Source organism: Macaca fascicularis, chromosome 16 (genome assembly GCF_037993035.2).
Source record: "Macaca fascicularis isolate 582-1 chromosome 16, T2T-MFA8v1.1".
In the NCBI taxonomy this organism is placed as follows: Eukaryota; Metazoa; Chordata; class Mammalia; order Primates; family Cercopithecidae; genus Macaca; species Macaca fascicularis.
Window position 1 is genome coordinate 57,650,823 of NC_088390.1, and position 115,978 is coordinate 57,766,800.

The 115,978-nt window shown below is 47.0% G+C and overlaps 2 protein-coding genes, 1 long non-coding RNA gene, 2 other non-coding genes and 1 pseudogene across 7 annotated transcripts; 3 read left to right on the forward strand and 3 right to left on the reverse strand.

Moving 5' to 3' along the window:
- Positions 1-10,407: 10,407 nt before the first annotated feature.
- Positions 10,408-70,314, reverse strand: IGF2BP1 (insulin like growth factor 2 mRNA binding protein 1). 2 transcript variants are annotated; one of them, XM_005583593.4, is made up of 15 exons: positions 69,860-70,314; positions 68,606-68,666; positions 40,720-40,768; positions 39,860-39,911; positions 34,507-34,570; positions 27,607-27,888; positions 25,938-26,072; positions 24,561-24,683; positions 23,683-23,818; positions 22,517-22,639; positions 21,992-22,108; positions 21,005-21,079; positions 20,054-20,185; positions 19,701-19,814; positions 10,408-17,152 (listed from the first exon to the last, which is right to left on the reverse strand). In XM_005583593.4, the coding sequence occupies exons 1-15, from the start codon at positions 70,032-70,034 to the stop codon at positions 17,060-17,062; spliced, it is 1,731 nt and encodes a 576-aa protein (XP_005583650.1). In that variant the 5' UTR covers positions 70,035-70,314; the 3' UTR covers positions 10,408-17,059. The 2 variants fall into 2 exon arrangements, with proteins under 2 accessions (XP_005583650.1, XP_005583649.1); XM_005583592.4 differs by having other exon boundaries at positions 21,992-22,111.
- Positions 27,895-34,574, reverse strand: LOC123569392 (COX assembly mitochondrial protein homolog pseudogene; annotated as a pseudogene).
- On the reverse strand, positions 29,610-29,716 carry LOC123569696 (U6 spliceosomal RNA). Its single transcript, XR_006693496.1, has one exon. It is a non-coding gene; the product is annotated as a U6 spliceosomal RNA (small nuclear RNA).
- A 1,053-nt stretch (positions 70,315-71,367) lies between the features above and the next one.
- LOC123569370 (uncharacterized) lies at positions 71,368-72,506 on the forward strand. The gene is made up of 2 exons (XR_010581837.1): positions 71,368-72,046; positions 72,192-72,506. It is a non-coding gene; the product is annotated as an uncharacterized lncRNA (long non-coding RNA).
- A 29,121-nt stretch (positions 72,507-101,627) lies between these two features.
- On the forward strand, positions 101,628-111,035 carry GIP (gastric inhibitory polypeptide). 2 transcript variants are annotated; one of them, XM_005583591.3, is made up of 6 exons: positions 101,628-101,707; positions 102,229-102,335; positions 105,682-105,852; positions 108,407-108,499; positions 109,242-109,343; positions 110,914-111,035. In XM_005583591.3, exons 2-6 carry the CDS (start codon positions 102,250-102,252, stop codon positions 110,921-110,923), a joined length of 462 nt encoding a protein of 153 aa, XP_005583648.1. In that variant the 5' UTR covers positions 101,628-101,707; positions 102,229-102,249; the 3' UTR covers positions 110,924-111,035. The 2 variants fall into 2 exon arrangements, with proteins under 2 accessions (XP_005583648.1, XP_065387440.1); XM_065531368.1 differs by having other exon boundaries at positions 101,628-102,335.
- A 1,895-nt stretch (positions 111,036-112,930) lies between these two features.
- LOC123569640 (small nucleolar RNA U13) lies at positions 112,931-113,034 on the forward strand. The gene has a single exon (XR_006693454.2). It is a non-coding gene; the product is annotated as a small nucleolar RNA U13 (small nucleolar RNA).
- The last annotated feature ends 2,944 nt before the right edge of the window (positions 113,035-115,978 follow it).

Here is a 115,978-nt window from a genome sequence, read left to right on the forward strand (position 1 = left end):
GAGTGGCGTGATCTCAGCTCACTGCAACCTCTGCTTCCTGGGTTCTCCTGCCTCAGCCTCCTGAGTAGCTGGGATTACAGGTGCACACCACCACACCCTGTTAATTTTTGTACTTTTAGTAGAGACGGGGTTTCACCACGTTGGTCGGGCTGGTCTCCAACTCCTGACCTCGTGATCCGCCCACCTTGGCCTCCCAAAGTGCTGGGATTACAGGCGTGAGCCACCGCACCCAGCAAATTATTTCTTCTTAAAAGGATGCCAGTCAGATTGGATTAGGGCCCACCCTAACAGCATCGTTTTAATCACCCCACTACAGGCTCTATTTCCAAGTGCATTCTGTTGGCAATGGGGATTAGAGCTTCAACATATGAATTTAGCGGGGACACAGTTCAGCCCCTAATAGTTCCCCAGAACTTGCCTTGGTTGGCTGGCCCCTGCTTTATGTAGGAGTTAATCTTCTAGCCCTATTTACTCAGGTATTGAACCATCTTATCTAAGCCATTAGTTTGCTTGCCCTTAGCCATTAGTCTCCTCTTTGGAGACCCCCTGGCATAATTGCCAGGTCTACATTGCCCTGTGGTCTGAACCTTCAATTTTTCTCTTTCTCTTCCCTTTAGCTTGAAGCACATTTACCTTGGCCTGTATCCAGGCTTCTATTCGAGACAGTTTGTTGCCCAGTAGCTGAATGGCTTTCTGGACTTAATTGTCCATGACAATGCCATTTGAACAAACTGGTCAATCTGACCCTGAGTGACTATGTCATCATCTGGACACTTGTGTTTTCATTGTAAACCTAGCCCATGGTTACAAAGACCCTAAAAGCTATAGGGTCTGTTTCCCATGAGTGCTCCTCAGACAACAGAAGCTTCTCTTGGGTAGGCCACTGTTTTCATTGTAGATATAAATACTCACCGACTGTGCAAACCTAAAATACCCTAAGGAAAAAAAGGCAAGGCATAGTGGCTCACTCCTGTAATCCCAGCACTTTGGGAGGCTGAGGCGGGCGGATCACCTGAGGTCGGGAGTTCGAGACCAGCCTGACCAACATGGAGAAACCCCATCTCTACTAAAAATACAAAATTAGTTGGGCATGGTGGCGCATGCCTGTAATCCCAGCTACTCGGGAGGCTGAGGCAGGAGAATTGCTTGAACCCAGGAGGTGGAGGTTGGGGTGAGCCAAGGTCACGCCATTGCACTCCAGCCTGGGCAATAAGAGCGAAACTCTGTCTCAAAAAAAAAAAAAAAAAAAGAGAACTCCAGCTTGGCCGGGCACAGTGGCTCACACCTGTAATCCCAGCACTTTGGGAGGCCGAGGCAGGCAGATCACCTGAGGTCAGGAGTTCGAGACCAGCTTGGCCAACATGGCAAAACCCCATCTCTACTAAAAATACAACAATTAGCCAAGCTGGTGGCAAGTGCCTGTAATCCCAGCTACTTGGGAGGCTGAGGCAGGAGAATCACTTGAACCCAGGAGGCAGAGCTTGCGGTGAGCCGAGATCGTGCCATTGCACTCCAGCCTGAGTGACAGAGCGAGATTCCATTTCCAAAAAAAAGACTCACTGACTGCAACAACCTTGATTAGTCTTTTTTTTTTTTTTTTTTTTTTTTGACAAGGTCTCACTCTGTCAGCCAGGCTGGAATGCAGTGGCATGATCTCAGCTCACTGCAACTTCTGCCTCCAGGGTTCAAGCCATTCTCGTGCCTCAGCCTCCAAACTAGCTGAGATTACAGTTGTGTGCCACCACGGCCCAGCTAATTTTTTGTGTTTTTAGTAGAGATGGGGTTTCCTGATTGATCTTTACATGTTCTTCCTCCACGTTCGTGTCATCAGCAAGGTGGAGGTGGCCAGGCTGGCCTGGAGCTTGGGGTCAGTCATTAGGCAACCAAGTGATTTCTATTCCTCAAATAGCACAACCTGTGTGGCTTCCTAATCTATAGCCCAGGAAGCAACCTCTCTAGTCTAAACCCTCCTTTCACACTTACTGCAAAAGTGGACCTCAGTGCATCTCTGCATAACTGACTGCTCTTGATGACCAGGGAGCATCTCATCTGTAGTCATGGCTACTGGTCAGAGGGAAGCAGTTTTGCTTTCCCAGTAGCCCTAAAGGGCCTTAAACAACAATCACAATGTGCTTTTCATAGCTTTATGGGGCCCTTTTCCCATTATCTCTAAGTCCAACCACCAATGCAAACCATTAAGTTTTTCAGGGCAATAGGCGAGTGCCACTTGTCCCCCTTGTCACTAAATGCTTCAGCATGCAGGTCACTACCATCCAAGTGTCCTGATCTGTACCTGGCTGGTTGGCCTGCTGATCTCACCTGTCTTTCTACAAAAGGGCATTGTGATCTTACTTCCTCCAGGAGGAAAGGGTTAAAAATCCAATGTTGCCAGCCTGTCAGGAGCAGGTGGCCCAAAGCTTCTTGTAGTATGACCTCTGTCATGGGTTAAATGTTGTCCCCAAAAGATAGGCCTACTGGGGACCTTAGAATGTGACTTGGAGTAAGTCCAACACTTTATTGGGAATAAGGGTTCTTGCAGATATAATCAAGGTAAAGATTTGGGGTTGAGATCAGCCTGGATTAGAGGGGGCCCTAAATCCAACAATGAGTGTCTTTATAAGAGAGAGACAGACACCAGGAAGAAAGCCATGTGAAGAGCAGGCGGGGTAGAGTGATGTGTCTACAAGTCAATGAATGCCAAGGATGGCGAGGAGAGAGACCTGCGGTGGATTATCCTTTAGGGCATTCTACTGACACCTTGATTTTGGACCTCTGGCCTCCACAACTATTGTTTTCAGCCACACATTTTGTGGTAACCTGTTACAACCACCTTAGGAAACTAATAAAGCCTGTATTACAGCAAGACAAACAGGCCTTCTTTGGCCAACTTTTGCTGAGTTAGAAGTTCTGTATCAGGAACGTAGAGTTTCTTACTTTGTAAAAGACAGAAGTTTCTCCTGGACTGCCAGAGAAATTCAGTGTTGTAAATCCACCTACATTGTTTTAAAATACTTTACTTGGCAAGCAGGCCCTGAGTGTTACTGGGGCTTATGGGTCGGGGCTGCTCCCACTGGCAGGCAGCCAAGGCCACTAAGAATGAGGCCTTTAACTTGCCAGTCAGCAAGACATCATTATAGACTGGAAATTCTGGACACCAGAAGAATTTTCCAGCACTTTATGCACATTCAGAATCAAAACATGTAGCTACTCTGGGCACACTGCCTACAGCCCTGCTCTGCAAGGGGCAGGAAAAAGAAAAAAAACAAAACAAAACAATTCAAACTTGTAACACATTTCAGCACCAATGACACATTTTTACAATAGTTCATTACAGTGAATGGGCTGGAGTCTCATTTGCAAAGTCACTTTATCCTTTTTCCCCCCTCTTCGCTGCAAGTTTTTTGCCTAATATGTTAGGTAGTTTTTTTACAGAAACACAGACCAAGGGCTTTTAACACAGGTACTGCAGGAGTTATGCAGTAGCTAGAAGCACACGGAGTAATGTACACTAGGGAGCACAGCTTTGCACTACTTTTGGTTTTAAGTGACCATTAACTCAGCCTCCAACTCACCTTCAACACCTGGGCGCCAATCCTACCTCTAGCTGCTGGACCTCCCAATGTGGATCCAATACATTTTTTGAGTTTTGTTTAAATTTTATTTTATTTTATTTTATTTTTTGAGATAGAGTCTCCCTCTGTCACCCAGGCCGGAGTGCAGTGACACGATGGTAGCTGTAGCTTCGACCCTTGGGATCAAGGAATTTTCCCCTCAGCCTCCTGAGTAGCTGGGACTATAGCCATGCACCACCATGCCCAGCTAATCTTTTTAATTTTTGTAGAGACAGGGTCTCACTGTGGTGCCCAGACTGGCCTTGAACTCAAGCGCTGTTCCCGCCTCAGTCTCTCAAGTGCAGGGATGACAGGTGTGAGCCACCACCCTGGCCTGCCTCCCAATGTTTATCAACAAGGTGGCATGAGCTGCCAGCTCCCTGGAAGTCCCATCCCCTAACTGGATCCACGTAGCCCCTGAACGAGTAGGAGAGTGGGAAGATCCTACTCCTTCTCTCTCACCTGCCACTCAGGTGAAGGCCATGCTAGCAGATACTGGGGCACACAAATCATCCCCTTATATTATCTCACAAAGCCTCAAGTCATTTTTTTTTTTTAATTTTATAAAGTAGAGACAAGGTCTCGATTTGTTGCCCAGGCTGGTCTCGAACTCCTGAGCTCAAGCCATCCTCCTGCTCTAGCTGGGATTACAGGTGTGACCCACCATACTCAGCTTTGGGTAATCTTTTAAGGGCACTATAACTTTACAGTCCCCACCATTGGGTGGCAAATTTGTCAAACTCCTGAGTACAAGATAAGGCAAGGCCAAGATCTGACTGATTCAACCAGTAAAGATACAATGAGGCTGGGTGCGGTGGCTCATGCCTGTCATCTGAACACTTTGGGAGGCCGAGGCAGGTGGACCATGAGGTCAGAAGTACAAGACCAGCCTGGCCAACATGGTGAAACCCCATCTCTACAAAAATACAAAAATTAGCCAGGCGCGGTGGCGCCTGTAATCCCACCTACTTGGGAGGCTGAGGCAGGAGAATTGCTTGAGTCCAGGAGGTGGAGGTTGCAGTGAGCCGAGATTGCACCATCGCACTCCAGCCTGGGCGACAGAGCAAGAATCCGTCTCAGAAAAAAAAAAAAAAAAAAAAAAAGATACGAGTCACTCTTAGATTTCCACGTTAGTACTTACATCAGTGGTGAAAAGAAGGATAAGCCAAAGGCACCTGCTCCCATGATCCTTGTCCTACGAAGCATGGAACACCCTACTGAGGAGGAGCCAAGCTGAGGCTGCAGCTCTGTGGTTTGGTATCCTGCACTCTACTCTGAGGGAGGGAGGGGGCAGACTGAGTAATCAGAATCCAGGAGTCATGAAAAACAGTTTCATGACAGTCTTCTGGGAGAGAGAGGCAGGTGGGAGTTGACCTCATAGTAGCCCTTTACAGGCCTGCAGTCCCCTCGTATTCTGGGAGGATCACAAGGCATTCTGCCAAAACTCAGGGAGGCTGTGTCTCAAGCCTTTGCCTGCGTGAATACATGCAAGGTCACCATGGTGCCATAGCAGAGTTATTCCCCTACTAGAAAACAGAACAGACAGAACAAAGATCCCTGCCTGCATGGAGGTTAGATTCTAGAGGTATGGCAGAGAGCAAATAAGTTAGAAGCCAGAATGGTGGCTACCTTTGCTGGGGATGGGAAAGAGATGAGCATGAGTGGCTTTCAGGGGTGCTGGTGATGTCCTCTTTCTTGATCTGGGTGTTGGTGATAGCGGCACATTTTCAGTTTGTGAATTTGTTAATTCACTTATGATTTGTGCACTTTTCTGTATGTGTGCTATACTTAAATTCAAAAGGTAAAATAAATATATAATGAAGTACAGATTAAATAAGGAAAGTATACAGTATGTCAGACAAAGGTAAATTAGAGAATTTTCTTTTTTTTTTTTTTTTTTTTTTGAGATGGAGTCTCGCTCTGTCACCCAAGCTGGAGTGCAGTAGAGCGATCTCAGCTCACTGCAACCTCCACCTCCCAGGTTCAAGTGATTCTGCTGCCTCAGCCTCCCGAGTAGCTGGAACTACAGGTGCGTACCACCACACCCGGCTAATTTTTTTGTATTTTTAGTAGACACGGGGTTTCACCCTGTTATCCGGGATAGCCTCCATCTCCTGACCTCGTGATCTGCCCCGCTCAGCCTCCCAAAGTGCTGTGATTACAGGAGTGAGCCACCATACCCCAGTCAATTAGAGAATTTTCTGTAGAGAAAAATTGAAGTTGACAAAGGGAAGAGAGCATGTTGGGTTTGGGAAAGAGGTTGCAAGACCCCTCGATGGTCATAGAAGGTGTCTCTGAGCTCTCAGGTGACATTTCAACAAAAACCTGAGGCTGGCCACCATGTCCCTCCTATCTCCCCCAGGTTCCATCTCAGGCCTCTTGTTACCCTCTGCCTTGCTTTTCTATTCCAAATAGCTGACCTCTTTTCATTTTCTTTCTAAATCCCTTATTAAAAAAAAAAAAATCAGACATGCACCGGTAGTCCCAGCTACTCAGGAGGCTGAGGTGGGAGGATCACCTGAGTCCGGGAGGCAGAGGTTGCAGTGAGCCCAGATGGTGCCACTGCACTCCAGCCCAGGCAATAGAGACACAATCTAAAAAAAAAAAAGCTATCTGTCTATCTCCATCATCAGCACACTCACACACCGCTTGGTTGCTTCCTCCAGCTTCGTGGTGCTAATATTTCTAGACTTATCTCTTTATTTCTGGATTATAATGGATAAAACTTTTCTTTTTTCTTTGGCCTCAGTTAATTCTGTTAAGACAACAAACTCTCATACATCTCTTACAGTATCTCCTTGTCTTGTCTTGTCTCACCTCTTCTTAAAATATTTCATCCAAAACTGCTTATTTGCTTGTAAGACCTCGCAGGACAAAACTTCTGAAGCCAGCCGGGCGCGGTGGCTCAAGCCTGTAATCCCAGCACTTTGGGAGGCCGAGGCGGGCGGATCACAAGGTCAGGAGATCGAGACCACAGTGAAACCCCGTCTCTACTAAAAATACAAAAAATTAGCCGGGCGAGGTGGCGGGCGCCTGTAGTCCCAGCTACTCAGGAGGCTGAGGCAGGAGAATGGCGTGAACCCAGGAGGCGGAGCTTGCAGTGAGCCGAGATCGCGCCACTGCACTCCAGCCTGGGCAACAGCGTGAGACTCCGTCTCAAAAAAAAAAAAAAAAAAAAAAACAACTTCTGAAGCCTTGCATTCCTGGGGATCTTATTACCAGGCACCTATATTTGAGCACTTTGGCTGGATGTAAAAAACCTGTATTTTAAGTTATTGTGCTTCCATATTTTTAAAACTTCTTTACTTCTCCAATATCTTCTTGTACCTAGTATTACTGTTAAAAAATATAATATCGGTCTGGTTTTGTTTTTTGTTTTTTTTGAGACAGAGACTCTGTCTCCCAGGCTGGAGTGCAGTGGCGCGATCTCAGCTCACTGCAACCTCCGCCTCTCAGGTTCAAGCAACTCTCCTGCCTCAGCCTCCCGACTAGCTGGGACTACAGGCGCCCATGACCACACTTGGCTTATTTTTGTATTTTTAGTAGAGATGGGGCTCCACCATATTGGCCAGGCTGGTCTCAAACTCCTGACCTCATGGTCCACCTGCCTCATCCTCCCAAAGTGCTGGGATTACAGGTGTGTCACCGCGCCCTTTTTTTTTTTTTTGGAGACGGAGTCTCTCTCTGTTGCCCAGGCTGGAGTGCAATAGCACGATCTCAGCTCACTGAATCCGCCTCTTGGGTTCAAGCGGTTCTCCTGCCTCAGCCTCCCGAGTAGCTTGGACTATAGGTACCCACCACCACACCTGGCTTATTTTTGTATTTCTAGTAGAGACAGGGTTTCACCATATTGGCCAGCCTGGTCTCAAACTCTTGACCTTGTGATCTACCCGCCTCAGCCTCCCGCTGGGATTACAGGCGTGAGCCACCCACCCGGCTTCTTATTTCTTTATATGCAATTTGCTCTTAGAATTTTCTCTTTGGCTTTGATCTACTTAAATATCACTAGAACGTATGTAGATGTGATATTTTCCAACTCTATTAGCTTTGGCAAGCTATGGGCCCTTTCAATCTGAGGTTTGACAAGTTTGTGAACTCTCAGAAATTAATCTGTTTTTCTTTAATATTTCTCCTGCCATTTCTCTCTCTTAACACAAGTATCTGGATGTTAGCACTTCTACAACTATCCTTTGTATTTCCTAGTTCTTCTTTTCTATTTTGTATTGCTTTGCTCTTTTGCTCTTTTTTTATTCTAGATATCACTGCTGTGGTCTTCTAATTCTTCTTCTTATTTATTTATTTATTTATTTTAGATGGAGTCTTGCTCTGTCGCCTAGGCTAGAGTGCACTGGCTTGATCTTGGCTCACCGCAACTTCCGCCTCCCTGGTTCAAGTGATTCTCCTGCCTCAGCCTCCAGAGAAGCTGGGACTACAGGCACACACCACCACACCCGGCTAATTTTTGCATTTTTAGTAGAGGTGAGGTTTCACCATGTTGGCCAGGCTGGTCTCAAACTCTTGACCTCAGATGACCCACTGCCTCAGCCTCCCAAAGTGCTGAGATTACGGGCGTGAGCCACTGTACCTGACCCACTTATCACATTTTTTTTTTGAGACGGAGTCTTGCTGTCGCCCAGGCTGGAGTGCAGTGGCGCAATCTCAGCTCACTGCAAGCTCCGCTTCCCAGGTTCACACCATTCTCCTGCCTCAGCCTCCCGAGTAGCTGGGACTACAGGCGCCTGCCACACCTGGCTAATTTTTTTTGTATTTTTAGTAGAGACCTGGTTTCACCCTGTTAGCCAGGATGGCCTCGGCCTCCCAAAGTGCTGGGACTACAGGCGTGAGTCACCGCACCCAACAGCCCACTTATAACTTTTAAAATTGTTTTTGTTTTTAAGACAGATTTTCGCTTTTGTGCCCAAGCTGGAATGCAACCGCGCTATCTCTGTTCACCACAATCTCCGCCTCCCGGTTCAAGTGATTCTCCTGCCTCAGCCTCCCAAGTAGCTGGGATTACAATCATGCACCACACCTGGCTAATTTTGTACTTTTAGTAGAGACACGGTTTCTCCATGTCTGTCAGGCTGTTCTTGAACTCCTGACCTCAGGTGATCCGTCCGCCTAGGCCTCCCAAAGGGCTGGGATTACAGGCGTGAGCCACTGTGCCCAGCCTGGTTGTTCTTCTTTAGGATATTTAAGTGACCCCTTTACTAAATTATAAGTTTATTAAGGGCCGGTACAGTGGCTCACACCTGTAATCCCAGCACTTTGAGAGGCCGAGGCGGGTGGATCACCTGAGGTCAGGGGTTCGAGACCAGCCTGACCAACATGGTGACACCCTGTCTCTACTAAAAATACAATTAGCTAAGCATGGTGGTGGGTGCCTGTAGTCTCAGCTACTTGGGAGGCTGAGGCAGCAGAATCGCTTGAACCCAGGAGACAGAGGTTGCAGTGAGCCAAGATAGTGCCATTGCACTCCCACCTGCACAACAGTAAAACTCCATCTCAAAAAAAAAAAATTTATTAACTTTTTTGACTTCCTGAAAATGCAGTATTAATTGCAAATAATGACTATGCTTTTCATATTAATTTTTTTCCATTTAGTATCTCACTGTATTGTCCTGCCCATAAACTTTAAAATGTAGTTATGCATTATCTTTGGGGTTTTGTTCTTGATCTTAATGGATCAGTTCAGTAGTCAGCATGAAGTATATTTGGACTGATTATTTGAATTAGAGTATCTTAATCATGTTATTAAAATATTTAAACCAGCTGTGGTGGCTCACACCTGTAATCCCAGTACTTTGGGAGGCCAAGGCAGGTGGATCACTTGAGGCCTGGAGTTTTGAGACCAGCCTGGCCAACATGGCGAGACCTCATTCCGCAAAAAAAAAAAAAAAAAAAAAAAAAATTAGCCAGGTGGCTGGGTGCAGTGGCTCACACCTATAATCCCAGCACTTTGGGAGGCCAAGGCAGGCAGATCACAAGGTCAGGAGTTTAAGACCAGCCTAGCCAATATGGCAAAACCCCATCTCTACTAAAAATACAAAACTTAGCCACGCATGATGGCAGGCACCTGTAGTCCCAGATACTCGGGAGACTGAGGCAGGAGAATCTCGTGAACCCGGGAGGAGAAGGCTGCAGTGAGCCAAGATCACGCCACTGCACTTCACAGCCTGGGTTACAGAGCGAGACTCTGTCTCAAAAAAAAAAAAAAAAAATTAGCCCAGCATGGTGATACATGCCTGTAATCTCAGCTACCTGGGAGGCTGAGGCAGGAGAATCACTTGAACCCGGGAGGTGGAGGTTGCAGTGAGCCAAAATCGCACCACTGCACTCCAGCCTGGGTGACAGAGTGATATCCTCAAAAACAAACGATCAAAGAAAAAACCAAATTGGAAAAAAAAAAAAAAAAAAAAAAAAAAGGAAGGCAAGGTCAGAAGAGACCTTTCCCTTAACAGGAAACCCAGAAACATAGGTCACTTACATGTTTTTTTTCTTAGGGTGTTAGGAAGAGTGACACATCCTCATCACTTCTTGGACAGCTACTTCTCTGCAGTGATGTCCCAACATCTTCTTTAATGCTGGAACCCTCATTCCAAACACCTGACCTGCCCCCCTCCCAACATGCAAAGCTAATTAAGAGCAGGGCACCATTTAAAAACCAGTCTTCTGTACGTTGAAGGAAAATGCCTACTTTGCATTTGGATGACTCAGGTCCCTGGGAACCAGGGCTCCCATGCTGAGGTTGAGCATCTCAGCTCCCAGACCCAAAAACCCTGAGACACAGACATACTTGTCTTTCAATATAAGTTTCCTTTTATTTTGAAATTGAAACAGCAAAATGAAGTGGTTTGTGGCTGAAACAACCTTCACGGGAAAGAAAACTAGAGTGTTCCTTCCTCCATCAAAGAACAAACTCCAACGTGTGAGCCAGCTGCCCCACCTCCCCCAAAGCAATGAACAGATTAAAGGATGGGAGGAAGGGTACAATCAAAATCGGGTGGTGATGGCCGGCAGATTTCCAGTAAAATACAATTTTCAAAGTTGCTGCAACTACAGAATAAGGTAGCACTCATATTTTTAAAAAACCAGTCCCAAGCAGTAGGCCTCCAGCCCTTCCCGATTTGCACTCATCAAAATACATCTTTCCCTCTTCTGAGTAAGTGATGTTTCAGAACTGCTTACAAATCCACTTTGCCTCAGGGGAGGAAGCTCTTTTGATTCATTCTGGTTTTGGGGACCAGGATCAAGATTCTGGAGAAAAGGGAGACTCCAAATGTGGTAGAGGACATTTATTCATTATGGTAACACATAATCTGCTGAAATTCATTTTGAACGTGCTTTTACATAGCAGTGGCTAACATAAAATCTGCACAGAAATGTTACAAGTGGCTCCCCAGCCCCCAAAGCGGGGAAGTGCAGTCAAGATTTAAGCATCCCCAAAACAAAGCCTTTATTCCTAGGGGGCTTGTTGGCAGGGGGGAGGGGCGGGGGTGACTGAAGTCAGCTGGCTAGGAGGGGAGAAGGGAGAGAAGCACAGGAAGGACTCACTGGCAGGAATAGGGTGGGGGATGGGGTGAGACAAGCCAGGGGCAGACAGTGAAAGCTGTTACCTGTTAGATTAGCTAGCACGTTGTCTTAAACAAGTGAAGAAAATCGCCAAAGAGTGAAACTTATTTATGGGGGAAAAAAAAGCTTGGGAAATTAAAACAATCCAGTGGTCACTGGAAAATGTCTCCCTCTTTTTAAAAAAAAAAAAAAAAAATTTTTTTGGTTTTTTTTATTTTATTTTTTGGAAAGTATTCTCAAGGTAATATTTTTTTTCCTTTGGAAAAAGAAATCTTTTTCCCCCCCTAACCTAAGCAAGTGGAGTTGCCACTACCTAATTTATCTATTGTTTTGCTAAGAGGTAGATAAAACAAAAGTGAAATGGGGCTTCTATGAGGAGGTCCATTAGAGGGTGGGGAGAGGCTGGGATCGCCCAGTGAAACTCCCCCAACTACAAAGACGGCCTGAATGAGTCCAAGGACTGGGCCCCCTCGGACTCAACCAGGGCAAAGGATCCTGCTCCACCTCTTCTCCTTCTAGAGCCAACTGGGCCCCCCTTGAAGACTGAGAAAGGGCCCAATGGAGGTGTAGGATCTCAAAGAAACCCTGTTGATGAGGTCTCAGCTCTGGCTTCCCCAGGCTTCCTGACTTTGGGGCTGTGTGGTGGGTTCCAGGCCAAGCCCCAGGTCTCACTCCAGCCAGTCCCCTCTAGAAGGGAGGAGGCCATTCCCTTCCTCACCATCATGGTCCAACAAAGCTATAGAAAGTGAGAGAGAGACAAGCTGGAGGCCAAAGGGGTGACACATGGGCAAGGAAGGCAGAAAGTGGGGACCTCACGGCCAGCCCTCCCAGCCCAATCGATATGGGGGGGATCCTGGCAGGCCTGCCTGTTCCCCAAGGACAAACCTTTTGTGGCACAAGCCTCAACTCACTTGTCCTGGCTGGGATTCATACCCTTATGCACGAGTCCCTGCCCTTAGTTCCAATCTTACTGTAAGGATTGAGGTAGTTAATCCATTTATACTCGTAGCATCCATCACCTGCGGTTAATCAAAACACATGCTCCCGAGGAGCTTCCTGCTATTTCATTCAAGAAAAAAATTTTCTTTTGTCCGTCCGGAGTCAACCATACTAAGACGCCAGCAAAGGCGCCATCAGACTGTGCCCCAAAGCGGTGCACAGGGCCAAGGGTCAGGGTTGGGGCTCTAGCCCCTAAATCCCCCTTCAGACATGAGGCCTTCTCCCTGTCCCGTACCCCGATAGAGAAGCCTTATGTATCCAAAGGTAAGAAACTGAAGTTTTCAGCTGGTGTTACTCTAAGAGAAATGTTCTGCATCTAAATTATCGCGTATTTGGAAGGGAAATGGCTTTTATGTCCCCTGGCATTGATGAGGATTTTTCTTCAATCTTCCTGCAATTACTGTGACAGGCTGTGCTGTTTTCCTTCTACTGGTTTTCAAGAAACAGGCAACAGTTGAGTGGTTTGAATGGCAAAGCCACTAGGATCTCCCCATAAACACTTCAGGGGAAAGAAAACCCCCACCCCTGATGAGAGGTGGGAGGAAGGGGTTGCCTAGAGGCACCAGCTTCTCCTGTGGAGCAAGAAGGCTCAAGCAGGCCCTCTGGGGCTCTGTGAGGTAGTTACTAGCACTGCTGGTTCCCAGTTTGGCAGAGGGTGTGTCTGGGGTGGGAGGAGGGGAAGGCACCCTTGAGAGCTAACTGAGGCCCCTCCTCACTGCCCGTCTGCCAGGCCTGAAGGGAACTTGGCGGTGCTATCTCTGCAGTAGGGGCAGGGAACTGAGACCAGTCCCACAACAGGGAGCTACCTGGAGCCCCAAACTTCCTCTCCTTCCCCAAAGTGCAACCAGAAGCTGACAGACCGATTTCTCGGCTCCCTACCCCTTGGCTTGGCAAACACCACACCCTAGTCCCCCAGGAGCCTCTGAAGGGAAGGGCCTTACCCTTAGCTCCCAGTTTCCAGGAGGCCTTCCTCCTCAGACAGCCAGGTATGTGTCGAAAGCTGGCTATTGCTTTGATTCAGGAACAGCCTCTCTCAGCCTCTGTCCGTCTGTCTTTGGCACAGAGGAAAATGGACACAGAACCAACTAGAGGATCCCCCCCTCCAGTGTTCTCTTTTAAATGGGGTCTTTTCTGCCAATAGTGAGGAATAAACAAGAATAGTTCCCAACTGCCTCCAGAAGGAGGGGGTCAGGAAAAAGGAAAAAAGATTGATAAGGACTGGGAGGAGGGGAGGAAAGAGTAGAAAAGGGCTATAAAACTCCCTGTCCTTAAAAATGGCTCTCTCCTAACCAGACCCCTCACAGGAGCTGAGTCCACAACCCAAACTGCAAAAGGCAACCAGACCCGAGAGGGGATTAAAGCCATTTGGGGTGTAACTGGCAGATGCAGCTTCAAAGTCAGTCAGTGAATCAAACCATTTTGGTTATGTGTTTCAAAGAATTTAAAAATATATCCTAAAGAGATGGTCCTTTCTTAAAAATATATATGTAGCACACACACACACATATATATCTTAGAGCACAGAAGCATTTTTTTTAAGTCACTCTTCTCAAATCATCCAAATCTCCCAAGTGCTTTTCGCGATAGCTTGTTATCTCACCAAGGATGGGGAAATGGAGGTGCTGAGCAGGAGGGCAAGGAGTTGCCCTAAGACCTAGCCTATGGGACACAGGAGGGCCCGGCCCACCAAGACAGGTCCTTCATCCCACTAAACCTTAACCACCAAACCATGCTCCTTTTGCTTTCTGGTGGTATAACTTCCACGATTTTCCTGCTGGGCAAATATCAACGAGTGGAGCCTTGCCTAATCCAAGCAAGTGAAGTTTTCCAGTCCCTTGCCACACACTTCCTGGTCTCTTCTGGGAGCTGAATCAGCCAACGGAAAAGGACTTCGGCTCAAGGTGTGAAGGGAGCAGGCCCCCAAGGAAACTGAACACTGCAACAATCACATTTCAGGTACTGTGGGATTTTTTTTTTTTTTTTTCCTTCCTGATGATAGTCTGAACCAGATATCAAAGCATGCTTGCTGCTGGAAATTCGCTTTAAATTATTAAATGGCCGACGTCTGAACGTTATCTGCTTTGTTTTGGGACAAAGCATACAGAGCCAGAGATGGAGAGCTGGGAGACCCTTTTTATGGTTGGGACAGGTGGAGAGGCTTAATTCTACTGGCCTGATGTGATCCCTAAATGCTTTTCTGCTTCTCTTCAATTTGGGCCAGTTCTGGGGGCTACAAGGGAATGTCCTAGGGAGAAAGTGATAAGGCAGGAACCTGTCCCAGTCACGTCCCCATATTCCCTGCCCCTCCTTGCCATGAGCCACCCTAAATCAAGAATTCCCTAAGTTTGGGTCCACTTTTAAAATCAATCAGACCTATCTAAAGAAGACAGGGAGACAGAGGCGGGGGCAGTAGTATCTGTTTGCCCCTTGGATCTATGGATATAGATTAAGAAGAACAGCAAGACGGAATTGAAACAGTAACAACAACAACAAAAAAAAATGAAAAGCACTGCAATGACAAACCAGGTGGACCTCTCTGAGGGCGAGAGGGTGGCCTTGTCTTTCTTCCATGAACGGAATCTCGGCTCCCATATTTTTAGACGGAGAAATATAGATTTTTTAAAACGGTATATTTTTTAGTTATCATTTCTCTCCTCGATAAAACGGAGGCAATATTTTAAAATATCTCAACAGCACCACTGGTGGGAAAAGCTTGCTGAGATGCTGTTTAACCAAAGGAGGAAAGAGAAGAGACCAAGGGCCAGGTGGTTGGTTGTTGGGCATTGTTTAACCACTGAGAGCCCCCAGCTCTGCTAGGCCTTTTAATCCTATCAGGTAGGATATTCCAGCAGTGGCCAGCAGCTGGGGCTCTAGAAGTCAGGGATCAGGGCCAAACAAGGCTCTGGGCTCTGCCCCTCTGGGCTCTCTCAAACCCAGGCCTTTCCTCTTAGCACCAGCCTCCTCCTAAGGGGGCAGCCCCCAAAGCCTTTCCCATCAGGCCTGTTCTCCATAGAGAGTTCCTAAAGGGTTACTGGCTCATGTAAGAAATTATGAAACATAACTTTGTTTTTTCTTTTCATTAAAAAAATAAAATATTCAAGACTATCAGCTTCTCTTTTGTTTTTTCTTTTTTATATAAAATATCAGCAAGCCGCAAAAAAAACAAAAATAAAAAAAATTTTTTTTTAATGGGGTTGGGGGAAACAAAAAGGAAAATAATTGCTGAGGTAACTTCATACCTTGAGGTAGTTTACTTCGCACACAGCATTGCCTGACTACGCCCACATGTTGCGGTTGTCTTGTTGTTACTGTTGTTGCAATGTTGAAAGGAGGGGAACTCCACGCATGGGCTTTTCCATATGTAGAGAGGCCTTCCTCCCTTCCCACACACTTGATAGCATTGTCCAGGGTAGCTAAAGTGCATTACCTGGCTAATATGCATTGTCAATCAGTATATTAGGAGGGGAGGCCTAGCCTCATTTAACTGATGGCTTCTGTCCCCTACAAGGGCTAAACACTCCATAGGATCTTATTAAGCCTGGTAAATTAATAATAGATTATATTTACCCCTTGCTGTACAATGCTGCTGGTATTCTGAATTGTTTTTTAGACACACCTTTCATCATGCTGATAATGATTCATAGAGACAGAAGCCGTCAGTTAAAAATTCCTCTCAGATACAAACAGAAGCAAGTACTCTCCAATTTACTCAATTTGCCAGATGATGGACTTTAGCTTTATCGGGAGCTCAGGGTTGGGTTCCAAGTCCCACCACCAAGGAAACAGTGCCGTGGCTGGGAGTGCCCCACAACCCCTGCCTCTAGGAACCAGCCCTTATGGGAGCACATGGGCTGGGGTGAGGGCACCGTGGCAGCCTTTGGGGCCACTTAAGTCCTCCATGGAACTGAGACTTTATCAAGGGGAGTTAGCGTCCCCTTCCCAGTGCTCATATCCAATCATTAAAATAGACTTTAAAAAAATATAAAATCCGCCTGAGAACGATGGGAATCAGGGACAGTGGTCAGCCCCTACCCTGCTGAGCATTCAATACCACCTATGTGCACCTGGACATAATGTGAAGCCTACACGGGAGAGGGACGTGAATGTGGTGGGGAAGCCCCAACACAGTGGGGAAATTTCGGTTGTGCCAATTTGAAGATGGTGATCTGGAACAGATCAGCCACAAGGGCACTTCTTTTAAACGTGGATTATTATGTGTTTTAACCATCTTTCTCCCCATTTTCCCCTCTTCTTCATTCCCTATTGTACCTATTGGTTAGGGAGTGATTGGAATTAATCTACAGATACTGACAGTTCTTTTCCCTTGAGTCAATATTGTAAGCAAAGCAATGCATTCGTTCGCATTTTTTTCTGGTAGCAATAAAGATAAAACAATTAGTGTAACTATAGAAAGAGGCAGCAAATGGAGGTATTTTAATCAATTACCCAAGTAGGGGGAAGAAAATTGGAAAAATGTTAAGGTCAAGAAATGAACCATCCTTTAAGGCTGATTAAAACACCCCTCTGCATGTTTTTAAAACCTGAAGGAAATTTTATTTTTCTTCCCACTGAGGTGTAATCCACCCTCTTGGTGGGGCCTGGAGAGCTTCTATAAACAATCCACGTTTAAAAGTGCCTTGCGCTAGAATTTCTGACACCCCAAGGGGCAGAGAATGTTGGGCCAATTGGGTGGGTGTCTGGGGCTAAGAGATCAGGGTTCCTCACTGGAACATCTTTCTCAATCAAGTGGGCAAACCTGATCTACAGCCCGGCCCAGGTGTCCCAGATTCCCACTCATTCTCAGGCCTGCCGGGGAGAGCACACTCTCGATTTCTGCCCGTTGTTGTCCTGGACTCGAAGGGACAGGGAGGGGCTGGTCACTTCCTCCGTGCCTGGGCCTGGTTACTCTGTCCCTTCTGATGCTGCTGCTTAACCTGGGCCAGGATGTCTCGGATCTTCCGCTGAGCCATCTGCAGCAAGAACAGGCAAGAGGGTGGGTGTGAGGACCTCCAAGGAGACAGCCTTCCACGGAAGAGAGGTCGTCAGGTCCAGACCCAGGCAATAAACATAATAGGTCACACGGGACTCAGAGGAAAGATAAAGAGGAAGAATGAGGGGTGGGGTGACCTTACATTTCTTTGCCTCCAGTGGAGCCTGAGCATCCCCTGGAAAATACAGCAAACGTGGTGGGTTTAAGTGGGAGATGGGGTTGGGGGACATGAAGGAAGGAGAAACAGTAGTATCAATCCATTCATCAGAATTTAAAATTTGACAAAGTTGATACACATTACCAAACCCAAAACAGAATGCCTAGAGTTTCTAGGCAGAAATATATTACGCATTGTACAGCAGTGGTCCCCAACTCCCAACTGTTCTGGCACCAGGAACTGGTTTCATGGAAGACAATTTTTCTTCCACAGATGGAGGTGGGGGTGGGGAAGTGGTTTCAGGATGAAGCCTCAAATCAGCATGCATTAGATTCTCATAAGGAGTGTGCAACCTAGATCCTTCGCATGTACTACACATCCCTGGAGCACTTCACAACAGGGTTCACCCTCCTATGAGAATCTAATGCCGCCCTGATCTGACAGGAAGCAGGGCTCAGGAGGTAATGCCCGCTCGTCCGCTGCTCACCTCCTGCTGTGCAGCCCAGTACCAGTCCGTGGCCCGGAGTTTGCGGACCCCTGTTATAGAGGGTCATAACTTAGGAGACATCATCAGAAATCCATGCTTCATTTTAATACCCCAGGAAAAGGAATAAAATGTCCAGATATGGCCAGGAGCGGTGGCTCACGCCTGCAATCCTAGCACTTTGGGAGGCTGAGGTGGGTGAATCACCTGAGGTCAGGAGTTCGAGAGCAGCCTGGCCAACATGGTGAAACCCCATCTTTACTAAAAATACAAAAATTAGCCAAGCGTGGTGATGCACACCTATAATCCCAGCTCTTTGGGAGGCTGAGGCAGTGAGATCACTTGAGCCCAAGTGTTTGAGACTAGCCTGGGCCACACGGTGAAACCTCATTACTACAAAAAAAATACAAAAATTAGCTGAGTGTTGTGGTATCTGCTTGTAGTCCCCGCTACTTGGGGGGCCTGAGGTGGGAGGATCACTTGAGCCTGGGAGGTAGAGGCTGCAGTGAGCTGTGGTCACACCACTGCCCTCCAGCCTGGGTGGCAGAGCGAGACCCTATCGCCAAAAAAAAAAAAAAAAGAAAGAAAGAAAGAAAGAAAAGAGGAAGTTGATCTAGGTTGGGAAAATAATGTGGAGTCAATAAGAGGTCCAACTCCATCAACCATGGCTTGATGTTTTACATAGCTTTTCATTTAATTCTCCTTCTGATCAGCTAAAATTGCTTCCGTGTTTAATATTAATATATCCTGGCTTTGTGCATCTTTGGATATTTACTCTCTTAAAAAAAAAACAGCTGAATTAAAGATTCACATTTACCCTCTTAAGCTTCATTTATAAAATGAAATTGTTGTGAGAATTAAATGAGTTAATATATATAAACCACAAAAAACAGTGCTGGGTATATCCAAAGGCACCCATAAATCTTAGATATTATTATTATTTTATGGCTCTTATTAATACTTCCTTTTTTATTTGTTATTTTATATATATATTGTTGAGATGTAACAAAAGCCTCTTATAAATACTTCTCAAAGGGTTACCAGAGAAAGTAACTTATCCAAGGTCACATAGCAGAAAGGCTATATATGTGAAGTTTGAGGTCAAAGCTCCCTGGCTCCAAAACCTCCATACTTGATGCTGTACTATATGGCACTGGAAGCCAAAAAACCAAGAGCCAGTTTGCCCCAATTGCTCTAGCAGCCCCAGCAGACCACAAGCCTGCTAAGATCTGGATATCCTCTATGAATTGTAGGAACTGTGATCAACAGTCTCCAAAGTTCCTTTCCAGTTCTAACACTGATGGATTTAAGACTTTAGGAAAACACCATTAGCTGTCAACCACCTGTTTGCTTGCCTTGCTGAGGTTCAGCAAAATTTGAACCTGATATTGGCCTTCCCTTCCAGGCCCTGAGGCCTGTCCAAGTGCTGAATAGCGATGATGAGTTCTGGGAAAGGAATGGGAGGATGAAGAGCAGAAAACAGAGAGAGAACAGCCATTCTGAGAGAGGCAGAGGGACTACATTTCAAAAAGTAATCAATCCAGGGTATTAGTACTGTTATCATTATTCCATGAACAAAACCAATCTTCTTTCATAACCAGTGCAGAAAGGGGTTAGGGAAGGACTAATGTAGAACATATATATCTATGAAACATATATACATTAAACTTGTCAAATCACTTTCCCTAGAGAATAATAAGAGGGAATATGTCATCTACACATCCCACTTCTGCACCTCAAAGAGGGCAATAACCTAGCCCAGAGGCAGGCAGATGTGGCTGAGGCCCCAGGACTTGTCAAGGTCATGCAGGTCAACCTCTGGAGTCTCTGCTTCTCTGCTCCCTGGGCTCCTGCAGCCCTCCCGCAATGGGGGAGCACCATATGTACCTGACTGGCATAGAAATGTCCGATGATTTTCACGATGACCTGGTCGTTCTCATCAGGGGTCTGGTCTCTTGGTACTACCACCTCAGCTGCCGTCAAATTCTGCAACTCGTTCACCTGGGGGTGGCCAGAGAGGAGCTCAGGGTGCCATCAAGAAAGCATGGGTGGGGTTGGAGGAAGGAACCAGGGTTAACTAGTAGGGAGAAACTGGAAGAGTCAGGACCTGAGCTTGGGGAGTAGAATCAAGTAAATGAGCAAATCAGGAGTCCTGAGATTGAGCAGCACAGGAGGCCAGAGAGAGCTGTTGAGATTGGAGACCATGGCCCAGGGCTTTCAACCTGGCCCTCACAGCTCACCGTTTTGCCACCTTTGCCAATGACCCGGCCAGCTGCTGATGCTGGCACACGTATGTGGGTCTCCAGCTTCACTTCCTCCTTGGGACCAAAGAAGTTCTCCTCCTTGAGTTTGCCGTAGATTCTTCCCTGAGCCTGAAAAGAGGAGGTAATTGTTAATCAGTGGTTCATATATCTATGACAAAAGGGAAAAGTGGGAAAAAGGAAGCTCCAGCCCATATTTTCTGGCCCACAGGCCCTCCCCATCCTGGGTGGGCTAACCATCTAAGGCAGGTGAAGGGCAAGGCTCAGGTGGGCAGCTTGTCAGCACTCCTTCTGCTTAGCTATCATACTGGAGACCCTGGGTGGAGATTATGAGTTATAAGTAACTGAATAAACACTTCCCAAGGGAAAAAACAGTTCCCAGAGGAATGGAATTCACAAGCTACAAACCAGACCTATGGAGTCTGGACACGGCACTGATCAGCATTTCAAGGCCCTGAATGGCAACTAATCAAGTCACACAGAGAGCAGGCCTGTCTGACTCTCCAGTGGCCCAGAGAGCTGTCCCACTCCTCTATCATCACATATGTTAGGTTAAGCTAATTGATGGTTTATTTTTTGGCTGTCTGATCAGAAGTCCAAGAACCTTAGGATTTAGTGGGGACATAAAAGAATTTGGCATTAAAGGCCTTCCTTAGAAATGAAGGCAGAGTGCAAATAAGATGCCCTCGGACTTCTTTCCTTCCCATCTTCTTCTATGGACCTTAAAAAGGGAAGACGAAGACAACAGAAATCCAGTTTGATGTCAATTTGAAAATAGCTCTGCAGCCCTTTATCCTGCATGGAAGGCTTAAAGATGTGATGAGGACTTGATGGCTAATGGGAAACTGCCCCAGCCTTTTTCCTACCTCAGGGGAAATACTCAACCTCAATTCCTCCATGTTCAGCTTGCAAAACAATAAAGACCAAAACCTTGAATTGGGCCTCTGGCGGTCCAGTGATGATAACCATACGGACTTTGGAGTCAGGTGTTTCAGGTGGTGCAATCTAAAAACAAAAAGCTTGTCAATGAAGGACCCTCTATGGGAAAACCCCCACCATGTCCACAGTTGCCCTTCTACCACCCTTACTCCCAACTACCCATTCTGAAGACTTAGGGAAGGAAGAACAAAGACTCTGAAGCCCACATCATTACGCCTGCACACCAGAATTATTAGAAGGGCAGAGGTGGTCAGTTAGAAGGACTGGCTTCAATGACACTTTCTAACTAGGGCCTCCTGCTCTCTCCACTTACCAATCTCCCAATCTCCCAGAGAGGTTTCAGTGGAGTCCTGCCAACAGGCAAGGACACAAATGAAATGACCAACGGATAGAGGTCAGTGACTGCACCTCCAGTGGAGAACAATCAAGGTTTCTGCTCAAAGCTTTTAAGATAACTAAAGCAACTGGATTTAAGTTTGTGAAAATTTAACAGCACCCTTGTTTCACTATGACAGATTCTCCCTTCTCTCTCCCCTGGACCTTGACCAGGGAAGGCGACAGACAACTAACACTTAACTTGGTGTTAGTATGTAAGCGAAGGGCTTTCTTTGGCTACATAGCTTCATAATATTGTACTGATGAGGAAAGTGAGGCTCGGATCATATAGTGTATTGGGAGAAGGGGGTGATGAGGTGGATCTGGGATTTGAACCCAAGTCAATTGGTGTTAGAACCTAAGTTCTCTTTCTATGTTATAACCCTGCCCCTGCCCAGCCTGAAAACCCAGAAGCACTGAAGCCATCCCATGGGAACCAAGCAAGGTCAAAAACAAAGAGAATTTTGATTCCATGGGGGAAAGGTCCCTCACATGACACACAGAATTCTCAAATGAGTAGGGGGAATGTGGGAGAAAGTGCAGAGTGATAAAAGCAGAGCCCCTTCCCTTTCCAGAAACAGGAAGACCCACAGAGCAGATCACCTTGATGGAGGCGCTGGCAAACCGGGAGAGCTGTTTGATGTGCTGCCCCTTCTTGCCGATGATGGCGCCCACTGCCTGGGCGGGAATAAACACCTGCACCATCTCCTGCTCGGGAGCCTGCTGCCAGGACAGGGGGCGTTACTACCAGGGGGCCCAAGTAGCATGGCCCAGAAACCCTCCACTCCCCTGCCTTGCACCCTCAAGAAGGAAGGAGTAGACACCAAACTGCCACCCTGGGCTGCCAAGGGATGCTGTGAGCTCTTTAGTTCTTCCAATGCCCAGCAGGGCTAAAGGGAAGAGGCCAGGAAAGAGTGAGGTTACAGTGCTGCCTATGCCCCGGGAACTTTCTAGGCAGACATTTGGGAGCCTCAGAGCCAGTGGCTAGGAGCACTGGAGAGGAGGGATGCCCATGAGACCTTCCTTCCCTCTCCCTGCAAACTTGCCAACTCCCATAGGGTGTTGGGTCCCCCTAAGGCAGGCCACATATGGGCCCAGGGGTCCCGTGTAGTAAGACCTTCCACCTACCATAAAGGAGCTATAGGGAGCAGCCCCAGTAACGCTGCTGGGAGGTGGCGGGACTGCGCTGGACGAGGCGGGGAAAAGACCTACAGCAGCCAGGTTCAGGCCAGGGATCAGGTGAGACTGCAGCTGGGGAAGAAAGGTGAGGACGAGGAGTCAGCACACCCTGACAGGCCCTGGCTGTACAAAACGCGAGTAGCCCCAGGGGGAAGTGGGCCAAAAACATGAATTACATGCTTTTGCACAAAAGCCTATTCTGTGCTTTTCATACACTCTCACCTACACACTTCGGGCGTGGAATTTTAAGTGATATGATGTTCTCACTGGACTAACGGCTAGCAACTGCAACCAGAAATGCCAAACAGTTATACACCCTCAGGAGTTCTTCCTCTCTGGCTGTTCAGACTGCTGGAGACAGACGACAGACTCATGACACTGTACTATAATCCCCCTACATGAGAAAAAGGCGTGGAGACAGCTCCATCTAACTTCTAGGACTGTGGTTCTAAACATTTTTGGTCCTGTACACCAACCCCAAGTCTCCTTTAAAAATCAGATGAGTTGCATGCAGTGGCTCATGCTTATAATCCTAGTACTTTGGGAGGCCAAGGCAGGAGAATCGCTTGAGCCCAGGAGTTCGAGACCAACCTGGGTGACACAGCAAGACCCTGTTCCAAAAAATACAATTTTTAAAAATTAGCTGGGCATGGTGGTGCACACCTGTAGTCTCCTAGGTACTTGGGAGGCTGAAGCAGGAGTATCCCTTCAGCCCAGGGGGTCATGGCTGCAGTAAGCTATGATTGTGCCATTGCGCTCCAACCTGGGCAACAGACCAAGACCCTATCTCAAAAAAATTAAAAAAAAAAAAAAAAATCAGATGACAATGATGGATCCCCGCATTTCACTAAAGTGCACACAAACACAAATTGTACACATACTTGGAATCACAGGACTCAAAGCCCAAGATTGGACCCCTACTCTAGGAACCAGGTGAAGAATCCTTGCTAATTAAATACTATTTAAATACTATTTCTGACAGTCGAGATCCAAAACCATCAACTAAAGCTCCAAAGCCACACGGCACAGGGCACATGTCCATCACCCCCCACCCCCCAAGTTGCTGTTGCTAAGACTCAGGAAAGGATAAGCAGAGGGTACTACCCAGCACTCACGCTCATGGCGGCCACATCGTTCTCATAGGCCTCCCGAACTTTCTTCATTATTTCCTGCTCGGCCCTGCAACAATTCTCAATGGCCCCCTTCACAGTGATGGTCCTCTCGGGGTTGTAAAGAGTAAGGTCTTGCAACCTGGCAGGAAGAGCAGAGTCGTGTCCTTTCACTGGCAGGCCAGGACCAGGCCCCGGCAGGAGCAAAGACAAGAGGCCAGTTGAGTCACACGCCCACCACTTCTGCAGCCTATTCAACTTCTAGCAAATAACTCTGCATCTCCAGTCTTTGGTGTCCCCAGTTTTAACCAGGGCAGGGAGTAAGACAGAGGGATATGACAACACCCAACTCAAACCTCTCTGTTAGCAACAGATCCAATGTCAGACAGATTATGGTCGTGTTTCTAAGTTTCTCCCTTGATTCTACATAATCCATGTCCTGTACCTTTTTGGACAAGAGCAATTACTTTGCCCACAGGCTAGTCTCTGATGAAGCAGCACACTGCTTGCAGGAGCAGCCCACCACAGACAGAAAAGGGCCAAGGTCACTTCTCACAGTGACAGACAGGACTAAAGCCCTGAGTCCCTGGCTCCTAGCTGCAGGCTGTCGGCAAGCCACAGGGAAAGAGGGCTGTCACGTGGTTGAATGTGGACTGTAGAGGCAGCACCCTACAACACCCCACCCCATATGGCAGTGGGAATGGGCAGATCCAGTCCTTAGAGAGATTTTTTGAATGTTCTTTATCACTTCTACTATTTTTCCTTCAAGAGGCAGAAAGAGCATCTATTTTAAAAGAGCACATGTCAAGGTTCCATGATGAAATACTGACCCTGGCCTCCATGCATCCCCCACTCATAAATAGGGAAACAGAAGAGAGCCTTACGAGGAGATGGTGATTTTTGTCTCGGTATCTTGCTCTACCTTCTTCAGGTTCCGTCCTTCCTTGCCAATGAGACGCCCTACAAAGTTATTATGGGCCAGGATCTTCAGGGGAACCTCGTCAGCCCTTGGGAAGACAAAGCAAGAAGTGGAAGACAACAGCTCCTTCAATTGTGGGCATCATGAAGACTCAATCACCATGACACCCTAGACTTGGCATTTCCAAGTAAAACATCTCAAAACTTATCAAACTGCATACTTTAAAAATATGTATGATTTATTATACATCAATTGAACATCAATAAAGTCAATTTGCTTTATTTTATTTTTTGAGACAGGGTCTCACTCTATCACTCAGGTTGGAATGCAAGGCTCATCACAGCCTTGATCTCCTGGGCTCATGCGAGCCTCCCTTCTCAGCCTTCCGAGTAGCTGGGACTACGCACACGCCCAGCTAATTTTTCTATTTTCTGTAGAGGTGAGGTTTCACTATCTTGCCCAGGCTGGTCTAGAACTCCTAGCCTCCAAAAGTGCTGGGATCAGAGGCATAAGCCACTATGCCCAGCCAATAAAGCTATTTTAAACAGCACAAGTGTATAAAGGAACATGTCTAAGCAGATTCCTTGCATCACTGTTTTATGATAAGGAAAAGTTTAAAACAATTTAAACACCAATCAAGAAATAGGAGATTGATCACATGAACTATGGATAAGCTATACTGTGGAATTCTATGCAGTTATAAAAAGAATGAGGTCTGTCCATATGTACTAATATACGTGCTGATACAGAAAATGAAAAAAATATAGAACAGCCTGTTCAGTGTGATTCTCTTTGAGCTAAAACACATGTGCACACATGAATACACACAGGCACACATAACCATACATGTAGGCACGCATACATAATATACACACACTTGTGAGTGCACAGAATTTCTAGGAGGTCATACAACAGGAGTAAGAAGGGGTGGGGTATGGCAGCACACGCCTATAATCCCAGCAATTTAGAAGGCTGAGCTGGGTGGGTCATTTGAGTCCAGGAGTTCAAGACCAGCCTGGGTAACATGGCGAAACCCTATCTCTACAAAAATCACAAAAAACTAGGCAGGCGTGGTGGTGCATGCCTGTTGTCCTAGCTACTCGGAAGGCTGAGGCGGGAGAATCCCTTGAGACCCGGAGGCAGAGGTTGCAGTGAGCTGAGATCATGCCACTGTACTCCAGCCTAGGTGACAGAGTCCCTGTAAGAAGATTTCTCAGTTTACATCTTTTTGTGCAATTGCTGACTGTATTTCTTATATGTCTGTATTACAGCTTGGAAGTTGAGTTGGGGAGGCTAACTGGACTACCAGTCCCTGAAGAGCCAAGAAAAGCTGGAGACTTACGTTTTGGTGTCCTTGGCCTCTTTATGCATAATCTCCAAGATCATCTTGCAAGCGGAGGAGCAGCCCTCAGGGGTGGAGTGCACACTGATGGCTTTTTCAGCTGCACCTGCATTCTCCTTCCTATGCACGTCTATCCTGGGGGCCACAAGAACAAGGCTGGTTAGTCGTCCCCAGTGATACCAGTACTTCAGGCTCCCCACCCCCACTACCACTCCTCAGTCAAAGGCATAGAACCTGCTCTTCTTGGAACAAGGCCAATCAAGTTCAAATTTGGGAAGGGCAATGAAAGGACTGGAGAGACATGACCCATCTGTTACTATGGATTCTCTCTCAGACCAGCAATGCCTCAATCCACAGGTGGTTGGTGGCCAGGCACGGTAGCTCATGCCTGTAATTCCAGCACTTTTGGAGGCCAAGGCGAGTGGGTTACTTGAGGCCAGGAGTTCGAGACTAGCCTGGCCAGCATGGTGAAACCCCGTCTCTACTAAAAATACAAAAAAATTAGCTGGGTGTGGTGGTGCACACCTGTAATCCCAGCTACTAAACAGGTTGAGGCACAAGAATTGCTTGAACCTGGGAGGAGGCTGCAGTGAGCTGAGATCACACCACCGTACTCCAGCCTGAGTGACGCAGTGAGACTCTGCCTCAAAAAAATAAAAAATAAATAAATAGATAAATAAATAAGTGGTGGCTGGGGACAAGAACACAGCAGGGGTGGGAATTACACAAATGCAGGGGTGGGAACTACCAGCCCACAGTTCCAAAGCTGCATTTCCACTTGAATTTCGTATGTCCCCCTTGAAACAAATATAAAGAGAGGACACAGTGCCCCAAACTCAAAGTAAATAACAAGAGTTACTATGATAAGGACATAATGTGGCATGTCCTTTGCCACTGAGTACACTGATATGATATAACAATTAGAGAAAAGGCCTGGTGTGGTGGCTCATGCCTTTAATCCCAGCACTATGGGAGGCTGAGGCAGCCGGATCACGAGGTCAGGAGCTCCAGACCAGCCTGACCAACATGGTGAAACCCTGTATCTATTAAAAATACAAAAATTAGCCAGGCATGGTGGCACGTGCCTGTAATCCCAGCTACTCGGAAGGCTGAGGCAGGAGAATGGCATGAACCCGGGAGGCACAGGTTGCCATGAGCCAAGATCACACCACTGTACTCCAGCCTGGGCAACAGAGCGAGACTGTCTCCAAAAAAAAAAAAAGAAAAGAAAAGATTAGAGAAAGAAGGTAACAGTGGCAGAATGGGAGATGGGACACAATTAATGAGGGTCCTAATTTTGGACAGGTTGGCCAGCCCTGTTACCACATTAAGTGGTCATGAAATCACAGAGGACTGAGGAGTGGCTGACTCATCAAAATGAGGTTTGCTTGGAGACTTTTTTATGAAACTGCACGAAAAATTATAGAACCTCTCTTGCTAAAACAAGTGTGTGGCCCAGCACCCCAAGACCCATTCTCCCTCCCTATCTGCCCTCCCTTTCCCAGGAGGCTGGTATTGGAAGCAGTGACCCCTGAATGCTCCAGGCAACATTTCCTAAAAGGTAAATGTTGATGTCCCCAGCATGCTTCCAGGCTTCTAGTGGGCCTCTTTAGGTACCAACCACTGTTCCCTAGCAACCAGCCTCCATTTCCCAAGAGCCAGGACTCACTTGGACTGGGTCTGTTTTGTGATGTTGCGGATGGTGGCCCCCTCCTTGCCAATGATGGCACCCACATACTGGGTGGGCACCAGGAGCCGAAGGGGGATGTCCACTTGCTGCTGCTTGGCTGGGGCCCCCGCTGCCACAGGTGAGCCCTGGCGGGGCTGACCCCGAGAGCCAAAGCCCCCTCGGCGCCCATTCTCAGGTCCCTGTGCTATCTGTTCATCAGGGATGTAGGAGACCTTCAGAGCATGGTTCTCCAACTGGTGGCCATTCAGCTTCATGATGGCTCTGGGGACAGAGTGAGAGTCTACAGTCATTCCAATCCATGCCAATCATACCAGACGCTCTCTTGGCCAAAGCACTCTAGTAAGTTACAGCTTGGAACACACTAAAGAAAAGGAGATAGTCGCCTGCCCACTACTCCCACCTCCATTTTATAGAACTTTCCAGTCTAAATGGCATCAGACTCCAAAGGAAAAGTAAATAAATACAGTGTTCCCTAACTTAGTTGGGATTTAATGTTCACAAAGGCCTTCCACTGGAACCATCAGAGAAATGGGCTTCTAGTCCAACAGAGTATAGGGTTCTGTCAGCCTAAAAAGGAAGAGCAAGCCATAAATCTCAAAGTCCTCCCATGCCAACTGGAGAGCATACCACAGACCTGAAGAGGCTCTGCAAAGCTAACACGTACACTTTCTGGATTGAGGAATCCCTACCACAGGGTGAGGAAACCGACTGCTAACTACTACATTATCCTAACTTTGGAGACAATGAAACCAAGGTCAAAGGAGATTGAGATGTATATATGTAGAATTCAAATGTTAATCCTGCCCTAAAGAAGTGTGGGGTTTATTTTTGTTTTTGAAATAAAATCTTTCAGGCAAAAATTAATATTTCCATAATTAAGATAGAGCAAACACACATTCTTGAGTCCATTATTTAAGCAAATTTATACTATAAATGACTTCCATGAATATTAGAGTTCCTGAATATGATTTGAATGTTTGCCTACAGGCTTATAGGAAGTTTCTGTAGCCTTCTCTTTGTAGAAATTCCAGTTTTTCTAAATTTTTCCTTCCTTCAGGTATTCCATTTTGCATTCTTCATAAAAGGCTGGATCATTGTAGTGAGCAGTTAGACATTCTTTTAATAGAGGATTTTCTTTATGGCATTTTCCTACCATAAGGATTCCAGAGTTCTTGCAACATTTGGTAAAATCTTGAAGTTGTTCAGAACACCTCTCTCTGGCCTTTTCTCTCATTATTTTAGGGATCCAAACATCTTTTTCAAGATGTCTGAGATGCTGCTTTAAAACTTGCAGTGTCTTCCCATTGTTTCTCATATAAAATTCAAACTCCTTGAAATGCTTGAAATGGTTTACTTGACATTTCATGATTCACAACTGAAACCCCTCCATAGCCATGGCACACACTCCTCTTTGATCTCAATTATTTCTTGTGGCCTTTGCTTAACTAAGCCACCGGTTTTTTTTTTGTTTGTTTGTTTTTTTTTGAGACAGAGTTTCGCTCTTGCTGCCCAGGGCTGGAATGCAATGGTGTGATCTCGGCTCACTGCAACCTCCGCCTCCCAGGTTCAAGCGATTCTCCTGCCTCAGCCTCCCGAGTAGCTGGGATTACAGGCATGCGCCACCAAGCCTGGCCAATTTTTGCATTTTTAGTAGAGACGGGGTTTCTCCATGTTGGTCAGGCTGGTTTCGAACTCCTGACCTCAGGTGATTCGCCCACCTCGGCCTCCCAAAGTGCTGGGATTACAGGCGTGAGCCATCGCGCTCGGCCCAAACCACTGTTTTTCAAATTTCAGGGCAACCCATCAGAGAGTTGTTAAATTAATCTGCCAGGTCCAGCGCCATCGCAGCGGGTGGAGAAGCAGCAATTGGGGAACTCTTCTGAGCTGCTGGTGCACCAAAAACAAAAAAGTGCCGTCTCAAAATTTTAGCTCCTTCGCAGTCTCCCACTGTCTTTTTTAAATATATATATATATAGATTGATTGATTGATGGAACGCTTCATGAATTTGCGTGTCATCTTCGCGCAGGGACCATGTTCATCTTCTCTGTACCGTTCCAATTTTAGTATATGTGCTGTCAAAGCGAACACCTCCACTGTCTTTTGTGCTACCCTTTCTTCCACAGTCTCCAGAGACCCCTAACTGCCCACTTGGCTCTGGGGCCACAGTCTCACAACCCTCCGCAACCCATTGGGGTAAACCAGCGCGGTGCTGTAATACCACACGCCACCAGCAGATGCCGCAGCTCCAACACTTCACAAAGCCAACTTTCAAAATTACCGCTGGCAGCCATTTACTATGCTATATACTTGCCAAGCTTTATGCCAGTCGCTTCCAGTCAACCCTGCACCAGTTGGCCCAGCTGCGAAATGCGGCCACTGTGAGGATTAAGTTAGTAAAATGGTACACAGTGCCTTAAACAGTGACCGGCTGGCAGCGTGAAATTATTACCAGGCCGAGACCAGCCTGGAGCCGCGGCCTCCACTCCCGCCTAGTGCAGTCCTGTCCCGGGCCCTCCTACAAGGACGTCCGGCCCTCGGGGTTGCCTTACAGCCAGTTGGGGCTTTTGCCCATTTTCCTGTCACCTGCCACCAAGCTGCTGCTACGTATCCCGGCTGGAATCTGACTCCCACTCCAGCAAAGTGGTCGGGGGGCAGGCCTGGGTCAGCGAGGCCACATCACCAGCTTCCTGCAGGAACTTCTAGAAGGCGAGCAGCCCAGAAAATGGCACGGGCGGCGGCCTGGGGGAGACCTCGGAGGGCAGGGAATCCCTGCTCCCAGGTGCCCCAGCCACCCCCACCGTTGCAGGTGCACGCCCACAGGGAGGCGCCACGTGCGTGCGGGCAGGCTGCGTGGTCCCAGTCTACCCACTGCAGGCCACTGCCACCTGCCAGCGCACCACGCATCCGCGTCCGCCCAGGCTCCCGGGGCAAAGATAACTGAGTTAAGACACCAGTATTCCAATCTTAGTTCTATTGCTCACTAGCTACGTAAAGCAGGAAGCTTACAACCTAGTCTAGACCTAAGTCTCATCAACTGTAAAGGGAAACTGATACTTGTGCCCTGCCTACCTTACAGCTAATACATTTAGGTCTGTAATCCATTTTGAATTAATTAGTATGCTCAGTGTAAGGTAGAAGTCCGAATTCATCTTTTGTCATGTGGATATCATCGAATTGCCCCAGCATCATTTGTTGAAATCACCTTATCCTTCCTAATAAATTGTCTTTTTAGCACTTTGTCTGAAAATAAAAACAAAAACCAGCCGATCATAAACATAAAGGCTTATTTCTAGGCTCTGAATTCTATTCCATTGATCAGTATGTTTATCCTAATGCCAGTACCACACTAATTTGATTACCGTAGTTTGATATTAAGTTTTAAAATTTGGGAGTTTAATTCTTCTTTGTTCTTCTTATTCAAGACTGTTAAGGTTTTCCTGCATTTCCTCAAGATCAGCTTATCAATGTCAGCCAAAACTGCGTATCTTACAGGATTTATGTGACAATCACAAGTGAAAACATTGTTTTTATATATTTATTATGTAAATTAAGGGATTTATCGTTTTTTACACCTATTAAGTCTGGCACCTTCTTTGGTTGAATCCACCTCTGTGGATTCCATCTTGAAAAGTTTTGGTTTTGGTTTTTCGGTTTCTGTTTTGTTTTTGTTTTTGTTTTTTGGAGACAGGGTCTTACTTTTTTACCCAGGCTGGAAATTCAGGGGCATGATCTCAACTCACTGCAACCTCCACCTCCGCCTCAAGCAATCCTCCCTCCTCAACCTGCTGGGTATGTGCCACCATGCCCAGCTAATGTTTTGTAATTTTTGTAGAGATGGGGTTTTGCCATGTTGCCCAGGCTGGTCTTGAACTACTGAGCTCAAGCAACCCGCCCTGCGTCGGCCTCCCAAAGGGCTGGAATTACAAGCACAAGCCACCAAGCCTGACCGCATTTTGAAATATTCTGAGGTTTTTAAAAAAAATAATAATAAATAAAGGCCGGGCGCGGTGGCTCAAGCCTGTAATCCCAGCACTTTGGGAGGCCGAGACGGGCGGATCACGAGGTCAGGAGATCGAGACCATCCTGGCTAACACGGTGAAACCCCGTCTCTACTAAAAATACAAGAAAATTAGCCGGGCGAGGTGGCGGGCGCCTGTAGTCCCAGCTACTCCGGAGGCTGAGACAGGAGAATGGCGTGAACCCAGGAGGCGGAGCTTGCAGTGAGCCGAGATCGCGCCACTGCACTCCAGCCTGGGGCACAGAGCAAGACTCCGTCTCAAAAAAAATAAATAAATAAAATAAAATAAAATAAATAAATAAATAAATAAAAAAGGCAAGGTGCGGTGGCTCATGCCTGTAATCCCAACACTTTGGGAGGCCAAGGTGGGCGAATCACCTGATGTCAGGAGTTCAAGACCAGCCCGGCCAACATGGGGAAACCTCGTCTTTACCAAAAAATACAAAAAATTGCCAGGCATGGTGGCGGACACCTGTAGTCCAGTAGTCCCAACTACTCGGGAGGCTGAGGCAGGAGAATCACTTGAACCCGGGGGGTGGAGGTTGCAGTGAAGAGATCGCATCATTGCACTCCAGCCAGGGCAAGACTCCATCTCAAAAAAAGAAAAAAAAAAGAAAAAAAAAAGGCAAACCATTATATAACTCTAGCACTTTGGGAGGCTGAGGTAGGAAGATCGCTAACGCCAGGAGTTTGAGACTAGCCTGGGCAACATAGTGATACTCCCATCTCTAAATATTAAAAATGTTTAAATCAGCCCAGCATCGTGGTGCATGCCTGTTATCCCAGCTGCTTTAGAGGCTGAGGCAGGAGTATCCCCAGCCCAGGAAGTTGAAGCTGCAATGAGCTGTGTTTGCAACACTGCACTCCAGCCTGGGCAACAGGGAGAGTGTGTCTCAAAAAATAAAATAATTATTATTTTTTTAAACTGTGGCAAAGACGTAGGAATTGGAGACAGAATGGCTTGCTTACCACTTGGAGACTAGAGTCTCAGTCTATTTGGTATGTCTGTAAAATGGGGCTGAATAAGACTAAAGGGAGGGCACAAGCATCATCCATTCCCAAGGCTGACACTGGTTAGAAATGTTAACAAGGCAGCTGGGTGCGATGGCTCACACCTGTAATTCCAGCACTTTGGGAGGCTGAGGTGGGTGGATCACTTGAGGTCAGGAGTTCGAGACCTTCCTGGCCAACATGGCGAGACCCCATCTCTACTAAATACACAAAAATTAGCCAGGTGTGGTGGTACACACCTGTAATCCCAGCTACTCAGGAGACTGAGGCAGGAGAATCACTTGAACCTGGGAGGTGGAGGTTGCAGTGAGTCGAGATCATGCCACTGAACTCCAGCCTGGGCGACAGAGTGAGACTCCATCTCAAAAAGAAAAAAATTAAAATTAAAAGATTTTTAAAAAGTTAGCCAGCCAGGCATGGTGGTGTACCACCTGTAGTCCCAGCTATTCAGGAGGCTGTTACAGGCAAGACTACACATTTTGCACATTACTCATTTTTATTAATATCCGAGCCTGTTATAGGCTTTTGCCACATTTTCCTTTGGGCTTTCTTGCACAAGAATTGCTTGAACCCAGGAGGCGCAGGTTGCAGTGAGCCAAGATTGCACCACTGCACTCCAGCCTGGACGACAGAGCAAGACAGAACAAGACTCAGTCTCAAAAAAAAAAAAAAAAAAACCAGAAATGTTAATGAGGTTACAAAGGGCAAGTGAGGTGGCTCAAGCTTATAATCCCAGCACTCTGGGAGGCCATGGCAGGCAGATCACTTGAGCCCAGGAGTTCGAGACCAGCCTGGGCAACATGGTGAAACCTCGTCTCTACAAAAAATACAAAAATGAACCAGGCATAATGGTGTATGTCTGTAGTCCCACCTACTTGGCAGGCTGAGGTGGGAGGATTGCTTGAGCCCAGGAGGTTGAGGTTGCAGTGAGCTGATATCATGCCACTAAATTCCAGCCTGGGTGGCAGAGTGAGACTTGTCTCCAAAAAACAAGAACAAGGCAACAGTAGGCAGGAGAGAATGAGCAACTGTTGACATGAGCTTTAAAGCCAAACCCTGGTGGCCACAAGGGGCAGTAGGAACCTCTAGAAAATTCTGAGCCCAGGAGGTATCTAAAAGAAAATGGTAGGTATTTTAATAACAGGTAGGATTTTACAAAGTATTATTAGATTGGAGAAGGCGGCATGTTGAAGAAGCAAGAAAGCCCAAAGCAAAATATGGCAAAAGCCTATAACAGGCTCAGATATTAATATGAGTAATGTGTAAAATGTGTAGTCTGTCTGTAACAGCGAGTGAGAAGCATAATTGCTCAACCAAAGGGCTAGGAGTTAAAATTGTGGGTACGATGGGACTAAAAGGACCCCAAAACTATCACCAGCTAGGTTCACGACCATCACTGCAATAAAATGTCCCAGAATCCCAAGGTTGAGGAATCTTTTTGGAACCCCGAAGTTCCCCTTCATTATCACTAGATGGCGCCAAGAATACAACAAAGGACTCTAAGGTCCCAGAGCAACCAGAAACCTATCAGCGGGGAGGGGACATTTTCTCCGCAAGGAATTTCCCACTTCTCTGGGAGGGCTTTGGGTCCCTTCCTTCTATATATTTTTGCTATCGATCTTGACGTTTCTGAGCCTTTGAGATCCCTGAAACAACGGACATGAAGGAGACCCCCTGAAGAAACCTTTTATGCAAGACTCTCCGTTTGGCTTGGGCTAATAACAGAACCCTGGATGGGGACCCCAGCCTGCCTAGACCCCCTGAGGAAAAAAGTGGGACCAGGCTCACACCACCCACCTCAGAGCGCCCCCCGCCAACCGCCCCCAGCCCCACTTTCCAACCCACTCACTGCCTGGTCTGCTCCCGGTTGGAATAGGTGACATTCACCACTGCCGTCTCACTCTCAGTGTTCACTGCAGAGAAAAGAGAGGACAGCGTCAGAGCAGGGAAATCTGGAGGCCCAACCAATGAATCTCCAACTCCAGCTTTCCACATTTTGAGATCAAGAAGACATCTGGCAGGCCAGGCGTGGTGGATCACGCCTGCAAATCCTAGCACCTTGGGAGGGCGAGGCTGGCGGATCACTTGAGCCCAGGAGATCAGCCTGGCCAACACAGTGAAACTCTGTCTCTACTAAAAAATACAAAAATTAGCTGGGCATAGTGGCATGCGCCTGTAGTCCCAGCTACTGGGGAGGCTGAGGCAGGAGAACTGCTTGAATCACTTGAACCTGGGAAGCAGAGGTTGAAGTGAGGTGAGATCGTGCCACTGCACTCTGAACCTGGGCAACAGAGGGAGATTCCGCCTCAAAAAGAAAAAAAAAAAAAAAAAGATATCTGGCAGATACTCCAACTTGAATAAAAAGGCAAAAAAAAAAAAAAAAAAAAAATTTCCCCTTTCAAGGGAGCTACTTGAAAATTCAAATTTACCAGGCAGGGCATGGTAGCTCGTGCCTGTAATCCCAGGACTTTGGGAGGCAGAGGCAGGTGGATCACTTGAGCTTGAGAGACCAGCCTGGTCAACATGGCAAAACCCTATCGCTAACAAAAAACACAAAAATTAACCGGGCGTGGTGCTGCACCCTTGTAGTCCCAGCTACTCAGGAGGCTGAGGTGGGAAGATCACTTGAACCCAGGAGGCAGAGGTTGCAATGAGCCAAGATTGTGCCGCTGCACTCCAGCCTGGGTGACGGAGTGAGACCCAGTCTCAAAAAAACAAAGAAAGAAAGAAAATTCAAATTTACCTTCTTGCTTTTTGTAATTTGCTCAGTCGGTTCCCAAGAGAGTAGATACACAAATGGGTGTAGCCGCCCTATCAGCAGTTGCACAACAAGGCTATATGGCAACGCAAACACTACTACCCACCTCCACACACTCTAAAGGGAGTAAATTCCCTTTAGAAAGTTAAACTAGTTGGCCGGGAGTGGTACCTCACACCTGAATCCCCAGCACTTTGGGAGGCCGAGGCAGGTAGATCACCTGAGGTCAGGAGTTTGAGACCAGTCTGACCAATATAGTGAAACCCATTTCTACTAAAATTACAAAAATTAGCTGGGTGTGGTGGCGTGCGCCTGTAGTCCCAGCTACTTGGGAGGCTGAGGCAGGAGAATCGCTTGAACCCGGGATGTGGAGGTTGCAGTGAGCCAAGATCGTGCCACTGCACTCCAGCCTGGGCAACAGAGCAAGATTGTCTCAAAAAAAAAAAAAAAAAAAAAAGTTGAACTAGTTAAAAATCAACACATGGGGCCGGGTGCGGTGGCTCATGCCTGTAATCCCAGCACTTTGGGAGGCCAAGGTGGGCGGATCACGAGGTCACGAGATCAAGACCATCCTGGCTAACACAGCGAAACCCCGTCTCTACTAAAACAACAAAAAATTAGCCGGGCGTGGTGGCGGGCGCCTGTAGTCCCAGCTACTCGGGAGGCTGAGGCAGGAGAATGGCATGAACCTGGGAGGTGGAGCTTGCAGTAAGCTGAGATGGTGCCACTGCACTCCAGCCTGGGCAACAGAGTGACATTCTGTCTCAAAAAAAAAAAAAAAAAAAAACACATGCTGAATGAGATTAGCAATTTATAGAAGTAAACATCCCAAGAAATGGCCTGCAAAGATATGGCTGACAAAACTTGTAAACACCTAAATCCATTCTAGCAGTCTATGTATTCTCAAGGACACAAGAACCAACGTGTATTAAAATCTAGCTAAACAGAGGCCGGGCACAGTGGCTCACGCCTGTAATCCCAGCATTTCAGGAGGCCAAGGCAGGTGCATCACTTGAGGTCAGGAGTTCAAGACCAGCCTGGCCAACATGGCAAAACCCAGTCTCCACTGAAAATACAAAAATTAGCCCAGTGTGGTGGTGCATGCCTGTAATCCCAGCTACTTGGGAGGCTAAGACAGGAGAATTGCTTCAACTCAGGAGGCGGAGGTTGCAGTGAGCAGACATTGCACCACTGAACTTCAGACTGGGTGACAAAGCGAGACTCTATCTCAAAAAAAAAAAAAAAAAAAAATCCTGCTAAATGGACTGACAGGAATGGCTGTAGAAGTCTAGAAAGAAAAAAAAGAATTTGCATGTTTTCCAGGGGAAAGGATTTCCTGTCTTGGATGTGGCCATTGTAGCCTCAGGATGCTAGCCATTGATCCCATCAAAATTCTTGGCTCTAGGAGAATGATTTGGCAAGCTGACATTAGAATCCCAAGCAGTCTAGAAACATATTTCTCACTTACAATTATTAAAATTAACCGTCTGAGGTGGGAGAATCACTTCAGAAGGTCGTGCCAGGAATCTGAGTCCAGCCTGGCAACACAGGGAGACCCCATCTCTACAAAAAAATTAAAAAAAAAAAAAAAAATCAGCCGGGTGCAGTAGTAAACACCGACAGTCCCAGCTACTTGGGAGGCTAAGGCAGCAGGAGAATCACTTGATCCCAGAGGTTTGAGGCTGCAGTGAGCTATGATCACACTGCATTCTAGCCTAGGAGGCAGAACTAGACTCTGTTTCAAATAAATAAATAAATAAATAAATAAAGTTAACCTTCTTTCTCCTATACCAATGTCTTGTGAATTTCGGTCCCCTGGGCTTGCTCAACCATGGGGTGGGGGACCATGGCTTAAATTAAGCCTCTGCCCCCACAACACTGAGGACAGAGAAGGCACTTGGTCACAAACTTCAGTGCAAAGAATCTGTCATCCAGGCTGGAGTACAGTGGCGTAATCAGAGTTCACAGAAGCCTTTAACTCCTGTGCTAAAGCTATTCCTCCCCTCTCAGCCTCCCAAAGTCCTGGGATTACAGGCATGAGCCACCACGCTAGGCCCCAGACCACTCTTAACTGCTCTGGCCTGCATCAGCAGGTCTCTCCCTCCTCAGTGGTAAGGAAGCTTCTGCAAGAACAATCTTCCGGTGACTGGAAATACAGTAGTAAACCAAAAAAACCTCTGCCTTTGTGGAGTTTATGGAGAGAGAGACAACAATAAGCATAATAAATAAGCAAGTTCTACAGAATATTTGACAGTGATGACTGCTATGGAGAAATATAAATCAGATGAGGCCAGGTGTGGTGGCTCACTCCTGTAATCCCAGCATTTTGGGAAGCCAAGGCGGGTGGATCACAAGCTCAGGAGACCAGCCTAGTCAATATGGTGAAACCCCATCTCTACTAAAGTACAAAAATTAGCTGGGTGTGGTGGTGGGTGCCTGTAGTCCCAGCTACTTGGGAGCTGAAGCAGAAGAATCGCTTGAACCCAGCAGGCAGAGGTTGAAGTGAGCCGAGATCACACCGCTGCACTCCAGCCTGGGTGACAGAGAGAGACTGTATCTCAAAAACTAATAATAATAATAATGATAAATCACATGAAAGAGGATGAGATAGGTAGAAAGAATGGACCTCACTCACAGTGACTTTTGAGCAGACTTAAGGACTTTCTCTATTGTCCAACAAAGTCAAACATTTTCCACACGGTTCTCTCCAAGTAGCAGATATCTTTCCAGATAGGGTGTGTTACAGCTCCCTAGTGAGCCTTGGATAAATTTAAACTAGTGTTGACTCCTTATACACCACTCAGTGAAATTCAGCATGCACTTGCTTCCAAGCCACTGCTCAATCTTACTGTTTGTCCAGGAGTAACATATTCATTAGTCTAAACTGTAAACAGTACTGAGCAGTAGTTATCAGTTAGTCCTGCAGCATCCTGGCATTTAAGATAAAGGGCAAGCTACAAGATTAGAGCAGGTTAGAACGTATTTGATAGATTCATCAGTTTACTCTTGGGTGGGTGAAGGTTTTCATCATTTATAATCATTTATAGCTTGCCCCTTTCCACAAATAATTTGAAGAGGAATATTTAAATCTCAAACCAAGTGATTATCCACTTGTTTCTTTAAGATCTCCAAACCTAACCCAGTATCTTGTCTGCCTAAAGACCACCTTATATCCAACCAAAGTCACTTGCCATTACTAAATGGACAAAACTTGTTTCATTTTGTTTTTGAAACAATAAAGAGTCTTGCTGTCACTCAGGCTGGAGTGCAGTGGCACAATCACAGCTTACTGCAGCCTTGGCCTCCTGAGCTCCAGCAATCCTCTTGCCTCAGCCTCCCTAGTGACTGGGACTGCAGGTATCCACCACTACTCCCAGGTAATTTCTTGTAGACATGGAGTCTCCCTCTTTCCCAGGCTGGTCTCAAAACTCTTGTGGCTCAAGAGATCCTCCCACCTTGGCCTCCCATAGTGCTGGCATTACAGGTGTGAGTCACTGCACCCAGCTGGCAAACTTTTTATGACCTAGAATTCTTTTATCATTTTTCCTTCTGTGGGCCTACTCTTCAAACGATTTTGCTTACCTATCGAACTACATTAACTAAGTATTAAATCCTCTGCTTTTTTTTTAATTGACCAAAGACAGACATTGCTACCAATCAGAGCTTCTAAAAAGAGACAACCGGTTGATTATTCCAGCCAAAAACAAGAAACATGAAGCTTTTAAAGTAAAATGGCTGCAGGGTAACTCAGGTTGAATGCAAGATTTCTGTTCTTAGACTATTTCTAAAATCCTGGGATAGCCATTTCTACCTTGGTTGATCCCTAAGAACCTGGAGACTCCATGCTGGGAAGGAGTGGCTTTGTTCAAGCCTCCTGCTAAACAGAAGAGAAACCCAGTTCCACAGATAACTAAGACCCGAAGCCGAGGCCAAGAGTCCAGGCCCCCAATCCAATGTACTTCCCTGTGTAACACATTCTATCTGCCTTTCTTCTTTTGGTTTTCAATGTTGATTTGATCATGGAAAGTGAAGCAGAGGCCGGGCGTGGTGGCTCACGCCTGTAATCCCAACACTTTAAGAGGCTGAGGCGGACAGGTCACAAGGTCAGGAGATGAGACCATCCTGGCCAACATGGTAAAACACGTCTCCACTAAAAATACAAAAATCAGCTGGGTATGGTGGCACATGTCTGTAATCCCAGCTACTCAGGAGGCTGAGGCAGGAGAATTGCTTGAACCCAGGAGGTGGAGGTTGCTATGAGCCAAGATCATGCCATCTTCACTCCAGCCTGGTGACAGAGCAACACTCCATCTCAAAAAAAAAAAAAGAGAAAAGAAAAGAAAAAAGAAAAAGAAAAAGAAAGAAACAAAGTGAAGCAGAACAAATGCACCAAACTCCTCCAACCCCTACCACAAGCACCACCCCATGCCCGGCCCACTCTTACCTTGCTCACAGTTCTCTACTGTCCCATACTGAGCCAGCAGGCTGTCCAGTACCTAGGAGCATGGAGAAGGGAAGTACACTTAACTCTGAGTCCCAGGACCCTTGCAAAGCAGCCACTGGACACCCTGCATCCTAAAGCAATGGGGCATACACAGAGTCATAGGAGTGTTTGAGCATTATTACCTGTCCAGTGTAACCTTTCTGGGGTGCTAATGCGGATGGGGTGTCTTTGCAGGACTGTACTTAAGTTCTGCCTTAAGGGCTTTTTGGGAAGCAGACCTGGGCTGCCTGGGTCCCTAAATTATCTTCTGCCACACTACCAAGTTTAGGGCTTAGGAAACACTCATCTACCATCTCCCTAATGCCTCTCACCATAGGGACAACCTAAAAGATGGGGCTGTGGGTTAAGAAAAGATAAGGCTGGGCGCAGTGGCTCACTTGAGGTAAGGCATTTGAGACCAGCCTGATCAACACAGTAAAACTCTGTCTCTAATAAAAATACAAAATTAGCCGGGCATGGGGGTACACGCCTGTAATCCTAGCTACTTGGGAGGCTGAGGCAGGAGAATCGCTTGAACCTGGAGGAAGAGGTTGTGGTGAGTCAAGACCACACCACTGCACTCCAGCCTGGGCAGAGAGCAAAACTCCATCTCAAAAAAAAAAAAAAAAAAAAAAACAGAAAGAAAGGACGAGGAAGGACGGACGGAAGGAAGGACGGATGGACGGACGGACAGACGGGACCCAGGCCTCCCTGGCCTGGCCCCAGACCTCCCCAATCATTTCTGGCAGCTCCAGCTGGTCCAGATGTACTTTCTAGGCTCCAGTATCCCATTCCATTTAGAGTTTCCCCCAAACACTTACTTCCCATCGGAGCTGAGGTGGAATATTTCGGATTTGAATTTTCCGGCTCCTGAAAGTAAAGAGGGAGCAGAATTAAAGAAAGCTCTGAATACATGAGGGGTCTGTAAACTTCCAGTTTCTAATCCTTTTTTTTTTTTTCTTTCTTTCTTTCTTTCTTTTTTTTTTTTTTGAGACGGAGTCTTGCTCTGTCGCCCAGGCTGGAGTGCAGTGGCCGGATCTCAGCTCACTGCAAGCTCCGCCTCCCGGGTTCACACCATTCTCCTGCCTCAGCCTCCCGAGTAGCTGGGACTACAGGTGCCCGCCACCTCGCCCGGCTAGTTTTTTGTATTTTTTAGTAGAGACGGGGTTTCACCGTGTTAGCCAGGATGGTCTCGATCTTCTGACCTCGTGATCCGCCCGTCTCGGCCTCCCAAAGTGCTGGGATTACAGGCTTGGGCCACCGCGCCCGGCCACACAGTTTCTAATCCTTGCCCCAGTTTCTATTTCCCTACCTTCAGCTCACCAACACCATAGTCTTAAAATCTAAGAATAAACTTTTAGGAATGGAAACTTGCAGTAGGGGTACCTTGCTTTAGAGACGAAAATTATCATGAATGCTACCACACCTAGGAATGCAGAATCAGGTGTTCTAAGCACTCAGTTAACATTTCAAACAAAAAAAAACACACACACACACAACTGTTTTGTTTATCCCACTACTTTCTCACTCATTCCTTTATTCAGTAAGCAGGTTACCATAACTATGTTCCGGGCACTAGGAATACAAAGCTAAATAAGACATTATTTTTTATTTTTTATTTGTTTTTAAGACAGAGTCTCGCTCTGCCACCCAGGCTGGAGTGCAATGGCACGATCTCGGCTCACTACAACCTCTGCCCCCTGGGTTCAAGCGATTCTCCTGCCTCAGTCTCCCTAGTAGCTGGGATTACAGGTGTGCGCCACCACATCAGGCTAATTTCTGTATTTTTATTAGAGACGGGGTTTCACTATATTGGCCAGGCTGGTCTTTTTTTTTTTTTTTTGAGACAGAGTCTCGCTCTGTCCCCCGGCTGGAGTGCAGTGGCGCGACCTCGGCTCACTGCAAGCTCCGCCTCCCGGGTTCCCGCCATTCTCCTGCCTCAGCCTCCCAAGTAGCTGGGACTACAGGCACCCGCCACCGCGCCCGGCTAATTTTTTGTATTTTTTGTAGAGACGGGGTTTCACCGTGGTCTCGATCTCCTTACCTTGTGATCCGCCCGCCTCGGCCTCCCAAAGTGCTGGGATTACAGGCGTGAGCCACCGCGCCCGGCCAACCAGGCTGGTCTTGAACTGCAGACCTCAGGTGATCTGCCCATCTCGGCCTCCCAAAATGCTGAGATTACAGGCATAAGCCACAACACCTGGCCCAAGGCATTATTAATTAATCTAACAACCATTTAATTAATACCTACTTCACATACTACTTTGTTCCAGATGCTGGAAACACAGAAATAAACAAAAGAGACAAAATGCCTGGTTGAAGGTGTTCACAATTTATTAGGTGAGATAATATACACAAACAAATCACAGCAGGATATAGTGCAGTGGTTAAGTCCTTGGCACAGATACGGATTTAAACCTATGCTCCACTTACTAGTACTGACCTTTACAAGATTGTTTAACCTCTTCAAGGCCATTTCATTCACAGGGTGGTAGGTGATGCTAGAAAATGTAAGTACTTAAAGTGTAACAATAGATGTATCTGTGAATACTAAGGTGGGAGTGATTAACACAGGTACAAGTCAGCATAATGCCACTACTTTTCTCTCTCCCAGTAACTATACAATATTTTTTTCTTCCCAGCTTTATTATGACTATTATTTACTAACAATCTTGTAAAGTGCTCTGTCACCCAAACTGGAGTGCAGTGGCATAAACACAGTTCACTGCAGCCTAGACCTCCTGGGATCAAGCAATCCTCCCACCTCCCACCCTCCTGTATAGCTGGGACCACATGTGCATGCCACTATGCCCAGGTAATTTCTTCTTCCCATCTTTAAAATGTAATTTTTAGGCAGGCGTGATGGCTCATGCCTGTAATCCCAACGCTTTGGGAGGCCGAGGCAGGCCAATCACTTGAGGTCAGGAGTTGGAGACCAGCCTGGTCAACATGGTGAAATTCCCTCTCCACAAAAAAAAAAATTAGCAGGGTATGGTGGCACGTGCCTGTAATTCCAGCTACTCAGGAGGCTGAGGCAGGAGGATCGCTTGAACCAGGGAGGCAGAGGTCACAGTGAGCCAAGATCAAACCAGTGCACTGCAGCCTGGGCAACAGAGTGAGACTCGTTAAAAAAAAAAAAAAAAAAAAAAAGGTAATTTTCCCTAAGGAAGGCTTTCAGGTTCAGGACTGACTCCCAGATCACTTGCTCACCACCCAAATCAATGCGCTAATCCCTGTGTTTAAGACTTTTAAATTGACTTAATGCATTGGTCAATTGCATTTGTATCTTTGTTTATCCTTGATCACAAACTCTTAGTCCAAGGACAATGTCCAAAAAAACTCTAGTGGCTTGAAGGAAAACTGAACTAGAAAGTAAGAAAGTCTAGTTCTAGCCCTTAACCTGCCCCTGACTGGCTGTTCCTCTAATTAAGCCTCTCTTAAGCTTCGGGCCTCAATATTCCTATCTGACATGCCAGCCCTTGCCCAGCCTGGGGGAAAGGGTGCTGAAAACATAAGGGACCAGAGAAAAGGGATGCTAAGCTCTAGCTGTAAAAGCATTGACCTTGGCTATCCTGAGCCAGTTCACTCACCTCACCCATTCACCCATGTGACCTCAATATCTCCAGCTTTACAGTGGGTACAAGCAAGGTCTCTGATATTTTCTAGCCTGCCATTCTAAATATGTTAAGGAAAACTCTCTGAGGGATGAAATAATGGGGAAAGAAGGAAATAAGTATTGAAGAGAATCTCTGCGGCTTTCTTTGGTTTGTTCATGAACTTGACCTAAGTAGGTCAGATTATAGCAGGACAAAATAATAAGATACAAATCCAGTTCCAGGTCCCCAAATGCCATCAGACCACCTTTTTGTGATTCAATTCATTGGCCAAGAGGGAACCCCTGCCTTTACCCTTGTGAGGAATTTCCCACAACTCATTTGATGACCAACTAGACAGACTGAAAATGTAGAAGCCCTCACAATGAAAGCAAAGCTGCTGGAAGAAATGAGGAAAAGAAATGGCCATGCCATTGGAAGACTGAGAACACAGACCTAGTTTAACACCTATAACAGGTATTGCCCAGGCCCAGGCCCAGGACCTCCCTCAAGGGAACACTTCTGGATGAAGGGCAGAGAGGTGGGGGTGGCTTACCTGGGAGTTCAAACCAGTAAGGGCCTAAGGGAACCCCAGTTTAGGAGCCCAGTTTGAAGTGTGCTCTTTCAAGATGGTCCCTTAGTACAATCTAAGGTCAAAGGTCAAAATTCCCTCACACTTCAAACTCCCAGTTTTAGAGGCTTTCTTTCGTGGAGGGGATGGGGGGAGGAGAAGGGTGGCAGTGGTGAAATCAAATCTCTGCTGGGATGTTAATCCATATCCTGAAAGCAATGGCAGGCAGATCGTCTGGAATGTCTGGAATGTTCCAGGAGAGGGAGGGGGAGGAGGGCAGGGCCACCCAACCAATGAAAGAAAAGACATCCTGGCAGCCCTCCCCCACCCCCAACCAGCAGAGACTCACCCAGCCCTCCAGGGCACACACCCCACCCTGGGAACCCACTCCAGGCCCCTCCAGGCCTCCTTTCAGCAAAGCCACCAGCCCTGATTAAAACACAACGAAGGGGCAGGGAGGCACAGAGGCCATGAAGAACCTTTGTCTTTTAAGCCCTTGGCCCAGTTTCTGTTAAGTATGGTGCTACCTAATTTCTTTCAGGCCCAAAGCACATGGGGCATTGCTGAGAACTGTAACCTGTATTTTCCTTCGCTTGGTCCCAGTCTCATTCATTCCACAAACACTTAGAGAAGGCCTGGTGTGGGCTGAGCTCCGGCAGTGTATTGGGAACTTGGGGGATCCAGATGGAAGCTAAGAGCACCCTAACTGGTTACTTCTTCACTCTGAACCTTAGTTACCTCCTATGAAACTTGAATAAGGCTTTTATGAAGACTTCAAAGAGAAGTTGTATAAAACAAGCTGCCTGCCATGTAGTAAGCACTCAGTCCATGTCCAAGTCCCCAGTCCCAGGGAACTGGAGCATTCACACTAGCATGGAAAGAGGCAGGCGGGTAGGGTTGACGATAGAAACAATTATTAAGATTTTACTTATGCACTGGTGGGGAAAATAGTGAAAAATACCACTGCCTAGAGCCCCACCCCACTCCCCCATCTCCCCAGTTAAAGGGTCCAGGTACCAGGGACCAGGGACCCACTCCAGTACTTCAGTAGATCAGCTTCTACTAGAGCTGCGAAGTGCCTTTGCCCTGTGGGCAGTATCTCCTGGGCACCTTCTATGTACCTAGATTGCCGAAACCAATGAACATCCATTGTTCAGAAAAGGAAGGTGAACTCTGAGTTCATTAATTCCCCCTACCCTCTTCCACCCTCCTATAGCTGATAAACCTGTGGATTCAAAGAATGAAGCAACCAGTCCCTGGCAATAAAGGCAACAGTTGCACCAGCCTATTTTCCTGGGTGCCAACATGCTGTGGCTTCTGGTACCCTCTGCCTGCCTTGATCTACAGAGCAGTTATCAGGTCCTGGGCCAGGGGTGGGGCATGTGGGGGCAGGGGCGGCAGCTTGCCAGATACATAGTAGCTATTGAGGATTCACCTCTCAAAGGCTGCTGGGCCAAGGAGGGGGCATAAGAGTAACAAAGACGGAGTGACCATTCTCCAGAAGCCCAGGGGGGATTCAGGAGAAAACAGAGGGAAAGAGCATCCTTGCAACAGCTTAAGAAGCTATGTAGGGCCGGGCACGGTGGCTCAAGCCTGTAATCCCAGCACTTTGGGAGGCCGAGACGGGTGGATCACGAGGTCAGGAGATCGAGACCATCCTGGCTAACACGGTGAAACCCCGTCTCTACTAAGAAATACAAAAAACTAGCCGGGTGAGTTGGCGGGCGCCTGTAGTCCCAGCTACTCGGGAGGCTGAGGCAGGAGAATGGTGTAAACCCAGGAGAGAGAGACAGTGAGCTGAGATCCGGCCACTGCACTCCAGCTCGGGGGACAGAGCGAGACTTCATCTCAAAAAAAAAAAAAAAAGAGTTCAGAGAAGTGTCACTGACTTGACTTACACCAAAGAGAAAAGAAAACAGTTCTCAATTAGGGAAGAGCCTACTTTTTTTTTTTCTTTGAGACAGAGTATTGCTCTGTCATCCAGGCTGGAGTGCAGTGGTGGGATCTTGGCTCACTGCAGCCTTGACTTCCCAGGCTCAAGCGATCCTCCCACCTCAGCCTCCTGAGCAGCTGGGACCACAGGCACATGCACCATCACGCCTGGCTCCAATTTTTTTTTTTTTTTTTTTTTTAATTTGTAGAGATGGGGCCTCACTATGTTTTCCAAGCTGGTCTCACACTCCTGTCTGTCCTCAAGCAATCCTCCCACCTCAGCTCCCAAAGTGCTGAAATTATAGATGTGAGCCACCACACCAGGATGACAATAATTTGACGTCATCAAATACCTAGTCAATGTTCAATATGCCAAATAATCACTTTTTAACTAACTATGGAAATAGGAAGCTGGGAAAAGAAGTTAATAGTTTAAAGAATTATAGGTGGGATGTTTTGATTTATCGGAGTGCAATTCCATGGCACAGACCCACTGTTCACTGGGTCATGTGAACTCTTAAAGTGTTTTCTATTTTGTCCTCCAGCCTAAAGTGAGTTTACTTTGGCAAAGGCCTTCTGTTCCCTTTATGTCTTCAAAAAGGCAGCACAGGGACAGTGCAAAGAGTCTGGATTCAAACAGGCTTTGGGTTCAAATTCTGGCTGTGGTTCTGTGTGGCTGTGTGACTCAGACAAGATACTCAACCTCCCCATCTCAGTACCCTGGTCTGTAAAACATCCATTGACACCACCTTAGTGGGTAGGGAGGATTATGAGAGATAATGAATCTCAGAGCCTGGCATGTTAATTCCCTTCGGTTAAAGTAGAAGTTAGGGCCGGGTACCGTAGCTCACGCCTGTAATCCCAGCACGCTGGGAGACCGAGGTGGGTGAGTCATGGGGTCAGGAGTTCGAGACCTGCCTGATCAACATGGTGAAACCTTGTCTCTATTAAAAATATATAAATTAGCTGGGCATAGTGGCGCACACCTGTAATCCCAGCTACTTTGAAGCAGAAGAATCGCTTCAACGAGAGGCGGGGAGGTTGCAGTGAGATCGCACCATTGTACTCCAGCCTGGGTGACAGAGCATGACTCTGTCCCCCACCCCACCTCCCCCCAAAAATACATATATATATATATATACCCCCCCAAAAAAAAATTAGCCAGGCATACACCTGTGGTCCCAGCTACTCAGGAGACTGAGATGGGAGGATCACCTGGGCCCAGGAGGCAGAGGTTGCAGTTAGCTGAGATGGCACCATTGCACTCCAGCCTGGGTGACAGAGTGAGATCCTGTCTCAAACTAAATAAATAAAGCGTAAGTTAGGAGCCAGGCACGATGGCTCACTCCTGTTGTCAATCTTTTAAAGTCATATTGTAATTCTTATATTTTAGAAATACATACTGAAAGTTACAAATAAAATGACATGTCTAAGATTTGCTTCAAAATAATCAGAGCGCAGGGGAAAATGAAAACAGACTGCATATGCATGGTAATTGTTAAAGCTAAGTGATGGGTGGTACATGGAGGGGTTATTACATTATCCTTTCTACTTTTATGTTTGTATTTCTTTCCATAATAAAAAGGTAAAAACAAAAAAGACTGGTAATTCCAGCTCACCCAGTTCTGAAGTCATAAGCAGTTCAAAATTAATAGAAACTAGTATGAAGTAATGAAATTTTCCTTTTGGTGTTCTATTCGAAAGAATCCAGAGCATTGAGGAGCTTATGGAGGCTGGAAGGAGACTAGGGCTTGGGGTCCAAGGGAGGAAGGAGCAAATGCACCAGATGAGACGGTCTCAGAAAGAGGCCTCCCAGGAAAGCAGTGTGCACAGTGTGAATGGGAACTCTAGGTCTCAGGGAGGGAGGCTGAAAACAGCCCCTGGGACTGGGATTTCTCTAATCCTCTGCAAACCTGCTTTCAACCTCCATACCCAGAAGCAAGGATGCCATTTTCAATCACATTTATGGCCTCCCTCACCCCTCCCTAGAGGGAGAAGTGCCTTTAAACTGGGGTGGGGCAAGCCAGTTGAAGGAAGGGAGGAGGGCAAGGTGGGAGCAGGTTTTGGAATCTTGTCAAGTTTGGGGCCCCAATTCCCCTAAGGCCCCTGTCATGAGTCAAGCCTGGACTTTCATCTCCAGCAAAGAAGTAGGATTAAACCCGGATCTTCAGATTAGAACCTTCACCTCCACCCTTCCCCCAGGCCAAGCTTCCGGCTCCATGTGTGGTCTTGGACAAGTCAAGCCTTCAAATCTGGACCTCAGTTTCTCACATCTGGGAAACTAGGAGTAGGATTAATCCATCTTAGAGGGTCCTGTGTCCCCAGACAGGGATCAACCCTGTCTACCTATAAGGAAACACCTTCTTAATTAGACGGATTTTCTGTGCCCTAATAGTCTGAATAACTGGTTCTTAACTTTTTTTTTTTTTTTTTTTTTTGAGATAGTTCCTGTTAGGATAAAAGGCAAGAACACTCCACCAGAAAAATGCACTTTGCACGTCATTTCAAGATTTCAGGGGTTAATGAACACTTTCGAATCCATCCATAACCCCAAAGTAAAGACACACTGCTTAATGCCCATCCCCACCTAACACCTTTAACTTCATCCCAATGATATCTAAGTCTTCAGTCAAGGCTGCAGGCATCTCAAGAAGTAGAGAAGGCATCAGCCTGAAGCAATTAGAAAACAAAGCTAGACTGGGAGCCGGTTTGGGGTTCCCCGGATGCTGGAAAATGAGCAACAAACATGTTTCAAACCTGCAAAAACACACACACCATGCTCACATCATCTAACAGGTACCAGATTTCTAATCAGAAGTCAAGAAGCTGGTGGTTTCTGGTAAGAGTCCAGCTGCTTGGAGCCATTTCTTCGTTGTTGTTGTTGTTGTTGTTATCTTGACAGCTACTATACACTGGGCCTTCTCTGTCCACTACAAAAACCACTAATTACATTTGGCTGCTCTGCTGAGGCTCTTGCAGCGTGGCCAGTCCAACTGAGCAACTGAATGTTTCATTCTGTAACTTTTAAGTGTCAGGCCGCGCGTGGTGGCTCACACCTGTAATCCCAGCACTTTGGGAGGTCGAGGCAGGTGGATCACCTGAGGTCAGGAATTTGAGACTAACCTGGACAACATGGCAAAACCCTGCCTCTACTAAAAATACAAAAATTAGCTGGGCATGGTGGGCATGCCTGTAAATCCCAGCTACTGGGAAGGTTGAGGCACAAGAATCGCTTGAACTTGGGAGGCAGAGGTTGCAGTGAGCAGAGATCATGCCACTACACTGCAGCCTGGGCGACAGAGCAAAACTCCGTGTCAAAAAATATATATATATAACTATTTAACTTTTTCAACTGTAAACTTTATGAAATTTAAAAACAGAGCAAGTGTTTCCAGTCAAAACGTAGCATCTGAATTTGGAATGTGTTAAGTATAAAATAAAATATGGGCCGGGCGCGGTGGCTCAAGCCTGTAATCCCAGCACTTTGGGAGGCCGAGACGGGCAGATCACAAGGTCAGGAGATCGAGACCATCCTGGCTAACACGGTGAAACCCCGTCTCTACTAAAAAATACAAAAACTAGCCGGGCGAGGTGGCGGACGCCTGTAGTCCCAGCTACTCGGGAGGCTGAGGCAGGAGAATGGCGTGAACCCGGGAGGCGGAGCTTGCAGTGAGCTGAGATCTGGCCACTGCACTCCAGTCTGGGCGACACAGGGAGACTCTGTCTCAACAAAAAAAAAAAAAACAAAAAAAAAATAAAATAAAATAAAATAAAATAAAATAAAATATGGCCGGGTGCAGTGGCTCACACCTGTAATTCCAACACTTTGGGAGGCCGAGGTGGGTGGATCACCTGAGGTCAGGAGCTCAAGACCAGCCTCATCAACATGGCGAAACCCCATCTCTACTAAAAATATAAAACATTAGCCGGGTGTGGTGGCAGGTGCCTATAATCTCAGCTACTTGGGAGGCTGAGGCTCAAGAACCACTTGAACCCAGGAGGTTGAGGTTGCAGTGAGTTGATTTCATGCCACTGCACTCCAGCCTGAGCAATAGAGTGAGACTCTGACTCGAAAAATAATAAATAGGCCGGGCGCGGTGGCTCAAGCCTGTAATCCCAGCACTTTGGGAGGCCGAGACGGGTGGATCACGAGGTCAGGAGATCGAGACCATCCTGGCTAACACGGTGAAACCCCGTCTCTACTAAGAAATACAAAAAACTAGCCGGGCGAGGTGGAGGGCGCCTGTAGTCCCAGCTACTTGGGAGGCTGAGGCCGGAGAATGGCGTGAACCCGGGAGGCGGAGCTTGCAGTGAGCTGAGATCCGGCCACTGCACTCCAGCCTGGGCTACAGAGTGAGACTCCGTCTCAAAAAAAAAAAAAAGAAAGAAAAATAATAAATAAATAAATAAATAAAAATAATTTTAATCTAGTTTAGAATACTAGATTTCTAAAACTTGAGTACCCTCCAAAAAAAGATTAAATATCTCTTTAATAATTACTTATACTGATTGCATGTTGAAATCATTTTTTATATGTTGAGTTAACTATCTTTAAAATTAATTTCACCTGTTTCTTTAATATGGCTCGTAGAAAATAAAAACTTACATGTATGGCTCACATTGCATTTCTATTGGACAGTGCTGGGCACTGTGCTACAGTACCCAGCACACAGTGATTGGCATGGTCCCTGCTTTCACCAGGTTTAAAGTCCAGCAGGGGACTTGGTTTGATTTGGTTTGGTCTGGGATAAGAGAACAGACAAAGCTAACTGGGGAGTGAGGGAGGGATGCTCACTGGACCCCTTCAGAAGTAGATGATTCTGCTAACTCTTCAACAAGAGGGTTCCATGTGGCTGACACCAGAGTAGAAGCCCCCTCCCAAAGCTGGCCCCTCTCCCAATTGTCCCTCCCATCTGGAAGTTGCCCTAAGGTGCCAACCTCTGCCTTTTCCAGAAAATCACAACTGACTCAGCCCTTCCTCCCCACCCCACCTCCTTATCCCTACAGGGTAGAGAGGCGGTGAAAAAAAAAAATTGTCCAAGAAAACTTCTGAAGGGGGCGGACCTGGCACGCTTCAGGCATGGCAGTAGCTGAGAAAAGGGGCGGGGGCGGGGAGGGGAGGAGGAGCTGGCCAAAAGCCCAGGGCTCTGTGCCAGGCTGATCCAGAGGCAGGGCAGCCAGACAGGCAGAAGGACAGGCAGGAGGACAGGCGGGCGGGCGGGCTGTCGGGTGGCAGGCTGGCAGGGGTAGAGGCCAGAAAACATTGACCTACTGGGAGATGTGGGACTGAGCAGAGCAGATGCCACCACCACGAAGAAAGCCAGAGTGTGAGGGGACTGGAAGGCAAGGACACCACTGGAATGCAACTATCACCCTGTGAACAAGGTCTTTTAATGTATGTGGCATACACACACTGCCTCCTTCCTATACTCCTTGTTGGGGAAAAATAGGAAAGAAAAGCAGGTCACCAAGAGCTACTCTGGGCTGAACCCTTCTTCCCACTCCTCTAGAGGGCTCTTCTACCCATGTTTAGGGGACAGAAGGGAATCACTTAGCTTATATGACCAGACACACACACACATACACACCCCTTAATCTGTCACCAGTAAGTTCCAGTTGAAAAACATCAGATTGATACATTGAGGTAGAAAGGAAAGGGGGTAAGCCTCTGAAGCCTGAGAGGATACTAAACAGTCACCCTCATTTCACAGATGGAGAAACTGAGGCTCAGAGAAGGAAACAGACTTGCCAACTTGGAGGCAGGACTAGTAGGCTGCTTGTGCTCACTGCACCAAACTCCTCTGCTTTCTCTCTGAAGACAAGTGTTAATACAGCAGAAGCCTGAACAGCCCCGACGTCAGGAGCAGGAAAAGTGCCCATATTCTGTATGGTTAAGCGCGTGCCAACTGGCTTTTACTGCATGCGGCTCTAATTTGGGCACGGGATTTCACTTGCAGAAGAGCTAAGTGCCCTATGATACGGCTGAATGGCTGTCAGGGAGATTTTTTAGCGGGGTGAAAGGGTGCTCACCAAAAATTCCTACCATGCAAAATGTCATCTTGCTCTGGGGGAGGAAGAAAGCAACTTGTGGAAGGTACTAAGTGGCGGGGGTCAAGCTAACCTCAGCAAGAACACTTTGCTCAATTTGCCTATTTGGGAAATAGTTTGACAAGAAAGCCCATCTGAGCAGCCCCCAAGGAGGCCAAAACGAAGCTCTGGGACAGCCCAGCTCTTTCCAGACAATTCCACATCAGCCTGGGCTAACTGCCACCCTCTCCTCCATCTTAAGTGACTCCCAAAGGGGAGAGGTGGTCATGTGGAAGCACAGAGAATATGGGGGGGTCCCTGGGGTGGAGTGAGGGATGTGGAGAAGAAACCATCAGGACAAACCTAAAGTATGAGGACAAATGGAAAAGAGATGACCCAACAGGAGCTGTGCAACTGAGCCTTCCTGCTGGAAGCAGAGATGGGGAGGCCCCCTCAGGCACACTGCTCAACATCCTTCTCAGACTGGCAGAGGGAAGGGAAGAGTTTCAGAATCTTTCCCCGGGGTCGGGAAGGTCCGACAGAGGGATAGGTGGAGGGCAGGAAGACCATCTCCGGCCCGGCCCCGCCTCCCTGGAGATGCTGGTTTAGCTCTCGCCCCCGGTGGAGATGCCAGCCTCTCTCCAGAAAGCTTAAAAGCCATAAGCTCACAGCCGGGTGAAGTAGCTCACGCCTATGATCCCAGCACTTTGGGAAGCCGAAGCGGGCGAATCGCTTCAAGTCAGGAGTTCGAGACTGGCCTCACCAAATGGTGAAACCCCGTCTCTACTAAAAATACAAAAATTAGCCGGGAGTTGTGGCGCATGCCTGTAATCCCAGCTACTTGGGAGGCTGAAGTTGTAATGAGCCGAGATTATGCCACTGTACTCCAGCCTGGGCGACAGAGCACACGCTTGGGCACTCGGGGGCTCAGAGGCCCGGCCGAGGATGGAGCTGGTGCCCAGTGGAAGGCGTCATGCGAGCTGCCTTGGAAAGGGACAGAGTCGGGCTCTGTTCCGTGAGAGGGACAGCCGAGGTGGCCCTCTCAGGAGCAAGGAGAGGAAACCAGACCAGCCTCCAAAGCAATCAGTCTTCGGCAGCTTCCCACTGCACCATGAGAAGGACCCGACGGACATCCACGTGCTCCTCGTGGTCCTTAGTGCCCCCTGGTGAGGATGGGCAAACATCTGGGCACCAGCCAAGCAAGCGTCTGCGTATCCGTGAGTGGCGGGCACTGCGCAGGAGCCCTCAGGGATCCGCATCTCCCCCTAGCTGCCAACCATGACCTGCTGGTGGGAAACAGGCACTGCTGCTGGCTTCTTCCTGGCGGGCGCTTCGTCAGCCAGTCTCTCCCCTGACACCGGCCCCTGCGTGGCCCTCCTCCCCTTCAAGTGCCCTCTCAGGGTAGGTCTTCCTCCCCATGGCTCCGCACGGTCTAGAATGTTCTACCACCAAGGATCCTGTCTGGGAGGACTGAGTGCCTTCCAAGATGGTTCTCGCCTATCCTTGGCCAGGAGGAGGGGACAGCCAAGAGGACCCAGGCGGTGAACACGGCCCCTCGCGGTGGAGCAGGGGAAAGCGCAGCAGAGCGGGCCACTGAGGGGGACGGCGATATGGGGCTGAGACTGAAGGAAGACTGAGGGGGATAGGGACTGAGGGGGAGAATGAGAGAGAGACTGAGAGGGAGACTGAGGGGGACGGGGACTGTGGGGAGAACCACTAAGGGGGATAGTGCGGTGCCTGGGAAGGGCGGCGGCAGCTGAGGCGGGGGAGGGGCGCCCTCGTGAACAGGCAATTGAGAACTGAGATGGCGCAGCTGAGGGGCGGGCTATCCCCGCCTGTGCCCACAGCCGCCCCCTCCCCAGCCCCTCTCACCTAACCCGGGAAGCTGAGCACTCGCCCTCCCACCCCGGCCTCTGGGTGGGCTGAGGCCGCAGCGCACAAGGAGGGGGACAGAGCAGCCACCCAACCCCTCCGCTACAAGGCTCCGCACAGTCTCGAATGTTCTACCGCCAAAGCCCCCTTGGGCGCCCCGACTCGCTCCAAACCTGTCCGGCAGGCACCAGCGGCCCTCGGCTACCCGCCCTGGGCCCCGAGGGGGAGGGGACCCGCGCCAGGGGCTGCGGGGTGGGGGTGGGGACCAGGACTTTGCCCTTTGTCTCTCTCCAGAGCCACCGGCCGGTCGAAACCCGACCCCATGGCGAAGCCAGGCAGCCGGCGAGGGGCAGTATCCCCCTCCGGGGTCCTTTAGTAAATCCAGACCCGACCTCCCTGTGGTCAGGGCTGTGACTGAGGTGGTCCTGTGGGGGAAGGGGGCTTCCCGCCTGCACCAGGCCTGCAAGCATTTAAGTGGCAACCGGTTGGGGGTAGGGAGCCCAGGAGAGGCTGGAAGTGGGGCCGCGGAGGCTGGAGGGGAGAAAATGGCCCGGGAGGCGGGATTCCTTAGAGACCTTGGCTGGGCCGCGGGAGGAGGCGGCACGGGGCGGGAGGCCTCCCACTGTGAGGCCAGGAACTAAGGCCTGGGAGCAGGGTGGGGGCACGGAACTAGGAGCCTTCGGCGCCCGCAGAGGAAGAACGCTCTCCTCCCGTGAAAGTCCCCAAGGCCTTCTGGGAAGCTCCATAGCAAAGTCACAATAGAAGTCATACTCGCCCCCATGCAGAGTAGGGCATTTGTTTGGGGGTGAGAATGACCTTTCAGCCCTTTTGGGGTATCATCAATTAATGATCTTGTTAATAACTCACCTTTGCATGGTGCTTTAGAGTTCACAAAGTACTTCTCTTTGCCCACACTATGAATCTGGAACCACTACAAGAGGCTGAGTTGAGCCTCTCAACAACAGGGGAGACTGAGAATATTGCTACTTCCGTTCTGCAGATCAGAAAACTGGCTCAGAGAGGTCAAGGTGACACTGGCCAGCAAATGTCACTACATTGTGCAGCCTGTTCCTACTTGCCAGGAAAAAAAAAAGTAACTGGGTTCCTGATTTTTTAGAAACTAAAACGTATGGAAGCCAGGCGTGGTGGCTGGTGCCAGCAAACCCAACACTTTGGGAGACTCAGGCTCTTGCTTGAGCTGGTAAAGTCAAAGCTGCAGTGAGCTGTGATCGTGCCACTGCACTCCACCCTGGGTGACAGAGGGAGACCCTGTGTAAAGAAAGAAAGAAAAACTAACATGTTGGAACTATGAATTATGATTCTGTAGACTTGTAACAAAGGTCAACTCTTTGTCCTTTCCTGCTGGGAGGAGGGAGGAGGAGAAGGAGGGAAAAGGAAGCATCTCAATTCCCGCCCTTCCCCCCAAGCTCCCATTTTCCCGTGGGTTGAACCCAAACAAAAGGGGGGGTGGGAGGATCAGCCTAAAGCTCCAGCCCTGGTACCTTCCAGAAGCGTCAAAGGATGAAGGCTCCTAGAACTCAAAACACTCATCCAGCTTATTTTATGAGGTTTCTGGAGATGGGGAGGATTCAGGTGAGGAAACAGAGTCCCAGGAAAATAGATAGTGACCCCAGATCCCACACCTTACACATCTGCAAAAGGACAGGCTGAGACTGACACCTAAGTTCTAACACCACTCAGATCCTTCTTCCGCTTTGTTCAGCTTCCTCTCAGTGTATTATTTCATTCCAACAGAATTCCCATTTCCCATCTTAGCCACCCAGACAAGGGGAGAAAATTTGGACCCATCCAATCTCAATTTTCTTCAACTGACTTTATCTGCTAAGCTTACGCCCCACTTCCCAGCCCCTGCAAAAAAAGCTCAAGAAAACCTCCACCTCTCTGGGTATTGGAGGATCACCTGTTCCCAACCTTTTCTTTTTTTTTTTTTTGGGGGGGACAGGGTCTCATTCTGTCACCCAGGATGGAGTGCAATGCCACCATCATAGCTTATTGTAACTTGAAACATGTAGGCTCAGGCAACCTTCCTGCCTCAACCTCCAGAGTTCGCACCTTCTAAGGGAGCTCAACTTTGGAAACAGAAATGCCTGAGTTTGAAATCCCAGTACTCCTACTTATTGAAGGTGTGACCTTAGTTCAGATTCTTCTGTAGAATGAAGATAATACCTTCAGAGTTCTTTGGGAGATTCGGTGAAGTAACAGCATGATCTGAGTAGATACTCAATAAATGCTCCTGCAATTGTAGACAGAACTCATCTTTTGAGCCTTACCACCTCACAGTGCTCAGAAGCAAAGATGCTCAATAAGAGAAATAAACAGGAGTGGCTGCCCTATTAACTGAGAGCCTCATTTCTGTGAATCCTCACTTAATGCCTCCCTCTTCTAGGTGAATGGTCTGCCCAAAAACAGCTTCCTGTCCATCCACAAGGCTGTGTTTGTTTTTGTTTTGTTTTTTTGTTTCTTTTTTTGAGACACTCTCACTCTGTTGCCCAGGCTGGAGTGCAGTGGCACGATCTCGGCTCACTGCAACCTCTACTTCCCGGGTTCAAGCGATTTTCCTACCTCAGCCTCCCAAGTAGCTGGGATTACAGGTGCACGCCACCATGCCCAGCTAATTTTTGTATTTTTAGGAGAGACGGGGTTTCACCATGTTGGTCAGCCTGGTCTCGAACTCCTGTTCTCAGGTGATCTACCCGCTTCAACTTCCCAAAGTGCTGGGATTACAGCATTTTGTATTTTTAGTAGAGACGGGGTTTCAATGTTAGCCAGGCTGGTCCACGAGGTTCCTCTTAACCCATTCCTATATTTTTTCTGCCTTGCCTCCAAAACCTAGATTAGCTCTAAAGCCTCCCTCCTCTATTTTTGTTCCTGAGTTTGTGTGCCTCCCATTTTAGTGCGTGGACTCCTGGACTCTGTACTCTCAGCTTTTCCTGGATTTAAAGTGAAAATGCTGGAGGGCAGAGACTTGGCCTTGTACCTCTCTCTTTTGGGAGCCCTCTCAACCTCTATGTCTCACTTCCCCACCTGAAAAAACCCAATAATGCTAAATAAAAACTCAATAAATAATCAGTATTTAATGCAGGAAAGGGACACACAAAGGCTTCCATTTTCTTTAGAATGAAGAGGTGACCGAAAAAGTAAAACTGGCAATAGTTTTTAAACGGCCATTTTTTTTGAATCCCAGCACTATTTACTGGAAATGACCAGAGGGAAGGAGGAATGGGTAATTTATTATTTGATGGGTACAGAGTTTCAATTTTGCAAGATGAAGAGTTCTAGAGATAGATAAAGGTGATAGTTACACAACAATGTGAATGGTTTTTTGTTGCTTTTTTTTTTTTTGAGATGGAGTTTTGCTCCTTTTCGCCCAGGCTGGAGTGCAGTGTCGCAATCTCAGCTCGCTGCAACCTCCACCTCCTGGGTTCAAGCAATTCTCCTGCCTCAGACTTGCGAGTAGCTACAATTACAGGCTCACACCACCACGCCCGACTAATTTTTTTATTTTTCGTAGAGACAGGGTTTCACCATGTTGGCCAGGCTGGTCTCAAACTCCTGACCTCAGGTGATCCACCCACCTCGGCCTCCCAAAGTGCTGGGATTACAGGCGTGAGCAACCACGCACAGACATGAACGTTTATGTCACTAAACTATATACTTAAAATGGTTAAGGTGTTAAATTTTACCTTTTTGTGTATTTTACAATTTTTTTTTTTTAGATGGAGTTTTGCTCTTGTTGCCCAGGCTGGAGTGCAATGGGACGATCACAGCTCACTGCAACCTCTGCCTCCCAGGTTCAAGAGATTCTCCTGCCTCAGCCTCCAGAGTTGCTAGGATTACAGGCATGCATTACCATGCTCAGCTAATTTTTGTATTAGTACAGACAGGGTTTCACATGTTGGCCAGGCTGATCTTGAACTCCTGACTTCAAGTGATTTGCCCGCCTTGGCCTCCCAAAGTGCTGGGATTACAGTGTGAGCCACCGCGCCCAGCCTAAAAATATTTTTAAAAATATATATATATATTTATAGATAGATAGATAGATATACACACACACCAAGGATAAAGAGAAAAACCCACAAGTTTCCAAAGAAAAAATATCTGAAATATCTGTTAAATTATATTTCTAGCAGGGCACGGTGGCTCACGCTTATAATCCCAGCATCTTGTGGGGCTGAGGTGGGTGGATAACCTGAAGTCAGGTGTTCAAGACCAGCCTGGCCAACATGGTGAAATCTGTCTCTACTAAAAATACAAAAATTAGCCGGGCATGCTGGCGCACACCTATAGTCTTAGCTACTTGGGGAGATGAGGCAGGAGAATCGCTTGAACCCGGGAGGCAGAGGCTGCAGTGAGCCAAGATGGCACCACAGCACTCTGGCCTGGGCAACAGAGCAAGACTCCACCTCAAAAAAACAAACAAACAAAAAATTATATTTCCTTCCATCTGCACTGTAAGATCAGGGTCTTTCACTTGTTCCTCATTGTATTTCTAATACCTAAGCAAAAGGCATCTCATGCAATAGTAGACTCTTAATGGATAAAAGTAACTGGATGAATGTATGCATGTATGAATCAATGAATACATTAGAGGTACCAATTTTTGCAGCAATATGCAAACTATCACAGAAGTCTGCAGCGTCTTATTAAATGTTTTCTCCCATGGCTTTTCATTGTAAATATATATCTTTAAGTTATTTTTCAAACAGCCAGTGACTGAGTGGCAAGGACCCCACACACACTCCCAGGCTACAGTTGCTAACCATGGGGCTTTTAAGAGAAGAGAGCAAAGGAGTTTGGACCTAGACAGACAGCATTCCTCTTTTAGTTAGAAGTTTAAAGGAAACTACTCATTCAAGATGGCCAGCAAGAGGGGCAAGGGTAGAAGAGTGGAACAAAGATTATCTCACAGAAATATTAGAGGTTTGTGAAGATCATTCTGTTCCACCTCCTGCCTACACCCAGAGCTCATTCTGGACAGGAATCACTCCACTCTATTCTAAAAAGCAGCAGCATATCTTAACCAAATAGTAATAAATATAGAGAGGAAGAAAACCCTATAGATAACCTCAGTCAGCTAGATTTTAAATAAATTTAAATAAGTTTCAGGAAGACCCTTAACAAGAGCACATTCTTCTGAATCTAGCTGCTTCCTCAGCCAACATCCTAGTACATCTAGTCTTTGTTTGGAATACACTGGCTGCAGCCACCAACAACCATGTCTCTCTGTGAAGAATTATCTTTGCTCTTCAATTTATTTACTTTTTTTTTTTACTTTTTTTACTTTTTTTTTTTTTAAATGGAATTTCACTCTTGTCACCCAGGCTGAAGTGCAATGGCACAATCTCTGCTCACTGCAACCTCTGCCTCCTGGGTTCAAGCAATTCTCCTGCCTCAGCCTCCCCGGTAGCTGGGATTACAGGTGCTAGCCACCACGCCCAGCTAATTTTTGTATTTTTAGGAGAGACGAGGTTTCACCATGTTCGTCGGGCTGGTCTCGAACCCCTGATAGGTGATCCACCCGCTTCAACCTCCCAAAGTGCTGGGATTACAGGCATGAGCCACTGCGCCTGGCCTGCCCTTTAATTTAGAACTTCGTCTCCAAATCCTGCCAAAGCAACTGGTCTCTATTACAGTTGGAGGTTCTCCTCCCAAGCAACTTAGAGACCTTAAGGAGGAAGTAGAATAAATATTTCTAACTTTGAATAGACATCCTCAACAAGTTTACTCCACCCAAAAGCTCCCATTTCAGTTCCTGTCTCCCCTCATTTTCTCCTCCTCAGAGGAGTCCCTAATGGAAAGTTGACGAGCCCCAAGCAATCCCAAATGCCACTCTAGAAAGAGGCAACACACATCATTCTGCATAAACTAATTGTAAAACCCTTTATAGTAAATGATTAAAGTCACAAGCCTGTTAAAAGACTGAAAACCACATCCGGATGAGAAGCCCTTTTCCTCCCCATCCCAGTAAGAAGGTTCAACCCTTATTCCCAGGGCTGGGGCTGTGGACCTGTGTGTATGTATTTGTATGCATCCACCCATGTGCCTGCATTACGGCATGCAGCCTTTGAGCAGAGAGCTGAAATGAAGAAGTGGGCATAAAAGTGGGTTCTGTGTGCATCTTTGGGAATTGGTTCCAGACCAGGGAACCAGGGAGAGAATGTGAGGACACTACAGAGGCAGAAGAAGTAGGGAACAATGTGTGCGGTCACCCCTGGGTATCTAGGGATCCCCAGTTCCTGAATGCCTATTTTGTTAGCTTACCAAGAGCAGGACATGAAAATAAACATACCCATCCCAGCAGAGGGGGGACATCGCTCTCATTTCTTCCTTCCTCAGACCCCCAGGAGGATTCATACAGTCCCTTTCATCCTGAATTCTTACAACACCTACCTTATATGCAGAGGTAGTTCCCCTCTTACCAATGTCCCTACTCTACATGTACCTTTCATAGTAGCCCTAAAGTGTGAAATTTCAGCTAGGAACCTGGACCAAGTTCAGGGCATAAATGGTAACAGAATAAATGGCCTGTTTCCCCTAATGAACAATTAGTAGCATTATCTGCCATGCTTGCCTCATCTCTCCAAGCCTTCTGTCTCAGAGAATGTACTGGGGGAATCTATAATCTAGGGGCTCTGTGGGGTTGCCCTGGTGAGCTTCATCTCTCTCCACTAAAAGATGGCTTTTCCTTTCAACATACAGGTAGAGTTACCAAAGCACCCTACACACAGACCCCCTTCAACATGCCTAGCCATCACTGTTCCTAGTGCCTTAGATATATAGCCCAAGCTGACACACACAGTTCAAACACAAACTCTCATGGACACATTTTCAGGCATCTGTACACTTGATCAGTTCTAATACTCATGGAGCTTACCACAGCTATATGGGGCAGAGTAGGATACAACTGCAAAGCTTCAAAGGAGGACAAACAATGGCTAGGGCAGGAGTGAGAGAAGTCAATATCTACAACAAAATAGTAACAATAAGAGCTATTGTGTACTACTATTAGGACCATCTCTTTACAGTTACAGAAATTGAGCTCAAGCTTTTAAACCCTGAATGCTCCTGGGAGGAAGACCTTTCCTCCAGACCCCAGTAAAAGATGAGTGAGAGACCTAGGGTAGGACATTAAGACTCTGACCTAACAGCACTTCTACCCTCCTGGAGTCTTAAGAATTTTGAATGATTCCTTTCCTCCTCATTCCTCTTTGCCAAAGAGCTCAGACCACACAAACAACCATTACACACATATTTCTGAATTCTCTGATTTCTCCGCTTAAAGATCCTAACTATATCCAATCAACTAAACTAAACTATCCAATCAAATTTCACTCAGACTTAACATTTTCCATTTCAAGTGGCCAAAACATCCAAATGAGTGACTGAGTTGGTTTCTGTTTTTATTTGAGACACAGTCTCGCTCTGTTGCCCAGGCTGGAGTGCAGTGGTGCGATCTCAGCTCACTGCAACCTCCACCTCCCAGGTTCAAGCAATTATCTGGCCTCAGCCTCCCGAGTAGCTGGGACTACAGGCATGCACCACCACACCTGACTAATTTTTGTATTTTCAGTAGAGACAGGGTTTCACCATGTTGGCCAGACTGATCTTGAACTCCTGGCCTCATGTGATCTTCCCTATTCGGCCTCCAGAAGTGCTAGGATTGCAGGTGTGAACCACCAGGCCTGGCTTGAATGAGTGATTGAGTTTTTAACTAAAATTAATTCAAAATGGGCCGGGCGCGGTGGCTCAAGCCTGTAATCCCAGCACTTTGGGAGGCCGAGGCGGGCGGATCACAAGGTCAGGAGATCGAGACCACAGTGAAACCCCGTCTCTACTAAAAATACAAAAAATTAGCCGGGCGCGGTGGCGGGCGCCTGTAGTCCCAGCTACTCAGGAGGCTGAGGCAGGAGAATGGCGGGAACCCGGGAGGCGGAGCTTGCAGTGAGCCGAGATCGCGCCACTGCACTCCAGCCTGGGCAACAGCGTGAGACTCCGTCTCAAAAAAAAAAAAAAAATTAATTCAAAATGAAAAAAAAAAAATTGAAGTTCTCCTTAATCCTCTTTTCATAAGGAAATGTGGAGAGGACTGACTAGAATCCACTAACCAGACGCGATAGAAAGGAAGAGAAAATGCAGAGCTTCCCCTCTTCTCCTGCCTCCTCTATTATGGGATTTTTCTCCACAACCCTCCTCTAAACTATACGCAAAATTTCCCAGCCATCCCATATCAGACACATCCCTTACATGCCTTCCAGCCACCAAAATGCCACTTGTCTAACAACCAGACTTGTCCTAAGGGGTCTTGAAAATATCTGCACAATCCACTCAAAACTTCTCTTAATCATCCAGCTGTATGCTCTCTATTTCAGTCAAAAGCAGTTTGCTTATGATCAGCCATGCTCCTGGGAATGTGGATTTCTGCAAAAGGACTGCATTTCTGATGGTGTTTGTTCTGCACACAGTTACATTTCAGTGTGTTGCAATCAGGGTTTTTCCAACTGTATGTATTAAAAGTATGAGGTCCAAACCTACTTTTCTGTGATTTACCTGTAATCAACACATATTCTGTCAGTCGACTATGGTTAGAGCAAAAGTTTGTTCCAGCCTGTTGTATTACTGCAAATCTACTGTGCTGCAAGGTAGTAAGCAGCTGTTACAAAGTTCGCTCTGCAATAAATTTTAATAGTAGGATGACCCCCTCTTCTATCCACTAATAAGTAAATAGTCCCCTCTGATTAAAAGCTGAAGGGCCATCCCAAGTTCTCCTAGTAGAATGAAGTCACTACCTGGGGACTAAATAGCTTCCTGCTGGCATTGTCTCCTTGCTATGGTGTGTATCAGGTGTTATCTTACAGGATCATTTTTAACCAAACCATCGGTAACCAAATGGGCATACACTTTCTTGAGTACAGGTTTGAGAGACCTTTCCTTCTGCTTTTTGTTTTGACACGCATTTAAAAGGTAGAGGGGAGGAGAGGAAAGGTGGAAATGGATGGGGTGCAGTTTTATACTAACATGGAGTCAAAGACTGGCTGAGACCCTGAGAAAGATGCTCAGAGCCTTGCCAGTGGCCAACTGGAAGGCCTGTTGTCTCTCTTTCACAAGATAAACAAAATCCATGGATAGAACCTCTGACTACTATTACTGCCTCTGTTATTGTTTCGGTCAGCCTTCAAGACCTGTGGACAGACACAAACAGCTCATTTTGTAAAGATTGCAGGTTACTTAAATTGACACTTAACTCTTTAAGGTTCTGTTTCTCAGGCCAAGACCTCAGCTACTGGGAGAGAGCAACAGCTACTTGCACTTCCATTTTCTCTCCAACTCTCTCATCCTATTTTCCCCACTCTTCCTCTCTTTTTGCCTCTTTTCACTTCACATTTACCCACTGGCTTTTTGCTTTAGAATGGAGAGCTCTTGAGGCAGCCCAGGTGCTGGAAAGGGTCTGCAGCCCGCAGCCGGTGGGGGGAACCCTTTCGTGGGGTATCTGCTGCAAGGTTTGCGATCTGGGGGTTCCCAGGACTAAGGCGCGCCACAAGCAGCCTGGGATCTCCAGGGGTCTCAGGGATCTGAGAGGGGAAGTCCTCTTCGGAGACCCAGGCCAGCGGATGTTCTCTGTCAGGGGCTTGTTAAGAGAAGGCAGGCGGGCGGCCCCACCTCAGAGCTAGCCGAGATTGCCGGGCTGGGACTGGCGCGGGGGCGGGCGGGGAAGGTTAGGGCCGCCGGGCCGGGGCAAGCGCTCCAGGAAGAGCCTCCAGCGCCGCCGCCACTTTCCCTCTTCTCTCTTTTTCAAAGGGGAAGGGAAGGCAGGCAACTCCAAAAGCAAATATAGCCTTGCTCTGCGCTGAGTCTACCACCCGTCTCGTCTCCGACCCCTCTCCCGTGGGTAACACTGTGAGCCTCCAGCCGCTCCCCTTTAGCTCCCCTTTAAAAGGGAAGCGGGAAATCCACCCAACCCCGTATCTCCCCTCCCTCCCTCCCTCTCTCCCTCCCCCCTCCCCGTCTGGAATTTCCAAGCCGGGACTAACTCGTCTGATTTCTCCAGTCTCCCCCGCTGCTTTTTTCCTCCCCTTTTCTTTCCCTAACACTCCCATCCCAAATTCTAAGCTGCACTTTCTGGAAGACATTAGCCACATTTCAAGAATCTTTTAAGAGAATGGGGAACGAACAAGACTTAATTTAAATTCTAACAGCTGGGAAAATGTCCGTTCTTCAAATGCCTTTGGTTTATACATTTATTCTAACAACCCCATCACCACCACTACCACCCCACACACAAAAATCAACAGATCTAACCACTAAATAACTCTTCACAAAACCTTTAAACTTCAACAAATAGCACTTGCTGTTCCCCACTTCTCACTCAACTAAACCAGACCTGAATTTTAAAATGTTTTAAAATTGTATACTCACTAGACTATCTCAATAGTATCTTGTCAACTGGCTGCTACACATTAAAGTATAGTATAAATACACTCTTAAAAAGTAAGCCTTAAAAGTACCCACATACATAGATTAAAATGATACATATTAAGGTAATTTTAAAAGATTAGAAGCTCAGAACCTTTGAATCAAGGTTCCTCCAATTGCTAATGTCATGTATTTCATCTCTGAAACATAATTATAAGAATGTTTTTTTTCCACCAAAAGCTGTGCCATTAAAACTTTAAAAAACTTTACCTTTTCAACAATTAACAATACTTTGAATAAATTAGTGATGGGAATTGCAGTTCTTCCCCTTTTTTACTAAAAAGTTCTCCATCTGAGAAGCCATTATGGTAAAATTTCATCTTTTTAATTTGGGTCAGAAAAATAAGGGGTTCTAGAAACCTACAATTCTTCTAAGGGACTTAGCTGCCACTGCCTTAGTTGCCACTGCCTTCTAAGGGACTTAGTTGCCACTGCCCTTAGGAAACTCTCATCTTGAAATACTGACCACCCAAATGAGAACAGTTAAGGACTTCTACCAGCAGTGAAGGAAACTAATTTATGAATTTGCAAAGTTTAATTTTTAGGTGAAAATTAAAATAGGGAAAGAATGTACCCCAGTTTCCACCTTTCCTCCAAACAGTGCACAAAAACTTAACATTCAACCATTTTTTTCACTTATGTAAAGCAAAAAAAAAAAAAAAAAAAATTCTAACGTAATATTAATAAGAAAACCTTTTTAAATGAGTAATCAATTGTTTCTACTTCAAACTTTCTTGTTGAATAGCAGTCACATGTATCTTTTACCTCTTATGAGTTAAAAACTTTTTCATTTGGATACTAATCCATAATTACAACCATTAAAGTAAAAGTGCCTGAAAACCCTGCTGCTCTAATAGTTTTCATTCCCTTGTTTTTTAACCCCTCTTCATTCATTTTCAGCCCCAAAGTACAAGGTGGGTTTGTTTTTGTTTTTGTTTTCTTAAGTGCAAATCCATTTCTGAAGGCAATTTTTAGGTTGTTTTGAAAACGTTTAGTGATCCAGTGATTTCTTCAGAACCTCGAGAAACCATTGTTAAAATATATTTAAAATATTTTTTGCCATTTATAAGACATCCCTTCACAGATTTTTAAAGCTGTTAACTTCAGAAAATTAAACTGCAAAAATAGGAATCAAGTTTGGACACTTTCTTTTGAGAGTTCTCAATTTTATGAATGGTTTATAAAACTAATTTTGTTTAATAGGTGGAAATTTAAGGGAGCTAGCCCACCTCATTTTAAGTCAACACAGAGGAAAAGGAAAGAAGGACCATTAATCTGCCTAAAGAAATCACCAAACTTAGAATTCCTTACTGTGAACACATTTCACCTTTAAAAAAATGATTCAGTGCATCTCTTTCATTTTTTTCTTAACAGTAACACCTTTTATTTTGATGACACCAGTTGACAGTGAATATGCTATCTTTAGGTCACATTCCTCTAGAAAAAGGCACACCACAGTGGCAAGCGTAACAAAGGTTTAATTCCCTTAAAAAGCAAATCATGTCTCAAAGTAATCAAGTCACACTAAAATGGTACCCCCTTTACCTCAACTACTCCTCGGTCTCTCAGAATAAAACATATACAAGCCCTTTCCACAACTGTTTTTAAATGTATTTGGTTTTTCTCTTTTGTCTCAATATCTGGCAGTGAACATAAACAAATTCTCAACAAACAAGCACAAATTGTTAACCAAATTCCAACACTAAAAGGGGGTTTGAGATGGTGATCTCTGAGAAATTTAATATCACCTCATTTAAAAAATTCAAGCTAATTGCTGTTTTCAGTTGAAATGCATAGTGTTTGGCCTCTTGAGTTCTTAAAAAGGTACAAATTATATGTATCAAATTCAAACTGAGAACAAAATACATTAAGAGTTATTGTTATAGCATATCTTTTGTTTGATTTCCCCCTCTTAAAAAAACAAAACCACCAGGAACATTTAGTTGTTGGGTTTTTATGAATTATCTTAGAAACTGAAATCATAGTTCATTTGGAACTGAATGCCTCAAGAAGAGTTCATAAGGAAAATACAAGAGTACATATATACACAAAATATTATTTGTGTAGTTCATTTTGCTTAGAATGTGTTAGTCATAATTAACTATTTCCTGTTCTATACATCCATGAGATGATGGAAAAAGTCAGTAACAAACCTAACTGACGAAATACTTTTCAGACACAGACTAAAGACACATACCACAACATACTTCCTCAAAGACACAAAATGATAGAGCAAACTGACTTAATGAAAACAAACTCTTTCTTTTTTAAATCTTGAGACTTCAAAAATTGATTCATTCTAGAAAAATGAAGTGCCTTCTCACCACCAACCAAAATAAAAAGCAAAGAAAACACAATTGACTCAATGTTTGGGCTAAAAAAATTATTTCAGGAAGGGGGAGAACACACAAAAGATCTAATTTAATATGGGTGTGGACAGATATTTTTTTTTACCCAGTCTTCTCACAAACCCCCTCTCCATTCCAACTCAAAAAAGAGCCCTCAGTAATGCATTTTGGAGGGAACAAGAAGGAGCCTAGAAATGGCTTAAAAGCAAGCAAATGGCTTGGGGAAAAAGATTCATAAATACAGGGCACCATGAAAAAATATAAATGTTTTGAGTTCCATTTCATCACGTTTTGCCATTTCTCTTGCTTTTCACTTTATTCCCTAAAATTTAAACCATCCTCAAGAGCAAAAGAAAAAATTCACATATCTTAGAATTCCATTTATTCTGGATATTTTTCATCAACACTCAGCTTTCAGTTCAAATATCCATATCCTTTTCTATAAACCTGCTGGTGTCAGTGTATCTTCCTTGGTCACATCTCCAGAAAATGTTTCAAAATAGCAAGTAAGACTTCTTTTCTTCCTTCCCATTTTATTACCTCTTTACACCTAACTCTAATTGCCTTTCCAATAACACTATATTTTAAGCATTTGAAGTTAAATCGCAAGCTCTATAAACGTAATAACAAGCCATATTGATCTATAGACACAATAGTTCCAAGTTACTTAAATATCAAGATAAACCACTAAATAGATTTTTATCTTACATTATACTTTCTAGGCCCTCTTAATCGTCCCCCAAAAAAAGCAGTCACTATCCCCCATCTACCCACCCGGAAAAGGCCAGAGACTATTCTGAATTGTACCAAGTTTTCAGTTGAAATGGGGGGTGAGGAGGATCAAAGATTTACTGGGAGCTGCTTTTCAACTTGGGACATGAGAGCAAACTCTACACTGTCAACATGTTTAAAGTCTGATTTGAGAAAAGTGGAAAGACTCTGCCCTTACACTTCCCAGCCAGAGTTCAAGGAAAGATTTCAGAGTTCAATGCAATATTTGAAATCCACCATGAATTCTCGGTAAGCATGATGGAGGTACCCCATTTTGCTGAAGAGAGAGAATAGAGAGAGGGTACTGGAACACACACACACACACACACACACACACACACACACACACCCCATTCAATTCATCCACGGAGTTCTAGACCCTCCAAAGAGCCCCAGCTCACAGCCTCAACACAAAGCTCTCACCCCAGATGGTCCCCTTGTAACAATGGGCTGAAGGAGTGGGGGTAGGGGGGCTCGAAAAGGATAGTACAGCCAAGGCATATTCTTTGGAAAATCCAGTTGGGAAGAAGGATGATGTGAGATATGAGGGATTGGGGGTGGGGGGGTCCATGGAAAATAAAGTCTTTGCCTGTTGCAGAAATATAAATAAAATACAAGCATAAGGGGATTCTTTGGAGGACGGGAAACTGATTCCACATCACTTAGGAGTAGAAGGGCAATCCACTTAAGAATTATGGTGTGGAAAGAGTGGGAAAAACAGAAAATGAGGCCTGCTACGAAGTTGCAGAAATCGCCCTGAGTCTGAACTCTTCGAAGATTTTAAGGTTCACCACAAAAAACGGCCCCACAAGTTGAACAAACTCCAAAAGGTTTCTCCCCTATTGATTTTCTTTCCCCTTTAATTCTACAAGCAACATCTTTTAGCCCACCCCAGCCCCAACTTATTTTTTTTTACAAGCTGTAAACCACCCATTACAAGATCTTGGCCAATCTTCCCTCCCTGCCCCCAACATCCGGAGTTGGGGGTGGGAAAGACCAGTAATGGGTTTCTTCCACTGGAGACGCTATGGACCCCTGAACACAGCTTCTCAGCACACCCCCGCGGCCCCCCCACCCCCCCCAGAAAAGAGCTCTTTCCTACCTTTGTTTTTTGGGCACCGAATGTTCAATCTCTAGGCGTTTTCCTTGTAATTCTACTTTCCCTAAAGATTAAAAAAAAAAAAAATTACCATGAGAGCGTGAACAGGGGTTGGGGGTGGGAAGAGGAAGGGGAAAGACACTAGGCTAATTCAGGAGTTACTGGGATTCGAGATCTTCCTAGGAATCCAGGCAGTGGCTTCTGCAGCCAGATGGGAAAAAGGTTGCTCTAGGAATGGTGGAGTCTATAAATTCGTTATTATTCATTTTTTAATTTTTGCTTTATTTAATCACTGAGGCTCGTTGAGTGGATCGCTCTGGAATCCCGATTTGGGAAAGGTGCGAGGCCATTTGTGTGGTTGCGCTGCCTACATTGCTCCCAGATGTGGGGAGAAGGAGCTAGGAGAGAAAGGGCTCCCCGTTCCTCAGAAAGTGGGGCGCGGGGCGGGAGGCGGTGTACAGAACGAAACTTTATTTTTCTCTGTTGGCCAGGAAGAAGGGCTTGGAGCCGCGGAGCGGTCACCTGTCGGGACTGGTTTGGGAAGGGGTGGACCTGGGGGAGCGAAGCGGGGCCCGGCGGGGAGGGTGCCTGGCTGCCGCCGCGCGCGCCTCTCGGCCCAGCCTCGGCGTCTCGGGAAGCAGCATGGCGACCCGGCGCCGCCGCCGCCGCGCCACTCCGCTCACGCCCCACTTTCAAATCAAAATGGCTCAAGCCCCAGGCCCTAGGCAGGAGGCAGGACCCCCTTCCTTGCAAGTCCTGCTAGAGGGCTGCATTCCCCACGCTAAACGGAGAGATCGCAAGCGGTCCGGGGGACCCCTTCCACGCCTGGAAAGGCCTAAGACTGAGGAAGGAGAGCCAGGGTTTTCCAGCTGGGGGGCCGTCCACCGGCGGACAGGGAGGGGCTGGACGTGGAAATAACGCCCAGCCGGGGGTCATCTCCGTGTCCCTAAATCCACCCCCCCACTACTGCCAGTGGGGGCTCCCGCCCCGTCGGTGGGGAGGAGGGATGGGGGAAGCCAGAGCTGCTTATCTCGGGCTGGGAGGAAGGGATGAGGAAATCCCGAATGTTTCTGCGCGGGGGTGGGGGGCGCAGAGCGAGGGAGGGGGCATCGAAGGGGGTAGGTCGAGGTTGGGTACAGAGGCCAAGCCCCGCAGGCCCGGGAAGAGAGGAGTTGGCGGGAGAGGAACCGGAAGGTGCGGGTCTCCGTTGTTCGGGGCTTTCGTTGTGGCTTTTCCGGGAGGTGGCTGTGCTCTTACCGGAGAAAGTTTCGATGGCCTTCATCGCCCAGTGCTCGTCTGGGCAGTCCACGAAGGCGTAGCCGGATTTGACCAAGAACTGGCCGCTGTAGGAGATCTTGTGCTCCGCAAACACTTTCTCCAAGTCCGCGGGGGTCACGCTCTCGTTGAGGTTGCCGATGTAAAGCTTGTTCATGGTGGCGGTCTCGGGGCAGGACGCGGTCCCGGGCAAGGCCAAACGAGTGGACGCGGGCGGCAAGCCTCTTAGGCCGAGAGGCGGGGAGGCCGGCGGCAGGAGCCGCAAACTTTCTTTGCACCCCACCCCAGAAGTTGTCCCGAGCCCAGGGCGGGGAAGGCGGCCTGAGGGCGCGCAGAGGTCGCGGGAGAGTTCGGGGAGAGCCCGGGAGAAGTGCCCGCGGCGCGCAGGGAGACGGACGACGCGGCGCAGCTCCTTCCCTTCGGTCCGAAACCCCTCCGAGAGGGCTGGTGTGTCACGTTTCTCCGCGGCCGCCCTGGCGCCGCCTCTAAATAAAATCGACTTGAAAAAAAATGGAGCGGAAAAAAAAAAAAAAAAAGGAGAAGCCACGTGGTGACAGCCCCCACCCACCCTGCAGGGGAAGACCCCCGACGCCACAGGGCCCCTCGGCCCTCCGGCCAAACCCAGCAATCTCCCGCCTGAGGGTGGGGAACTCAACTCACCCCCGTGGTAAACTGGGGCGGTGGGGCAGCGTCCCTGAAGCTCTATGGCCCCTTCCCCCTTTGCAAGAACCTGGCCCCTAGGGAAGCGCCCCGCCCCCACCCATCCCCCTACCCCAGCCCGAACTGGGGGAGGATGGTCCAGCCCAGATCTCCCAGGTCTTAAAGGGTAAAATGTACGGTTATTTTTTATTCGTTTTGGGGGGCGGGGTTGCTCACCCCACCCCGGTTAACTGCTAGCGACTGACAGGCGGGGGACGGCCGAGATAGACAAAGAGAAGCCGAAGACTCTGGGGTCTTCAGGAGAGGGTCGCACGAGCTGGTGATTTAAAAAGAAAGCCACCTTTTCCCTAGATGTTTAAATGGGGGGGTCTCTGCCTTCACCACCCCAGCCCCACTAAACTCCCCCGCCTCCGGGGATGCACGACCGGGGGACCCTGCGAGCGCGGGACTGGGAAGCTGGGAACACGGGGGATCCCAGTGGAGAACGAGGAAGCCGCGGGAAATCATGTTTTGAGATCCCCACGGGAGAAAGGGTGGTTCGCACCCGGGGTCCGGCTGTTAAATGATAACGTTACGGGGTCCTGGGGGAAACTCGCGGAACTGGCCGGAGATGACCCCAGGAGAGAGGGACAGTGGGACAGAAAGAAGAGGGGTGATAGCTAGGGCTAACCCGAGCGAACCGAAGGGGGAGGTCTTAGGGAGGGAGTGACCGGGTGGAGATTTGAATGGTCCCCTTTTCCCTCCGAGTCGGGGACAGACAGGTGGAGTTTCCAGCGCCCGCACCACCCAGGACACTGCTGGCAGCTCTCTGGGCCCTAGGTTCGGGTCTCGGAACTTTGTTTGGGGTGCAGGATTCCGAACCCGGCGGGAAGGCGGGAGAGGGACGGAGGGCGGGGGGCTAAGCGCGAAGCCCCGCCCACGTCCCCAGGTCAGACCCGCGGGGGGAGGGGGTAATTTCCGCTCGGCCCACTGGGAAGCGAGGGGCGGGAGCTTAGGGGAGGGGGCGGTGGCCCCTCCTCTCCCCCTCCCGCCGTTCCTGGGGAGGGGGAAGCGGATCCGCCCGGGTCCTTTCCCTCGGCTTTGACCAACTCATTCCGGATCCTCCAGCTCCGGGAGCCCGAGGGAAGGACCCGACTGGGCAAGGGGCGACACGTGGGCGGTCGCACCCCCGTCTGGGCGGTGGGGGAGGGGGCTGCTCGCCGCGCGTTTCGGAGTCCCGGATACGCGGCGGAGAGCGGGACGCGCGGTCCACTCGCAAGCTCTGGCTCCACGGCGGAGCGGCGAGCGAGAGCAACGAGTTTCTAGCGGCGGGGGCTGGGATGGCGCCAGGGGTGGCTGAGAGCGCGGCCCGGAGACCCTGGAAGCCCCTCGCCCAGGGAACGGGGAAAAAGGAGGGGTCGACCCCCAGAAATTGTGGAGTCCCCTTAACAAGGCGGAAACTGGGGTGTTACTCCGGACTCTGCAGGAGGGAGAATAATTCTGTCGGGGGCACGCGTGCTGGAAGGGCAGGTGAGGAAGGGGGTCACTCCCCTTCCCCAGTCCCCGACCCCATTGTCTCAGTCGCCGGCGGCCCGGGCAGACTCCGCAACACGTGTTGACTACACCAATATGAATGCCTTGAATTTTTTTTATTGTTATTATTTTTCGTTTGCAGAGTCTGAGCTGACTCCGACTTCGGCTCACCGCTCTGCTGCCGGACGATTGTATGCCATTCAAAAAGTCGGGAGTTGAAAGACAGCACGCAGCACCTTTGTCCCCCTCCCCGTTTTCCCGGCGCACTGAAAAGAAATGGGGCTGGGACTTGGGGGCGGGGGAGGGCTTCCAACTCGGTTTCTCTATCTCCTCCACCACCTTAGAGCCCACCCTCCCCAATGAGCGTTTTGTTCTACCCAGCCACGTGTTTGTCGGATTTTTGTTTTTGTGGGGTTTTTTTCCCATGGAACAACAAGAATTAAAGTACTAGAAGCTATTTGTTGTTGAGTGGAAAGAGAATATTTTTTGTCCAACAAGGTGGGAAGACATCTGTGTCCCACCCCCACACACACACCTCCGACCCTCCCCCCTTATCTGACTCTTAATACTTAGCTCTTGATCACAAGCATTATTTTTAAACAAACCAATGAGCTGGAAACAGTGCCTGCCACATAGTAGGCACTCAATAAACATTTTTTAAATGAAAAACAAGCTAATACAAACGGCACTGCAAAGAGAATTCATGAAAATTAGAGTCCAGGGAGGGAAAAAATTATCTTGGCCAGAACATGTGGCTGTGTTGCCCGGGAACTTTTCTTGGTGATGTGTGTAGACTTTTGAAAGGACTAAAAGATGGTCTCAAAAAGGCTGTTGTATTTCTTGGCCTTTTCCTAAAGAGGAGCCCCAATCTTAAATCTTTTCTGTTATATTGGGGGAACAAGGAGGAGCATCCCAGTTCCCAGAAACTTTAAGTGCTGTTTCCTTCATTTTATTTGAGTCTCTAGGTGCTAATGAAAGCACTTCTCAGATTGTCTCCCTGGGGGACATATCCACTACTCTGTCTCTGTATGCCTAAAACAAAAGCAAGTTACACCCCACAAAAAATCTCCATCCAGACCTCTAAACTCCTATAAAATGCAGTCCACTTTTTACTATCCTAGAGTCAATGGGAAACAAAATTTTTTAAAATAACCATTGAATTCAGTTCACTTTTAGGTTGATTTTTTCCATTTAAAAATACACCAGCTAAATGTTAGCTGAAGTCAGTTTTAATGTATTTAAGATAACGCTAGAAGAGAACATATAAATTCACTGGAACAATCTATTTTAAAATCCTTTTAAATATTTAATTAAAAATTACCAATTATTGCTAAATTGAAACTGATTAGTTCTTTTTTAAAAATCAGCTGTTTTACTGAATTCTAATCCTCTCCACCCGCCAAAAAAAATGTGTGTGTATAGTCAGAAGCTGCAAAGGCTGCAGGAATACAAGAGAGGAGACAACAGGAGTGAGATACAGATCTTTTTAACCCCCAAATCAGTTTTGCCTTAGTGACCTGGGTATTTTAGGCTGGGGTTGGGGGAACTAAATCACGTTGATTGGTGTTTTATCTCTCCCTTCTGAAGGAGCCCAGCACTCACATTAAGGGTTATTTCTTGTCTAGACTGACATTCCTAGGTTAGGGATAAAAATGGGCAGACTTGAGGTACCATAACTTTTCATCTTTCTTTGTTTTTGTTAACATTAAAGACTACTATCAAACATTGTATTTATTTTCAAATTTTTTTCTACCTTGCTTCTTTGGGACAGATAAATCTTTAGTGCAGAGTTACACTTAACTTGGGTAAGAGTTAAAAATATAGCTACAGGATTAAATGTTCTTTTTTTCTTTAATAATTATTATCCTTTATAATACATATCCTATATAATGTATATTCTACACAGTAATGTTAATACTGTTACACTTCTTCCTCTTGTTCTCCTCCTCTTCCTCTTCTTCCTTCTTTATTTTTCCTGGAGAACAGTTTGGTCTAGTTATGGAATTTAATTATCTGAATTCAGAAACACTGACATTTGACTCAATTTTAAAGATAGGATTCGAATCCATTTTCCTCCAATGTGAACATACAAATACATGCAGAGAGAAAAAAAGTTTGAGAGAATAAAACAACTTTTTTAAAGATGAAAATAAAATAATATTTTTTTCTTGGAGAAATAAGCTAAGTTAGAAAAGGAAAAACAAAAAGGAAAGAAAAAAAGTTTAAAAAAATGAAAAAAATAGAAAAATTAAAAATAATTTCACTATTGTCATAGAAATTAATTTTACTTGTAAATGTTTATTTTTCAGCATTTGTCCATTTATAATGATTTCAAATTTTTTCATTTTTATATCTTCATTGTTCACTTGCATTTGTACCATAAGTATTTCCCCAGGCTGCCTCCAAGTTTTCATAACTATCGTTTTAATTCAGTCCAGTTATATATGTAAATTATTAATCATGATATTTAGACATACATTTCATCAAATTTTTTACTTTTGTAAACAATGCTGAACAGATATTTTGGTGAATATAAATTTTTCCTTTTTTGGGTTAGCTCCTTTGCATAAATCCCCAGAATATATATTGCATTTTAAGTCTAACACTTATTGACTCTTCTATTTTTAAAGTTTAGCATGTTTTACAAAATAAAGAACAAAACAAATGGAAAGCAGCTAGGAGGGAAATACATTAAAATACACTTTATTTTCTAATGAATCCGTCGATTTTGGAATAAAATTATGGTTGCTACAAAATACAAAAAAAAAAAAGCTCACATTTCCTGATACATTGCTGCTTTAACCTCAAAGTTTTTAGAGGAATTTGTTTTTTGTTTGGTTGGTTTTTGTTTATTTACTTTTGTTGTTGCTTGCTTGGTTTTTTACTGTTACTACTTTGGGATGTTTTGTTTCTTCTTGCAACTTAAAGTCTTAGTGTGGTTCTTTTAAATGCCTATAAACTTTGAGAAAGTGTAAATTAGTTCCAGTTTAAAAGCACATGCAGCTTTTTCTCCTGTCAAATAAATAAGGATAAGTATGTGTTTAGGATATCTCATAAAATGTAAGCAAACTGTAAGTAGAAAAGGAAATTTTTCTCCTTCAAATTGTTGTTCATTCAAAAGTGTTCAGTGTTTAAGACCTGAGAAAGAAATGTATTTATTCCAGAGATAGAAGAGGCTCAAGGGGAAAAAAGAACTTTAAGTACAATCGTTTGTTTTTCTGTGGGTCACACAGTGTGTTTGACAAAACCTCTCAATTTTTTGTTTTGGTTCAGATTTACAATGTAGAAACTTTTAGGTAAGGAGGGGGATCATTTATTTTATTAACTTTAAAAATATATGTTTTCAAATTCATTTTGTTAGTAAATTAAGCTACTCCACCCAACCCCTGTTAATACATGTAGAAGAAATGGTCTGTAACATCCTTCGCATTACATTCTTATTACCTTTTGCAATTTTTTGTACTCCAAAGTCATTGGATTAAAAGATAATGTACAATTTTGTTTGGTTCCTGCAGCACAAAATATAAAATACGACTGATTCATTTGGGGGGGAATTGTGTAATTCAAGAAAAGACAAGGAAAAAATGTTATTTTTCAAAATGAAACAAATTGTAAAAAGCAACAAAAAAGAAGGAATCCATATATAAATATTAAGGTGGAAACAGTAATGAGACAATTTTGTACTTGAAATCAACATATCTTCTAAATATTTAAATTATTTTAATTTAAAATGAATCAGTTACGTGTCAAACTGCATGAAGTTTCCATTTTAGCTACACAACATCTATACATTTTAAGACTAAAAGAAATTTTTAACTCAACAGCAAATTATTTTCGTTTGCTTTTTTAAAAATTTTACCTCTAATGATGAGATTAATTGACTTTACTTCTGTTTAGGATTTTTTTTTCAGGAGCTGCCACAAGTATTTCAGAGTTACCAGGGATAATGTTGCTATGTTGGGGTTTATTGTTGTTGTTTTAAAATTTAAAAATTAAGACATATAATTTCACTAGTATTTCATCACCAAAAAATTAATTTAAAACAGTTCAATCTGTCTTCATATACAAACCAGATTTACAAAGAGACTCAGCCTAATAGTATGGCATTTTTGTTTAAAATGGTTGTTTGACTAAACTGAGATACAATTCTAAAAGTGACTCCTAATTTTCATGAGTTAACAATCTACAGAGAATTTTGGTTCACCCAGCTCTCCTATAAACACCCCCACCTTTTTTTTTTTAAAGAATTATTATCGACACACCTTAATTTCCACTTTTTAACACAATCTGAAAATATTTGGTGAGCATTTATATAATTATTGAGTACATTGTTATGATTTTCTTTTAATTTCTAAAATGTGTTTATAAAGTGTATAGGGAAAAAATTTAGTTATTTCTAAATTGCTTTAAAATGAGGTTCCTGATCCATCTTTTTTCCTACCTTCCTCTTCCTCCCTGCCCCTCCCCCTACCCCTCCCCTCTCTCTTCCTCCCCCTCTCCTTTTGTTCCTCCATTTTTCTTCCCGCTCTGGACACTGTCAGTTCCTTTCCTCCTCCCCCTTTACCTTTACCCTCTTTTCAATTTTTCTTTTTCTTTGTTGCTTCTCTTTACCCTTTTATTCTTCTCCTGCTCCTCTGCCCCTCAACTCATTTCTTCCTTCTTTTAAATCAATATACCTATCCAAACGTTCTGTCCTTTTTCTTCTCCCTTTCCCACTATCACTAACTTGTTCTCATTCAAAGTTATTTCTAGTGAAAGGGAACGATGCAGAGATGCTTGAATTATTTTATACACCAAATGGGGAAACTTGTTACATTTTTTAGGAGAACCTCAGGGTGATTCAGGTCCCAGAACAACCCCGCCCCAATACTCCCAGTTTTTATTGGCTGAACATTCATCAGACATTATTACTTCTTTGTGTCATGTTTCCATGTCCTACTTTGCTTATAACTAAATTTGTAATTAGCATTTTATGTACCAAATCCTTGAGGGCAAAGACTCTGTATCACCCAGGGTGTCTAACAGTGCTGACAGATGTCCAATAAAAATCTATTGAATAAGTATTTTTGATACTATCTGAGAAGATGTGATCATTGTGATCAGATAAGATGCTGTTTTCAGCCTGTGAGCGCCTTTTTCTTTTAAATAAATACAACACAGATGAAATACAGTTAAATGCAGTCATTTAAAAGAATAATTGGTCTGCATCAAAACTAGCAACCAAGAGGCATCTCTGGGCTTGAGCTTGTTTCTTCCTGGTTCTGTTCCCATGACAGTTTTGTACCCATGGCAGTTCTGTGCCCAGTGTCAGCAACCGCTTTCCTCTGTGTCTGGTCATATCAGCTCAGAATTTTCAACTGAGGGGTTCAGGCTGTCACAGCCACCATCAGAATTAGTTGTAGAGCCCTTTGCCATTCTGATATCCTCTAGTGCCACACAGCCAGGATGACAATCTCAAGAAGGTAACCCACATACACCTACTGCCGAGAGAGCGCTCTCTTAGGTTCTTCCTTCTGGGAATGTAACTGGCACCCCACTAACTACATACATAAAGATTTCTTACTTTGTATCTCATCCAAAGCAAAAACGTCACCCCAAGACAGCCCTTCTCATTGGTCCCCAGGTCATCTGTTATAGCCCCTCAGCCAGAGCAGATGTTCACCTAATGTCCTACCTGTCAGTACAGCTATGAACACCCAAGGAGAAAGCAAACCAATTTTTATAGCAGGCTAAATTAAAACAAAAACTAAGCAGTTCATGAAAATAGTAAGGTTGCATGTTTTTAAATATATTTATAATACTCATTATTAGCAAGAATATAGTGAAGCATTCCATATGGCTGTGTGGGAGGACAATTTTAAAGCAACAAGAACCTTTAAAAATTAATTTATCTTTCACTTAGAAATTGTACTATTGAGTAACCCCTCTACAAAAAAAATCCAGTATGTAAAAAAAAAGAAAAAAGTATTCAGCCTTAAAGAGGAATGAAATTCTGATACTTGCTACAATATGGATGAACTTTGGAAACATTATGCTAAGTAAATAAACCAAAGCAAAAGGATAAATGTATTCTTAGTTGGCACAGAATTTCAATTTTGGATGAAAAAATTCATGAGTTGAGTAGTGTAATGGTTGCACAACAGCGTGAATGTACTTAAAGCCACTGAATTTTATGCTTCAAATGGTTAAAATTGTAAGTTTTATTATGTATATTTTGTCTTTTTTTTTTTTTTTTAAGAGACAGAATCTCACTGTCGCCCTGGCTGTAGTTCAGTGACACAATTAGAGCTGAATGTAGCGTTGACCTCCTGAGCTCAAGTGATCCTCCCACCTCAGCCTCCTGAGTAGCTGGGACTACAGGCAAGTTCCACTATACCCAGCTAATTTTTATTTATTTTATTTATTTTTTATTTTTTTGTAGAGACAGGATCTCACTATATTGCCCAGGCTGGTCATGAACTGCTGGCACCAACAGATCCTCCCACCTTGGCCTCCCAAAGTGTTGGGATTGCAGACATGATATCCTGATTTTTTTTTAAAGGCAAAAAAAAAAAAAGGGGGGGGTTTTAAAAAATCTAAACAAACAAACAGGGTCCGGTGCGGTGGCTCACGCCTGTAATCCGAGCAGTTTGGGAGGCCGAGGCCGGTGGATCACCTGAGGTCGGGAGTTCCAGACCAGCCTAACCAACATGGAGAAACTCTGTCTCTACTAAAAATACAAAAATTAGCCGGGCGTGGTGGTGCATGCCTGTAATCCCAGCTACTCGGGAGGCTGAGATAGAAGAATCGCTTGAACCGGGAGGCAGAGGTTGCGGTGAGCGGAGATTGTGCCACTGCACTCCAGCCTGGGCAACAGGAGTGAAACTCCGACTCAAAAAAAAAAAAAAAAGAATTAAGATGTGTTATTAATAACTGTCAAAAAAAAAAAAAAAACCTTTCAGCTGGGCAAGATGGCTCATGCCTGTAATCCCCCCCACTTTGGGAGGCTGAGACCAGAGGAGCACTTGAGCCCACGACTTTGAGACCAGGATGGGAAACACAATGAGACCTCATCTCTACGAAAAATTTTAAAAATTAGCCGGGCTTGAGGGCCGGGCGCGGTGGCTCACGCCTGTAATCCTAGCACTTTGGGAGGCTGAGGCGGGCGGATCACGAGGTCAGCAGATCGAGACCATCCTGGCTAACACGGTGAAACCCCACCTCTACTAAATATACAAAAAATTAGCCGGGCGTGGTGGCGGGCGTCTGTAGTCCCAGCTACTCGGGAGGCTGAGGCAGGAGAATGGCGTGAACCCGGGAGGCGGAGCTTGCAGTGAGCCGAGCCAAGACTCCGTCTCAATAAATAAATAAATAACAAAAAATTTGCCGGTCTTGGTGGCACATGTCTGTTGTCTCAGCTACTCGAGAGACTGAGGTGGAAGGATCACTTGAGCCCGGGAAATCAAGGCTACCGTGAGCCGAGATGGTGTCACTGCACTCCGGCTTGGGCAACAGACTGAGATCCTGTCTAGAAAAAGAAAAAGAAAAAAGAAAGGAAAAAACTTTAACAATATAAATATTGAAAGAGGAATATTCAAATAACTTCTAGCATAACCACTTGAAATATTATATTCAGGCCAGGCGCGGTGGCTCAAGCCTGTAATCCCAGCACTTTGGGAGGCCGAGACGGGCGGATCACGAGGTCAGGAGATTGAGACCATCCTGGCTAACATGGTGAAACCCCATCTCTACTAAAAAATACAAAAAAACTAGACGGGCGAGGTGGCGGGCGCCTGTAGTCCCAGCTACTTGGGAGGCTGAGGCAGGAGAATGGCGTAAACCCGGGAGGCGGAGCTTGCAGTGAGCTGAGATCCGGCCACTGCACTCCAGCCTGGGCGACAGAGCGAGGGGAAAAAAAAGAAAGAAAGAAAGATTATATTCCAAAGGGTTTAAAGAAATTTGAGGAAAAGGTTACAGAAAATGAACACAAAATTGAATATTTGTGTTCATATAGTTCATATGATTGGTGCCTTTTTTTTTTTTTTGAGACGGAGTCTCGCTCTGTTACCCAGGTTGGAGTGCAGTGATGTGATCTCGGTTCACTGCAAGCTCCGCCTCCTGGGTTCTCGCCATTCTCCTGCCTCAGCCTCCCGAGTAGCTGGGACTACAGGCGCCTGCCACCTACACCCGGCTATTTTTTGTTGTTGTTGTTGTTGTTGTTGTTGTTGTTGAGACAGAGTCTCGCTTTGTCGCCCAGACTGGAGTGCAGTGGCCGGATCTCAGCTCACTGCAAGCTCCGCCTCCCGGGTTCACGCCATTCTCCTGCCTCAGCCTCCCGAGTAGCTGGGACTACAGATGCCTGCCACCTCGCCCGGCTAGGTTTTTGTATTTTTTAGTAGAGACGGGGTTTCACCGTGTTAGCCAGGATGGTCTCGATCTCCTGATCTTGTGATCCGCCCGTCTCGGCCTCCCAAAGTGCTGGGATTACAGGCTTGAGCCACCGCGCCCGGCCCTTTTTTTTTTTGTATTTTTAGTAGAGACAGGGTTTCACTGTGTTAGCCAGGATGGTCTCGATCTCCTGACCTCGTGATCCGCCCGCCTTGGCCTCCTAAAGTGCTGGGATTACAGGCGTGAGCCACCACGCGTGGCCTGATTGAGACCTTTTTTTAAAAAATTTAACTACATGTGCATAAAAGACTAGAAATCACCTGCAGAAATTCGTGCCCAGAGACATGTTGTACAAGAATATCCACAGCAGCATTGCTTATAATAACAAAACTAGAAACCATACAAATGTTCAATAGGAGAACAGATAATAAAGCCTGGTATAGTCATGCAGTAAAGTACTAATAAGCGCTGTCAATGAATAAACTTCAGCAACACAAGCCAAGATGGATGAATCTCACAGTGTGGATCTAAAACCCTAGGAAGCAAAGGTGCGCACCAGTAGTTCCAATTGCTCAGGAGGCTGAGGAGGGAGGGTCGCTTGAGCCTAGGAATTTGAGTCCAGCCTGGGCAACATAACGAGTCTCCATCTCTTAAAAAAATTATTTAGGCCGGGCGCGGTGGCTCAAGCCTGTAATCCCAGCACTTTGGGAGGCCGAGACGGGCAGATCACGAGGTCAGGAGATCAAGACCATCCTGGCTAACACGGTGAAACCCCGTTTCTACTAAAAAATACAAAAAAACTAGCCGGGCGAGGTGGCAGGCGCCTGTAGTCCCAGCTACTCGGGAGGCTGAGGCAGGAGAATGGTGTAAACTCGGGCGGCGGAGCTTGCAGTGAGCTGAGATCCAGCCACTGCACTCCAGCTTGGGCGACAGAGCAAGACTCCGTCTCAAAAAAAAAAAAAAAAAAAAAAAAAAAAAAAAAAAATTATTTAAGGAAAAAAGCAAAGCAAACAAAACAAAACCTAGAACTGAGGAATAGACACATTATGGTTTTGTTTACATAAGTTCAAAAATATCCAAAACTAAACAATGTATTGTTTAGGTATACATTCAGAAAAGGTAACACTTTAACAAAAGTAAAAAGAATGATGAACAAAATTTCAGAGTGTGGTTAATTCTGGGGAAGTAGCACAGTGCTGATTGCAGAGGGGCACAGAAGGCACTTCAAAGATATTGAGGATGTTCTAGTTCTTAATCTACGTAGCAACTACACAGCGCTTATTTTATTATTCTTAAAACAGCACAGGCCAGACGCGGTGGCTCACGCCTATAATCCCAGCACTTTGAGAGGCCGAGGTGACAGATCACTTAAGGTCAGGAGTTTGAGACCAGCCTGGCCAACAAAGTGAAACCCTGTCTCTACTAAAAATACAAAAATTAGCTGGGCATGGTGGCAGACGCCTGTAATCCCAGCTCTTCGGGAGGATGAGGCACAAGAATCACTTGAACCCAGGAAGCAGAGGCTGCAGTGAGCCAAGATCGCGCCATTCCACTCCAGCCTGGGCTACAGAGCAAGACTCAGTCTCGAAAAGCAATGCAAAACAAAAAAACTGCACATGTACATTTTATATTATGAATATTACATTTGTTAGGTATAAATATGTCATAATAAATCTAATTGAAATAGCCGGGCGCGGTGTCTCATGCCTGTAATCCTAGCACTTTGGGAGGCAGAGGCAGGTGGATTGCCTGAGCTCAGGAGTTCAAGACCAGCTTGAGCAACATGGTGAAACCCCGTCTCTACTAAAATACAAAAAAAAAAAAAAAAAAAATTAGCTGGGCTTGGCAGCGTGCACCTATAATCCCAGCTACTTGGGAGGCTGAGGCAGGAGAATCGCTTGAGCCCGGGAGGAGGAGGTTGCAGTGAGCTGAGCTCAAGCCATTGCACTCCAGCCTAGGCAACACAGCCAGACTCCGTCTCAAAAAAAAAAAAAAAAAAAAACTAATTGAAATAGCAAAAAGTCTAGGAAGAAATTGTTAACAGTCATTCTCTTTGGCTTTGAGACCATGAATGTTCTCTTTCTTTCCCCGCTGTGTGTTTCTCTTCCTCTTAACTCATATTTTTCAACATTTCTAGACCCTATTTTTATATAGCAAATTATTAAAAAGTCGAATGAATCATCCTAGAATACCTGTGTAAACCAAATAGGAAATAGTTTTGGATGATCTCCTGCCCCAAGATTTGATGCCACGAGGAATTCTTCCATTAGCAACCAGTAAGCATTGAGGGTTAGCTGCAACACACCCTGATCAATCATGGATATGGACTGACTTTAGCTAAAGGTCTGATTAATTATACATGTATTCATAATAAATTGAGAGGGCATGTGCTGAAACTTAGGACCACCATGGTAAACAGCAGTGAGCACGCACTCAGATTCACACCTGGCCTGTCTGTCCTGGATCCGGCAGACACGTTGCTCCTTTTCACTGCCAAGCTAGAGCATTTCATTTGCATTTACTGGAAACCTCTAGGATGAAGTCCACTTCTCCCTCATCAGTCTGAGAGTTTCTTGCTGTGGGATCATGTCTTACAACACACTGGAAACCACAGAGCAAGATCCATATTGCTTCTTTTTGTTTTGTTTTGTTTTGTTTTTTAGACAGAATCTTGCTCTGTCGCCCAGGCTGAAGTGCGGTGGCTCAACCTCGGCTCACTGCAACCTCCGCCTCCCAGGTTCAAGTGATTCTGGTGCTTCAGCCTCCCCAGTAGTTGCTGTTACAGGCGCACGCTACCGTGCCCGGCTAATTTTTTGTATTTTTAGTAGAGACGGGGTTTTGCCAGGTTGCCCAGGCTGGTCTCAAGCTCCTGAGCTCAGGCAATCTGCCCTCCTCAGCCTCCTAAAGTGCTAGGATTACAGGCATGAGCCACTGTGTCTGGCCATATTGCTTCATTTACCTAAGTGAGTCATTTCTATTATTTTCATCACTTCACATTTATTTTATTATTTCTCCATGAGCCCAATGTTTTGAAAACTGTTGCCTATCAAAAAATTCCATTGATCAAGTAATAACAAACTATGCCTGTTATAATTGTGTAGAGCAGTGCTTTTGCCCTGCATAAATGGCAAGAGTTTGTACAGCTGAGCATTATGGCTAATGCCTGTAATCCCAGTATTTCGGGAGGCCAAGGCAGGAGGATCATTTGAGCCCAGGAGTTCGATTTGAGCCCGGGCAACATAGCAGAGATCTCATCACTACTAAAAGTCAAAAAAGCCGGGTGTGGTGGCCTGTGTCTATAGACCCAGCTACTAAGAAGGCTGAGGCAGGAAGATCTCTGGAGCCCGGGAAGTTGAGGCTGCAGCAAGCCATGATTGCTCCACTGCACTCCAGCCTGAGCAACAAAGGGAGACCTCATCTCTAAAAAGAAAAAAGGCCGGACGCTGTAGCTCACACCTGTAACCCCAGCACTTTGGGAGGCTGAGATGGGCGGATCATGAGGTCAGGAGTTCAAGACCAGCCTGGCCAATACGGTGAAATGCCGTCTCTGCTAAAAATACAAAAATTAGTGGGCATGGTGGCGCATGCCTGTAGTCCCAGCTATTCGGGAGGCTGAGGCAGAAGAATTGCTTGAACCCGGGAGGCAGAGGTTGCAGTGAGCCGAGATTGCGCCACTGCACTCCAGCCTGGGCGACAGATGAGACTCTGTCTCACAAATAAATAAATAAATAAATAAATAAATAAATAGCCAGGTGCAGTGGCTCACACCTATAATCCCAGCACTTTGGGAGGCCGAGAGGCTCGTGGATCACGAGGTCAGGAGTTCAAGACCAGACTGGCCAACATGGTGAAACCTCGTCTCTACTAAAGATACAAAAAAATTAGCTGGCGTGGTGGCACGTGCCTGTAATCCCAGCTACTTGGGAGGCTGAGGCAGGAGAATCACTTGAACCCAGGAGGCGGAGGTAGCAGTGAGCTGAGATCACGCCATTGCACTCCAGCCTGGGCAATAGGGCGAGACTCTGTCTTAAACAAATAAATAAATACATAAGAAAAAAAGATTGTGCACAAATTCACTGAAAGCAAAGAGACTTTGCATTGGGATCTGCCTGTATAGTCTTGCCCAGAGCAAATGGCTGATTTGTGTTGGATGTCCTATAGATAGCACTGTACCCATTATCCGTACCTTCTTTCCTTCCTTTTTTTTTTTTTTTTTTTTTTTTGAGACAGAATTTCACTCTTGTTGCCCAGGCTGCTGGAGTGCAATGGCACCATCTTGGCTCACTGCAACCTCCGCCTCCCAGGTTCAAGTGATTCTGGTGCTTCAGCCTCCCCAGTAGTTGCTATTACAGGCACAAGCCACCATGCCTGGCTAATTTTTTGTATTTTTAGTAGAAACGGGGTTTTGCCAGGTTGCCCAGGCTGGTCTCAAGCTCCTGAGCTCAGGCAGTCTGCCCTCCTCAGCCTCCTAAAGTGCTGGGATTACAGGCGTGAGCCACTACGCCCGTTTTTTTGTTTTGTTTTGTTTTTTTGCTTTTTTTCCTTCTTTGCTTCCTAGAGCTCTGAATCTGGGGACCCTAGGGATTAAGAGATGTTATTCAGGACCAGGACCAGCTTTCCCAGTCCCTTACTTTACCTGGGAGGACAGCAGAAAAGGAAAGAAGAAATCCAGGAGAACATTGTAAAACATGGCAAACATCCTGAGGCGCCAGTACCATTGTTTCTATTTCATGGGTCAACTGTGCCTCACGTAGGTGGCAAGACCAGGAGTCTAACCTAGCTGTCGCCTACAGCCCAAGTCCTTGCTTTTGCCTTGATACCAGTGCTTCATGACCTTTGAAGCATTTAAAAATCCAATGCAGGTCAGGTACAGTGGCTCACACCTGTGATCCCAGCACTTTGGGAGCCCGAGGCGGGTGGATCGCCTGAGGTCAGGAGTTCGAGACCAGCCTGACCAACATAGAGAAACCCCGTCTCTACTAAAAATACAGAATTAGCCAGGCATGGTGGCACATGCCTGTAATCCCAGCTACTAGGGAGGCTGAGGCAGGAGAATTGCTAGAACCTGGAAGGCGGAGGTTGAGGTGAGCTGAGGTCGCGCCATTGTCTTCCATCCTGGGCAGCAAGAGTGAAACTCCGTCTCAAAAAAAAAAAAAAAAAAATCCAATACAACACACATGTATCACAACTTATTTTATACAAAGCCATAAAGACAACTCAATGGACAAAGCATCTGTTCAACAAATAGTGCTAAAACAATTAAACATCCATATGCAAAAAAAAAAAAAAAAATCTTCTGTTCATACCTCACCTTGTGTATAAAAATTAACGCAATCACCGGGTGTGGTGGTTCATGCCTGTAATCCCAGCACTTTGGGAGGCCAAGGCAGGCAGATCACCTGAGATCGGATCACCTGAGGCTGGGAGTTTGAGACCAGCCTGACAAACATGCAGAAATTCTGTCTTTACTAAAAATACAAAATTAGCCAGGCATGGTGGCTCATGCCTGTAATCCCAGCTACTTGGGAGGCTGAGGCAGGAGAATCACTTGAACCCAGAGGCAGAGGTTGCAGTGAGCCAAGATCGTGCCATTGCACTCCAGCCTGGGCAACAAATGAAACTCTGTCTCAAAAAAAATAAAATTAACTCAATCATATGCTTAAATGCAATTATTTAAGTCACATACATAAATGTGAGACCAAAAACTATAAATCTTCTAGGAGAAAAATTGGTGATCTTGGGCTGGGTGCAGTGGCTCATGCCTATAATCCCAGCACTTTGGGAGGCCAAGATGGGTGAATCATCTGATGTCAGTAGTTTGAGACCAGCCTGGCTGACATGGCAAAACCCCATCTCTACTAATACAAAAATTAGCCAGGTATGGTGGCACACACCTGTATCCCCAGCTACTTGGGAGCTGAGGCAGGAGAATTGCTTGAACCTGAGAGGCAGAGGCTGCAGTGAGCTGAGATTTTGCCACCGCACTCCGGCTTGGGCGACAGAGTGAGACTCAGTCTTAAAAAACAAAAAAACAAAAAAACAAAAAAACAAAAAAAAAGATGATGATTTTAAGTTAGCAAAGACATTCCAGATAGATATGATGCCAAAAGCACAATCCCTAAAAAACTGAACTGAGCCAGGTGTGGTGGCTCATGCGTGTATACCAAGCACTTTGGGAGGCTGAGGCAGGTGGAGAGGATTGCTTGAGGTGAGGAGCTCCACACCAGCCTGGGCAGCATAGCGGACCCCATCTCTATAAAAAATACAAAAAAAAAAAAAAAAAAAAAATTAAAAAGATACTGTTGCCGGGCGCGGTGGCTCACGCCTGTAATCCCAGCACTTTGGGAGGCCGAGGCGGGCGGATCACAAGGTCAGGAGATTGAGACCACAGTGAAACCCCGTCTCTATTAAAAATACAAAAAATTAGCCGGGCACGGTGGCGGGTGCCTGTAGTCCCAGCTACTCAGGAGGCTGAGGCAGGAGAATGGCGTGACCCGAGAAGCGGAGCTTGCAGCGAGCCGAGATCGTGCCACTGCACTCCAGCCTGGGCGACAGAGTGAGACTCCGTCTCAAAAAAAAAAAAAAAAAAGATACTGTTAAGAGAATGGGAAGATGAGACACAGTGAGACCCTGTCTATAGAAAAGAAAGAAAGAAAGAAAGAAAGAAAGAAAGAAAGAAAGAAAGAAAGAAAGAAAGAAAGAAAGAAAGAAAGAAAGAGAAAGAAAGAAAAGGAAGAAAGGAGGGAAGGAAGGAAGGAAGGAAGGAAGGAAGGAAGGAAGGAAGGAAGGAAGAAAGAAGGAAGGGAAAAAACGCCAAATTGATAAATTGAACTTCATCAAAATTTAAAACTTCTGCTCTTTAAAAGATATTGTTGGCCAGGCGTGGTGGCTCATGCCAATAATCCCATCACAACACTTTGAGAGGCCAAGGCAGTAGAATTGCTTTAACCCAGAAGTTCAAGACCAGCCTGTGCAACATGATAAAACCCCATCTCTAACAAAAATACAAAAAATTAGCCAGTGGAGTGCACCTGTAGTCTCACCTACTTGGGAGGCTGAGGTGGGAGGATAGTTTGAGCATACGAGGTGGAGGTTGCAGTGAGCCAAGATTGCACCACAGCTCTCCAGCCTGGGCGACAGAGCCAGACTCTGTCTCAGAGAACAAACAAAAAACTGAATAACAAGGAAACAAACAACCTCCCTCTAACCAAAATGAGCACAAGATTTAAACAGATGCTTCACCAAAAAAGGTATACAGGTGGCAAATAAACCCATGAAAAGATATGCAACATCATTAGTCATTAGGAAAACACAAATTAAAATAACAAGGAGATATCACTACATAACTATTAGAATGGCTTAAAATTACAAAGACTGATCCTACTCAGTGTTGGCAAAACTTTGGGGGAACTAGAACTGTCATACAAGAGGTGGGAATAGAAAATGTTACAATGACTTCAAAAAACAATTTGGCAGTCTTAAAAAGTTAAACATACCTCATTCCTAAGTATTTATTCAACAAAAATAAAAGGAGGAAGCCAAGGTGGGCAGATCACCCGAGGTCAGGAGTTCGAGACCAGTCTGGCCAACATGACAAAAACCCCTCTCTACTAAAAATACAAAAATTAGCTTGGTGTGGTGGCAATCGCCTATAATCCCAGCTACTCAGGAGGCTGAGGCAGGAGACTCACTTGAACCCAGGAGGTGGAGGTTTCAATGAGCTGAGATGGTGTCACTGCACTCCAGCCTAGGCAACAAAGGGAGACTCCTCAAAAAAAAAAAAGAAAATGCAAACAAATCTACAGTGACAGACAGCAGATCAGTGGTAAGGAGGGGAGAGAATATTAGAACACAGCAAATGTAACAGGGCTTAAGGATACTTCTGGAGGTGGTAGATATGTTCACCATCTTTTTTTTTTTTTTTTTTTTGAGACAAAGTCTCTGTCACCCAAGCTGGAGTGGAGCGGCGCGATCTCGGCTCACTGCAAGCTCCGCCTCCCGGGTTCCCGCCATTCTCCTGCCTCAGCCTCCTGAGTAGGTGGGACTACAGGCGCCTGCCACCACGCCTGGCTAATTTTTTGTATTTTTAGTAGAGACGGGGTTTCACTGTGGTCTCGATCTCCTGACCTCGTGATCCGCCCACCTAGGCCTCCCAAAGTGCTAGGATTACAGGTGTGAGCCACCGTGCCCAGCCTATGTTCACCATCTTTTTAAAAACCTTTTTTGTTTATTTTGGGACAGGGTCTGGCTTCATCGCTCAGGCTGGAGTGGAGTGGCACTAAGCAGCTCACTACAGCCTCAACCTTCTGGGCTCAAGCAATCCTCCCACCTCAGTCTCCCAACTAGCTGAGACCACAGGTACCCAACACCATGTCCAGCTAATTATTCAAAAAATTGTTATTAGGCCGGCTGCGGTGGCTCATGCCTCTAATCCCAGCACTTTGGGAGGCCAAGGCAAGCAGATCACCTGAGGTCAGGAGTTCGAGACCAGCCTGGCCAACATGGTGAAACCCCATCTCTACAAAAAATACAAAAATTAGCCAGGCATGGTGTCAGGCGCCTGTAGTCCAAGCTACTCAGGAGGCTGAGGAATGAGAATTGCTTGAACCCAGGAGGAGGAGGATACAGTGAGCTGAGATCATGCCACTGTTCCCCACCCTGGGTGGCAGGGCAAAACTGAGTCTAAAAAAAATTGTTTTTAAATAATATTAATTAATTAATATATTACTATGTAAAATACATATTTTATATGCAATATAATTAATATAATATTGTATTTTGTATAACATCATTATATTGCATATTGCACACATGCAAACATATGCAATATAATGCATATATGGATTTAAGCAATATAATGATGTTACATAAAATATAATGTAAATAAATAAATTAATTAAATATTTTGGGAGGCAGAGGCAGGATAACTATTTGAAGTCAGGAATTGGAAAGCAGCCTGGGCAACATAGGGAGACTCAGTCTCTACAAAAAATAAAAAAGTTAACCAGGAGTGACGGTGAGTACCTGTGGATCCAGCTACTTGGGAGGCTGAGGTGGGAGGATCGCTTGAGCCTGGGAGTTTGAGGCTGCAGTGAGCTACGATCACGGCACTGCACTCCAGCCTGGGTGAGAGAGGGAGAGACCCTGTCTCAATAAATAAATAAATAGGCCGGGCGCGGTGGCTCACGCCTGTAATCCCAGCACTTTGGGAGGCCGAGGCGGGCGGATCACAAGGTCAGGAGATCGAGACCACGGTGAAACCCCGTCTCTACTAAAAATACAAAAAATTAGCCGGGCGCGGTTGTGGGTGCCTGTAGTCCCAGCTACTCGGGAGGCTGAGGCAGGAGAATGGCGTGAACCCGGGAGGCGGAGCTTGCAGTGAGCCGAGATCGCGCCACTGCCCTCCAGCCTGGGCTAGGCGACAGAGCCAGACTCCGTCTCAAAAAAAAAAAAAAAATAAAATAAATAAATAAATAAATAAATAAATAAATAAATATCCAAATACCATGGAGGGAATGGTGAGTTGGAAAATGACCATTTTCTTTCTTTCTTTTTTTTTTTTTTGAGATGGAGTTTCGCTCTTGTTGTCCAGGCTGGAGTGCAATGACATCATCTCAGCTCACCGCAACCTTCGCTTCCCAGGTTCAAGCGATTCTCCTGCCTCAACCCCCAAGTAGCTGAGATTACAGGCATGCGCCACCAAGCCTGGCTAATTTTGTGTTTTTAGTAGAGACGGGGTTTCTCCATGTTGGTCAGGCTGGTCTTGAACTCCTGACCTCAGGTGATCCGCCTGCCTCGGCTTTCCAAAGTGCCGGGATTACAGGCGTGAGACACCACACCTGGCCCAAAAATGACCATTTTCAAGCATCGTAGTAAAAATGGATTCAAGGAACAGTCATCAATGGCTGCTAAATCTCGTGAGAAGGTCTAATGAGGGACAGGTAAATGTCTCCTTGTAAATTGATTATTCTTTATAAGGTGAAAAATAGTAACTATACAGTGGGGAAATCAAGCAAAGCCTTGACTGGGTGAGTAAGATTATCATTGCTCAGGGGCAGATAGATATCTTATTCCTCCAGGTACGATATTCTGAAAAAAATACACTTTTGGCCGGGCGCGGTGGCTCAAGCCTGTAATCCCAGCACTTTGGGAGTCCGAGACGGGCGGATCACGAGGTCAGGAGATCGAGACCATCCTGGGTAACACAGTGAAACCCCGTCTCTACTAAAAATACAAGAAAATTAGCCGGGCGAGGTGGCGGGCGCCTGTAGTCCAAGCTACTCGGGAGGCTGAGGCAGGAGAATGGCGTGAACCCGGGAGGCGGAGCTTGCAGTGAGCTGAGATCCGGCCACTGCACTCCAGCCTGGGTGACAGAGCGAGACTCCGTCTCAAAAAAAAAAAAAAAAAAAAAAAAAAAAAAAAAAAAAACACTTTTATTTTTCTGGTATTCTGACCCAAATGCCTAACTTGAATCTAATTGGAAGGAAACATCAGAAAGACCCAATTGAGAAACATTCTATAAAATAATGGATATGCACTCTTAAAAATTACAGTATCGGCCGGGCGCAGTGGCTCACGCCTGTAATCCCAGCACTTTGGGAGGCCGAGACGGGCGGATCACGAGGTCAGGAGATCGAGACCATCCTGGCTAGCACGGTGAAACCCCGTCTCTACTAAGAAATACAAAAAAATAGCCGGGCGAGGTGGCAGGCGCCTGTAGTCCCAGCTACTCGGGAGGCTGAGGCCAGAGAATGGCATGAACCCGGGAGGCGGAGCTTGCAGTGAGCTGAGATCCGGCCACTGCACTCCAGCCTGGGCTACAGAGCGAGACTCCGTCTCAAAAAAAAAAAAAAAAAAATTACAGTATCATGAAAGACATTTCTCATTGCAGAAATAAGGAAATAGAAAGAAAGAAAGAAGAAGGAAGGAAGGGAGGGAGGGAGGGAGGGAGCCAGTCGCAGTCACTCACGTCTGTAATCCCAGCACTTTGAGAGGCCAAGGCGGGTGGATAACTGGAGATCAGGAGTTCCAGACCAGCCTGGCCAACATGGGGAAACTCTTCTCTACTGAAAGTACAAAAACTAGCCGGGCATTGTGGTGGATGCCTGTAATCCCAGCTACTCAGGAGGGTGAGGCAGGAGAATCACTTCAGCCCAGGAGGCGGAGGTTGTAGTGAGCCAAGATGGCGCCACTGCTCTCCAGTTTGGGCAACAGAGCGATACTCTGTCTCTTCTTCTTCTTTTTTTTTTTTTTTTTTTTTTTGAGATGGAGTCTTGCTCTGTCGCCCAGGCTAGAGTTCAGTGGCATGATCTCAGCTCACTGCAACCTCTACCTGTGGGGTTCAAGTGATTCTCCTCCCTCAGGCTCCTCAGTAGCTGGGATTATAGGCGCCCACCACCGCGCCCAGCTAATTTTTTTTTTTTTTTTTTGTATTTTTAGTGGAGACGGGGTTTCACCATCTTGGCCAGGCTGGTCTTGAACTCCTGACCTCGTGATCCACCCACCTCAGCCTCCCAAAGTGCTGGGATTACAGGCGTGAGCCACTGCACCCTGCCAATTTTTGTTTTTTTCTTTGTTTTGAGACAGGGTTTCACTCTGTCGCCTATGCTGGAGCACAGTGGCATGCACTGCAAAGTCAACCTCCTGGGTTCAAGTAATCCTCCTACCTCAGCTTTGCAAGTAGCTGGGACCATAGGCATGTCTCTCTCTCTCTCTCACACACACACACACACACACACACACACACACACACACACACACACAATGTTTTTAATTAGCAGAGCATGGTGGTATACACTTGTAGTCTCAGCTCCTTGGAAGGTTGGGGCAGGGGCATCATCACTTGAGCCCAGGAGGTGAGCTATGATTATGCCACTTCACTCCAGCCTGGGGGACAGATTAAGACCCTGTCTCTAAAACAAAACAAAACAAAACAAACTAATAAAACAGCTAAAGTTGATGATGATGAAAAGAAATGCTCAATGAACTGAGCATCTTCTATAATAATAACAATGTTGGGCTGGGCACAGTAGCTAACACCTATAATCCCAGCACTTTAGGAGGCCGAGGCGGGCAGATCACCTGAGGTCGGGAGTTCAAGACCAACCTAACCAACATGGAGAAACCCTGTCTCTACTAAAAATACAAAATTGGCCAGGCATGGTGGTGCATGCCTATAACCCCAGCTACTCAGGAGGCTGAGGCAGGAGAATTGCTTGAACCCAGGAGGCGGAGGTTGTGGTGAGCCGAGATAGCGCCATTGCACTCCAGCCTGGGCAACAAGAGCAATACTCCGTTTCAAAAATAAATAAATAAATAAATAAATAAATAAATAAATAAATAAATAAATAAACAATGTTGCCCAACATATTTTAGGGCTGATTATGCATATGGTAGCCAGCCTCCAAACTGGCCCCCAGTGGTCTTCACCTCTTGGTATTCACATTGTGTGTAATGCCTCTCACATTGCACCAGGATTGGTCTGTATGACCAACAGCATATAGCCGAAGTGATGTTATGTCACTTCCAGAGTAAAGTTTTAAAATCTAACTGCGGGCTGGGCGCAGTGGCTCATGCCTATAATCCCAGCACTTTGAGAGGCTGAGGCATGCGGATCTTCTGAGCTCAGGAGTTCAAGACCAGCCTGGGTAACATAGCAACACCCCTGTCTCTACCAAAAACACAAAAAACTAGGTGGGTATGGTGGCAGGCACCTGCAGTCCCAGCTACTCGGGAGGCTGAGGTGGGAGGATCACTTGAGCCTCGGAGGCAGAGGTTGCAAGTGAACTGAGATGGTGCCACTGCACTCCAGCCTGGGTGACAGAGTGAGACCCTGTTGCAAAAACAAACAAACAAAAGAAAACATCTAATTGTGGTTTTCATCTTAGGTGTATGCCCTCACTCTGGGGAAAGAAGTGACAAGCCCTATGGAGAGGTCCACATAGTGAGGAACTGAAGCCTTCAGCCAACCGTCACGGGAATGAGCTTGGAAGGTGATCCTATAGCCCCAGACAAGTTTTCTAAGACTGCAGCTTAGCCAACAGTTTGACTCCAACCTCATGAGAGACCTTGAGTCAGAACCACCCAACTAAGCTGCTCTCAGATTCCTGAATCTCAGAAACTGTGAGATAAATGTTTGTTTTAAGCTGCCAAGATTTGGGGTAATTTGTTAGGCAGCAGAAGATAACTAATGTATCAAGATACAATGTAACATAATGCATCTTCTAAGTATACATGTGTCTCAAATCAGTCCTTCCAGGTAGAAACTATTACATTTCCTATTTTACAGAAAGGCAAACTGAAGTGCCCCCTGGAGCAAGTTGCTATAAATTATCCTACTAGTAAGCATAAGTGCGTAAGTGGGTCTATCTCCAAAGCCCTTGCTTCTAATATGGACTTTCATAACGTTCCACGCCCCGGGTGCTGGGATGTCAGCTGGCTTTCTTTTCTTTCCTTTTTCTCTTTTTATTTTCTTTTCTTGTTTTGTTTTGTTTTGTTTTGTTTTGTTTTGTTTGAGACAGAGTTTTGCTCTTATTGCCCAGGCTGGAGAGCAATGGTATGGTCTCATCTCACTACAACCTCCGCCTCCCAAGTTAAGCAATTCTCCAGCCTCAGCCTCCCAAGTAGCTGGGATTACAGGCACACGCCACCACATTTCAGCTAATTTCTGTATTTTTAGTAGAGATGGGGTTTCACCATGTTGGCCAGGCGGGTCTCAAACTCCTGACCTCAGGTGATCTGCCTGCCTTGGCCTCCCAAATTGCTGGGATTACAGGCATGAGCCAGTGCACCTGGCCTCAGCCTGGCTTTCTTTCTTTCTTTCTTTCTTTTTTTTTTTTTTTTTTTGAGACAGAGTCTCTGTCACCCAGGCTGGAGTACAAAGGCGCAATCTCAGCTCACTGCAACCTCCGCCTCCCAGGTTCAAGCGATTATCCTGCCTCCCAGCTCCCGAGTAGCTGGGACTACAGGCGCACACCACCACACCCAGCTAATTTTTTTGTATTTTTAGTTGAGACGGGGTTTCACCATGTTGGCCAGGATGGTCTCGATCTCCTGACCACGTGATCTGCCCACGTTGGCCTCCCAAAGTGTTGGGATTACACATGTGAGCCATTGCGCCAGGCCCAACCTGGCTTTTTTTTTTTTTTTTTTTAGACGGAGTCTTGTTCTGTCTCCCAGGCTGGAGTGCAGTGGCTGGATCTCAGCTCACTGCAAGCTCCGCCTCCTGGGTTCACGCCATTCTCCTGCCTCAGCCTCCCGAGTAGCTGGGACTACAGGCACCCACCACCTCGCCTAGCTAGTTTTTTGTATTTTTTAGTAGAGACGGGGTTTCACCATGTTAGCCAGGATGGTCTCGATCTCCTGACCTCGTGATCCACCCGTCTTGGCCTCCCAAAGTGCTGGGATTACAGGCTTGAGCCACTGCACCCGGCCAGCCTGGCTTTCTTAATGCATTGTATTTAATTTTCTCCATAGCCCAAGCACCGTGGCTCACACCTCTAATCTCAGCACTTTGGAAAGCCAAGGCATGGGGATTACTTGAGCCCAGGAGTTCAACCAGCCTGGGGCAACATAGCAAGACCTGTACTTAAATAAAATGGCTGGGCGTGGTGGCTCACGCCTGTAATTTCAGCACTTTGGGAGGCTGAGGCGGGTGGATCACGAGGTCAAGAGATTGAGACCATCCTGAAAAACATGCTGAAACCCTGTCTCTACTAAAAATACAAAAATTGCCTGGGCATGGTGGCACGCACCTGTAGTCCAGCTGCTCAGGAGGCTGAGGCAGGAGAATCTCTTGAACCCAGGAGGCGGAGGTTGCAGTGGGCTGAGATTGTGCCACTGCACTCCAGCCTGGTGACAGAGGGAGACTGTCTCAAAAAAATAATAACAAAATAAAATAAAACTAGCCAGGCATGGTGGTGTGCGCCTATAATCCCAACTACTCAGGAGTTGGAGGAGGTCAGGCTAGAGTGAGCTGTGATTTTTTATTTTTTGTTTTATTTTTTGAGATGGAGTTTTGCTCTTGTCCCCCAGGCTGGAGGGCAATGGCGCTATCTAGGCTCACTGCAACCTCCACATCTGAGGTTCAAGCGATTCTCCTGTCTCAGCCTCCTGAGTAGCTGGGATTACAGGTGTGTGCCACTACACCTGGTTAATTTTTGTAATTTTAGTAGAAATGGGGTTTCTCCATGTCGGCCAGGCTGGTCTCGAACTCCTGACCTCAAGTGTTCCTCCCACCTTGGCCTCCCAAAGTGCTAGAATTACAGGAGTGAGCCACCGTGCCCGGCCAGTGAGCTGTGATTGTACCACTGCATTCCAGTCTGGGCGACAGAGTGAGACCCTATCTTAAAAATAAAAATCAATAATTTTTAAAATAATGATGATTTTCAGCATAGAGTGATGCAAAGGAGATCATTGCAGAGAATACCACCAGCCAACACTAGCAGGATGCCTTAAGTTAACAGTAAGGTAGGATGAGAAGGTTTTGTTGTCTTATGTCCAGTTTAGAAATGGGCAAGTGAGTTAAGCCTCAGAGTGGTTAAGAGCTTTGCCCAAAGCCAAACATAGCCTTGGTAGTGGGGACAGGTGGAGCTGGGGCTTGAACTCCAGTCTAATCCTCTCTCTCTGCCCCACAAGCTGCTCCTTAATCTAATTAAGGAGGTATATGTTTTCCGAAGTTGCAGAAGCCCCACCCACCCACTCACCCATTGCAGGACTCGGATACCAGGGGCAGGAGGGAGCGCAAGGGTCAGGGAGTATACACTAGGGACTCTGGAAACTGTTCCATCCTTCATGCCGCCACACAAGGAAAAGGAAGAGAAAACCCTCCATTCTCACCACTGTCTTCCTTTCTCTGGGATGTGCCCCTACCAGAAAAACAGAGGAGCTCAGGAATTCTGCTCTTTCAGGGAGGCCCGGCTCTGTCTCTCTCTCTCTCTCTCTCTCTCTCTCTCTCTCTCTCTCTCTCTCTCTCTCTCTCTTTTCTTTCTTGTCTCGTTCTGTTGCCCAGGCTGGAGTGAAGTGGCATGATCTCAGCTCATCACAACCTCCACCTCCCGGGTTCAAGCGATTCTCCTGCCTCAGCCTCCCAAGTAGCTGGGACTACAGGCACGCACCACCATGCCCAACTAATTTTTTGAATTTTTACTAGAGACAAGGTTTCACTATGTTGGCCAGGCTGGTCTCAAACTCCTGACCTCATGATCTGGCCACCTCAGCCTCCCAAAGTGCTGAGATTACAGGCGTAAGCCACCGCCACCATGCCTGGCCCCCTTTAGCCTTTTATCATAAATGCACAACCAATTTTTTCCCTCCAGGAGGACTCCTTGGAAGTGAGGACCTTGTAGCATCTTCTCCCATTCCAACTCTTCACTGCAGCCCTCCTCCCATGGATTAGGCAGCAACTATGAAGGGCTTGAGCTCTTTTCCCAACAAACAAAAGCCTTTGAAAACAGCAAGAGGGATTGGGGTTAGAACTGAGAGAGGACTTCCAAACTCCTTCAAACTGCTTGTAGCAGATGGCCAGAAATGGCTTTAGATAGTATATTCTTCCTTTTTCTTTTCTTTTCTTTCTTTTTTTTTTTTTTTTTTTCGAGACAGACTTCCACTCTGTCATCCCGGCTGGAGGGCAGTGGCACAATCTCAGTTCACTGCAGCCTCCTCTGCCCCCTGGGTTCAAGTGATTCTCCTGTCTCAGCCTCCCAAGCAGCTGGGATTACAGGCGCCTGCCACCACACCACACCTAGCTAATTTTTGTATTTTTAGTGGGGACGGGATTTCACCATGTTGGCTGGGCTGGTCTCAAATTCATGACCTCAGGTGATCCGTTCACCCAGTCCTCCCAAACTGCTGGGATTACAGGTAGGAAGCACTGTGCCTGGCCATGTATTCTTCTTAAAGACCCCTCTGGAAAGTATCTATCATGACCTAAGGGAAATGCTGTCCGCAAAAATGTTTGGGAGCATGACTGTGTGTGTGATGTGACTGTGGGGAAAAGCTGGAGATAGTTCCTCTAGGCGTCAGGATAGACCAGAGGACTTGACAATGTTGTTGGGTATCAAGTCAACTCTTGTTTCCTCCTCTGCCTGAGAAGAAATCTGTTGAGTGGTATGAGAGGAGTCAGGGAAGTTGGCTTTCTCAGTCAGCTAGTGAGTTTGAAGACTAAGTGAACTTCAAAAGCAGGGTCCATGGCGGGGAGGCAGCAACCAGCCCTCTGAGTCACCCTGACCTGGCTACAGAGCTGGGCCGGAATGTCTGTGCCGGCGAGGGGAATGGGGATGGTGGTGGGGGTGGCGGTGAGTCACCAGCGGGGACTGGAAGAGCAAGCAACCCCCAGATACTCTTCTGCTGTTACAGTTCTCATTCCTGAGGGCCCAATCAGAACCCGGGAAGGGCTGGGAAATGGGACCTGGGGTTCTCTTGCGATGGTGCTGCCCATCACCCCTTCTCTGAATCTCACTCTGTTGATTACCTAACTCCTGTAACTCCTCAGAAACCCCCCAACCCAACCCAATACACTCTTTCTTTTTGTTGGCAGGGAATGGAGTCTCACTCTGTCGCCCAGGTTGGAGTGCGGTGGAGAGATCTCGGCTCACTGAAACCTCTGCCTCCTGGGTTCAAGTGATTCTTCTGTCTCAGCCTCCCAAGTAGTTGGGACTATCAGCATGCGCCACCACACCCGGCTAATTTTCATATTATTAGTAGAGACGGGGTTTTACCATATTGGCCAGGCTGGTCTCGAACTCCTGACCTCGTGATCTGCCCTCCTTGGCCTACCAAAGTGCTGGGATTACAGGCGTGAACCACTGTGCCCGGCCCCCACACACTCTTTCTACCTGTGTGGGTGTTGGACTAGTTGGGGTGTACTCTTGATCCCCATCCCCTGTGTCCTCTCTGACCCCTCACATGCTAGCAATTCTCCACAGTGAAATTGGAAAAGGGAGGCTCTGGAATTAGCCTCCCCACCCCCAACCACAAACCTGCACAGAACTCTGCACACCAGGGTGCTTCTCCTTATGGTGTGGACAGGCTGGCTGAACTGCCAGTTGGATTTATTGAATGATTTTGATCAAGTCCGGCAGGCCCTTCCAATCCTCAGAAACTTCCTGGGGTCATCTTTTCAATTTCCTGCCTCCCAATATGCCTTTTGGGGGAGCTGTGGAACCCCCTAGGAGTTTGGCTTCATCTCTGATCTCCCCTGGCCTTCCCCACATGTTCTGTTGCTTCTGGGGAGTGTGGAACTTGCAGACTTGAGCAGGAGCTCTGGGCTTGGGGGCCCTCCCCTTATTCCCTGTTCCTGCCTGTCCTGCTCTTCCCTGCCTACAGGGTCCAGGCCATATTCTCTCTTGTCTGTCCACTGCAGAGCATGAGGGCCAAAGATCAAAGAGAAATTGGGATGGGCTGCAGAGAAGGGGATGGGGTGGGGACTTAAAGTACACTGGCTTGTCCAGGCACGATGGCTCATGCCTGTAATCTCAGCACTTTGGGAGGCCGAAGCGGGCAGATTACTTGAAGTGAGGAGCTCAAGACCAGCCTGGCCAACGTGGTGAAACCCCATCTCTACTAAAAATACAAAAATTAGCCGGGCATGGTGGTTCTCGGCTGCAATCCCAGCTACGTGGGAGGCTGAGGCAGGAGAATTGCTTGAACCGGGAGGTGGAGGTTGCAGTGAGCCTAGATCGTGTCATTGCACTTCAGCCTGGGAGACAGAGTGAGACTCTGTCTCTAAATAAATAAATAAAATAAAGTACATTGGCCTTCAGAGCAGCCCACCCCAAAACAAATACAGAGTACAAGGCAGGGGCTCATGACTGCTGGAGCCCATCAGAGTCTTCCTTGACTCCAATCTGGCCCCAGACTCAGGGTTCTCAGGGAATGCTGTCCACTTTTCTTGGATACCGCTGCCTCCAGGCAGGACGTAGGTTTGGACACAAGCCCTTCTGAGCTCATTAACTTTGTTGCTCAGCAGAAAACAAGATCACAAGCAGCCCCCACATCTCCCTTGGAGGTCAAATCTGAATCGATGTCTAATCTCTGCCCATTGGTAGCTGGGAGATGGAATCTGGAGAGCTTGCTAAGGGAGGAGTTTTTCTAGATGGTGAAGAATGGGTGGGTATGCGGAGGAGGTTTCCAGGAGGCAGAGGTAAGTGACGCTCCTAGTCCAGGTACCTCTCATCCCACACACACACTTAATTTCATGCTGAATCTGCTCCTAGGCTAGGGTGTTCACCTGGAAAGGAAGGTGGCCTTCATTAGGACCTGGAGCTAATAGGCAGAGCACGAGCTTGGCTGTTTATGGTCCCAAGTACCCATGGCGGCGGCAAAGGAGGAGCCTGGAAAGAAGGTCTTGGAGTTCTGCCAAAAATGCAATCTGTGCCCTGCCCCTTCTAGACTGAGAGCCCCTATGGACAGAGTCATGTGCTAAATACTTGGAGAAAGGCAAAGGGAGTATCCCAAGGAGTCTCCAGTCTGAGGGGGAGACACAGCCCTTAGCCTCAGAAAGCCTCAGTGTGCTGGGGGGCATCGCCTCCAGCTCTCATCCTCTTCTCAGAGAGCCCCCAGGCAGATCAGGGACAGAAAGCCCCTGCCTTGGAGGGGTTCCTGTATAATAGAGAGAGGCACAGCATAACTCCAGGGTCCTCACTCTGATAGAAGAGACAGGATGACATACTTCTCTTATACAGGACAGTAGGACATATGAGGAGAGGGGCTCCAAAATCTCTATGGATAGATTTGTAGCTACCCCACCCTCCTCTGAGCCCCTGAGGTACAAACATGCCTCTTTCTCCCCCTGTATCCTGCCCTGAGCAGGAAGACAGCTTGAATGTACGTTCTCACTTTATGCAGCTGTCACTAGGAAACCCCCATCCTTCATGTTCCCTCAATGTTCTTGAGCCCTTGGGACTCCTCTCTAGATAATGTGATGGGGGCATTGCCACATCACCAAAGCCATGGGCCACTGTCCAGAGTTGGGGTTCAGATGACTGTGGACCTACTCTCTCCCACCCAGAAGTAGCCTATTGCCTTGTGGGAGTGTCCCCCTGCCAGTTAGTGCCACCCTACCCCAAGTCTGTCCTCACTACAAGTACCCTTTTTTTCTTTTCTATTCTTTTTTTTTTTTTTTGAGACGGAGTCTTGCTCTGTCACCCAGGCTGGAGTGCAGTGGTATGATCTTGGCTCACTGCAACTCCTGCCTCCCGGGTTCAAGTGATTCTCCTGCCTCAGCCTCCTGAGTAGCTGGGACTACAGGCACGTGCCACCATGCCCGGCTAATTTTTTTTTTTTTTTTTTTTGAGATGGAGTCTCTCTCTGTCGCCCTGGCTGGAGTGCAGTGGCGCCATCTCGGCTCACTGCAACGTGCGCCTCCCGGGTTCACACCATTCTCCTGTCTCAGTCTCCCGAGCAGCTGGGACTACAGGCGCCCACCACCACGCCTGGCTAATTTTTTGTATTTTTAGTAGAGACATGGTTTCACCGTGTTAGCCAGGATGGTCTCGAACTCCTGACCTCATGATCCACCCACCTCGGACTCCCAAAGTGCTGGGATTACAGGTGTGAGCCACTGCGCCCAGCCCCCTTTCTTTTTTCTTTTTTTTTTTTTTTTTGAGACAGAATCTTGCTTTGTTGCCCATGCTGGAGTGCAGTGAACTTGATCTCGGCTCACTGCAACTTCTGCCTCCTAGGTTCAAGTGATTCTCTTGCCTCAGCCTCCGGAGTAGCTGTGATTACAGCTGTGCACCACCATGCCTGACTAATTTTTGTATTTTTAGTAGAGATGGGATTTCAGCATGTTGGCCAGGCTGGTCTCGAACCCCTGACCTCAGGTGATCCACCCGTCTCAGCCTCCCAAGTGCTGGGATTACAGGCGTGATTCATCGCGCCTGGCCTACAAGTACCCTTTCTAACTGAGGGCAACTGTAAAGGAAGTAGGGCATAGAAGAAGAGTAGTGGGCCCTTTGCCCAGAAGAGAGGAGGAGGAAGAAAAAAGGGGGTACTTAGGATACCCTACCCACAGGCAGGCCCCAGACAACAGCTGGAGATAGCCAAATGTTAATCACCAATTAGCACAGTTCAGGTGGAAAGGGCAACTCTATTATGTGTAAAATGGACTTAATGTGGCAGGAGCTGTGGGCTTAATTTCTTGAGATAAGATGCTTTTAGGCTAATCAGCAGGTCTATGCCTAATATAAAGGAGCTGGGGCCTGATTTCTTCAGCAGGCTCAGAAGGTCCAGAAGGCAGGGAAAGGAGACCCCTATCTGTCCTTCTTCTGGAAGAGCTGGAAAGGAAGTCTGGTAAGAGAAGTGGAGACAGGGATGGATGAGATGACCTGAGAATGGGTGGATCTTGGCAACCCTGAGATGCCCAGCAGCCCTGGCATCTTACTTTTCTCTTCCTCTATATGAGACGTGAGAAGATAGCCAGGTGTGGTGCCTCATGCCTGTAATCCTAATACTTTGGGAGCCGAGGGAGGAGGATCATTTGAGCACAGGAGTTCAAGACCAGCCTGGGCAATGGAGGGAAACTCGATCTCTATACAAAATTTTAAAAATTAGCTGGCCATGGTGGTACATGCCTGTGGTCCTAGGTACTCGGGAGGGTGAAGTGAGAGTTTTGCCTGAGCCCAGGAGGTTGAGGCTGCAGTGAGCCACGATTGTGTCACTGCACTCCCGCCTGGACAACAGAGCAAGACTCCATCTCAAAAGAAAAAAAAGAGGAAAAGAAAAGGTCCAAACCTCAAGGCTTTGCCCCTCCCCAGCTTTCAGAGCCCCTACTGGTTGCTGTCTCAGCACGTCCTGGCTGTTTTCTGTCTTAGCTCAGGAAATAACCTTGGAAGATGGTGGCCATGAAGACCTTCGCTCTGCTGCTGCTGTCCCTGTTCCTGGCAGTGGGACTAGGAGAGAAGAAAGAGGGTCACTCCAGGTAGGAGTGGTGAGAGGGAAGGGATGGGGAAGAGGAGGGGCTCAGAAGACAGGTTCTGGATTTGTTTCAAGTGGGAGGTAAGAAAGGGAAGGCATCCAGTCTAAGAGGTAGGAAGCTCCAGGGAAATACCTGCCGGCAATGTGAGTGCAAAGTGAGCACTGAGCCAGAGAGGATTTATTGTGTGCCACTGTTACAGTGGGAGAGACTATGGTTAGATCTCTGGAGGGACTTCCTGGTGGTTAATTGTCCGAAGATGAGTCTCACTTCCCAACGAATGCTTTATTCATTTATGCATGTTTGCTTCTTTCTTTTCTTTTTTTCTTTTTTATTTTTTTTGAGACAGACCCTTGCTCTGTCGCCCAGACTGGAGTGCAGTGGCGTGAACGCAGCTCACTGCAGCCTCTGCCTGCCAGGCTCAAGTATCCTCCCACCTCAGCCTCCCGAGCAACTAGGGCCACAGGCGCGAACCAACATGTTCAGCTACTTTTTGAATTTTTTGTAGAGATGAGGTTTCGCCATGTTACCCAGGCTTATGAATGCATTCTTTTTTTTTTTTTTTTTTTTGAGATGGAATCTCGCTCTGTCACCCAGGCCGGAGTGTGGTGGCACAATCTCGGCTCACTGCAACCTCTCCCTCCTGGGTTCAAGCAATTTTCCCTGCCTCAGCTTCCCGAGTAGCTGGGATTACAGGTGCCCGGCAACACGCCTGGCTAATTTTTGTATTTTTAGTAGAGATGGGGTTTCACTATGTGGGCCAGGCTGATCTCAAACTCCTGACCTCAGATGATCTCTCCGCCTGAGCCTCCCAAAGTGCTGGGATTGAAGGCATGTAATCCCGTGCCTGGGCTTTTTTTTGAGTCAGAGTCTCACTCTGTCGCCTAGGCTGGAGTGCAGTGGTGCAGTCTTGACTCACTGCAACCTCTGCCTCTCAGGATCAAGCAATTCTCCTGCCTCAGCCTGGGATTACAGGCACCTACCACCACACCCAGCTAATTTTTTTGTATTTTTAGTAGAGATGGGGTTTTGCCATGTTGGCCAGGCTGGTCTTGAAATCCTGTCCTCAAGTGATCCACCCGCCTCGGCCTCCCAAAGTGCTGGGATTACAGGCGTGAGCCACAATGCCTGACCATTATGCATGCTTTCAATCAAATTTTAGAGAGGGCCTCCTCTGTACCAGGCACAAGGGATGTATGTGAACATTGGTCCACAAATGCCTCCTGCCTTCATGAAGCACACAGACCCAAGGAGGAAATAAACCAAGAACCATATAGGCATGTTGCAAATCATCATGAGTACTGTGTGGAAAAGCAGAGAATATGACCAGCGAATATAGCAGGGGGCTCAGACTGTGTTTTCAGGACCAATAAATAACTTATTTGAGTAGAGTTGGGCTTTCTCAGGTGCAAGGACAAACCATATGCCCACGTAAATTTGGCATATGTAATTTGTCAATTTGAGGCACAGATATCAGAACACGTACAAGAAGAGAACAGTATCATGTAGATGTTTCTTTCTTTCTTTCTTTTTTGAGATAGAGTCTCACTCTGTCACCCAGGCTGGGGTGCAGTGGCTCGATCTCGGCTCACTGCAACCTCCGCCTCTTGTGTTCAATCTATTCTCTGCCTTAGCCTCTTAAGCAGCTGGGATTACAGGCACCTGCCACCACGCCCTGCTAATTTTGTATTTTTATTTTTATTTATTTATTTATTTATTTATTTATTTGAGACGGAGTCTTGCTCTGTGCCCCAGGCTGGAGTGCAGTAGCCCGATCTCGGCTCACTGCAAGCTCCGCCTCCCGGGTTCACGCCATTCTCCTGCCTCAGCCTCCCGAGTAGCTGGGACTACAGGCGCCAGCCACCTCGCCCGGCTAATTTTCTTGTATTTTTAGTAGAGATGGGGTTTCACCGTGTTAGCCAGTCTCGATCTCCTGACCTCGTGATCCGCCCGTCTCGGCCTCCCAAAGTGCTGGGATTACAGGCTTGAGCCACCGCGCCCGGCCTAATTTTGTATTTTTAGTAGAGATGGGGTTTCACCATCTTGGCCATGCTGGTGTTGAACTCCTGACCTTGTGATCCATCTGCCTGGGCCTCCGAAAGTGCTGGGATTACAGGCGTGAGCTACTGCGCCTGGCCTGTATCACGTACATGTTAAGAACATAGATCTGAGCCCAGATGGCCTGGGGTAAATCCTGGATCTGTTACCTATACGGAGTGGCAGATAATAAGATAATAATAAGGTAATCTCTGCACCTTTGTTTCTCCACTCACAAAATGGGGATATAACTAGAACCTACCTCATAGGATGTTGTGAGGATGAAATTATATTTTATGGATTCAAGGGCTTATAAACTGCCAGAGTCACAGTCAGTGCTTTTGTATGAGTTGACTATTATTGCGGAATGTGAACCAAGAAACTGAATCAGGAAGGGCCAGGGCAGGAGGAATAAAGGAGGGAATTGTGTGACTCAGTCCTTTCAGATGAGGGGGACCCCTGATCCCTTTTTTTTTTTTTTTTTTTTTTTGAGATGGAGTCTCGCTTTGTCACCTAGGCTGGAGTGTAGTGGTGTGATCTCAGCTCACTGCAAGCTGTGCCTCCCGGGTTCACGCCGTTCTCCTGCCTCAGCCTCCCAAGTAGCTGGGACTACAGGCGCCCGCCACCTCGCCCGGCTAATTTTTTTGTCTTTTTAGTAGAGACGGGGTTTCACTGTGTTAGCCAGGATGGTCTTGATCTCCTTACTTCATGATCCTCCTGCCTTGGCCTCCCAAAGTGCTAGAATTACAGGTGTGAGCCACTGCGCCCAGCCTTTTTTTTTTTTTTTTTTTGAGATGAAGTTTCACTCTTGTTCCCTAGGCTGGAGTGCAATGGCACGATTTCGGCTCACTGCAACCTCCACCTCCCGGGTTCAAGTGATTCTCCTGCCTCAGCCTCCTGAATAGCTGGGATTACAGGCATGTGCCACCACACCTGGCTAAATTTTGTATTTTTAGTAGAGACGGGATTTCTCCATGTTGGTCAGGCTGGTCTCTATCCCGACCTCAGGTGATCCGCCTGTCTTGGCCTCCCAAAGTGCAGGGATTACAGGCATGAGCCACCGCGCCTGGCCCCGTGATCCCTTTTTGGCCAGAATCCAGAGCCACACACACTGAGGCTGCAGGAAGTGGGCCCTGGAGCTGAGGATAAAGCCTGGGGTGGGGTGGGGTGGGGTGGGGGAGTGGATCTGCAGGGAGTCTCCATAAAAACGGACTCGTTTGTTTTCAAGTGTCTGCCTCCTGTTAGTGATAGTCATTTATCCTAGCGTTGTGATTCTCCCCCCATCTCTGCCCCTTCTCTGCACCCTTATTTCCAGCCTTCTCCCCTCCCTGCCTGTCGGATCTCATGCTAAGGTGAGCAGCCCTCAACCTCGAGGCCCCAGGTATGCCGAAGGGACTTTCATCAGTGACTATAGTATTGCCATGGACAAGATTCACCAACAAGACTTCGTAAACTGGCTGCTGGCCCAAAAGGGGAAGAAGAATGAGTGAGTCGTTGCTTATACTCCTCCTGTTCCCTGTGCTGGGCTCTGGGCTCTGCCTTCCTACCTTCAGAGGAGGCCATCGGCTGTGGCCACACAGGCCACGTGATGCACAACCCCAGGTGGCACCTTTCTTTTTCTTCTTTCTTTTCTTTTCTTTTCTTTTCTTTTTTTTTTTTTTTGAGACAGAGTTTTGCTCTTGTTGCCCAGGCTGGAGTGCAATACCACGATCTTGGCTCACCACAACCTCCACCTCCTGGATTCAAGCAATTCTCCTGCCTCAGCCTCCCGAGTAGCTAGGATTACAGGCATGCATCACCATGCCCAGCTAATTTTTATTTTTTTTCTCTTTTGAGATGAAGTGTAGCTCTGTTGCCCAGGCTGGAGTGCAGTGGCTCGATTTTGGCTCACTGCAACCTCCGCCTCCTGGGTTCAAGCGATTCTTCTGCCTCAGCCTCCTGAGTAGCTGGGACTACAGGTGTGTGCCACCATGAACGGCTAATTTTTTTTTTTTTTTTTTAGTAGAGACGGGGTTTCACCATGTTGACCAGTCTGGTTCTCGAACTCCTGACCTCATGATCCACCTGCCTCAGCCTCCCAAAGTGCTGGGATTATAGGCAAGAGCCACCGCACCTGGCCTAATTTTGTATTTTTAGTAGAGATGGGGTTTCTCCATGTTGGTCAGACTGGTCTCGAACTCCTGACTGCAGGTGATCTACCTGCCTTGGCCTCTCAAAGTGCTGGGATTACAGGCGTGAGCCACCGCACCCACCCTGGGTGGCACCTTTCACTAGGCAAGGATGGCGAGTTAGACATGGTAGCTCTGGCCAGGACCCTGACTTGGGCACCAGTCTAGGCTAGGGGTAGGGACCAGGGCTATTCCCTAATCCTTTACTTCTTTTTTTCTTTTCCCTTTTTTTTTTTTTTTTTTTTTTTGAGATGGAGTCTCGCTCTGTCGCCCAGGCTGGAGTGCAGTGGCACAATCTCGGCTCACTGCAAGCTCTGCCTCCCGGGTTCGTGCCATTCTCCTGCCTCAGCCTCCCGAGTAGCTGGGACTACAGGCGCCCACCACGCATGGCTAATTTTTTTTGTATTTTTTTAGTAGAGACAGGGTTTCACCGTGTTAGCCAGGATGGTCTTTACCTCCTGACCCTGTGATCTGCCCGCCTTGGCCTCCCAAAGTGCTAGGATTACAGGCATGAGCCACCGCGCCCAGCCTCTCTTCTTTTTTTGAGACAGGAGCTCTCTCTGTGACCCAGACTGGAGTGCAGTGGCACCATCATGGCTCACTGTAGCCTTGACCTCCTGGGTTCAAGCAATCCTCCCACCTCAGCCTCCCAAGTAGTTGTGACTACAGCCTCACACCACCATGCCTGGCTAATTTTTAAAATTATTTGTAGAGACAGAGTCTTACTATGTTGCCCAGGCTGTTCTCAAACTCCTGGGCTTAAGTGATCCACTCACATTGGCCTCCCAAAGTGCTGAGATTACAATTGTGAGCCACTGTGCTGGCCCTAATCCTTTACTTCTAAGGGGAGGAGTCAGAAGATGTATGGGAGCTCAGAGAGGAGCCCCAGGGGTCTGAGGATGAAGGGAGGGAAAGATGAGCTCCTTCTAATGACTGCTTGCTTGGCGATGGCCGCTTCAGACCCACTTTAGACTTTGAAAACAGGACTGGCTAGGGCCGGGCCCAGTAGCTTACACCTGTAATCCCAGCACTTTGGGATGATGAGGCAGGCAGATCATGAGGTCAGGAAATTGAGGCCCTCCTGGCCAACATGGTGAAACGCTGTCTCTACTAAAAATACAAAGATTAGCTGGGTGTGGTGGCACACCCAGCCTGTAATTCCAGCTACTCGGGAGGCTGAGGCATGATAATTGCTTGAACCCTGGAGGCGGACGTTGCAGTGAGCTGAGATCGCACCACTGTACCCCAAGCCTGGCAACAGAGTGAGACTCTGTCTCAAAAAAAAAAAAAAAGGAAAGAAAATAGGATTGGCTGTGCACCGTGGCTCACGCCTGTAATCCCAGCACTTTGGGAGGCCCAGGTAGGTGGATTGTTTGAGCTCACAAGTTCATTCGAGACCAGCCTGGGCAACATGGCAAACAAAAAGTACAAAAATTAGCTGGGTGTGGTGTGGTAATGCCTGCCTGTAGTTTCAGCTACTCAGGAGGCTGAGACGGGAAGATGGCTTGAGCCTGGGAGGCAGAGGTTGCAGTGAGCCGAGATGGTGCCCCTGCACTCCAGTCTGGGAAATACAGCCAGACCCTATCTCACACACACACACACACACACACACACACACACACACACACACACACACACAAAAGTGAAGAGAAGATGAACTGTCCTTATCCTTCTCCCTGCTCTATGCCGTCTCTGGTCAGCGTGGTAGATTCTGAAAAGCTGTTCACTGGTGGAGGCAGCTGAAGACCACCATTGGGTGGGCTTAAGTGGAGAAAGGTACCCTCTGCTTTTGGGGTTGAGGTACTAAAAGATTCAAGTGTCTCTAGCCTGGAGTCTCCACAGCTTGCCCACTCTCTAATCTTATCTTCCCAGCTGGAAACACAACATCACCCAGAGGGAGGCTCGGGCACTCGAGCTGGCCAGTCAAGCTAATAGGAAGGAGGAGGAGGCAGTGGAGCCACAGAGGTGAGTCAGGGCGCAGAGGGAAGGGAGGCAGCCGAGCCTCCTGCCCTGCCCCCACCTCGTTGCTCCCTCTCCCTGACCCCAGAGCAGAGCAAGGACCCGCGATAATCATCCTCTTCCTCTCAAGAGTTCAAAGAGGGGTCTTCATTGAGCAAACTCCTGGAGGTCAGCCCAAGCTTAAGGAAGAAGGCTTGGAGGAACAGGGGAGGGGTGCTAGGAGGGGTTTCAGGGACAGGGTTTCTAAGATTGATGACTTGATACACAGCAGAGTCACTGAGTCAGGAGAAGGGCAGGAAAGAAGAGACCTCAGGTTCCGGCCTCACCACCTCCCCCTGCCAAACTTCGGGAAGGCTGTTTGTGAAAGAGTGGGGGATCTTCCCAGGCCCACTCCCCTGAAATCAGTTATCCCCTCTCTGAATGGCACAGGTCATTTCAAAAAGTGAATGTGCCCAAAGTACTCTCTGCATGCTGGAACACTTGCAGAGGTGGATGGGCGGAATATCTCACACCAGAATTCTGTTTGACTCTCCCTGTAGGAAGAGTCCATATTCCCCAGGCAGGCAGTGCTGGGTGGGGCTGGCAGAAAGCAGGCTCCAGATCTCAGAGCTGAGCCAACAGAGAGGCAGCTGTGTTGGCTCCCTCCCCCAATCCGTGGCTGCCCCTCAGTGGTGTCCCCAGTCCTGTGTTTACTCTCTTTGGGCGCGGCTCAGGCTAAAACAGTCAGCCAGAGGCTCTTACCTTGCAGCTCCCCACCCAAGAACCCCAGCGATGAAGATTTGCTGCGGGACTTGCTGATTCAAGAGCTGTTGGCCTGCTTGGTGGATCAGACAAACCTCTGCAGGTGCAGGTAGGGGAATGTGGTGTTGCACAGCAGTTCTAAATTGAGCTTGGGCATCAGACATGGATTCAGATCTTTGCCCCTCCACATGCTGGCTGATTACGTAGCCTTTCTGAACCTCAGTGTTTTCATTAAAATCAGAGGTATAGAATCATTTCATGGGATGTTGTGAGCTTTAAGTAAGACAATGCAAGTGGAAAAATACAAAGAAAAAAACAAAAGAAAAATAAAGACAATTCAAATGGAGACCTGAGGGCCACCTTTGAGGAGTAATGAGAGCTCTGCAAGGTTAGCAGCTCTGATTACTATTTGTTCTTCCTCACTCTTCCAGGTGAGGTGCTGCTCTCCCCTGCCTATCCCTACCCACTGAGCTGAGCCCATCCTGTGCCCTGCCTGTTCCTACCCACTGAGCTGAGCCCATCCTGTGCCCTGCCTGTCCCTACCAACCGAGCTGAGCCCATCCTGTGCCCTGCCTGTCCCTACTGACCGAGCTGAGCCCATCCTGTGCCCTGCCTGTCCCCAATCCTACCCACCGAGCTGAGCCCCATCCTGTTCTCAGCTTTCCCTCTGTACCCTTGGGCCATGGTACCTTCCTGGTGATGGGAAACTGCATAGTTGGAGGCATGTTTCCTTTCTCTGTGGCCATTGGTGGCTTCAATGGTCTCTTGAATCCACCTCATCAGCTAGAAAATTCTTCAGTCCATTCCTTATGTCTCAGAATCGAGGGACTAAATATTATGAAGAGACCTGTCCTCCTAAAGGGTGAGACAGGATCCTCATGATGCAGACAGCGGGGCACGGAAACCAGAACACTTCAGACACTGATACTGAGCAGCTAGGGAGGCATTGAGGGAGCAAATCTGGAACAGGAACCTCAGGAGGGGAAGAAGGGACAGGAGCGTGAGCAGATCCATGAAGAGGGTGTGAGAAAATCTCTGTAGGAAGGTGGGTAACGGTCTCTGTACTTTTGTGAATTATTTGGATTACTTATCATTAAAATGGTGATTTGATGGGGCAAAGGTGGGAGCACTGCTTGAGGCCAGGAGTTCAAGACTGCAGTAATCTATGATTACATCCGTAAATAGTCACCGCACTCCAGCTTGGGCACCACAGTGAGACTGTCTCTTAAAAAATAAGTAAAATGAGGCTGAGCACGGTGGCTCATGCCTGTAATCCCAGCACTTTGGGAGGCCGAGGTGGGCAGATCACGAGGTCGGGAGATCAAGACCATCCTGGCTAACCTGGTGAAACCCCGTCTCTACTAAAAATACAAAAAATTAGCCGGGCATGGAGGTGGGAGCCTGTAGTCCCAGCTACTCGGGAGGCTGAGGCAGGAGAATGGCATGAACCCAGGGGGCAGAGCTTGCAGTGAGCCGAGATTGCGCCACTGCACTCCAGCCTGGGGGACAGCGAGGCTCCGTCTCAAAAAAAATAAAAAAAAGGTAAATTGATAAAAATTAAGATACTTAAAAAGGTGATTTGAAGGTAGGAGGGGTTCAACAATGGCTGGGTCCCAGGATAAACGTGCTTGGCCGACTCCAAGTCCATAACCTTCCTCTCCTTTCCCCACTCTCCCCAGGTCTCGGTGACTCTGACCACACCCAGCTCAGGACTGGATTCTGCCCTTCACTTAGCTCCTGCCTCAGCCCCACTCCAGAATAGCCAAGAGAAGCCAAACCAATAAAGTTTATGCTGAGATAAGTCGAGTGCATTGTGAAAATTTATTCAAATGACTACTGAGCACTAACAGGGCATGTTTGTCTTTGTGTATCTCTGTGTGTGTGGGCACCACCCAGTGGAAAGGAAATATGGTCTGGGCATGGTGGTGTATGCCTGTAATCCCAGTACTCTGGGAGGCTGAGTCTGGAGGATTGCTTAACCCCAGAAGTTCCAGTCCATCCTGGGTAACAGAGTGAGACTCCATCTTTGTTTTGTTTTGTTTTGTTTCTTTTTTTTGAGACGGAGTTCTCACTCTGTCATCCAGGCTGGAGTGCAATGGTGCAATCTCGGCTCACTGCAACCTCTGCCTCCTGGGTTCAAGCGATTCTCCTGCCTCAGCCTCCTGAGTAGCTGGGATTATAGGCGCCCTCCACCACGCGTGGCTAATTTTTTTTTCTCTTTTTTTTGAGATGGAGTCTTGCTCTTGTTACCCAGGCTAGATGGAGTGCAATGGTGAGCTCTCTGCTCATTGCAACCTCCGCCTCCCAGGTTCAATTGATTCTCTTGCCTCAGCCTCCCAAGTAGCTGGGATTACAGGCATGTGCCACCACACCGGGCTAATTTTTTATTTTCAGTAGGGTTTCTCCATGTTGGTCAGGCTGGTCTTGAACTCCTGACCTCAAGTGACCCACCCGCCTCCGCCTCCCAAAGTGCTGGGATTACAGGTGTAAGCCACCGCGTCCAGCCTAATTTTTGTAGTTTTAGTAGAGACGAGGTTTCGCCATGTTGCCAGGCTGGTCTTGAACTCCTGACCTCAGGTGATCCGCCTGCCTCGGCCTCCCAAAGTGCTGGGATTACAGACATGAGACATCGTACCTGCTGGAGACCCCATCTTTAAAATAAAAAAAGAAAAAAGAAAAGAGGGTCTGGTGTAGTGGCGCAAGCCTGTCATCCCACCACTTTGGGAGCTTGAGGTGGGCAGATCACCTGAGGTCAGGAGTTTGAGACCAGCCTGGCCAAAATGGCAAAACCTCGTCTCTACTAAATATACAAAAATTAGCTGGGCATGATGACAGGCACCTGTAATCCCAGCTATTCGTGAAGCTGAGGCAGGAGAATCGCTTTGACCCAGGAGGTGGAGGTTGCAGTGAGCTGAGATTGCACCACTGCGCTCCAACCTGGGTAACAGAGCAAGACTCCATCGTGCACAAAAAAAAAAAAAAAAAAAAAAAAAGAAAATAAAAGGATCATTTGAGGTCAGGAATTCGAGACCAGCCTGGCCAACATGGTGAAACCCTGTTTCTACCAAAAATACAAAAAAAAAAAAAAAAAAAAAAAAGAGCCAGGCATGGTGATACATGCTTGTAATCCCAGCTAATTGAGAGGTTGAAGCACGAGAATCGCTTGGACCCAGGAGGCGGAGGTTGCAGTGAGCCGAGATCACACCACTGCACTACATCCAGCCTGGGTGACAGAGTGAGACCCTGTGTCCAAAAAAAAAAAAAAAAAAGAAAAAGAAAGAAAAGGAAATAATGGTTTTTACTTGCATCCGTTAATTCATCTATTGATTCTACAAACACTTATTGGAAAGTTAATATTGGCAGGGCTGTGCTAAACACTGTATATACAGCAATGAAGCAAATGGACACAATCCTTGCCCCCGAAGAGCTTAAAGTCTGGTGACAAAGAAAGACCTCTAGTTTTTTTGTGGTTTTGTTTGTTTTTCTGGGAGAGTCTTGCTGTGTTACCCATGCTGGGGTACAGTGCTGTAATCATAGCTCACTGCAACCCCAAGCTCCTGGGCTCGAGCGATCTTGCCACTTCAGCCTCCCGAGTAGCTGGGAGAAGTTGGGACTACAGGCACATGCCCAGTTAACTAAAAAAAAAAAAAAAAAAAAAAAAAAAAAAATTGTGTAGAGAAAAATTCTGATCCTCTGATCCTTTTGTAGTGCATGAGTGTGATGATTGGGTGTTCACGGGCATATGTGAGATGTGCCACCCTTGAACCTTGTTACAATGTTGGCACATTACCCTTCTGACATGAAGAAAAGAAAAAAAAGAGAAAAAAGGAGTCTTGGTCAGGCATGGTGGCTCATGCCTGTAATCCCAGCACTTCGGGAGGCCAAGGCAGGTGGATCACCTGAGGTCAGGAGTTTGAGACCAGCCTGGACAACATGGCGAAACCCCATCTCTACAAAAACACACAAAAAAATTAGCCAGGCATGACTGGGTGCCTGTAATCCCAGCTACTCAGGAGGCTGAGGCGGGAGAATGGCACGAACCTAGGAGGAGGAGCTTGCAGTGAGCCGAGATTGTACCACTGCACCCCAGCCTGGGTGACAGAGTGAGACTCTGTTTCAAAAAAAAAAAAAAAAGAAAAAGAAAAAAGGAGTCTCCCCATCTGGCTCAAATTGGTCTTGAACATCTGGGCTCAAGTGATCCTCTCGCCCCGGTCTCCCAAAGTGTTAGGATTACGGAGTGTGGGCTGCTGTGCCAGACCCAGACTTTCATTTTTATATTTACGTACTTATTTAAAAGATCCTTGAATCATAAAGACCTTCCTCTTTTTTTTTTTTTTTTGAAACAGAGCCTCGCTCTTGTCGCCCAGGCTGGAGTGCAATGGCGTGATCTCGGCTCACTGCAACCTCCGCCTCCTGGGTTCAAGTAATTCTCCTGCCTCAGCCTCACAAGTAGCTGGGATTACAAGTGTGCACCACCACGCCTGGCTAATTTTTGTATTTTTAGTAGAGACAGGTTTCACCATTTGGCCAGGCTGGTCTTGAACTCCTGACCCCAAGTAATCTGCTTGCTTCAGCCTCCCAAAGTAATGGGATTACAGGCGTGAGCCACTGTATTACAGCCTGGGTGAGAGAGCAAGACTCTGTGTCAAAAATAAATAAATAAATAAATAAATAAATACATACATAAAATAAAATAAAATCAGGGAGTGAGTGGCCAGGCGTGGTGGCTCACTCCTGTAATCCCAGCACTTTGGGAAGCCAAGGCAGGTGGATCACTTGAGGCCAGGAGTTCGAGAGCAGCCTGACCAACATGGCAAAACCCTATCCTTACTAAAAATAGAGAAAATTAGCTGAGTGTGGTGGCATACACCAGTATTCCCAGCTGCTTAGGAGGCTGAGGCAGGAGAATCACTTGAACCCAGGAGGCGGAGGTTGCAGTGAGCTGAGATTGCAGCACTGCACTACAGCCTGGATGACAGTGAGACTTGATCTCCAAAAAAAAAAATATATATATATATATATACACACACACACACACACACACACACACACATATATACACATACACACACACATACACACACACACACACACACATATATATATATATATATATATATATATATATATAATGGAGTGGGTTTCTTGCTCCAATCAGAGCTCCATCCTGTCTTCACTGCTCCTTATCCTCTGCTCTGGGAGGTCCAGGTAACTGTGCTGCAGCTTCTGTCACCCTGTGACCTGCAGATATTGGGAGATCCATAGCTAAGACACCAGGACACCCCAGAAGCCTGGAAAGCAACTGCCTTGTGTACTCTTCTCCAATCCAGAGGATGGGCCACCAACCCACAAAAGACACAAAGCCCAGGACCAGCTGTAAAGCTCCTAAAGTCACTTGGCCAGGTTTCATTGTTTGTATTGTTGGTGTGGCCTCTGCTAACAAGCATAAAACAAATTAATGCAACCTGTCCACCCATGCCATGGAAATGACTGCAGCACCCCCTTCTCTACAGGCTGAGGAACCATCGTGGAAGAGGTGAGTGCGTGAGATTGTATGAGCCAGATTAGATGAGTGGAGTGGTCACAAGAGGGACTTTATTTTAAATCCTAATCTGACATGTAATTTCTGATTTACCCAGAAGTGCCTCCAAAATGTCTACTTGATGTATTACGCTTTCTGTAGAAACACTTATTCACTGTAAGTTTCCTCCAAAACGACCCTTGATGCTGCTGCAGAAACCATAGGCTGTGAAGCCTGTAAACATCTATACATTCCTACCAAAGCACTTATGCTTTTCCCCAGGATGTAAGCCCTGGGTCTGGGGGTTGTTGTGTGGAGATCTACCCGTCTTGTGGCCACCCAAGACCACCCTTCTGTCTGTAAGATAACCTAATAAATTACCTAAAACCAAAATTAATAAATAAAATCAACTCAGGGAGAGAGTGGCAACCAGATTGGCCCAAGGGCTGGCAGTGAGCAAAATGGGGAGAACACAAGACAATGGGAGGGGTAGGATTGTGCCTCAAGGTATTCTGCTAATCAAACAAAACTCCTTTTTTTTTTTTTTTTTTGAGACAGAGTCTTGCTGTGTCACCCAGCCTACTTTAAATTTTCTTTTCTTTTCTTTTATTTATTTTTATTTTTTTGATACGGAGTCTTGCTCTGTCGCCCAGGCTGGAGTGCAGTGGCCGGATCTCAGCTCACTGCAAGCTCCGCCTCCCGGGTTTACGCCATTCTCCTGCCTCAGCCTCCCGAGTAGCTGGGACTACAGGCGCCCGCCACCTCGCCCGGCTAGGTTTTTGTATTTTTTAGTACAGACGGGGTTTCACCGTGTTAGCCAGGATGGTCTCTATCTCCCGACCTCGTGATCCGCCCGTCTCAGCCTCCCAAAGTGCTGGGATTACAGGCTTGAGCCACTGCGCCCGGCCGATTTTCTTTTATTTTTATTTTTTATATTTTTTGAGACAGAGTCTCACTCTGTCTCCCAGGCTGGAGTGCAGTGGCAAGATCTCAGCTCACTGCAACCTTCACCTCCCGGGCTCAAGCAATTCTCCTGCTTCAGCCTCCCAAGTAGCTGAGATTACAGGCATGTGCCACCACACCCAGCTAATTGTTGTACTTTTAGTAGAGACCAGGTTTCACCATGTTAGCCAGGCTGGTCTCGAACTCCTGACCTCAGGTAATCTGCCCGCCTTGGCCTCCCAAAGTGCTGGGATTACAGGCGTGAGCCACCACGCCCAGCC

Bases quoted from the DNA above. Each gene is read 5' to 3' on its own strand.
- IGF2BP1 (XM_005583592.4), bottom strand. From the start codon at position 70,034: ATGAACAAGCTTTACATCGGCAACCTCAACGAGAGCGTGACCCCCGCG. The intron at 27,889-34,506 runs GTGAGTGGGTTG...CTCTGTCCCCAG, and splicing joins AACCGGGAGCAGACCAGGCA to AGCCATCATGAAGCTGAATG. The intron at 26,073-27,606 runs GTGAGTCCTGGC...TGTGGCCCCCAG, and splicing joins ACAAAACAGACCCAGTCCAA to GATAGACGTGCATAGGAAGG.
- GIP (XM_065531368.1), top strand. From the start codon at position 102,250: ATGGTGGCCATGAAGACCTTCGCTCTGCTGCTGCTGTCCCTGTTCCTG. The intron at 105,853-108,406 runs GTGAGTCGTTGC...TTATCTTCCCAG, and splicing joins CAAAAGGGGAAGAAGAATGA to CTGGAAACACAACATCACCC. The intron at 108,500-109,241 runs GTGAGTCAGGGC...CTTACCTTGCAG, and splicing joins GAGGCAGTGGAGCCACAGAG to CTCCCCACCCAAGAACCCCA.